Source organism: Dromaius novaehollandiae, chromosome 6, assembly GCF_036370855.1.
Source record: "Dromaius novaehollandiae isolate bDroNov1 chromosome 6, bDroNov1.hap1, whole genome shotgun sequence".
In the NCBI taxonomy this organism is placed as follows: domain Eukaryota; kingdom Metazoa; phylum Chordata; class Aves; order Casuariiformes; family Dromaiidae; genus Dromaius; species Dromaius novaehollandiae.
The window spans coordinates 45,207,958-45,352,136 of NC_088103.1; the positions used below are offsets into that span (position 1 = coordinate 45,207,958).

Below are 144,179 nucleotides of genomic sequence, written 5' to 3' on the forward strand. Positions count from 1 at the left end.
GAAGAGAAGAATACCAAACGTAAGTTGGGGTGTCATGTTGCAGAAAAAGCAAACAAAAACTATAATGAGCACTTAGTGAATGCAGGGAACTTGGTCAAAAACACTAAATCCGAGATCAGCTGTGGAGACATCTGAAAAGAAGAGCCCAAGTTCAAAACCATTTTACACTTTATTTAGGGATATTCATTATCCTGATGATTTATTCTGGTGGCACCTACAAGTATTTGCACCTGCAAAACTTATTTGTGCTACATCTGTTCATTAAAACTGGGTTAGTGTGAAAATGCTTCAAAGTTAACTAGGAACCAGCTGAGGTTATTCTGGGGACTTGTGCGGGCTGCAGAGCAGAAAATATACAGCATGGGAGCTCTTTGGAGCTCTGGGGAAAACTGGGACAAATATATTAAAAAAATCAAGGCCAAATGGGACAAAATAAAAATGTGGTGTTTCATTTTCTTTGAGATGGAAATAGCCAAATGTCCCATAACACATTGAGAGTTTTTTCTTCTTAAGCGCGTGGTAGATATTGTATCATCATGTAAATTGGAAGGCCTCTTAAAAGACTGCATAACCTAATGCTAAAAGTTCCTGTATCTATGTTAACATTGGGAAGATGTCAAAGAGAAAGCTGGAGGTACTGTCCTGGTAACTGATGCTGTTAATCGTAACAATATCATTTAAAAGCTGAAACTTGGTATTTGCCATGGAAATTTTTTCACAGCTTTGAGTCCTTTACAGCTTTCTGGTCTTCTGAACTATTGATACAGAAAATTCCACTCTTTATTTTCGCCATCACCCCAGTGAGACAGAAGACACCAGTTTTTTAAGTGCAATGAAGGTCTGGCTTAACTGTCAATCAGCCATAGCAAAAAGAAGGGAAGGGAGGGCTATACAGGAGAAGCATGCAAAATTACACTAAATGTGCACGGTTTAAGGATAGAAAATGATAAGAAGCCCCAGGATTTTCTTGGCTTTTGGCTTCAGAGACGATGAGTTTTTGGCTACCTTCATAAATTTGGGTCGAAAAATCCAAGTAATAAAAAGCCCAGAGTATTGTTCAAGTTACATATTCTAAACAGTTCTGCTTCTCATACTTTGCCTTTTCTTTTTAAAGCAACTGGTCATTAAGATCTTCAGAGTCCCAGAGAAGTGCATTAGCTGCAAGAGCACCTCCCTTTCCTTTGGGCTTGATGACTACAGCCCTAAGCTAGGTATTTTATTGTCTGGAGCAAATCCTTCATGCAGCATAGCATTCATGGAAGTTAAGAAAATGTGAACAACCAAGGATATGTAACTCTTCAGAAGGGTGGTTCTAAGAGTAAGAACAGATTTTTAAAGAGCTACATCTGAGGGCACTTCGAATTTTAAGCATATATAGTGTAAATTTACTAAAGCCCTGATGCAACAATGGTGAATAGTGAACACTTCTTCTTGTTTGGTTCGCTGGAGGACCAAATCACTCTGGCACAAGCTACAGGTTCTCTAAAATAAATCAGCTTACACCTACCCATGTTAAGGCTGCACTTGGAGCCTTTCATCCCTCTCTATCTGGAGTCTTTCAGTTCTGCAGCACTTCAGTTCCTGAACTTCGCAGTGTTAAAATTCCCAATTTCCTGGCTCTTCCAGCAGTTTAAGTTGCTGCAAATCTTGCCCCCTGCAGTTCTAGACACCTACAGCTTCTCCCTCCTGAGGTTTTGTCATACTTAACGTCCAAAGGCTTTGACCCTGCTGGCTTCACAAGCTTAGGATTTTGATAGCTTGCTCAATTGTTCTTTCATAAATACCTGTCTTAGCTCATGCTGTGCTTCCTTCAGTGCCTCCAACCTTTAATTACAAAGAAACACTTACCTACTAGTATGCTCATTAAGCAATACAGATTTCTGTAACACATGCAGAAGAAAGAAAAACTATTGAAAATCAGCTTAATATGAATGTATAAGTACAGTACCTCTCAAATACGGTAGGTACAAAGCTCAACCACAGCTGCAAGGACAGGACTGCTCTGTAGCACCATCTAGTGAAACTAAGTACGCTTTGCTTGCAATCCAATTGCAAAAATTCAGGCATCAGCTATCGTATCAGCCCAGATATCGTGCACTCTTGGCTTTGGGTTGGGAAAGTATGTTCTAGGATGCACCTTGGGCCATAGGACAGCACCACCATGCAGTTATTCACGGACTGTCCCTGTTTAGAAGGTGTTACTTAAATGTAGGTTTTTCAGTCTAACACACATTTCTTATATTTTGATCCTACTACTAACGCCAAAGATATCTGCGGTCTAGTGCAGTGGTGCTTCAGCACTCACTCAGTTTGGTAATACTGCAAGGCAACACAGCATTTAACAAATAATTTTCAATGATTCAACAAATACTGAGCTGACTGCTTAGTATGTGACCACGGCAAAAGGATTTTTCTGGGGGGATGGCTTGTTCTCCTATCCCTTTCCTGCTACGTCATGCTGCAGGATCTATAAATGATACATTGGAATAATGAGCGGCTAGGAGTTGGGCATGCATTTGCCTGCCACTCTGCATTTGGCGCGTGCAGGCGCCGGTTAGCCGGAGCACAGGCCCCAGCCCGCAGCCTGGCTCTGCGGCCGGCCGGAGAAGCTGGGCCTCGCCGCCGCGGACGCCGAATTCCCAGATATGCCCTGCCCTCTGGTGGTGTCGAGCCGGCCTCCTGGTGCCACATTTCTTGCCGATGCTACAACCCTAGAAAACAAGTGCCGGGCACCGCGCACGGCTGCAGGCACAGGGTGCCAGGCAGGCGGTGCAGCGCCCAGGCACTGCTGCAGCCCGGCTTCGGCAGGCGCTAGCCCGCGAGGCCATCTCTGCCCCATCGGCAGCACCGCGCTGTGCAGGCTCTCCGATCCCACCGGCTGTGGCTAGCGGGAAGCAAGGTGTGCGGTAGAGGCTGAAACTAGCAGCCCATCTCCAGGCCTGGTCCCGGGCAAATTGCTGGGACGATAGCAACGTTCCTCAGGTACCTGCCAGGCTCACTTAAACTGCCATTTATTTGGTTGCCTCTGCTCTTTAGAGTTTACAACAAATACAGTAAAATAATTGGGAGAAAATTTATTAAAAAATCTCTTAATGCCAGCCTTTCCCTCTTCTTACCTCTATATGCAGCATTTATCCTCCCTTTCCAGTTCTTAATCTGACAAAGTAGCTCTTGCTTTTATTTTAACCCTTCTTCCACATTAATCAAATTGCTGTTTTCCCCTTCATATAGTTCGTTCCTTCCCAAGCATAAATACAGTGTTGGAATGTGTTATACAAGGCCAGACCGAGCGAGGTGATGGACTGCGTTTCTGTGGATCTCTCCCCCATTGCTCCTAACTGGGGAATTGGAGCTGCAATGCAATATGCCGCCAAAGCCAAGTCCGCAGTAGTATCAGCTGATACCTTTCCAGTCAAGCCAACATAGTTTTCCTGGGTTATATCATTATTTTCCTTTCCCCAGCCCTTTCAGACAGTCAAAAAAATCCATTTTTCTTTCCATCTGACAGATGTATGATGTCCCTCCTCTTTCTCCTTATTCCTCAGTCTGACTTCTTTTATTCTTTGGCTACCTCGCTTGCTTTTATTTTCTTCAGTACAATTTTGCCCCATCGATTTCTCTCACCACTCCGGGATTTCATTTGACTCAAATACATTTTTTCACAAGATTTCTTTTTTATTTTCCCTCATCCCTTATACCTTTTTGTAGCTGTTGTGTTGCAGTATGTGCATCTCCCCTTGCTGCCTGTTTTGCAGAGGCACGCTTAGCCCAGGTGCTTGAGGGGACTTATCCTGTGCAGGGCACCATTTATAGCCAGCTGATACACAGCCGAGCCGCATGAGCATTTCATGTACAGATCATCACTTCAGCAGCTCTTCCACGCATTAGCAAAAATTTCCCATCCTTGCCAGGCTGTAAAACCACCTGTCCATCTCGGTGGAAAGACCATAGGACAACACGTTGGCTGCAGTGACGGATGTCCATTCTCCCAGCTGCTCCCAAGAGAGCATAGAAAATCCCCAGCAGGACAGGGCAACAAAACACATCCTGCAGAAGGACTCCCGGGAGGAGCAAAAGTGCCTCCTTTTGGAGCAATCTGCAGGCTGGAAGGAGGGAGGACCAAGGCTCATCGCACGGCTTTACACTAGAGGTGTTGCAGCTGGGGACCTTCAAGGGAAGCTGACACGGGTCAGTGGAAGAGGATGCCACGTTTTTGGTGAAGAGATGTGAATCGGACTTTCTGGATGCCCCAGTGCCCCACTCTTAGCAACCAGAGAGCAGTTTTCATTGCTCCCTAGTGTGGTTTCAAAGTGCTAGGGGAGGGCTTCTGTGTAGACCCAATCACCCGCCAATGGGAGGGGGGAAACTGTTGTTCTTGAGTTTCTGAAGAGACAAGGTATTTGGTGTCTGCCTGTCAGATCTGCAGCAACGGGGCCACAGGGTCCCATTTCCATAAACACAGAGAGAGGAACAGGCCATATGGGGCTAGCGGGCGCCCGGAGGGGCTCGGGGCCCCTGCCGAGCTCTGCGGTGCCCGGCAGGCCAGCACACAGCAGCAGGCCTTGGCTTCCTGCAGGCCTGGGCTTAGCGCGGGCAGAGCAGGCTGATCACGCTTCTGCCTAACGTCTATTTAACAGCACGGTGAATATTCCCTGAACGAGCATTTGGTAATTGCTCAATTCTCAAAGGTTCTCGAAGAGGACCTGCGAGAGCAACAGTCACTTTAATTAAGTCAGTTCAGGCCCAGAATAATCTGTATAAATAAATATATACACTCTGGGTGTCACCATGAGGGTTGGGAAAAGCTGGGAAGGACCTGAATAATACCATGCACTTGTCTGACTTCCACATGTGTTTGACAAGTGTATAAACCACGAAAAATAAGCACTGAAGTCTGAAACACAAATTTTTCTCAATCTTATTTTCAGAAAAATCAAAAATTGGGGGGGGGAACCCAGCTCGGATGCCCAGACTGCGAGCAAACGCTGACAAATGAGACCTCCCCGCGCACGAGCGACACAGCAGTCCCAAACCTTGCAGACCGCTCGCTGGCCGGGGCGCACGAGGGGCACCACAGCGATGTTCGTGGCAGCCGGCGCCCGCGGCGGAAAGGCCCTCGCGTGTGCAGGCCGCCCGCGGCTCGGCCCTCGGCACCGGCACGCAGAGCCACTCGGGCGCTGCCGCCAGGCCGGCTTCGCTCTCCCGCCGCAGAGCCCCGGGTGCAGGCACGACCCCCCCCTTCTCACCCCCCTTCTTTACTAACATAGCAGAAGACATCGTTTTCTAAGTGTGCGAGACATATCCAGCTTAAGGGAACAAGCGTGGATTGTCTGCCCTCCCTGCTGATAACGACCAGCAGGGCCTAATGACGGCTGGGAGAGGTGTCCTACACAGCAGCCCCGCAGTGCGAGCCGTTACCATGGCAACTGCTACGGCGGTAACAAACAGCCGTTTCAAAGCTCCTCCAGTTGTAGTCTCAGGACCTTTGCTCCAGCTCTTCCACGTGCGACACTTGGCAAAGGGAGGCCGCGCGGCCTGCGTCCAAGGCGCCCGAGCCAGCCTCTGCGCAGCGGAGCACAAAGTCCCGCACGGCGCTGCCGATCTGCGCCTCCCGCTCCCTTCCCCAAGCCGTAAGACGTCGTCAGAGAAAACGGCGCCCGGCCGGCCGTGGGAAGGAGGCGGCGCTCAGGATGGCGCTCGCTGCCGCAGGCCGGGTGCCCCCAGCCCTGCCGCTGCTGCGGCTCGAGGCGGCACTTCGCTGATGGACACTCTGAGACAAGGGAACGTCCTTCCAGTGGGCAAGTCTTCCACCGAGCATGCGGATGCGCAAAGGGGTGAGGGAAGAAAAGCGTTTCCTTCCCGTGAAATGTAATATGTTGATTGCTGTTTGTGTCTCTTTAAAATGCTGTTTTCTGTTAATTGTGGCTTAATACGTACACAGCAGGGCTCTAATTTCCAGTGGCAGCTTTCCGCCCGGCAGCCCATTAAGCCCCTGCCAGGCTGCCTTGCCTCGCCACCGTTTTAGGCGCCTTTCTGTTGCCTGGCAGTGCCGAGAGCCAGCGGCGCTTCCCGGAGCGGCTGCGTACCAAGCAGGGCTCCTCCGCAGGCCGCGCGATGCCGAAACCCGCCGGGCGAGCGTCTGGCAGCACGCAGCACGTCTGACGCAGGCTTGGCAGCTTCTCCAAGCCGACTCTATCAATAGGCGGATGTACTAATGAAAAGCTGCCACCACCCAAAACATTTGCTTGGCCGGCACGGCCGCGGAGGTGGGCCGGCAGCGAGGGAGGGTGCGTGAGGGTGCCCGGGGCCGTGCATCCCCAGGGCTTCCACCACGAGTATCGCCACGTGCGGCTGTAGCAGGAAAAGTCTTCTCGCACCTGCCTTTTCCTTTCTGCGTGCCCCTCGCACAAACTGTTCGTCGCGCTCGCCACGAGATGGTACTGCAACACAAGCATTTTCGGTCTGCAACGCCGCGCGCTGACAGGATCCGAAAACCCCACGCTCACGAGAGGCGTCACCCGGCGTGCCTGCGTTAGGGGCAGCTAGCACGAGTAACTTGCTGTGACACCGTTGTGCCTCTTCTTTTATGTAAGAGCATTTGGCTTAGTTGGAAGATAGATTAATTTCTTGGCAGAAAGATATATTCAGAGCTGTCACAACTTCACTGTTTATCTTCAGTTTATTGTGCTGAAGCACACAAGCCCATGCACTGGATTCAACAGATAACAACATATCATTTTCTGTGTAAATCACAAAGTCTGTTTTTCTTAGCAGGAGACTTTGTTTTCACTGTGTTTCTTCCAGCCAGCCAACATTCTTGGCCCCACTGCCCAAGGTCTTGCAGCAAACACATTTTACATTCTTCTGCAGTAGCAGCGAGAACATTTGGAAATGACCCTTTCCTCAGTGCCTCCGCACCCGGGAAAGCTGCATCTTTGCCTGATTATTTTTGTTCAGCAGAGATAAGAGTAAACAGAGTACGAAATGTACGTTCCCCAAGCTCTTTATAAAGAGCTGCTGCTGTGTTTTTGGCAAACATGAGAATATGTTATCTTGATAATAAATCCAATTTCTTAGCAAATTACTGTTCCTGCGATGCAGGCAGCTCGATACTACAGTGAATAATAACAGTAATATTGAATTCTTTCACATCTACATTTGTCAACAGAAAGGTAAAGGAAACTAGAAGAATTTGGGATAAGCCCTACCGTAGGTCGAGATTTCTTGCAGGGGCAGAAAGAAGCCACTGAACGGCAGTCTCACGGAGCTGGGTCCGGCAACGCCGGTGCACGCTCTGCTCCGTGGCTAAACACGGGGGTTCTGGCACCCACAACAGTCCTTGCACAGCTTTACAGTGTTCAACAAAACCAATTTTATTTTATTTGGTGTCACCAGTTCAATCCTATTTTTACAGTCTGGATGAGGGACCAACAGCATTACCTCGAAGAGAGATGCCCTCTTTACAGCTAATTTGCTACTTTTTGATATTCAGTCGTGCTATTATCCAATGTTAGAAAGCTGCAATTTGTTAAATTGAGAGATCATGTTTTGGAGCTCACGAGAGAGTTCCAGACCCAGCAGCGGCCTCTTTGGAAACAAAGCTACTGTCACTTTCCGAAGGACCACAGGCTCCGACACCCACCTAGCCTCTTCCCCACGGGTGGGACATCCGGTCTGCCGACTGCTCCCGGCTGTGGTTACCCACACGTGAGCATCACTACCCGCCTTTCACAGGCAACCTGCAGCACAAGCCATATATGTAATATATATGTCTATATGTGTATATATGTATGTATATACATGTATACATGATTATATACCGTATAGGCAAAGGGCAGAGAGAATTTCTCTGACAACTTTTGGATTGAATGGGTCTACTAGCATAAATTAGAGTCGAGTCTCAAACACCGCTGTGACACAAACTAGCAGATGTGATTTGCTCATGAAATGTATCCTCAGGCTAAATGATAATGACAATAGATTCATTAGCATTTAGCACTGGTAAGATAGATAATATCATCGGGTCATAGCTGTTATAGCTATCAAATAAATGGCAATCTTTGAACATGGTAGTTCAGTTTAATAAACTTTCTATTTAGAACCTCCGGGGGGAAAAAAAAAACCAGAACAAAACAACTCAACAACAAAAGCCTGATAGGGGGTTTTTAACCCACTTTTCCTGACCATAGAATGTTTATTCTAATTCAGAACAGATTTGCCAGAAATTTTTAGCATAAATAAAGTGTTGATTGAAAATTTTACATTTACAAATAGTGCTGAATTCATTCTGATTCATGCTGCCATTTTTTTTATATTGGTAAAATGAGCAGCACTCAGTTCTCCCATCCACTTTGGTCTGTAAGCATTTCTGAACTAGAACTAATCAGAGCTGGTGGTCTAGAACTGGTTACTTAAACCACTTATTTCAGGCTTTCCGAATGCCAGACTGAATCCCTTCTAAACAGCACTCTTCCAGGTGGCAAAGGACCTAATAACTGACTTCTGTTACAAACCATCACATGTCATCAATCATATTAACATTTGTGAGATGTTCAGGCTTTCAGTATTACTTCTCAGTTTAGCAAACATGGATAAATAACGTGTCCCTATGGAGAGGAATGGTGAAAAGTTGCCCTCAATATTTGTAAAGGTATTTGTGAATCTGTCAGCAAGCTGTATTGTGGGCAGTACACAAGCTAGCCCTTGAAAACAAGTTACCAACAGCAAGCATTCCCATTTCTCCATTCCTCACCATTGGCTACTAAAGAAAACCTCAACTTCAACAGACTCTGCAGGCCAAGCTGACCGCACGAAGGGCCCCTGCTGTAGCTGAGAGTGACTCCAACCAGGAGCAGGTGAAAGAGAATAGTGAATTACCGCACATTTCTAGAGGATATAATCTGGCCGCCTTAGTCTAATTACAACTTTCAGATAGTCCAGTGTTCTCCCACAGGTTTTAGAATGGCTTCTTCTCAAGTCTGCCTGTCTGAACCGATTTTTATTTAGATGCATACATTTTTCTGAAGAGGGAAACAAGTTACACGCACAACCAATTTGTTAGTTAATGCACCCCATCTTACTTCGTATGAGGATGCATACTGCTATCTCCCTGCCCACTGATGCAGTTAAAGACAAGATTTCATAGTGATTTTAAAATGCATATTTCTTGGCAATGGGATACTACAGAGTGATTGCATAGGACCCAACAGAAAATGCCACAAAATAAAAGCTCTCCATGGCCAGCAACGGACTCTGCTTCAGGCCCATTATTGGTTTCCTGAGAAAACGTGTGAGTGATATGAATAGATGATACATATCCGTATTTACATGAACAAATACAGAAGACAAATGGATTTGTTACACTAAACACTGTATGCGGCCTGTTGTTTAAATTTCATTCATTCTTACCTGGAATATGAAATTCTTCTTTTATGAGAACTGTGGTTGGGAAAGTCCATTTATATGGAAGATATAAATTAGGCTTGAAAATTTATGCAAATACAATTATCCATTAAAGTCATTTGCCTTTGTCCTTGTTTCAGAATTAAGGAAACAGAAAAACTCTAGTGTGAGCGAAGACTGCCTTTGTGAATATGCTGACAAAAAGAAACAAAATTTTAGGTTGAATTCAATTAAAAATTTTAATGACTAAATGACATTGATAGTTTGAAAGAATGAATGAATAACATATACTGAAAGTGAGATTATAAGTGTAATTGCAGGAGACTGATGCTAATTTTGTGTTGCAGCATCTTAGAGAAGGTTAAACTTCAACATCCCAGCAGAGTGCAAGACATCTCCTTCATACTAATGCTTTTCCACTCTACTCTTTTGCTGGGGTAAAAGAAAAAAGATAAGCAAGATGCTTTACATTCTCTCAAGGAAAATGTGATACAACTGTTGTGATGTGTGCTGACTGAAGGTGAGAGTCTCATCTCATCAATCGGCTTCTCTTTGGAATGGGAAAAATGTAAATATCCACGCACAAAAATAGAATTTAAAAAAATAAAAACTCCTTTAAACACTGTATTTGTGGCACTAAATTTACATATTATGTCCTCTTCCATAAAAAAGCATCATCAAAAAGAACTTGTGCCAGTTTTGTATTAAAAGGCCTATAGAAATCTCTTAAAATTGCCTTCGTTGTTGGTAGCATAGGTCCCAGACTTCGGTCTTCAGGTCGCCGAGTGTTTGATGCAGGGCTCTTTGTAATCAGAGCTTCTTGTTTCTCACTTAGAGGTCCTGTAGTAAAACAGAACATTATCTTAGTATATTTTCCCCAAAATGCCTATGCTAAAAAAGATAAATGACTAAATAAATACATTTGCCATGAGAAGACAAATGGAATTGTGTGTTAGCAGAGGTGGTTTCAGAATATTGAATACGGGCTTAGGTTTGTAAAATAAATCACAGTTAACAAATATAGAAATAATATGTTTTCCTTTCATATTAATTAATCATCTCTACAACAAGCAGCATTAATCATTTCTGGAGGAAAAGATTTGTTTTCAGAAAACAACTATGACATTCAATATAACTTTCTGTCCTTTTGGAGTCATAATTATTTTATGACATGAGTTGTCTAACACCTGCCAGAGTGAAACTCCACTAGCCTCACTCATGGGTCATGTAAGCACTTTTTTTTGGTTTAAAATGAGTGGTATTGCTCTGCATCTACGTAAGTCCATGAGAAACAAGCTGTGACTGCCTTCAGAAGCAGGACCCCATGCTGTATAGTAAGACATATTCCTCCACTGTAAGTGGTTTTGATTTCTTTTTTAGTAACATCTTATTAGACCTTCTAACACCAATCTTTCTCTCATAAAACTTCCATGGGAATTTAGGAATTTTAATTTTGCTTGAGTCAAAGCAGCAAGATTAATGTACCTTTCAAAAACAGATTCGCATGCTTCTGCTTTCTCTTCTAATAGAAGCAATAATAATCTAGACGAGGGATAATATGACTTTTTGCACTTCTCTCAAAGCAGCCAGATGACACCTACCTAGATCCAGAAACTGGAACACCATGTGCATGGTGTATTTCACATTCGATGCATGATCCTCCAAGCGAAGAACTAATATCTGATCTTTGTCAAAAACAGTCAGCCAGTCCAAAAGATACACAACATAAAGACCAACCTGCAACCTTACCTGTAAGCAAAACAAACAACAATTAATTCATTTACAACATTCTGAACATTGACAAACAAAAATTCACCTCTGTCTTCTGGAAAAAATCTCCAGTGTGTTTTCTTGAGGAACCATAAAAATATAAAGTCTAAAAACTCTTTGATCTTGCTCTTGTTTTCAGTGTAGCTTAAGTCAATCTCTGCAAACACCCTCTCTCTGGCTAACGGAGATCTCATTTTACTGCGGGCCTGAGGGCCCCTACTCCCGGCTGCAAAGTGCCGGGCACTCGGCGCATCCGCCACTGAGCTGCACAAAAGCTTTCCGCAGAGCCGGTGGCATGTGCCCAGGCACTCGGCACGGCCCCGCCAGCCTCCTCGGCGTTCAGCAAGACTGAGTCTTCAAGCAGACGGTAAGAGCTTCCAGCTACTGGATTAGCAGTACTTGAAGGAAAGGTGCTAAGTCTTGCTAACTTCTTCAAGTCCTAAGAAGGCAGTTTCACAGCTTTCGCAAGATTATCAGGGAGAAATAAAACCTCTTTCAGCGACAGCAGTGGCACCACGTCGCACTGCCACAGGTAGCAGGTATGTTCTGTTTCAGCGTCAGGAATTTGGTTTTATTTGTTTTAGCCTCCAACTGCAATCTTTAGATCTGGGGACATGGCAGAATCGCCCACTAAACATTCATAACGATAAAAAAGAGATCTTCCAATACACCTTTGACTGAGGGCAGAGCAAGAATGGATTGGCAAGACTTGCTCCTGATAGTTGACATTAAACATTATGGCCATATTCATAGCTAACAGTCCTGAGCGATCATGTTAATGGTGCCTTGGCTAACTGCTTAGTGAGAAAGCCAGCTACGGGAGATCAAGGAGGACAAGCATGCATGTGAAAAGCCCGTCTTTCAGCCTGCCCTGATCTAATCTCCGTTACTTTCTTCAATTTTACATAACAAATTTAAGACACCAAGTAGGTAGTCTAGTGTTCTCTAAAGTCCAAGCTCTCACTGTGCTTATACATTTTTTTCTAAATGTCTTCATGCACAGAAGAGAGAAACATGAATCCCAGGTCAGAAGTATCTTTCAGAAAAGAGACTTGATATCTTCAAGTCATATTACCATAGGACTGTAGAAGTCAGATAACAATAGTATCTTGTGCTTTTTACACTGCACTGTGTAACCTGGACTGATACCTAAATTCTACTAAAATAAGCCAAATTATTAGTAAATCATTATTATCGCAATATGTGATTCTGATGCATGTCTTTGGTGGTTTCTTACAGTAGGCCTCCACATTTAGCAAACTTCTTTTTCTACATATTATGTGTTACACAAGAAGTTGACACATAAGATCATTTAATTTGATTTAAACATTAGCCTAATCTGCATTTGTACTGGCAGGAGCAGCAGCAACAGGGAGCTCTTCGGCCCCCCACCAGCACCAGCCCGCTCCACTGAACGCTGTGCAAACGCACCACACACCGCTGTGCTCTGCTCTTCCTTCCCCTAAGAGAGAGTGAGAGGAGGGAGAGACAGCCATCGGCCGCACGGTACGGTGGGGGACTGCAGCATTTTGGAGCACCTACAGAACTCAGGCTTGGAATCGTTTTTAAAGCTATTCACCAGAAACAGGAACTTTAATTTATCCCAGAAAGTCATTTTCAGTTCTCCTGGGATCAGTAAGAACCTTCATTTTCTTCCTTACATAGCCTGTTGGACCGACTCACTTTTTGCTGCTCACTGCTCTTCCGAACCAAGTTGTCTCCTCCATAAGCTCCGATGATCCCCCTAGACATCAAAGGGCAACAACGGGGTTTCCCAAGCAACTGCTCTACCCCCACCCATGCCTGGGTTAGCCTGGCTATCATCAGCAAAGAGCCACTTCAACCACCTGCCAAGGTGAGGGAGAGGAACACGCTGTTTGCCACACTGCTGCGGGGTCAAGCCTACGTAACACACTCTTTTACGGCTATTTTATTGACCGCAGGAGGCACTACTGACATTAACTTCTCCTCGGAGACCTCAGAAGAAAGCATTCCCCCCGAATCCTTTACAGCTTTAACAAATAAAATAGGATTCAATGGCAAACTGACCAGACTTGATCCTTCAAGTCAATCTCTTCCATATGATTCTGCAAAAGGCTTTTTTCCCCCCCTCAAGCATATCTTGAAATCCATTCCACACTAAAAATGTGAGTTTTGGAAAACTGAGCTTGTAATACTTCCATACTTCCCCATGTCCTCTGCCAGCATTTTCTATAATTCTTTTTTTTTCATTTTCTGATGTGCACAATTTAAAGAAAAGGTTTTATCTGGTTATTGGTAGCCTTTTCTTGCAAAAGAATATGTAATTTATTCTGATTTTGAGGCAATTTTGTACCACAAAGATCCTTGCCAGAGCTACTTTTTGGAGAGGTCTGCAAAAAGCTTACACATTCAACTGTAATCTTCCCTAAATGTGCTCTCCATACTCTTGCACAATAGAAAGAATGTATTATTACTGTTGGCATTCATCAGGGAACAGACTGAGGAGACAGCTGAGCCAGTGCATCAGCTCTTACATGCTTGTATATATATTTATGTCATCTGCTTTACAAATGGAAAAGGAGAAAGTTCTATGTCTTGGTGTTTGCTTGCACCATGTTTTGCTATATATATAACCTTGACTCAACGCACCGTTACATAAGTAAAGAATTAAATGTTATAGGGAAATACGTACAGGCATGGCATTATTAAGAGTGTTGTTGTAGACACAGGCTCTCAATGAGTAATCCAGCATGCAATTTTCAAACAGCTGCAGTGATTCTGCCACTTTTTCATGAAAATCTTCTGCAGATTTATTAGCACTTGCAAAGTACAGATAATCAGAGTACAATCTGCAAATGAAATGTATAAGTAAATGACAAAGGAAATGAAAGAAGATCTATTTACATGACAATGAAAATAAGTCACGTTAATTGAGAAAAGTGGTACGTATATGTGCAACATTACCCCACTAACAGTCTGTTCACTCAGTGACAGATTTTCTCTTCATTTTGATGAGTTTTGGCTTAGAGCAACATCCACTCTAGGGAGTTGCTAAACATCATCCCCTCTTTTAAGCTCAGTGTCTCTTGAGATCAGGGCCCTAGTAATGGTGAGCCAACACAGTTCTCCTGAGGGCAAACTTTTCAAATATATATACTTCTATTTTGCATTATCAACAAATAGTGGAGCTGGTCTTGGCTGACATTGGGACCCCCTTCTATTAGGTGCTCCACACTGCCATGGAAAGAAACAGTTCTCATCCCAAAAGCTTACTATCTAAATCAAAAACAACAGAAGAATGGGAGAGGTAACAAGAAAAAGTGATTTTTGTGTGGTTACCAAACTGGCCATCCTCCCAAGTTGGAAAAGACTCCTGATTCCCCAGGTTTTTGCAGAAAGCTCCAGCTCCAATCCCATATCGCTTCTATGTCGACTTCTAGTTAAAGCTCCCAACTGACAAATTTCCATGTCTTTTTTTTCCAAGCTCAAATGCTGTAACGAGGTGGACAATTCACATGGAGTACAGTAACAGCTTGCATTGTGCTACAGCCTCGTGCCACATTCTGCCGAGTGAGGACGGCAGGTTTTAGGCCCTATTCGTGCTTGCAGTTGCAATGCCGCAAGCAAGCAGAATACATGGCATCAGCCTGCTGCTGCGAGTGAGAGCCTAAAGCAACAGGAATTGCTGGGAACAATGTATTCCCCCACTTTTCATATTCTTAGAACAAGTTTTCCAGTTGCTTAAATATCACCAGAAAAATATTATCTAAAAATGAGTCCATTCGGATGGGGAGGTAAAGGAGGCTACAAGCAAGTAACAGATTTATGCTTATTAATCCCTGAAGCCGTGGGTAGAATCTTTCAAGAAAAATATGGTTCAAACAGAGACAAGGGAAATGCTCTAATGTGGCATAAATATAAGATTGTGAATCATCCCCTGAACACATTTTTTTTTTTTTTGCCCCTATTTGGGCTTATAAACTATGATCAGAACCCCAACAATACTGCAGAATTTTGGAGCCAGTTTGATAGCACTTGAAAAAGAGTCAGGCTTCTACTATGCATCTGCAGCACAAATATTACAGCTCTGCAGAACCCACCTCTCAACACAGATTTCCAGAAATCCTACCTCTCTCTCACCCTCTTTCAGAGCGCACAGGTCTCTAAGACATGACTGAAAAAAATCAGTTGATTAAGGTCTCATTTTATTGCTGCAATAACCTCTTGTATTGCACCCACTTTATTTTTTTTTAAACTCCTTTCAATATTTTATTAAACCAAAAAGTCTGGTCCTTAGATTTCCACAGGTACTTTAAAATTCATCATTTAATTTAGAAAATGTAGGCCCTAATCCAGCAAAGTACTTAAGCACGGGAATAGCCCCTCTACACTCATTATTTATGTTAGTGTTTTGCAAGAACAGGACACTAATTCCCACATGAAATAAATGAACACTCTGTGTTCATTTAAAAAAGGAAGAGAAGGGCTACGTTTGTTGCAGGATGCTTTCAATTCTGTTTTTACACATTAAAAAAAAAAAAAAAAGGTCACAGAAAACCATAGCAAATGAGGAGGCAGCACCCAAGGGGGAGCACTGCTGCCTGTAGGATGCACCGACTATGAAACACAAAGACTTGATTTCTGCTGATGCACAATCAGACATTTAACACCAGCGGTGTCAGGAGAGAGAACACTGCTTGCAAACACTTTGAAGCAGCAGGCAGGAGAAAGGCAACCTCCAGCTCTGCCGGTCACCAGAGACACAGCTAAGAGCCCCGCGCTGACTGTGGTCCAGTTTTTCCCAGCCTGGTGATTCCGTTCGGGCTCTGCAGAGAAATTCCCTGGAGGAATATCCAGCTTGCTCAGCAAACTAGCTGCTAGGTGGTCCGAGATGGTGACTACTGACCTGCTGCCTGGCACAATTTCACGTGTGCACTGGGAGATTCAGCTGCTTAAGGAACAGAAAACTTGCCTAGTTTGCTCAAGTTGGCCAATTCACAATATTCTGCCGTAGCGTACACTGCATACTGTAAGTCTATTTGCTCCGGGTGCTTTAAGAACTGCTTCAAAATGTTTCTCTAGCCAATATTTGTATCAATTATGTTCTACAGATAGTAATTTAAAGCTGATAGACTTAAAAATCTTAAATTCTTTTCCTGGAACTTCGAAAGTTGACTGTAAAAGGTAAAAAGTAAGAAATTACCTTGACTCTGTTTCTATAAATAATTAGGGGGGAAAAAGAAAACAGTTTTCTTCACATGAAAAAACCCCATCTCAGAGCACTGAGTGAGTAACACGCTCGGAGCAAGCAAGTCCACAGGGGGTGGTGCTGGCCGAGAGGGCCACGCGAACCCCCCAAGGGCCACGTCCATCTCCTGCAAAGGGCCCCCACGGCGCGGGCTGTCCCTGCTCCTCCGCCTGCGGCCGGGAGCTGGGGAGAAGCCGCGTTCGGGTAACTGCGGCAGTGATAAAGCATGCAACAGGGTCTCCCACTTGCAGAAACGTGCGTACACGTGAAGACTGCCGTCCCCTAATGGCAGCTTAACGGCAAGCACGCCCGAGACTCAGCCCAGCCCTTCTGGGGAAGACGGGACGGGGCTGACGGGGTCCTAGCGGAGAGGTCCCCGCGGGGAAGGCAGCCAGCAGGCATCGCTTACCCGATGGGCCCGAGCTGCAGCTTGTTTGAAAGGTTTACTCTGTCTGCTTATTATTTCTAATCATCCATTAAAGTAAACCCATAATTTCAAAGACTTGCTGACATCTTATGGAAAAGTATGTACTTGAAGATAAGTTCTCTCTCTGCAGGGCAGCCGAGATTTCCTATATTTCTTTCCATCTGTTTTTAATTCTGGGGACATCTGCAGGAAATAAAACCTTTGCTGATTAGGATTTCAGCTGTTCCTGCTACTTGAAGTCATTGCCCTTGATCGTAATCCATTACAATGAAAAATAACTGTGCCATGGCAGCAAGCGAAGGGACAGGGGACAAGGACACACATGGGTGCAAAAGCCACCGAAGCAAGTGCGACAGCCCCTGAGACGGCTGCGCTGGGCCCCCAGGACAGCGGTGCCTTTGCCGAGGGGCAGCAGGTCTCTTCCCTAAGGGCAGGGAAATGCCCCCTTCCGCAGGGCACACGAAGGGACGCCGCACGGAGCAAGCGCTGGCCCGGCACCGTGCCCTCCTCGGCCGCTGCAAGGACGCTATGCCGCTGTCCTCAGCCTGCCGGGACTGCTTTTGCTCCCTGTGGCTCGCACGAGCTATAAGCAACAAGGGCAAAGGGAGTCATATACCAAAAGCAACCAACTGACTCTAACTGCTGCAGGGAGATGCAGCTCGCTTTTTACCTCCCCCTTATTACAGCTGGCAAAGAGCAACACCCACACTGCGGTGCGTGGTTAAAGCGATCAGGGGATTTGTCAGGAATTTAGAGGAGGAAGCCACTTCAGCCAGCTCTCTCGCATAAAATTCCCATCTGTTACCTCCCGCGGCCAGGACAGCCCGCTAGAAGTTGGGAAATGCCTCTCCCGACCCAGGAGGAGCTCGCGCTGAACACCCCTGCGGAGCAAATACGAGGGGCTACAGAGAGGAGGAAGGGAGCAGTCGTACCGCCTTGTCCCGACCCTCGTGGAGCATGATTACTCCACGGCAGCCCAAGGAAGAACTGCTAAGTAAGTGTAAAGTTCAAATGGTTTGGGGAAGCTTTGCATTTATTAGTGGTGCACCAGGCATTTTTAAGATTAAAAAATGTTTGTATCATTTGCTGATGCTGGAGCTATTTGCAGTCTTTTAACCATTTTAAACAGCATGCCCCTCAAAGACGTAAACCTTGTTATTTCCTCCCTTGAACATGAATTGAGGCACTTCACAGGGCCACTTACGCTGAGCCATAGGAGTGCAGCACCATTCCCAGCCTCGCGGGCCCCGATGAGAGCCAGGGCATATTAGCCCAGGTAACAGAGCTATATTATATTGGGCAAGGTACAAACTATTTTGTTCAGAGCACCTGAGGTGTGCAGGCATGACACTTGCTGTGGTATTTACACTCACATTCCCTTCTTTAAAACACCACAGTTTAAAATTCCAAAGCACATAGAACAAAAATCCTTGAGATTTCATGTTATAAACCAAATAATTCTGTCAAACACTATGTGGACATTTAGTTGTGACTGAGCGAGAGCAAGAGAACAAAGTAACAATAAGAAAAGTAATAAGAAGGAAATTTGCCTGCATATTTAGCAATGCAATCCTTGCTCACCTTTCAACAGGATCTCTCAGCATGATGATAAGTTTGGCATTTGGTTGGAAGGCATGGATAAAATCCTGGATTAAGAATGGAGGTTCTCCATTTGTACTGTTGTCATAAAAGAAAATCCAAGCATTGTTGTCCCACATTGTCGAGGCACTGGCCTCCCCTGGAAATGAAAAAGCATCTCTATTAATAACTCATTTCATTCTTTGCATTGGCATATATGCAAATCCTATATCCAGACTTTGAACTGCTGCAGACCACTTAAGAGTGGCGCTATTAAATCCATCATAAAACACACTTTGATGGTTCTTACAAATTGATCTGTCTAATGTTCTGCAGAGCTGGAAGACTCTCACTGCCTACTACTTTAGTGAATGTAGTGATAGTTAAGGCAGGTTTTACGTAATTGCACCAGAACTATTACTATCCCCTAACCACGGTCCTTCCTGTTAGTGGTTAACACATGCAAATGCATTTGACTGGGGCTGGAACGGGCTGCGCAGAATGTCTGGCCTCTTCAGCCCCAAGGCAGAAGGACCATGTAGCTTTCCAAGACCTTCATGCTCTTTGCAGCATCCTCAGGCTACATCCAAGAGTAGTTCTTAATGCTCCTGATCTCAGAGAAGCAAGCTCCTAATGAATTACATAATTTGGAGCAACCTCAGTGGGCAAGCTATTCCAGTGCTTCACAATCTGGCTAACTGGAAAGGTTTTCCTAGCGCATAGTCTACATCTCTTGCTGTAATTTCAAGCCCCTGGTCTCCATAACCTTTTATATACAGCCTCTGCTTCTCCAGACTAAAAATATACAGTTCTTTTGATCTTCCCTCACACTTCTCTGTTTGGTAGAGCTCTGATCATATTTGATCTTCTCTTTTGGATTCTCTCTAATTAGCTTGCATATGATGACTAAACCCGAACATAGCACATGTGTAAGCAGATGTTCTTATCTGAATTAAATAAAGGTAATGCATTTAGACATAGACTCTCTTCTTTGCACCGCAAGCCAGTGGCCTCCACAGAAGTCATTTCAGCTGTGGCCAGCTGAAACACTGCCAGAGTTTGCAGGCAGTGCAGGAGCGGGGGAGACCGCAGGCACCTCGTGGACCGCGTGTGGCTGCGCAGGTGGGGAAGGGGCCAGTGCCACGGTCTCCGTGCACCCCAGACCTCCGTTTTGGAGGCAGCAGCTCCACGGAAGGCTTAGATGGACACGCGTGGGAGGCAGTGGGTCGCCGTCACTGGGCCCGTGCTCTCCGCAGTGCTGTAGCTACCACGGGGTCCCACCTATCCATCTTGCCAGCCCTGCCGACCACAGCACGCTACGTGAGCAAGTCAGACTGCCCCTCTCACCGGGGAACTCCTCAGCTACGTGAACATATGACGGAGTCTAACTTCTACTCCGACTGTGAATAAAAGCTTGCTTTCCATACTGGGTCCTTCTTAACTTGCGTGGGACTCAAGGTGCTGTTCTAACGTGGTCAGCCCAGGACAGCCTGGTTCAGCAGGGCAGATCTTCTCAGAAGAAGATGACTGTCAAGGATTAAAAAGGAAAAGTAAACTCACTCTGGCCTCTGCTGACCACAGTTTTAATTTTCTGAAGCAGCCAAAACCATTAATATCTCCAAAGAGAGAGCACCATACTGAACATGAGATAAATTAATCGCTGCTACAGGAATTTTTATGTCAAATTACTGCAGCACAAGGAAAAAGCATATTAATTTTTCTTATGGACTTGAAGAATATATGACTAAGTTGCCTAAAGAATAAATGCATGACCTCTTTATTCTGTGATTAATGGACTAAAATCCTGTTGTGTTTTCACAAGACATTTTTGTGAATTTATCATATTAATGATCATATATAAGCAAGTCCTTCTCGGAATGCCTCAAGGTAGATCAGCATGGCCCTCTTTGGCTCATCTCTAAGCAGTCACTGTTTTATTTGGGAAAATACAATAATTATCCACTAAGTAATAATATCCAAAGAAGCTTAATGTTTCAAAATAATGTAACATGATGAACTAAAGAAATGTTTATAGCTTTAATTAGATTTCTCTTTCTAATAATCTGAAATAAGAAAATGCAGGATTCTAAGCAAATCTTATCTTCATATAGCATACAGATTCATTTTCGATTAGATTTTTCATTCTGTTTCAGGGCTTTTTTTGTTTTTTAAATCAGGGTTATAAAAACTGACTTAATGAGTATAATCGTTCAGAACTTTTCCTGTAAACTTAATAAGAAAAGCAAACATAACCTTAATGCTATAAGAAATGAGAAGGAAAAAAAACCCATGAACTCATGAAAAAGCTGCAACAGGAGGTAAGTAATCAAAGATGTATGTTGCCAATTAGATTAGTGAATTTAATTAGTATAAGCATTTCACCCGAGAAAGGACAGGACATATTATTGTAAGTACGAGGAAAAATATGCAGATGCCCTTGACGGCAACATTTTGCAAGACCTCATCTTGCAAATTTTGTTCAACCATTGAATACTTAGTAAAGCAAAATGATCAACCTAAGTGGGGGCTGAGGAAGTATCAAATGAATGTTACTGTAGCTGAGTCTATGGTTTAAGCTACATAATACAATACAATAGGTTAAAACTTTGGTTAGATCTGATTCACAGGGTATTCCCTCTGAGGGCAGGCAGCAAAAACCTTGCCTCTATTTTCTGTAGGATAATGGCTTCAGGCCTATTCCAAAACTCTTTTCAACAGGGAACTGTCACTTTTGCCCAGCTAGTATTTCCATGGAAAGCATCTGGTTTCCCTGGAAGATTTTGAGGTGACAGAGTAAGCATGGTAAACAGTGAAAACTTGCTCCCCCTCAATTTTCTGTTTTTAGCAAAAAGCAAAAGTAGAAATTGGAAATTCCTGCTGATGTTTCTCATGGGCAGTGATCTGGCTCCACCTCAGAGCTTGGGAACAGCCGCAAGGAGCTGCCTCTCTATCATGGCAAACGTCTCCAGCCAGCTACAGGATTTCTGCGGCACCCACTTGTAAGCAGCAATACCACTATGTATTTATTACGCCTGGGACAAAACACACATTGTTGCAGCACTGGAATCTGAAGCTTCAGACAAGGATCCTGTGGCTATAGCCAAACATCTCTTACAGAAGACAAAATGAAAACTATGTTTGAAGAAGTCATCAGGGTCTTTTCCTTTTTTCTTCTTTAAATTAAATACTGAAGTGAAAAGGCAAACACTTATGCGCTACCTGGATACAGCAGCGAAAACTGGCATGAGTGGACGAATGCTGTGACCTGCTCATATCTGGGAGAATGCCTCTCTCATAAAAGTGCTGCAAACCTGGAGATACAGGCATCTATATAGCAGAAGCAGTATCTGGCCTACCAATAATGATGCTGTTCATCTTGCTGATTTCTTTTGCTGCTTCACTCTGCAGTACACCCTGAATCTGATGTGCTGCTAAGTCAAATAGATCAAGGTAATCTTCCACCGGGTAGCGATCATGAAATCCGTCCCTCAGACGAATGATTCCTACAAAACAGTGGAAAGAGAAGTTAAAAACGGCAGGGTCAGATTAACCGATGGTGTAAATGAAGACAGCTTCATTGACGCCGGTGGCACTGAGCCAGCTAACGTCAGCACAAAATTAGACCCACGGCATGTAACGTTCAGATAAAAGTGCCTATAATGAAGTAGCTGAGATCCAAGATACTATACGATTAAGCCATTAATTCACACTGATAGGAAATAACTTGAAGTGTTCTGCTTTATAGCTCCTGCATGAATAACTTGCATTTATTTACTTCTAAATTTAGCTTTTGGAATTAATATAGAAGACCAGATTCTATTTTCATTTACACCAGTATACACTGGAGTCATATCAGACTAACGCTAGATTTAACAGACAGAGCACAGACTCTGATGCCAAATATGCACTTATCAACATGCACTTACTCAAATCAGAAAACTGGGAAATCATTCATGTGTTTATCTTCAGAAGTATGAAAACAAAACTCCCAGAGCATTTCCTCCTTTTCTCCTCTCCCTCCTTCCCGGCACTACAGTGTGTTTTCAATAGGACCAGCCTCCTCCCTGCATTTCTCAGCATCTCAAGCTATGTCTGTGGGTTTTTATACTCCTTGTCACATTCCTCTTTTCTTCCTACCTGTAATCCCACTTCACTTTCTGTAGCACACTCCTTGCATTTTTGCTTCTTACTGTAACCCAGAAGAGCTTCTCAAGTGGGGAGAGGTCAAGGCCAGCGGTAGGAAGGGAACTGAGGTGGAGGAGTGCTAAAAGTGTAGAGCAGGATTCCTCAGCTCTCCCTTTCCTCTTCCTCCGAGGCCAATAATGAACAGATCTATGTGGGAGAAAAGCTCAGCAGGGGAGTCCTCTGGCCCATTCCCTCTGAATAGGATTTTCCCATCTAGGAAAGTGGGATTTAGTGAGGGTAGGCAAAGCTCAGCAGTGTATTTTGTTTTGTTTTTCAGGGTGAAAACAATAAAAATTCTACCATGCACTGTGCCACATACTGCCTGGATTTGATGTCACCTGCTCATGGGAAAAGAAACTGTGGCTAAAAGCAGTAAAGAGAGACAGACTGCCGCGCTGGGACAAAGCCCAGTAGAGCATCGACCATCCCAGCAGAATGGGAAGGGGGCAGTTTGTCAAACGAGGTCTCCCCTGGAGGGCTGGTTAGCTTCAGCTGAAGTTAGTCGCTCTTCTAAAAGTCCCCTGAATCACTCCCTGCATTTACACACCCAGCAACGACCAGCACAGCATCCTCCCTGGAAGCTTTCTGAATCCAAAAGTCACTTTCTTCTTCAATCTGACTTTTCACCCTCAGGTCAGGAGGAAACTCTCATCATTCACCTTCAGTCAACTGCTGACTGTGATGAACCAGTTTCTTCTCACCGCACTTCAAGAGGCACCACTGTGATCCTCTTGCTTGACTTCATAACTACCACAGGTCCCACAATTCGCAGCATTGCCTCCCTTATTTCCTAAACTGGAGCTAATTATCTCAAAAGCAAAACTTTTTTCCATTGTATTCCTTTAACTCTTCATTTATGACAAGCATTTAGAAAATGTCTAAAATATCTTAAAGAGAGTCAACCGTATTAAAGACAGAAAAAAAGTGGATGAACTCATTTACACCACTAGTTTTATAACTTTATGGATAAATACTAACGTACACGGAACATTGTTACACAAGGAGACATCAGTTTGCTTCTCAAATTAATTTTTTTTCCTGCTAATTAGTATTTAAAATATCTATGAAACTGGTGATACACAAAAACCATCCAAAAAAGCTTTCATTAATATTTAGCTCCACCAGTCAAAGGCTGCTTTACCAGTGCTAAGACGAAGCAGATGAGGAAAGCAGAGCTTTCTACATTTGAGCCAGCTTTCTACCGCACTACCCATGAAACACTGCTATGAGATCGGTATGGGCCACTTTTCTGCAAAAGAAGGAATATAAAGATACATAAAGAGACACTTTCCTATTCCAGGGAAGCTTAGAAAAGCAGCAAGGAATTGCAGTGATGCTGGCAGAGTCTGCTACGTGAGCTATCATTGCACAGTGCTAGATTTTCTTTGCTCCAAAGGCAGCGCAATGGCAATTTCGAAACAGAAGGGAAGACAACATCACCGTCACACGGCCTGCACATTCCCATCAGAAACAGTACCACCACAGCAAGGCCTGTGAGCTTTGGTACCAAAGTCCTGCGAAGTGAGAGTGTGTGGCAGCTCTTAAGAGCCCGACCCAATCCCTACGGCAGTGGGGAAACGGAGCGCGGGGGGGCTAACGGAGCAGTCTAAGCATCCTCACGTAGAGGAAAGCGCTAGGCGTGCAGCTGTCCAGAAGTGAAACCCGGCCTTCTGAGCCTCCGCCGAGGCTTTAACCACAACATTGATCTTCCTTGGCTCCTGGGGAAAGAGGGAACGAGGAGGACATAAACACTTCAGATGGATAAAATAATCCTCCGAGGCCCGGAGCGCTCAGACGCCTCTGAACAACCATCCGCGAAAGGTGAACGCGTCGTGCTCAGCTCGGCCATGATCTCGAGTACTGTGTACTGCCTTCAGAGACCAGGTGTTGCTCCATGAAAAGCTTGATGCCGTCCAAAAAAAGAGCATCAAAAAAATATGTGCAGGTTTCTCAATGTGAGAGGTTTTTCTCAGGCAGAATAGCTATTATTTTCAGTATTTTACCAGAGCTCTAACGTTAATGAAGCTTCTACCATAAAACACAGTTATATTTATTGAATCTTTAGGACTGAAGCCACCCACATTTCAAATGCTGATACATCATCTATACAAGTAGGAAAGGCTTTGCATAAAAAGTTAATATTACAAAACTATTATCACTATTCTTTAAATCTTCCATTATAACCTAATTGCTCCTCTTCTTGCTTCTCCAGGGTGCACAGGCTAGGTTTTATTATATTTTCTAAATTTTCCAAACCGCTGCAAATGATCCCAATGAAACATACATTATTGTGAAAGTTTTAATGCAAAATATCATTAAACAAAAGCAGACTAGAACATACTGAGCATCTGTAGACCAAAATTTTCAGAAGTATTAACTTCAGTGGTTGAAGCTAAACCAATATAGAACAAGTCCATACATTTCATCCCAAATACACACAAGAAATTTCAAAGTTTGACAGAGACAAGACCTCTGAACACTTGGGCATGTGTTTACTCACCAAAGCGCTTTCTCGTCCACCAGTGCGGTTCCTTGATGGCTGAGAACCGAACGTCAGGGTGCAACCTGAGCCGGTCATAAAGGTCTGTTGTTCCACACTTGGGCTGGCCGATAATGTAGAAATGGGGAAGGCAGCGCAGCCGATAGTGTTTGTCCTTATAGTGATACAAGTGGTTCCAAAATACCTTCCTGAGGTAATCAAAGATGGTGCGAAAACGCTTTGAATACAGTGCATACGAGTTTGTTGTGTAAGGATCTGTGGTTGTGTTTCCTCTGTACTCTTCATACCAACACGGATTCTTGCTATTTGAAAGGAATTTATTAGGAATTACTGAAAACATCTGCAACATAAAGAACAACAATTTCAGTCAAGGCAGCAAAAAACTTAGTTATATTTAGTTATATACTTTATATGTATTTAGTGTACTTATTTAGTTACATATTGCGCATAAGAGAACACAATGGAAACAATATGTGGATGTATTTAACCTTATTTTTAGAATACAAAGTTGACCTAACTTATTGCTTCTGATGACACTGGAACCAGATCCTGTGCAGACTTGGCCAGGAAGAGTATATTCATAAATCCATTGATTTTAAGGCCAGAAGGGACCTCCATAATCCCCTTAGCTCCCCTACAACCCTCAGATTCAAGTTTTAAAGTCCTAGTTGCCAGGGCAATCACCTTCCTAATATGTGAGTAAATACAAATGGATCCCAGCAACCTATCTATGATTTCAGTAGAGCTTTGGCAGCAACATGCAATCACGCTACAGAGTTTTGCCAGATCTCTGCTGTCTTCTCGCAAGACCAGTTTTAACCTCTCTCCGAAATCCCCTGCGGAACAGATCGCGGAGGCCTCGGAGTGACTCCGGATGCACCTCTGGGGCTTGTTAGCTTGGGCAAGCCAACGGTGGTCATCCAGGAGCGGGAGAGAAGGATAATGGAGTGGGAAATGGGGGCAAGGTGCCTGAGGAGCTACCTGGAGGCAGGGCAGGAGGGAGCAATTATGGCCCAGTACATACGCATGGGTTATACAGAGCTTCTCAGAGCATCGTGCTACCTGGCTACGTCTTCAAATAAATCACCTCTGCGAACAAAGAAAAGCATCTCGCTGGGAATAGCCACACTTGGACTGATCTTTAAGAAAGCAGCTGGGTCTCCAAAATCTAAAACTAATTTTCCATTTTATTACCCTATTAGAGAGCTCACTGAACTATCATCATTAAGGAAAAATTGAGAAGCAATGGCAAAAAAATCTCAGCAACTCTCCTCCTGCAGTTGATCCAACTTAACTTAAAAAATAATTGAAAATTAAAAGCCTCTGCTTTTGCCTCACCTCAGTGGGGACCACTGAGCAGGTGCGTGCCCAAGCTCATTCTTTATGCTACAAGGGCAGCAAAACTCGGCAGCAGCAATCTGCTGGAATCTGTAGTGCTAATTTAAGAGATACTGAAGACAAGATTACAAAAGTAATTATTAGGAGGACTGATTTAGCCAGTGATGTAATAATCAGATCATATGAATTTCCAGTTTTTCATTCTGAAATACAAGCTTTGCAATGATCAGCTTCTCAGGAAGGCTTTCTGGTAATGAGCTGTTAGAAGGCTCCTTTCTTATTTATCAGTGAAGGTGACTGGAAAATCTGACCAACTCAGAATGACTTTGAATGGGACAAGGTAAAAACACAATGTATTTGTACAGCTGACCTTGTTTCAGGTCTCAGTACCATTTATATATCTATTCTGCCTGTGACTTGGAAGGATGTGATCTATAATATCAACTTTTCAGGTGGTATAAATCAACACATGAACATCACAGGAGCTGCATGGGTTTTTTTTCACAGTAAAAGACTGACCCAGAATTCTTGCAATAAACAAGTATTCAGCAGTGTCAGACAAACTTTAGTTCATACTTACATGGGGCTCCTGTTTCCTCAGCTCTTCTAAATCAGGGCGCTGTCTCGTTATAAACTCTATCTTTGAAGTAATGGTGTCAATAATTAATTTAATGCTTGGATAATCCTTTACGTATGAAACATTAATTTTAGAAGGCTGGTAATGGTCTTTCATATCACTGAGGCTTTCATTGTCCATTAAGCTTGGATTGCTAGTAAAAGCTCCATAATGGAACGGCGACGGTATTAACAGCAGCCCGTGCTTGGCTCCAGTCAGTACGTAGGATGCCATCACTAGAGTCATTATAATCAGCCCAAATATCAAGCTGCATAGTTTCCCCTTCTTCAAGCAGAAAAGTCCATTCCAGCTTTCACTGTGATCAGTCCTTACTTCCAAGACTGCAAGCAACTTCATCTGCTTGCTGTCCCGGTACGAAGCGACCTTGTTTTGTCCTTTGCAAAGAGGACACTTCTGGTTGCTGTGATTAGGTCCACGACATCTGAAACACTGTCTGTGCAAGTCATTTGGTAATAAATGTATGCAACAATTAATGCAATACCTCATATTAATACTGTTAAACCACTGTATTAATAAGCCAAGCACAGCCATAAAAATATTTCTGAAGCACACGAGTCATCTTCTGTCAGTCTGAAGCTATTTAATTCCTTGAGTGACTCTATGAATACTCGGCAATGCAAAAGGTCAGGTTCAAACCAGAAGAGTTAAAAACACTCTGACAGTGATATACAACATATACAGGGGGGAAAAAAAGACATAATATGGACGTGGTTTCCAAGAGTTTGGCTCAGCAAGAGGAATGTGATGAAGTAAGAATCAGCTACAAAACTGGCTCAAGTTTTTCCCATTGAACAAAATGAGAAGGAAGAAAGATCATTACGTATTGTGAAAATATGCAAAAAGTAAAAAGAACTCATTGTCCTTTGATTTATGCTGGAATAGGCAAATACGGGTAGAAGCTCCCAGATACTCTTAAAACAAGCGGGTTTCAAACCAGGATGCTGCTTCTTGAAGCGTCATCTTCTTAGAGATAGCTTCAAAGACCTAAAGAAACAAAAACATACATACTGACATACATAAAACTATTTTTGAAAACAAAATAGGGACTGTGGAGCTAGTGCCTGTGGATGATGAAATGTTAATTAATTATTTTTCAGACAAAAATTAATCTATGTTATAATTAGCTACACTAAACCAGAAAACCATCTGGTTGCTTCACAGGTCATCTAAATGTCCACATTCACTTTTTACTATTCAAATGAGAATACATTTTCCAAGTCACTATAATCAAAATATGAAATAGGAGAGATGTTTGGTAATTCACGCTTACCAATTTTAAGTCCCAGAATTTTGCTATTTTGCCTTTAGTTCTCTCAACATTTCTTTTGAATTCTGAAGAAGCAGTGATATACGCCTAGACAATAACTCCTGGTTTGTTCCTATAGAAGTGTCCATAAATGCCAATTATTTCAGATCCTGCATTAGTCATTATTCTTCTAGCTGCATTTCTATATGACACACCAAAGTCCTAACATCAAGTTATTTATATTCTAGCTGCTTCTCCCACCTAATACCGTTACACAGTGGAGAACTGCAATCAGTGCAAGCAGGCGATGTCCAAGTAGCCATGGGAATGACAGGTTGAGAAAGGAGGTCTTCTTTCCCCAGAAACTTGTAGTTAGTGCTCAGAGGACAGCATGTGAGGCAGGCTCTCCTATCAGAGTTAATGCTTCTTTCATGTCCAAAAAGGGATATATGTGCAAAAAGGGAAGTTCTGCCATTATCAGGTGATAAAAGCCAAAATAAAAGTATTTCCAATGTATATCAATACAGGAAAAAAAAAATCTTTCCCTGAAGAGCTTATTCTACAAATCAGCTGAGGCAGATATAAAACATAGCATAATCATTATGGACTATATTTAAACTGAAGGGAACGAAATCAGCATAATACTCCTCAAAGAGACTAGTCTTTGGAGCTTCTCTAAGCAAGTGGGCGTGTGATGATTTTGACAGAAGTCTAAAAGACTAGGAAGACTAAATCAGACTCACATGTGTAACATTAAAACCAAAAAGGTTATGCTTTCATATATACAAGTTATCCCAAAAAATGAATACCCAAAAGAAAAACAGAGCAGCTGCGGAAAGCCAAGGAGAAAGAAGGTTCCAAGATTTAAACTAGAAAAGAGATCTCCCGGTCCCCAACAGACAATGACAGCATCAGTCATTGCAGAGAAGACAGATGAGAAAGGGAAGTTCTGAAAACAAGTGAAATGTTTCCATTTGGCAAGACAAAAGTCCAGGTAGCAATAAGGCACTTGAGCAAAGGTTTTCACGGAGAAAGCAAAGGAGACAGGAGGAGCTTGAAGTGCTGCAGAGCAGACTTGGACATGACCCACCGAGGTCATCGAGGAAATCATGAAAACACAGACAGTTCCCCAAATGAGACTGTACAAAAGAGGGACTGGAGATGAGGGCCCTGGCAGTCACACAGAGGTAAGAACATTAATTCTCAAATTTTTAAAAAGAGCTATCAAAGATACACTAATGCATATAGAACACAGGAGGACCTGCATAAAAAACTGCATAAGCTTCCCAGTCCTATGAAATTTATGTCCATCTGTATGTTAATAAAGCGGACTGGAATTTATTGAACTCTTATCAGGTGCAGACACTTCTCACGAAACTCCAGTATAAATATTATGAACTTGAGGAAAAATGACGTGAACTACATCTTTGACAGCTGAGGAAAATGCTTTAATGGGAAGCAGATCCATGAAAAAAGAGAAATATGCTTACACTACAGTAAAGCTGAGATCTTAATCACACCAGTCATGAAAGCGGATTTAAAGTCCCACCAGTACCCGTAACTCTGCCAACTTATGCATATGCGCTACAATAGGCTGTTTTATTAGGTGAGCAGTTGGAGGACCTACCACAGGGCAATATGAGATATTACTCAGCTAACAGAATGGAGGCGTTTTTTAAGCCACTCATTGCAGATATACCATTTTATATTATTTCCCATGGTCACGTTCATGTAATAAAAAAACAACTGTAATGAATACATAAAAGTCAGGATGTAATTCCCTGCTGCCACTCCCTTCCCTTTCTCCACCAAGAAGTTTTAATTAGGTTCATTCCCCAATCTTTCAGTATGACATGAAGGATGTAGTAGATGCACTGTGCAGCAGGAGACCAGGATCTTCCCCCAGCGTAAGCAGCCTGTGTTTTCCTGACTCGCCCACCTAAATCAAGCAGTCGAATGTATCTTACCTTTGTTTCTTCCACTCAACATTTTCAGTAGTCTCAATCACACATACACTTTACCTTTTCTGTATTTCAACACTTAAGTAGAAGGATGTAAATTCTGAACAGAAGAAAAACGATGAAACTTGAGTTGGTAATAAACAATTTATGTCTTTTTTTTATTTCAGTTGCAAAACTGCTGTCAGTTCACTGGCAGAATATTACTTGCTTTACACAATACGCAGTGTCTTTGTATATTCTTGAATAATGTAGCATGTAATTTCCTCTTGTTGAAAGGCATGGTGAATTATTTATGATCATGCCTGTACGGTATTTGCCTGTTGTACATAAACATATACCAGCTTTAACCACAACACACGAATCAACATAAACCTTTTCAGGCTCCTTGGCCAAAAGGCAATCCTCCTTGCGAAAACAAGCAGCTTTGGCAATCTCAAAAGTCAAAGCATGGGCTAGATATACAGAAGACAGAGCAGAACAGGGAAGGCGCAACTGCCATCTTACATTTCAATCTACTCCCACCAAAGCCAACAGGACCGGCACCGCTGTTTTAAATTGAAGCAAACTGAAGCTGACAATTATATTTGCAGGCAACGGAGGTCTTATTAGGCCAGCTGGTGAGCCTTTTCCTTGCCAGTGTCCTTACGCAATTCCTTCCTTACATACAACTACTCGGCGCTGCAAAGGCCGGACTGCCAGCGGAGGCTGCAGAGCACAGGGAGAAGGCTGGCTGCTAATGCCCGGACATGCAAAAAAAGCAGAGGGTGCAAGGCAGGGCTGTCTGTCAGAGCTTTGCTACAAACCTGCTGAAAATGCAATATCCACCACATTTTACTCACTGCCATAAAGAGAGCTATACAGGGTAAGAAGACAAATTTTATCAAAAATGGAAACAAGCAAGATGTGCTGTTAGTCACATGCATTTTTGTACTCCGTCCAGAAAACATTTGAAATTTTATTTCTTTTAAATAAACATTCCAAATAATATCTCCCTTTTCTCCAACAAAATTGTAGGGGAAGATTGTAATCAAAATGACTACAAAAGGAAACTGCTTTCATATGCTCAGTCATGTAACTAAATTTCTCCTCCATGTAGTAGAGAAAGATAAAGCAGATGGAACTGATTATGCGCACACTCACATGATTTCTGCACATCCTATTTTTCAGGTCTCCAGTCCTAACATTTAATATGCTTTCCCTTTTTCATAATTCTTTAAAATAAAGATAAAATGGAAACCTCTACTAGTACTCTTAATTCTGTATTTTATACTAGCCTTGTTTCTTTTAAATATGTCCAGCTTTTCCTGCTACCACCTGAAACAGCAGTGTGCTGTTAACCTATTGTAAACACACTTAAAGTACGCCAGCAATACATTTCTCAGCGTGACATACCGCCGTGTTCCTCTGATGTCAGTGGAGCTACATCACTTTGCTTCCTCTCTTCACACAACATAATCAAAACGTGGAACTCGCTGAGGCCAAAAGTATAAATGCATTTAAAAGACGTTAGACAATGAACGGAGACTAGATCTATCAGTGGTTACCATCCCAGTTCCCAGCAGCTAGAAAGGTATGGGGCTGGGTAGAACTCTATAAATACCTTTTCTTATGCTCTTTCACCAAGCATTTGTTAATGACCGTTGCCAGAGACAGGAGACAGGGCAGAGAAATTTGTGCCCGTGGAGGACCCGACCCAAGAAGACGGGCCTGCTGGGCAGCCTGCAAATATGGATGTCCAAAATGAGTTAGAAAATAACCCACCCTAGGAGCCTAGTGATGAGCTCTGCTAAAACGCCCTGGGCGCTGCATATCATGAAGGACAAAATGTACATTGTATTCACGATGTATGTTAAATTGCTATTTATTAATCACCACCTTACAAACCCAATGAGAAGTAACAGAGAAACTGCAATATAAAAAAAAGAAAAAACAGTGTATTATGCTGGAGCAACATTAGGCTAGCAACTTCTATCTCAACCTCTGGAAATATTAGTCCTTACATTCTCATTTCAAATTATTTTGTTCCCCTTGCTTTTATTACTCTTAGAACAGTTCTGCACATATTAAAGGCAAATCTACCTTGTCTTTAACACTGTGGCCAGAGACACCACGGGCGCTGCTGTGCCAAGAAGGAGCCCGCAGTGATGTGCAGAGCGGGAGGGGAGACGCCGGTGCCCCGGCCCTGGGCATGGGACCCACCGCGCAGCTCCCCGGCACTTGCCACAGCCCAGGGAAGGAGAAAGAAGATACAGAGGCCCAGGAGCCCTGAGATCCTGCACAGGGATGTCTTTCTCTTCTCCCCCTTCCTGGCAACTACTTGCAACATAAACATCGCTGCTAAGTCTGCAGGCAGATGGGATGAAGCCAGGCCCACGTGCACCCCTCATGTATACAAAGCCATCTTATTGCAGCAGGCACAGAGCTGAAGCAGCTTCCAGGGAAAGGCTTCCTGGTCTCCCGAAACTATGATTTTCTTTCTTTCTGTGCACTTTCCTATTGCTACTCATGTTGGGCATCAGGCTGAGGTTTTGTCTGCTGATGTGCTTATTACAGCTGAGAAAAAGAGGCTTTTTCCCCCATGGAATGCTCTTACTTTTCATTAAAAAATCAAAACCAAGAACTATTAATGTGTGTGTGGAAACACAAGAGCACTTCCTGTTCTTGTTCTCTTGTTTCCGTTTAGGGGAAGACCTTCAGCTCCTGTAGTTTCTGTGATTTCTGCCCGTGATGGGAAGCATTTGCAGCATGAGGAGCTCCCTCAGCTGAAGTTTTGTCCAGAGCAGATGGGGGAAGGTGCAGCTGTGTCCCCTGCAGCCCACTTTCCCTTCTTTCTTTTCCTAATTCAAGCTACAGAGATTATAAAAATAAGAATATGCACCTTTAGCAAAAAGACAAAAATGGGGTTATGTGAAAGATAATATTGCTGGATCTCATCTCTTCACTAGCTTCCAAAGCATATGGCTCCTAATGTGGGATATCTAATAATATAATAATATAATATCTAAATATCTAATGCTCTTCTCTGCATTTCAGACATGTTTTATCCTGATTGTTTTCACTAATCAGGATAAACATCCTCACTACCTAGGTGCCTTCCATGTCAAATCAGGATGATTTCTGTAAAGTTCTCAGCTTGCGCTGCTACTGTTTTGCTGAAATCTCAGAGTAAAGCTGACTCCACATCCCCTACTCTGTGTCCAAAAACGAGCCTCCCTTTGGCAAGGTTTCAGCCGCAGGAGCTCCTGCGCAGACAGCGCAGGAACTAGTCACGGGAAGACGCGGGTCTCCAAGCGACACACAGCCCACAGCCGCGCCATGAAACGCTCTCCGTGACCCACACGGAGGGGAACAGAAACACGGAGAGGCAGAGTGAGGCTGCTCAATTGAAGCCTCCATAAAATTTTCATATAAAAAAAAAAAAAAGCCCTGATATTAAGCATCAGCGCAGCACCGGCAGGTAACCCCAGCTCCCAGGCGCCCTTCCCCGCTCCCGGGCCACCCGCCGCAACGCGGCCCGCAGCAGCCGCAGTGGCCTTCCTCTGCACAGCAGCAGGCCTGCCGCCTGCGCGAGCTGAGCTCATGACCGCCGACAAGTGAAAACCCCGCCAAACCTTACCATCACCTACACCGACTAGCTATCAAGCTGAGGGCTGAACGGAGTGAAAGGCCGAACGATGGCTTTTGCGCTCGGACGTGGTCTCTTCAGCACGGGCAGAGGTACTTGGGTGAGCAGCGTGAGGAAGCTCGTCCTGCCAGCGTGCCCATCGCACCGGCTCAATAAATAAACAGTACAAGCAATAAAAGCCTCACCGAAAAAAAGAAAGCAAGCACAGCAAAAGAGGAAAATAATCATAGATATTTTTTTCTCTCTCTCCTGCTTATTGTACATATTTGGCTCATCAACTTGAAATTTTTGAAATAAACTTTGCCTGAACTCACATCTATTTACTTCAGAGAAATCCAGGAAGCTGCCAAAAAAAGGATAGTTCAATAATATGAGAATCACTGACCTCTGCAACCTCCTTGCAAAAAGAAAAAAAAAAGAAAAAAAAGCTATCGCAGTGGTTTTTCAAAGCCACATGACTCATAGGTCAGCAACCCCCTGCAGACCGAAGTTGCGTAAAGCTCCTTCCTTTTGCTTTAAATAAAAAGTAAAATGCAACTCCCAGCAAATGATATAAAACCCCCCAGAGTTTTAAGGCAATCACTTGAAATAATAATAAGTTATATTTTAAAAGCTAGCAAGTGTGATTAAATGAGTACACATTCAATCTGTTGAACAACTGTTGAAAAGTCGTTCAAGTCTAAGATAGTCTTTAAAGGACCTGATTTTGAAGTCTTTTATAGCCACAGAAAACCTACTGAATCACTACTGAATCAGCAGTCTTGCCTAAATAACCGTGGCTTATTTGATAACACAGCCAGTTTCCTTCTCAAAACCTAATCCAGACGGGCTCTGCTCCTTACTCCGACCAGAGAAAATGCCAGCATGGAGCAGTCTACACCCTCTAGCTGCATGAATCAGCCAACTCCACCAACACCAGAGCAGCAGCAGTAGTTTTAATCAAATAAGGAGCCACCTCTTTTACTATTTGCCCTGCAATGCTCAGGAAACAGTTACTGAGCTTGAATCACCACTTAACTGGGGCCTAAGCACTGCCTGAATAATCCGAGCACTGGCGGCGAGGCGAAAGGAGAGGAGCAGCAAGCCACCGTGAACGAGCCGCAGCAGAGTAACACCGCCCCTGAAACCCGGCCGTACCTTTGAAGTCTCGCACGGCTTCCTAGGAATTATTAGGCACAGTTTTGCGCGCTCCTGACACATGCGATTGCATGGTCTGATTTGTTGTCATTGCTTGATTGGCCTTGAAAATAATTACCAACCTTGATATTGCCCCTTTTTAAATCGAACTGTTTTGCAATGGAAAAACATATCAGAAATTTCAACCACTTCTGTACTGTTTTATCTCCATATTTCAACCCGATTTAAATCAGTCTAGAATCAGACCCATAATTTCTTTGTGTTACTTGCAGAATAAAAAGCATTTTCAGACTGCAAATTAAAACAGATCCAAAGAGAGCAAACCTGGGGCCTACAAGTAAACTCCAAACTACCGCGTGGTCTCCACTTAGAGCTAACCCAGCATAAAAGCTTGGAAGATACTGGCCTGGTTCCTCCACCCCTGAAGGTAGGGATGAGACCTAGCCAGAAGCTGCTCCCTGGTGGCACCTGCACACCCGCGTGGTTAAGTCCTTCCTCCCCTCCAAACACACAGCGAAATTTTCTTCTCACTTATTTATAACGTTAACTCAGAGCAGAATTTAGCCTACAGTACAGCAGCTTTTCAGCTCTTAATAAAAGTTCGTTGCCTGTGATGTGTAACATCTCCAGCAGTTCATCTTTTCACTTCACTTAGTTTCTATTCATCTCACATAGCGTCTTGCCACAGAAACACTGACAGATATATACTGAATATGAAAAAAAAATGCACACCGTAGAAAAACTTCATCTTTACATGTTACACCAGTGCACGTCTCCTTACAGGAGAGCCACTCTTAGCACGGTTTCAAAAATCACTATGCACAGTCAAAGTTTAATATCTTTTTTTTTGATTACTATTCTCACAGTCACTGTGAATAGCTTCCCAATATCTCCTACACTGTCCTAGAGGTCATCCCACAAAACCGGACCTACTCGGACGCACCCATTCCATTCGGCCCACAATGAGTCACCTTCCACAAATCTGGAGCCAGATTGAAAAGTTCTGGTATTCAGAATAAATTCAGAAATTGCAGATAAAGATAGACATAGAAGGTAAATTCCCACATTGAAAGACTTAACATTCTTCAAGCTGAATTTGCCCTTTTTTTTATATGTAACAAGAGGAACCAAACTGAAGGGATCTCAGTAAAGGCAAAGGGATCGTCGAAAATGCAGCTGCAGGTACAGGCAGTAGAAGTGATAAAACCAGCCTTGCCACAATCTTTTTTTTTTAAAAAAAGATTACATTTTTAATAAGATCAACCAGTCATTGAAGTTTAATTACCAACACAGGGCACTGCAGTACTTTACAATAATAGAAATTCTTTCCTATATGCTCTTTTAAGGAATACATAACACTGCCATCCCACAAATGTACAAAATTCCTGCTATAAGGATTAATGCAATGGGGAGGAACAGTTTCATGAAACACGAAGGCTGACTCTGTTATGAAGTGCTTCCACTCCAGATATTTTTAATCAACAAAATCCATGGGCTTTGGGGGCTGGCAGGTGAGAAAGACTATCGTACTTAAACATAGCTCCCATATGCCCTGCAGTCATGCCGTAATCAAAAATAAGTAAGTACTTATCTTCAGAAAACTCCAGAGGTAAAGAATTGGTTTAGTATTGGCAGCATTCACTTATCAAATGCAGACTATTTTTCATTATGCATTTCCATCTGACAGCTGCCTGTCCTGCTTTGCTTCCAGCCTTCCCAGTCTCCTTCATTGCTTGAGCCTCTGGACAGATACTGCTGTAATTCACTAAAATAGCTCTTCTGGAGTGACTTGTTCAAAAGAGATATGGTCTCCCCTTTGTGCAAAGCTCGGTGTGGCAAGGACCGCGCGCGTGTTCCCACTGCCTTCTCTGATGGTAGGGAAGTTGCTCTGAGTAGTCACGTTTGCACCAAAGCAACCTGCCCATCTTGCTCATCCTCCAAGTCCACAGCCAAGCGCCATGTTTGGTATGGGCTGGGGGAACCTTGACAGATATAGTGACTATGAGTCCTCTGAGCCCACCTCGCTGCTTGGGAAAACCTTGCCAGGCTTGTTCTGGGAGAAAACAGTGTTTCTGAACAATAAGAGAGTCACAAAGCAATTCAGGTTGGAATGGATCTCAGGAGGTGTCTGCTCCCAGCTCCAGCTCAAAGCAGGGTCAGTGGTGACATTAGACCAGGATGCTCAAGGGTTTGTCCAATCCATCCCTGAAAACCTTCAACTTCTTTGAATTACCATATTTTTTTTAAGTAGCACATTGTTTCTGGAGGTTAATTCTCAAATACTGTTGATTGTATCTGCCTGCACCAATCAGGTCTCACTCAAAAACACGTCTTCAGGTTTCCTGGGTATGCTCAAACAAAATACCTAAATTTCATCTAGCAGATTCATAATATTTTAATTGGATGGCAGGCTATTTAAAATACTGCTTGACTCCCCAGGCTAGCACTATTTGGAGGACCCATTTGGCTATTCCACGGTGGCTGTTTTTGCAAACAGATGATGACAAATTTGCCTTTGAGCTGAAAATCACCCATAAAGATCCACCTAAGAAACCAAAAGTCAGAACAGCTGAAATTCATCTGACCAAAAACAGATGCCAGAGATCTGTGTGCAATGTTACATTGGACAACGGTGAGGAGCCATCCTAACGTAGCCAGTCTAAACGTGAACCATGCCCTTGGAGTGCCTACTTCTCTGTGTTGGCTGCACAGCAAGGTTCGAGCAACTACCTCAGATCTAGGCATCCACCACCTACACTTCTAAGGTTAGGCACGATGAACACCACAAGTTCACTGTATTGGAGAGAAGTAATTCTCGCATTTAGAGCGCCAGCTGACTAAGAAGAGATGCAGAGCTAGTGTAACGTAGTTGAATTTGCAGGAAGACATCCCCTAGCATGGAAGAGTTATTTTAAGCGTGGGTCTTTGGCTTTTGCATTGACTACTGGTCCAGAACCAGCACATGGGAGAAAAAGTGTTGTAAGTGTATTTCCAGTGGCCTTGCCAAGCATTTTCAGCTTCAGCATGCTACAAAACAGTGGGCATTAACAGCTATGTTACTCTGATTACCATCTTGTTCTTTTTGCACATTTGATTTTACTTGATTTTAGCAGCTGCTACCTCAAGCTGATTTAAAGCGAGAAACATATTCTTCCCACCGTCTGAAACTTAACATTTTCTGCTGCTGTGCAAATGGTATATATACAGTACAAACTACTAAATCTCGTGGGTTGTGAAAGATCAGCTGCTAACTTAAGGATGCTTTTGAAGGATGAATACTATTATAATGAATAAATAGAATATGCATAACACAATGCCTTCAGTGCCTGTTTATCCTATGGTCTGGTAAAATGTTTTTGCATGCAATAATGCAACAAAATGGTAGCTACTAGAATTCATTTGATATACCTTCACAGTTCAATAAATAAGCAGTCTTTCTAAAGGGGATCAGTCAATGTGATACTTAATATTGCTTTAAACACAATATTAGTGTGACAATTTTGGAGCCACGTATAAACTAACAGCTGCTCACCTGATTTTTAGTGATTGAAAAGGGATTTTCCTCCACCTCCAAACTGAATTTTCTTAATAAACTTTGCTATCTTAAATCCATCATCTGAAATTTTTCATTATGACTCATATATGCTACCTTCTCCACGAGACATGCATTAAAGTGGATGGAAAAGCGTATCTCATCTGTACATAAGTACTGTGTAAGTACTTCTGCATGAATAGGGCATTTCATCTTTCATCTGCTGCTGAGTGGGTGAAAGGAAACATACACAGCTGCATCCTGAAAAGACAAACTGTTTGAGTATTAGAGTCTGTCATTAAAGTTTCTTGTAAATTCAAACAAAAATTAGTCAACAAAAACTATTCATTGATGCCAAATCACAACTGTGGTTTTGTTTCAATACTAAAAAAAAAGAAATGTGTTCCAAGCTTAGCAATAACTTTTATAAATGTCCAACAACTTACATTCTTTAAATAACAGCACAGCAGATAAAGTCAAGCCCATTAATGTAGCAAGAAGCTACACACTGCTTCCAAAGCAGAGCAGGAGACCAGGAGTTCACAGAGTGGAGAACCCAGAAAGGCCCAAGTGCTCCTACAAATTGCTAATTAGTTACCTTCTGTAAGAGTAATATGGTATCAGCAGATAAAATTCCTGCAGGTAACTTCTAGCTACAACTAATTAAGCAAACCCTTTCTGATGGAATATATGGCTTTCAGTGTCCTAGAAAAAAGTGTTTATTCTGCATAAATCAAGCAACATTTATTTCTAAAGTCGTCTACCCTCTTCATAAGTATTTAATCTAAGGCTTAGACTGTACTATTCATCCTTGTCGTCATCTCTTTAACTACACAGAAATGCAATAAATCTTTCCTAACCAGCTTACGAGATACCATCACTCTGAGGATGTTTCTGCATGACTGTGCTTTGTTATCTGTTGCTAATAATATATATTTTTATATGCAGAGCACATACTTGTTATGGGGCCTAGTGCCCTTTCATAATGGATTAAACACTTGTTATTATCCTCTCTTATATCTTTAGATCATCACAGCTAAAAAAAACAACACTTGTACCAAAAACTTCCGAAAAAATTTAAAATTCTTCATTTACTGATTTGCACTATTACATGAAAGAGAACGTGCTCCGTTCTTTCGCCAGCCTCCCAGGAACCCCAGTTTGCAATAAACCTTTTGTAACAAGATAAGATCTAGCCCAGTAATCTCGTAACTGCATCAAGACCCCACTTCACAACAGTAATAAGAAAGAAAAGCCATGCTATGCTTGGGACTGACCAGCTCCCAGTAGAGAAACAGTTGAATATCAAGAACAATAATAATAAGATAAATCTGTTCCTCAGCCACTGGGTCACTGACTCCCTGGACTTGACTGTGCCCTTTCTACAAACTTTGCTGGGTTCGACTTCAGTGAAGTTGTTTTTCCCTTAGAAGGATCCCAACCGCAGATATCCGTGCATGCTTGATGCCGTGCTTAGCCAGACTACAGCCTGCAAACAAACAAGATAAAAATCTCAGAACTTTCTCTACACGGTTTTCATGCAAAGAAACCCAGAAAAGAAACTCAAAAAACTGCATGATGATGAATGCACCAAGAGAAAGTTGGCACATGCTGTCTCGCACTCTGTCTCTTCTGCAATGTACAGGCACCATTTAGCACAGCAAACTAGACAGTCTCTCTCTGTGGCTCAGAGGCAAGCTAAGGCACGCTAATAGATTTTTTTTTCCAGTGGAGATACTGCTTGACTCCTGCTGCATGAAAAACGGAGAATGCCTTAAACTAACCTTATAGTCTTCCTGCACGTAAACTGCAGAGGGCTCAAATCTCACCTTTTCAGGCCTTGTATTGAGGAGCTGAAAACACATCCCACTTGACAGAGCTCCCACAAGTGAGCGGAATGCACAAGGTGAGCCATATTCACCCCGGCATGCCGACCACCTGGTGAGTGCCTAGGGAGGGCTGGGGCCGGGACCCTCCTCCTCCTCGCCCCAGGGACCCATAACCACCAGAGAGGCTCGTGGAGGAGGAGTTTGGGGGAAACAGGAGGGCAGCAGCTCTCCAGCACTCTGCCCACGCAGGAAGCCTTCTCCTCGCTGGAACCACGGCATGTCCCAGGGTGGCCAGGCACAGCTCAGAAGTGAGCAGGGGACATAAGATGAGGTTTTATTTTCAAACAGTTATGCTTATCCATACAAAACTTAGTTCTAGACAAGTATAAGAAGAGCTAGTCCCTTCTCCTAGGATTTAGTGACTCAAGTCAGATACGCGCCACTTTGGGAGCTGTAGCTCCACTTCCTGAAATAAATCATTTTCCTTAAACAACGCACAGAAGAAACGTAAAGTGACACAAATTTGACTACAGTTGGCAGCCAGCTTTGCAAGGATAGATTTATGACTATTAATGATAACTCAAAAAGCTTAGTTCCCAATGACAGAAAATTTGAGATAGAATATTAACATTATAGAGAGCTACTGAGACAGCTCCAGAAAATGCCCTATAAAATACTTCGCAAGGACCTATAAACTCCAACTTCAGCAGGATTAATGCATCTAATCGAAAACCATCTCCGGCAAAAATACCTCCTAAGTATTGAAATGCATTTCCATCTCTTACATTTCTCTGTTGCCAATAGTGTTTATTCTACCTTGAGCCAAAGACATGAATCTTTGATTTCATGAGATTAATGTAATAACTTGTTTTTGCCTCTTAATGCATTCAAGGCCTTCAGATGCCCAGGAGACTGAGCATACTGATGTGTTTGGAGGGGATCATTTCTTATGTGAAGTAAACTATGAATTCCTTAATATATGTCTGCAGCAGGGACTACACCAAAATAAAAGCTTAAAAGTGTGTCTTAGGGCTAGGAGATGTGGCTTCCAAGCCCATATATGTTTCTAAGCACAACTATATTAATATAAAAAATAATGCTGAAAAAAACCCTAAAAACACCATCAGTAAGTGACAAAACAAGCATTCTAGGAAAGCAGTGATCGCTTCTCATAAAAGTGACACCCAGATACTGCAAAACAGCCATAAATAAAATATGTATGTTTTATGCAGATAATGGCAACAATTTTGGTACAAAATATTTGTCAGCGGGACAGCGGTCTCCAGAATAGGCCAGCTGATAAATCAAACTGTGGTTCTGGAGATGGCATGTGTTTTAGTAAGTGCCTTGCAAATACAGAGAAATCTGAAAAATGGATTCCAGATTGACTTGGTCTATAAATAATGCTGTTGAGCTATACCTATTTTAATGGGCAACAAAAGGAGCTTTGCGGTTTCAGAAGTAGGGCATTGTATAACTTGGTAAGTACTAAATTTCCTTTAGTGCTTTTCACCCTCAAGAATGCTGCTAACAAACCCTCACCAAAACCAGTCGTGGGAGCCCTTCAGAAAATTGCACATAAATAAATAAATAAAGCTTTGCAATTTTATTTAAATGACTTTCTTAAGGCCGCTGGAAACATTTTCTTGTGGGGGCGGGAAGAGAGAGAGAATTTTGGCGCAATAAGGTACCAAACAGGTTACAAGGCAGCTCAGCTCCCAGACCAGTTTGGCTGACAGCCTCAGCACCCGGACCCAAGGGCCTCGGTGAGTCTGGGTATTGAGGCTGTCAGCCAAATCGGTTGATTTATTTGAAAATCAGTAACTTTTTTTGGTACTTTCCCAGTGGAAAGCCCCCAGTCTTTGGCAACATCATTTTTCTCTCAGTTCATCTCCTCCCATATGCTCTTAAAGGACTACAACAGTCTCACCGCTGTTCTCAAGCCTTCAACGGTGCAGTTCCCGATTCACACGGAAAAGCTCTCTAACTTGCGTCTTTCTGGCAGGTTTAAATGCTGAAAAATGCTTTCGGGACCCAAAACATTTATAATCAAAGGAAGTGACTTTGCAGTTTTGGAATAATTTATAAACCCAAATCATTTCACAGTTCTTCTCATTAAGTGACAAAATACTTCACTTCACTGCATGGCTCAGTGTTATAAACGAGACTGTGATAATAAAAGCAAATCAGAATAAAACCACACAATTTTATTTTTTTTTCTTCCTTAACATAGAAACACTTGATTTTGAGGGTTTTTTTATATTTCTCACAAAGGATACTTGTACAGAGCTGAGCTAGGCCAGCAGAGATGAACCAGAAGAGGTAGCAAACGTATTCACCAAAAACCATAAACATTAAAGTATTCATTATCTAATTAATCTTCCCATATAGTAGCTTCTTTCAGCTTAAAAAAAACCCAATTAAGCGAGCAAGGGCAGTTTTCCAGTTGCAAGCCTCCTTGCCATAGCCGGTGGACGCGGGGAACACCACTGCGTCCATTCAGACACGTCCCAGGCTCTTGAGAACTTTCCCGCGTGTCCGGTCTTTGTGGCATGGACTGTATCACTTACTCGGAGCGATTCACAACTGTGGATTTCAGAGTGCTTTACACGCTGAGGACGACAACGTGGCAGTGCTAACACGAGTTACCTATACTACCACATGGCATAAGATGGTAGAAGTCCAAGGAAAATACAGATCTCCTAAGTCACCATCCAGAAACCTGGGGCTTGAGGGACTTTGGACCAAAATTCGGATATGCTTCGTACAAAGAAAGCCACTGGCAATCCAATTTCTAAATAAACCTCTGGGGCAGGCGATACGGCACCTGAATTCACCCCGGTAACCATATTAAATAGGGCGAATGCGGGTCCCTTCCCAAGCTCGAAGGACAGAGCCCCCGCCGTCCCCAGATCGGTGCTGGCGAGCGGGCGTCCAGCGCAGGGTCAGACCCCGCGGGGGCACCTGCTCCTGAGAACCCAAAAGGAAAAGACTTTGGAGAGTAACCCCACCTTACTCACCCCGAGCGACGGATTGGTGCCCTCCAACCTGCACGAGACCCACAGAGACTCCGTGACTCCATCCCCGCTCAAATCGTAGGCAGAAGACACATTTAAAACACAAAAAGCACTACCACCACTGGGGAAAAAACGTACAAATCCTTATCCTTTAGGAAATTATTCCATTTCCAGTCTTTCTGCTTCGAATCCAGCAAATTAAACTTCCACTTCCCAGAGGTGCTGCCTTTGGGTACAGACGGAGAAATAAATGCGAGCTAGGCTTTTGTGACCGTGGAGGGGGAGGAGGGATGGCACCTGTAGGCTCAGCATCTCTGGTGGCGGAGGGGAAAGCTTCCGAAAGCAGCAAGAGGCAGATCCTGAGCCACCGGCGCTCACGGCTGAGCAAGAAGCAGCCTCATTCTGCTCCCACATGTCACTTGTGCTCACTGGGATTGGGGAAAACCATTTCAAGTTGAGTCCCAGGTGTTCTTTTTCCATGTTAGAGATATGTCCCCATCTACCTACCTATCTTTATTTACATTTTTCTTTGAAGACTTGAAAAAATGAGGATGAATGGCACGATTCTATAAGTGAATGCTGTTTTCTAAATTTAGAAGTGGGTCTTCCCCTTGCTAGACATACTTCCCCCTTGCTTTCAGTCCTGCAGTATTTTTTGACTCATCTCACTGCTTTTAACCTTAGCTGAAGATGAATATATATTTAAGGCACTGGTTAAAGTACCGCTAATGCTTCTGCAGTTCATAACAATAAAACTGTCCTTTCCAGAAAGTGTGCTTTCACCCATTTGAGAATTTAGTAAGCCTATTAATTATTTTTTACAGACTGAATTTCAAAATGTTACTGCTGACATTTAAGATTCATATAAAATACAAATCTATCTTATCTGCGAAACACAGAAAGAAGGCGGTTATCAATCACGATGACAAACAGCAACAATGCCCCATACATCACGTTACCATTTCTTATCCTTTACGTGCCAACGGCATATTTTTCCCCAGCACAGCGGTGCACAAAATAACTGACATCTGGTGGCTAAATGCTGTAACGTAAGTACGCAAGTCATTGCAATGCTGCTAACTGATTCTGTGGTTATTTTTTTAAGTTTACTGCTTCTTAGTAGAAACTTTTGGGATGTTTTCTTTATTTATTTTGACATAGATGCCCCTGTGACTCCTAGGCACCATGATCCCTGGGAATGGTGAAAACTTCTCCTACCTAATTAAAGTGGGACTGTCATATTCACATCAGGGAAAAAACAACAACTCCAACTCCAGCAGAGCAAGACATCACTGAGATTTAGCCAAGCAGCTCCAGTAAAAATAATATAGAACATTGCTGCAAGAAAATCCCACACACATCTTTGAAAAGGAATGCCTTAAAATGTTTAAAGTAATTAATATCAACTTGATTTTCTCCAAATTGTATTTCTTTAGAGGAGTTTTAATTTAAAAAAAAGGAAAAAAAAAGACGCTGTGACTTTCATGCTGAGCTTGGTGGCATCCTGGTGACGAGAACTTTCAGAGCTGGGAAGGAGCCTTTCTGCTTCCCATGCCCCCTAGATGCTCCGTGATGGTCCCATCTGAGCCATCCAAGCCTTCCGCACCTAAACCTACGCTCCAGACATAGAGCAGTCACAGCTCACCTGCTAAACTTCTCCAGCATGGAAGTAAAATTCCCCTTTAGAAAGCAAGAGGCTGCTCTTGGATAATTAACACACATATGGTCAGCTACGGTTAAAATTACAAAACTGCTAGCACAGCAAGTTCAAGGCTCCTGATACCAATTTCATCAGTAACAAATGTTTAGGGGAAAAAAATCTGTAAGTATTATCTACCAGAAACTAGATGAAATATAAACAGACTCTACATATTTATCAGCAGAGGAAGTTCAAAAATATCCCTGGCAAATAAGGCGGATGGCAGGCCAGCCCCAAAGCCATTGAGTGTTCTTCGAAGGATGTGCTAGGAGGAACTTCATTTTCGGTTTGACATCACACAATAAAATTAATTCCTTCCTCCTATTCAATTGCTGCATGAAGATCCTTGATGCCAGAAGGACAACACTAAAAATGTCACTGAAACCTGACATACTGCACTTTATACTGAAGATTGTCCAAACTCCTATAATGTTTTAATGCAAGAGTTTAAATAGTTAGGCCTTGGGGTTTTCATCGCTCTTAAGGCCCAAATATCCTCCACAGAAACGCCCGCCCGCATATTCAGCTTCCCTTAGCCTCAAAATGGGCACACAGGTACTCAGAAAAATGGACCTTTGGGATAACATAACTCCTGAGGTGTTATTTCAAACAGAAATAGTCTTTCCTTTTCGCACACTACCATTCGCACAAGACCCCATCTCCCACCTCACACCTCGGGCTGAACTAGAGGGCAGAAAGCTAGAGCTGCACGACGTCAGCTTCAGCAACTCATCCAGAAGCAAACTTTTTAAGACCCCGCTTTGATGGTTTTTAAATCCTAGCATGCTGAATTCAGCAGGAAGGCGTTTCATTGCCTTTAATGAAGTTTATCCTGAGAACTGCTGTCTGGAATGAGCACAGTCTTTATAGTACCTAATTTGAAACCCTGAAATTTATTGTTAAATGCAACTTAATGATATTTGCTGTTTCACGCTTATTTGTAATCTTTAAAGTTATATGAGGGTTATTAAAATACTACGACTTAACAATTTTTAGTAATTACATTTGGAAGATTCTTGTTTCAGTAACAGGGAGATATTTTCAACGTACAAACATAAATTGTCTTTAAGTTTCACTTTATTTCTAATACTGGAAAAGCCTTAGAAGATTACACTGGCAATGCACCTAGGAATTAGAACAGTCCAACAAAACTAATTGTTGATACTTATACAGTTACTTGTATTTTCCCAGTACATTTTCAAGTGCTTTCTTCATTTATTATCCAATGCACTAGTAAAGCAAGATAAAAACCTAGAAGACCAGATAGATTATTATGCCCACTTCATGGCTACCATTAAAAATATATATATATCAAAACTCGGCAGAAGCTTTTTATGCATTCCATCGTATTACACCAAAATGAGTTATTACAACATTGTAACTGTGACATCAAATACTATACACAACACACACACACGCATATAAAAAAGAACACTAAATTTTTAAAGCTGTATGCAAAAACAAGCAGCAAATGATTTAGAAACTTCTAAGAGGGATATTTCACCCAAAGAATTACTGAAATCTGATTTAACAAAATGAAATAATAAAGCCTTAAGCTACAAGCTACTCATTATCAAGATCTAGCAGTGTTAAAAATACTGCCGAGTTACAGCAGACTGCTGCTTAGGTTTAACTGCCTTACCACCACAGCCACACATCTCGTTCACATTTCTGACACAGCTTAACTCTACCAAAACTACCCCAAAACTGCATTTCAAGCAGTAGCTTGACTGGACACGAAGGAAACTCCTCCTTTGTATGACAAATCACTTGAGGTGCTGGATGAAAACTGCAAATACGTTGGGGTGTCGGAGGAAGAGGCAGCTTTCGCCCATTTTCGCCTGGAAAATGTTTTCAGTGCCCGTGATTTTAAGGAAAGGTGCAAAAGCCACATTCTGATCCCAGTTACACTGAGGAAAACCAAGACCCAAGTTACTGTTGACCTGCCCTAACACAAGAGGAATCCATGTGGGATTTCCACAGATACCAAAATATATTCCATTTTACTATCCTGTGCATTTTTAATGTTTCTGCTCTGCTTAGCAACGTTCAAAAATCTTATCTGAAGAGTTAAACTCTAAGTATTTAAAACACCCTTATGTTAGACAAATCAATTTTCTTTCCTATAGCGAGGCAGCATCAGCTTGGGTTCCCATCTTCCCTTCCTGTTCACCTCACACCTCTCATTTCATGTTGAAACCATTTTAAAGCTGATATAAATAGCTTTGCAAAGTAATTCTAATACTAAATGTCAAGATTAGTAGTGGTTTCATTCTGATTTATCCTTATCTGTTCCTCAGGCGAGTTAATCCTCAACCCAAGATACTGTTTTCATAGCTCTATAATTTATGAATTTTTTCATCTAAATTATTTACTTTATGAACGGCTCCTATGAGTTGCCCATGGCCAAAAGCAGTAATGCTCAATGCTGAAGTGCTCAAGAACGTTTTTTTTTTTTTTGTCTTTTTAAATGAGAACACACCACTGTGTATCCCACACAGTAATTGCTATGGGTAGCCTTTAGCGCACGGCAGGTTTTACCCAGTGGAACTTAACCATTTTAACTGGCCTCTGCATTTGCCATAGATGGAAAGTTATGATCCAGATTTCCCGGTGTTATCCCGGGCTAGGGCTCTAGCGAGCCACAAAGTAAAGAGTCCCTAATCCTGAACCGCAATCTGAGAGCGTGAACCCATACGCCTGCACGGCGTTCAACTGGCATCAGCGCTGCACGTGCTCAAACCCACCGTGCGCACAGAGCCTGCGCCTCTGGCTCGCTGAGAAGCCTAGAAGTGGCTTTCACACTCATTAGCTATTTAAGATATTTAAGGGAAGCACTATCTATGTAACTCAGAAGACGAATTAGCTAAAATCCAAGAGGTTGGAAAGGAATATTAGATAACTGACTTGATAGCCTCGCAAAAAAGTGCTGTTTCGGAGACCTTTTAAAGGATTTTCAAGGGATGTAGCTTCTCTGTGAAGAGATGGCCCTGCAGGCAAACACATCTCATTATGGGCTATATTCTCCTAACAATCTGTTAAACTGTCCTGCTCAATTTCCTCACATTTCTAGCTTTACACATAATGCACCAGTCAAACAGATTCCTGCTCCTTCTGCGGATTAATAAAATCCGGTATTCATAGGCCATTATATCCTAGCTTAGGCACAGCAAGGTGAACACTGAGCTCTTACATTTTCCTTAAATCATGTATGAAATCTTCCAGACTCCTGTTTTTTTCTTTTTTCTCATTACTTTTTCCTGAAGTCTCTCCTATTTGTTGGCATTTTCTACTAATGTGGTGCCAGAATTGAAGTACTTAATTAAGCGCTTTCTCCCACATTGCTCCAACACCTGAATTTTAACCGGACATGTGGAGCACATAATGTTCTTACGTTATCATCTTCATCTGAAAACGTCCTAGAGTGCAAACTCACATCTAATGTACTGTCCCCCTTCCTAGCACGCTATGCCTTACCAGGCTTCTTCCTTCCCCTGAGGCTGCAGGTAAGTCTTTATTATCTATATATCTTATAGAAGTTTGCATCTTTTAAAAGTAGTTCTGCCTGCTTATTGTCTTACTCTACAATTACGACCCTTGCGTAATTTCTTCACTCTTTTTGTTTGCTCTCAGAGTCCTTCCTAGTCAAAAACAATTTGCAGCACTATGATCACCTTTATTTGAAGGAAAGGCCCTTACCTATACTCCACGCTGCCCTGAGCAGTTACCGGGCCTGCCTGTGTACTTAGACTTTGCAGACTTCAATCTCATCAGCTTTTCTAATTTTATGGTATGTTCAGCCACACGGAATACCATGGTTTTATGCAGGATAAGCATCTCTGTGAAATATATTTCTCCATGCCAGAAAGCATGAAGCAAATGAAAAGCATCAGTTCTAATACCTTGCTATTTAGGCGCAGACCTGCACCGTGCAGAACCCGCGCTTCACAGTGCAGAGCAGCCTGCTTCACACGCAGAGCCTGCATAACAAAACACAAGCATTTATAAAAGGGCATGCATATTTGATGAGGCCAAATGATGGCAAATTAAGTTTTAGAATACAAAGTGTGCATTTAGTAGTGCTTGGTACATAAGAAAATTTATAGTCTAGTAACTGCAAATCTTAGATAGTGTTGACTCACGAGCTGCCAATTCTGCAGCCCCTGCTACGGCAGAGCTCCCCGTGGGCATGCTGCCATGCTGCCACTTCAGGAACGCCAGGAACTGCACCCAAGATGGATAATTTGGGGGTTCACAGTTAGGAGCACAGCCTGAGTACCACTGGCTCCGGCATTTCCCATCACTTTCAGGGTTGGGGTCGAAAAGCCCAAAGGTGCAGTTGGAGTGGGCTGCGAAGGGGCTGCCGAGAGGCGCCTCCGTGGAGGGGTTTCAGCCGGAGGGGGCGGGGGGGCCCCATCTGTACCAAACTGCAGACACCGTTTTCACCTTGTTACCTTCTCCCTTCCCAACCCAGCACAAAATTCCAGGGACTACGGCGTTCCCAACCTCCCTATCACCGCTCTCCTGCTCATAGTCACCCCAAAGCCCGGGCTCTTGCCCAGACACAACTGCACCGGCCTTGCCGCCGGCCACCCCGACGTGACTGCATCCTGCTTTCCCTCCTTTCGCCTTTCTCCGGTCCCAGGGCACGGCGCGCTCCCCAACGCCAGTGCTTACCAGCCACAGCTGGCAGCTGCCGGAAGCCGGGTGCGACGCAAATTAATATCCCAGGGAAAAGCTACGTTCACTGACTGTTTGCCCCGCACGTGCTGTCCGGTGGCACGCCGTGGCCCGGTTCGCCACGGCCCCGGTGAGCTGCCGGGCACGGCTGCAGCCGCGCGGGGTGCGGAGGAAGCCCGGGGAGCCGTGCAGCAGAGCGCAGCGCCCGCAGGCGCTCGGAGACCTGGCGCCGAGCAGACGGCCTCACCCGCGCACCCGCAGCGGCACCGGGTGACTGAGCGACACGTTTCCCTCGGATCTGCACGACGCACAGCCTGAAGTAACCGCGAGGTTAATTAAGACTCAGGAGGGAGCGGGAGTACATTGGCACCTATTTCAGTCATGCTTCTCCTCTGCTGAGTGATGTATCCGTAGCGAAAAACACCACGGTTGCACGTTCTGGCTTCCAAAATCAATACGCCGTTTAGGCAACATCGGGCCACCGCTGCTGGCTTATCTCTAGAGAAAGTGAACCTGAACAACTTCAAAAACACAGGCGGTAATCGTAAGGGACTTTTAAAAGTGCGGGGAAGCACACCGCAACAGCGGGGAAGGCTGCATCTACCGCCCTGGTCAGCAGAGAAATTGTGATGATAAATCTTCATTTGGGGCTGGGGGTTGCAGCATCATATCTAGTAATACCCCGTGAATTTTGGAAGCGTTTGCTGTCATCCACTTAGCAAAGTGATCTTAAGTATAAACAAACACTTAGGTAGTTTAGTCCTGGAACACTGTCCGTCTTCGAAAAACACGTGCAACGAGCACTGAAATGACCAACGCTACCAATGTCATCTTCACCCACTGAACCACCTGGTTGTCACAGCGTTCCCACTGCCCGTTAACATCGGAGCCAACAGAAAAAAGTCACCGTCAGCGACGCTTCTAAGAGGTTCAGGGCTGTCGCTGGGTGCTCACAGCAACGGGGGGACGCGAGCGCGGAGGGCGGGTGGGCACTCGTCGGGCCGCACGGACACCGTTCGTGAGAAGCTGGGGGCTTCGCACGTTCCTGTACTCATTTTGTCCAGAGGGCAGGTGATTTTCTAGCTGCTTTCAAGAGTTTGTCCATCATCAAAAATGCACACATACTTTTTTTAAAAAAATTTACAGTTATCAGCTTTTTTCTAACAAATAAATCACTACCACTGAGTAACTACCTAGGAGTATTTTGAAGGAAAAAAAGAAAAGAAGAAGAAGAGTTAAGAGAAAAAAATCCTTCCAAGATTATGCTACTTCTAGATAGAATGGCAGGATGGTTGTGTTGCTTAAAATAACATTAAAAGATAAACAGTATCCTTTTGTATCACTTGGATTATGCCTATAAAACCCAGTCCTGGCTAATGCTGTTAGTGGATTATAAACTTCATCCTTCCACTTCAGCCACATTAAATAATTGAAATATGAGAGTCTGCTTTAACTTTCTCATTTATATAGTTTCCAGATATCTACATTTACTTTAGCAAAGAAGATAAAATCCATTAGTGTCTTTCATTACATTAGCAGAATTAAGTGTTTTGTCATGTAAATCTCCACTGTTTAGACATGTTCCTGTTACAAACCCTCAAATAAAACACTCTGAATTTGAGACTAGTCTTATTACAATTTCTGAACCATAAAATTATTTTGCTGTTAATTTCAGAACTGCATGTTTACTGCACTTATAGACACAGGACTTAAGTGGCATTAAAAAAAAGGCTAGTTGCACTACTAAATCTTCATACAAGTAGTTGCTTCTTTTCTGCATTCAAATTGATTTTCTTTCTTTTGGCATGTAAGGAGCCAGATGAATACTTTGACTCAATGCCCAAGAGTGTGAAATGGCACCAGCAGCAGAGAAGCTCTTAGGGCAAGAGACATGTGACAACATTTTGATCACTGGCAAAAAAAATAAATAAATAAAGCTTCAAGAAAACTGTTCCGTAGTATTTACTGTATACACACATACACACATACTATATGTATTTTTATATATATTAATACATATGTGTAGGTATGTGAGGTCATAACATTTATGTATATGCATTTATTATCCACACACTTTTTTATATATATATACACATATATACATACATATACACATACATATATATATATATACAAAAATGTTGTGACCTCACATTTATGGAAATTTCCCTTTTTGAGAGAGATCAGGTAGTCTATAGCTAGTATCAAGCAAAGTGCAGTTCAATTAGACATTTATTTATGCAAATGTGAGCATATGATTTTCGGTCAAACCTTAAAAATATTTACTCTTGATGAATAGTTCCAGTGAACTTTGAATTTCCACCTATAACTTTCTCAGCTGAACACTCTGCTTTTTTGGTAACAAACTACAAGAATCACATGGCTGTTCTACAGGAGATGATAATGATTTTTGCTAGTTAACAATTCAAGAAGTGAAACCGTTCTTATGCCACATGCAATCAGATCAAACCAGACATCTTTAGCCCACAGAGCACGGACTAAAAGACCGCGATTACATTTCCACACCCAAAAGTTTGCTACGTCCTTAGATGCTACCCTCCTAGAAATACTGTCAGCTACCCCATTAACCTACAAATCCAGCTGCCACCGAGAAAGCCTATTCACTGCAGAGTCAGGCTGTAGTATCACAATGAAGCAGCACGAAAAAGAGAAAAGAAAAGAAAAGAAAAGAAAAGAAAAGAAAAGAAAAGAAAAGAAAAGAAAAGAAAAGAAAAGAAAAGAAAAGAAAAGAAAAGAAAAGAAAAGAAAAGAAAAGAAAAGAAAAGAAAAGAAAAGAAAAGAAGACAAGACACCACCAAAGTTCAGCTGGCGAATTGCTGCCTGAGACACTCTAACCATAATAACCCTGCACTGAACCTTGACTGCATTCTCGGCAAATGCATGCCGTGAGGCTATTTTTAACAGCCAACAGCTTGCGTTTAAGAAACCCCCGTCTTCGTCTAAAAATACGCACCGGTGAATGGCAGCATCCCTCCCCAGTTTACGCGCTGTCGGACTCAGCGCATCCTCCCCACAGAGCCGCCTCGCCAGTGCCTCCCGGCGGGGCGGCCGCAGCCCCCGGCAGCCCGGGCACGGGCCGCGCTGGGGGGCCGCGCTGGGGGGCCGCGCTGGGGGCCGCCGCCGCCGCCCCGACCTGCCGCGCCCGCCGCCCCGCCGCCGCCCCCCCGGGCTCCCCGCGCCGCGCCGTGCCCAGCCGCGCCGTGCCCAGCCGCGCCGCCCAACTTCCCGCGAAGTCCCAACTCGCGGAGCCGCCGCCCCGGCCGGGCAGCCGCATCCCCGGAGCCGGCTCCTACCTCCGCCGGCGCCGCGCGCTCTGCTCCGCTCCGCTCCGCTCCGCTCTGCCCGCCCGGCCGGCAGGGAGGCAGGGAGGCAGGGAGGCAGGGAGGGAGGCGCGCCCGGCGCTCACCGTCCTCCCTCCGCGCCGCCTCCTCCGCCCGCTCCCCGCGGGAGGAGGCGGCGGCGGCGGCGGGGGGAGGGAGCGAGCGAGCCCAGCGCCGCTCCCCCGGCGGGCGCCCGCGCTGCCCCCCGCCCCGGCCGCTGCCCGCGGCCCCGGGGGACACGGCCCCAGCGCCCCCCGCCCTGCTGCCCAGCACCCGGCGGGAGAGCCGGCCCCCGGGGAGCCGCCGGGGCCCCGCTGCGCCCGGGCAGCCCTAGCTGGGCTGGAACCGGCGTCCCGAGCGGTGACCCGGGGGGGCCACGCTGCCCCGGCGCTGCCGAGTGCCCCTTTCCCCCGGCAGAGGGGCGTTCGTGCGGCCTCCCCGCAGAGCCCACGCGGCGCGCGGCGGCGGCCCCCTTCTACGCGGGCGACAGCGTTCACCGAGAAACCAAAATCTGCTACTCAATTAACACAAGCTTCATTCTCAGTCAAGAGCATCCTACCTTGTGTGTGTAAATATATGTCTGCGTGTAAATGTACAGTCAGCTTCATAAGCCGTCCGTGTGATATATGCCTGTACCTCCTGTCATGCAGCCAAAACAGTTTTCTATAAGGGATTAATGCAACACTTGCAGCCCTGATCGCATCAAAAGCCGTCGAGTGGGTGCCTGTGCCTGATCAAGGTCTGCGTGTTATCTAACCAGAGGACAAAAGCCTTTTATGCATTGCTCTCCGAACAGTGAGTGAACCCACTGATGGCCCTGAATTTGCATGTTTAATACTCAGCAACATTAGTGCAGAAAAGTCAGGGTAACGGAGCATGAGCTAAATGTGAAAAAAAGATTTGAAATGCATTTTCATGTAAATCTGAAAAAAATAGAACATTTTCCCTTTATGGCCAGCTCCAACTTTGGTTATAACTTTTAGAAGCATCTAAACCATACATAAATTTGTGGGAGCCTCTTCTGAAGTGAAACAATGTGTAACTTAGTGGTAAAGTGGAAAACAGGAACTTCCAAATTGCAGATGGGGAGCCGAACAGTTTAAGGATCTCAAACGCATGATTATTTACCTGCGAGACCAAATAAAAGTAACGCTAAGAGACGGATTTAAAAACACGCACATCCACAGCTTCCCTACACCACGGCGTATGTGGGCTCTGGATGCATCGGAAAACCTCAGGCCAGGTCACATGTGAATCTCACCTAATTCCAGGTTAAAAGATCTCACAAAATAAAACACTTGACTAGATGAAGCCTGTGATTTTTAAAATATTCACACAAATCCACACAGTTCTGCTCTGGGTTAAATATGCCGCGACCTTTCTAGGCCTTCGGAATAGCAATCATGCTTAGCCAGTTTTCTGCGTGGTTCCACTCCGTTATTTCCTTTTTATGTATTTTTAAAAATTTTTGAAGGAAGTGCCATGAAAACAAGATCTTCATTCCCTGGGGAGTTATCTGCTCACACTGTTCTTCACAAACCACCAGCTAGAGTAAATATCTGTATAGGGCTGGCTTTGCAGGGGTGGGGATCTGTCCCCAAAGGCGTCTGTAGACTTGATTCTGCTCTTGCTGGAAGCAGGAGTTGGACGAACTCCTACACACGGCAGCTCAAGCTGCCCGACGCTCCATAGAGGCTGCGTCTACCCATCTCGTAGCTGCCAACAAACTCTCTGCAGTATGAGCGAGTGAGATAGGGAGGGAAGTATAAAATTTTATGTTATGATAAATCACTTTCCAGCAACTAATTATGTTATCATGCACAATTATAGGCAGGAAAAGAACAGCAAGAAACAGTCATTAAAACTAAGATTGGACTTTAATTCTCACGGTTCTGGATATTCAAAGAGGGAGGAAATGAAGAGATTTCAATACAGAAATTATCGTAAAGCTGTCTCTAACTAGATTGGTTTCCATCAAACATAAGCTCCTGACCTCTGTCTCTGCGTATATAATTGCTGCTCGTTGCCATGCTCACGCTCTGCAGCGCATAAAGGACCATGTCACCCTTTGAACAAGTTTGTGCCTATTTCTTAGCTTGGGGCAGGCTTGTCGTGTAAAAAAGATAGGACATCCCATTAGTAGCGTTAAAACGCAGACAGGCAGCTGGCAGCGCAAGCGTGTCACTTCGAAGGGTGAGTTTTCAATGCAAAGGAGCCCTTACTGCTACAGCTTGGTGCACAAGTCTGGCGAAGAGGTACTGCTGCTGGGTTTCACGTATATATATATATATATGTCGTACACAGCAGTGAGGACTTCTGCCGCTGATCCGTTCAGCCGAGCAGAAGGCATGGTGAAGCCCGGTGTCGCGCGGATGCTCAGTCCCGTCGAAGGCGCCACAGGCTGGTGTTAGGACTTGGGGCTCGCTCCAACTCGCGGCCCTGGAGACACCCGTGGAGACTGTCTTGGCACCTCTTCCCGGCTCTGAGGCTGGGCTGCGAGGTGTAATTTGGTGCGGTGAAAAAATTAGAGACAGGGATATTCTTTTTAGTAGTCTGTTCTCCCATTAAAATACTGGTATAATTCTCCCTGGAATTAATGAAATGTGTATGTTTTAGAGAAATGCACTATTACTCTTATTTTCACCATGGTAACCTGGCAACAGACACATTCCTAAACTACAGATCGCTGATTTCGTATCTTATACCCCTTTGGCTGTGGGTAAAGGGTGTACCAACCCTCATTTTTTGCTGTTTTCCCAGCTCGCCACTGGGAGTGGTGTTTCCTGGCTCATGCATTGCTGGGCTACATCTGGGAGTCCTTGTTCGGTCTTTAACTGAGGACAGTGGGATATTTCCTAGAATAAGCCAAAATTAATTCTGAGAGGGGATTAAATAAACGTGTCAGGATACGCTCTTCCAGCAAATGCTCTGTTAGATTTTAATGATGTTCAGAGTCATTTTCCCTTTGCCTAATACCATTCTTTTATTCCAAGTCATATGTCCTTTAGCACCCTAAATAATTCCTTTTCATTTGTGATATTTATGTCCTCCAAGTACTTGTTGAAGGGTATTGTTTCCCTCTTAGTCATCATTTAGCCAAGCGATACATATTAAGTTCCTTTAATCTTCACTCATAACTCAAACTTTCCAGCCCCTTAATCATTTTTATTGCTCTTCTATGAATTCCTTCCAATTTGTCTACATCTCTCTGGCAGCGAGGTGCCCAGAATTTAATGCGGTATTTTAGGCATGATTGCCCTGCAGCAAAGCAAAAGAAGATGTTACCAACTGCTACTTTCATCTACCACTGATTTAACAGTGTACTGGAGTCATGAACTAGCCAGGAATCAATTAAAATAGGTTTTAACCGGTTCAGGGCTCAGAATTACCCTCCTGCTTCTGTGACGCTGCATGCAGCAAGGAAGCTGCTGCTTTTGGAAATACGTGAGTTGAACTCCGGGGTGGGTTAGATGCACACACAGCTCCACGATCCTCTAACGGAAGATGAACGAGGAGTTGGAGCTCAGGAGACGAACGGGGAAGGTTCGAGCTGGCAGCAGACAGGGCTCGCGCGTGTCGGTGGCCGGGGACATCCATGCTTCCAGCGCGGCCCGGCCCGGCCCGGCCTCACGCGCGCCTGGGAATCCCTGGGGAGCAGGGCCGGGAGGGCGGCTCACCCCACCGAAACGCCGTGGCCTCGCGCACGGCAGGTGTGGAAATATTAGTGCGTGCGGCACGCACATCTCTGGCCGGCACACCAGGAGCGGGGATCAGGGTCCGCGGGCACAAGGAAATCCCTTTGCTTCCCGCTGCAAAGCTCAAGGGCCTTGAACACCGCGGGAGCCAGCAGCGCCGGAGCCTGACATCAGGCTCTTAACTCGAATTACTCACTTCAACGTGGAGAAAAAACCTTTAAAAATCCATAACACATCATGAGCTCTGACTGGAGAAGAGCTTGAGATAAGAAGCAGACTGCCTAGGAGAAGGTGCTCCAAGGCCTCTCAAATCTCCGCTGAAAAAACCAGGCGGCTCCTCCGTCACCGCTGCGCGTGGTCCCTGGCCGAAGACGCGCGCGGCTGCCCTCCGAGTCCGTGGGAGCTCCCTGCTCCTCTGAGCCGCCCTGCCTTTCCCGTTCTGTGAATCGGGAGGAAGGAGCTTTGCTCCCGGAGACGTTTAGTTTCTGTTAGGGAGCGATCTCCTCCCCTCCGCGGCACGCAGTTCAAGTGTCGCTCCCCAGGTGCATTACGTATGCTAATATACTTCTTCTCCGGGCCGCTGGTAAGGAATTGTAGGTCACCGGGCCATCGCGCGCACACTCCGCTTCTCCGAGTTTTTACTTCCATGTCATTTATTATTCCTCCTCCAGCTCCTGAATTCAAAACAAGGCGTTTAAAATTTGATCAGGGTTGTGTCCTAACAAGCACTTGCATTAGACGTGCACCCTATCTCCCTTAAGTCGTTCCGACCATCCTAACTACCTCAAGAAAAATCGGATTAACTGTGTTTTATGAGCTGTTTTCCCTTCAAACTCTGTTTTTCCCTCCTTTCCATCTGTTGCTCCTCGATCATGCTTAAACCTAAGTTCTCTGCAAACCTGAACCTTCAGCAGGGGCTTCAGTATTGAAAAACCCGATTAGGCCCAAATATGTGGCGTGAAGCTTATTTACATATAATACGTGTGTGCACACAAATCTTTTCTCATGAATTATCCACGTTCTGGATAAACACTTGGTATTGCTGCAAAAGAGAAACCCAACCTCCTTGCAGCCGCGAAGCGTGCCCGTGCGGCGTGCCAGGGCGCGGTGCTGATGCCGAGCGCGTCGGCGCGTGCTCACGCTGTGGCACCGCCGTTTACTGCCGCGGAAACGCCGCCGGCGGGGGCCCAGCGCTGCCCTGCTTTTGCCCAGCATGTTGAGGCTGTTAGGCTTCATTTTAGGACATAAAACTGAAGTCATTTAACTTGCTAGATGTTTTATGAAAAATATCAAGATAGATAAACTCTCTTTACCTTCAAAGTTATGAAAACCATTAATACAAAGATACATCATATATGTCTTGCTGACATAATGATAAATGTTTTCTTCAACTGTTATTCTTTCTGCTAATTTCAGCAAAAGTGAACATTCATTCCTTCTGCCCACTTTTTTTTTTTTTTTTTGCTAACTCACACTTCATTACGGAGTTATTGCAATTTGCAGTCATTCTTCCAGTACACCTGTAATGGCAGAATTGCTAAACACTTTCTGATATTATAATTTTGAATGACTACCCTAGTGGCAACAGCATTTTGATTTTGGGAAGAACACCAGGGATGGCAGAAAGCAGCGAGGCGAAATTCGGTCTCTATCATACAGGCTAACAATATAGCACTGGAGGGATGAATTTCATACCCATGTTATCTATTCTTTATGGTTTTTTTTCTGACAAGTTTCTACCCGCGTAGTTAAACCCCTGTCACACCTGCATCTGTAAGAGCGCTCTTAGTTTCTCCCCGTGCTGGCTACTTCCTCCCTCCGGTGCCTGAAAGCTGGAACATAGCACAGAGCTCCTGCACACCAGCTAATATCTTGCTGAATCAGGCAGTTTGGTGCAAAGCCAATTTCTGTGACTCCTGTGGTCTCGCATGAGAAATTACTTCTGTTGAATAAGTGTTGACCATTTAATATACAGCGCTCATGACTCACAGTATATTCCAAGAGCACTTCGAGATATTCCGATACTATTTCTCAGTATTTTTACAGCCTAAATATATTCCCCTGAGATTTACTCATCTTTGCTTTCTTTTTCCCATACACGTTTGCAGAGGTTTTATTGGGGGGCAGGGAGAGAGTCTAACCATTGCAGGCAGCTCACTTAATTTAGCACAGTCCTGTCCTTTCCAGCTCACCCACCTGCAAAATGGGAATAATAATAGGCACTTAAGGGAGGGTATTCACATGTCTAGCTTGAGACCTCTAACGCTAGGCTTTCTAGAGGCTCAGCGGAGAGAAATAGCTGCTAATCTCCTGCTAGGGGAGCCTGTTTCTCTCTGCTGACTCTAAGGTGGACCCAGTTGTCAATTCAAGCACCCCCAAGTGAGGCGCTTCGGTTATGTGCCTAAAGCCAGGCAGTGTGAGCATCCCTCATCCAGCAGCTGGGCCCATCCTGAGCTTTACACTGGCGAATAATCTGATTATCTCCAGCAGCTCTACACAGGTGTAAAGCTGAGCTGGTTGCAGGATGAAGACCATACCTACCCGCAGTGACTCCGTCAGGGTGAGTGAATTGGCATTTCAGCAGCACTTTAAATGTGCTAAGCACGGTGAAAGTGCTATCAATTATCGATATGGCCAGTCATTAGTATTCATTAGTGTTAAGATCAAACCACCAGGAGTCAAGAGCCCTGCATCTGAGCCCTGAGACTGCAACTATGTGATCTTGAACAAGTCACTTCACTTCTCTAGTCCTCATTTTTCCTATCATTAAGATACCTGCCTCACTCTTAAGTGTGATGTGAACCTTAATTAGGTTTAAAAAGAGCTTTGAGAACTTCTAGTGAAAAGTGAAATATTAATGTCAAGCATTATCATAACATGGATGAGATGGAGAGAGAACCTCCCTCTATACAAAGAGCTAGGACTAGTGCTGTGGAGCACTTCGACGGCTTGTGAATTTTATCCAGAAATATTGAGGACAGAGAAACACATCGAGCCAGTTCTCCTGCAAGTGAGAGCCAGGAAGCACTGCTAGGGAATTCAGATTTGGAAAACCTACCTACTTCTCTACTGCATTTCCTCCAGTTGCACAGGCAAACTGCCCACTGGTACACACGAATGGGTATTTAAGCATCTAAATATCCACTTCTGGGCACAAGAATACAATTTGTGAGTGTGTGGCACAGAGAAAGACTGGCACAGAAGTCAACCTCCATTTCAGAAAATCCTCTCTTCAGTGGTCAAAGTCTTTGTGTTGATTATATGAATTAAATCCGCATTACAAAGGATTTCCATGTTCCAGAAACTAACGTGCTTTGCTCAGGAACCCAGACCGAACCAAGACTTTCTGCATTTCATCATCACTCTGTTCGTTAACAATTCGGCTTTCCTGGCAAGGATGAGATAGGTTTATTTTCCTTTAATATTGCTGGGTAGTAAAATTATCATGGTAGCTGTGGGCAACTGATGCTGCATTAACTTGCCAAGGTTATACTGCCACATTTAATCACACTGGGAACCTGGCCACCTTCCTTCCCACTTTTAGTTGCCATGATACCCTGTGATCATTTTTAATTTATTCAATTCACTTTTATGCTTAAGACAATGACTGTTGGCTTCTGACTGCTTGAGAGTGTGACAGCAAGACAAAAATTAAAAAATGACAGTGACATAAAGTCTAGTGAGAGGTCTTAGTCTGCATTTTAAGGACTATTGTAAATCAGAGTGGTTGAGAAAGACGGATGAGCAACGCCAATGCAGAGAGGTGAATGTGCATGTTGGAATCAATATATTCCTGTAAAATGCATCTGCATTTCATTTATAACTAATACTAATCACACTGTAATAATGATGTGGAAAACAAGGCTATTTTCATAGCTGGGTCAAGCTCTTGCACCATTCGTAAAGCTCTCCAGAGGCCATTCATCTACTTGCTACACATTTCCACAGCGATACAGCCACATTTTCTTATTTATGTCTACCATCTCATTTATATTTACCAGTCAGAATTAGAGAAATACATAACCCTATTCTAGGCTATCAAGTGCAATAAATTTGTCTTCATTGTGAATCTCATGACTTTTGTCACCAAGTGTTCGCTGATACCCTCCACCCCATTTAAAGCCCAGCTACCTTCACCGGACTGGAAAAAACAAACCCAAATATCTGAGCCAAAATGAATTACATGTCCGCATGAATATACTACTTGTTGAGGCTTTATTACTACAGTCAATCTTTTGGATAATGCAGCAGCATCAACTGATGCAGATTCTCAGTGAATTTGACCGCATACTTCTCTGCACCAAGAAATTACATTGAAGAAAGCAACATTAATGCAATGTCGGGCTTGAGGTTTGCCATCTGCCAAGCCGGGAAATCCTAACGTTAAATTCACTATCAGAACCAATGCTTGGCTGCTCTGCAGTTGCCATCTGCCGTTTTTTACATGACTGTTTATTCTGTTAAATATATGTCTTGGTGTCTAAAAATGTCCATGAACTATAAAAGCAAATGAGCAATGTGACAGAGTTCAGTGTAGTAAGGACAATAACTTTAAAATTATCAGGTTTATTAGATGGCTTAACCTCACATAAACTTTTTGTTTTAAAGTTTAAAATGTCTATGCTTAGTGCTTGAAACTTTGCAGTATCCTTATTCCCTTTGACCGCACTTTCAGCAATTTGGCTTAAGTCTAACAATGTACCATATGTTTGTGAGCTTTTTGTTCAGAATGGCTTATTCTTTCTCTTGTAGAACATACTACTACTGAGTACAAATTGCTCCTATAGGAATTTTTAGGTCAGTGCAGTATACACTGTAGTAAAATTGAATAAAAAGCTTTGATGCTCAGTTTCATGTGCTCCTACTCTCAAATGCAGCCTCCATATGAACAAGAATAATGTTTGGGATATCTATTTACATATGCAAAAATCCCTGCATTTGATTATTTACTTGGAGGTGATTTTTTTTTTTTTTTTTTTTGAAAAATGAGAGGTGGTCCTCTTTGAGAGGGAGCAAACTTCTTTTGATTGATTCATTTAATAAATGAGTCCTGCAGCGCATTCGCTTCTGCAGATGTCTTCTCTGGCAGGGTGTAATTTGAGGATCTAATCCACTTGTCCAGGACTTCCAGCAGCTCATACCAAGCACCTGCGGAGACCTCTGGAAGTTGTAGATGTGTGTCTCAGAGCAGGGGAGAGCAAGGGAACAGCCCGTTCCCGGTGCAGGCTGCCTCGGACGGGACGTGGGCATGGGACTGCCCCACCACCTGAGCCCGGGCTTTGCTGTAGTTTGAGGTATGGGACCAAACCATTTGCTAACATAGGCAGACCAGTCAAATCAGTGAATTTGCTCCTACCTTTGCCGGTGGAGAAGCTGGTCTGGCCTGTCTGGGCCACAGCTGATTTAGCCACAGGATTTTCTGGCGTTCAAGCAGTGGGGAAGAGTCAAAATGCAGAGGTGTCTAGAGAGGCTGCTGTGGCACGCATACCCTTTTTCTTCCAGATCAAAAAAGAAACGTCAGCCCGACCCATGTGCTGGGACGCTGGAAGCCAAACAGGCGTATGGTGTCTTCGTTCACTGCAGTGCTTGTGGGCAGCATAGCCACCTCAGGGAAGAACCGGGCCCAAAAAAATCCTCTTAATAAAAAAGATAAGTGATCTATAATAGGAAATAATCACTGTATCTTTTTCACAAATATCTAAATTTCTATCTCATATACTTTCCTCTGCAATGCTGGCAGCAAAAAAAAAAAAAAAAAACACAGAAAAGAAAGATTTCCTGTACTATAAAATTACAAGAAATTTTCCCAGTTAGCAGTTTTCCACTGTATAAAGGTTACTGTTAAGTTTATTAAAATTCATTTTTATTTGCACTATTGCAAAGTCATTAATGTGATAAGAGTGTTATCATCTTTATAACCGTAAGTATTTATTAAAAGCATGTACAGTGAAAATTGGTAATATGATGGAACGTTGCAAAGTAGAACGCAAGGGATCCCTTAGGAAAAATAATAAAGATTTCTGTCTCTTTTTATTCCTGCCAACAACTTCACAGTTAAAAAAAAAAAAAAAAGGCAAGATAACAGTGAAAGCATGAACTCGCTTATCAGAGTTCGGAAGTGCTCTGAATGTTTATCCTCAAAGAGAACTGGAGGAATCCATTTCTAGAAAATGGTTATTGTCTGCTCTTTTAGTTAGGATCTGTCTTGCTGGTTTTGTTTAATGAAATTGGCTGCTGCCAGTTATTACCTGCAACTACAGGAAAGTGTCTTCCTCGGGCACCGGGCTGTCCTGAGCATATCATGATCTCACTGGGCTGCACTGGGAGGTCTCCTGCAAGGCAAAAATTGCCTCATGTCCATTTTTGTTTCTTTAAGGAAATAAAATGATGCCTAGCTGATGTGACAGCACTAATTAAAACGTCAGCAATTCCATCCCAAGGTTTTTTTGCTTAGTCCCAAGCCTCTTGCATTTGTCAGACGTTGCGTGTTGTCCCGGCGAGGACTCGGTCCCAGGGCTGCAGCGCAGCGCTGCCCGCCTTGCTCCCGGGACTCGGTGGACAGCTATTTATCTAGGCTCCGGGGCCAACAACTGCGCGGAGGTACAGCAATCCCAAAATACAGAAAAACAAAGGAGCCGTCCTTTCCGTTTGCAGCCCATCTGAAGCGGAGCGTGTACGCCGTGTTCCCTGCAGCACAGCTGGAGACTTCCTTAGCCAGCAAGCAGCTTCCACTGCCAGGCTGCCGCTGAGCCGGGCAATTATCGGGGACGGAGAAACGAGGAACTGTTCTTCTTTTCAACCAGCCACCAGCTGAGCACCAGTTCCTGGTCCTTGCTGCCGTAGGAGGGCTAATAAGGCGAACTCTGATAAACTCTCTGCACCGATACCCTGTTACGCATGCGGCAACTGTCCGCTGCAGCTGAGGACAGCAGCTTGGTTCGTGGCAGCTCCAAAGTCCTCTTGCTTATTCCAAATGTCCCCTTTTCCCACCCAAAATGATGAGGGCAGGTATTAGTCACGTATATGATCTTGACTGAATTGGATTGGAACCCCAAATTCACCACAGTAGCTGAATTCTCAAGAAGATACAATCAGAGAAGCTCCACTGCCAAGTCTTTTTTCTTTCCTAGGATAACTGAGTGTCATTTTTCTCACAGGAGCTCTTCTCAGTGGAGTTGAGGGCTTTGTGCTCTTTCTGATGGCCATCCATGACAAGATGGCTCCCCACCAGCCTCAGATGTTGCGTGCTAAACCACTCTGCGGTAAGACTTTCACTTACACATGTGGGCTGTGTGTTCAGCATAACGTGTACATAGATTTCTAGCTCCATTTTCAAGGGGCAAGTAGATAAAAAAATGCCTCCTGGGCCATCCTTCTTTTTGCCGGTAGAGCGTAATCATCAATAGGTGCAGTCTTCCTGCTGTCTGGTTCCCAGCACAGTTCACTGATTTTATTTTCCAGATCATGGAAAATAAACAAGCTAGTTACTACCCCACGGCATTTGTACACCGCATGGGGAGCAGACGGGACCAGACTAGAGGGCTTAAATCTTTAAGGATTTAAGCTTCAGTGGGTCACACGTACAGCGTTCCCTGTAGCTCTACACAGACCTAACTGCCAATTTTCATCATTACCAATTTTCATCCAAATGCCAATTTTTCAGCACAGCTGGTGATACCCTTTTCATATGCGCCTTGCAAACAGTGCTCCACTAAATATTTTCTAAACTCTGCTAGCTTTACTTTTAAAGCTCTGAGTAGCTTTTGTTGTCTTTTTCATACTTCAGGCAGTATGTCTAATCTATATGTGAGATGTTACTTCAAATAATAAGAACATGAACAAGACAAAGCATAGAGGTGAAGAACCACAGTGAAAATGACACCTTCATTTTATGTCCCAGATGCCTTCACTTTTTCCTTACCATTTGAATTCTCTCTTCTTTTCATATTAGAGATTTAACTTTGATCCATCCCAGCAGAATCAACAATCTTTTGTAAAAGTTCTTTTCAGGGTGAACCCTTTTGTGGTAACAACTCAAATGGTGAGGAAGGAAGATTTTGATTGTATTTGTGTGCAACTAGACTACTGAACTCTCAGCCTAGGAAATGAAAAATAAAATGAAAGGAGGGTGATTTTTAAATTTGACCAGGATGCGAACGGGGTCAGGATGAAGACAAGCACAGGTCAATACAGTCTGCGATTCTGCAGCGACTCCAGCCACCTCGGAAAATCAAGTTCTGCTCTTTAGATGATGTGTTCAGCACTCCTCCTGAACTCGCCTGGGGACCTGCTCAGTTTTCTCTGGGGAAGAAGCATTTATCAATGTTTTCTGCTAGATCCGTACTGAGGGAAGCAGTGTTTACCTTAGGCTACCTGCATGTTGTAAGAGAGCTTTGATTTTTCTGCGGTAAAGAAGTGTGCCTGTTGCTGCAAGGGCCTCGTGTTTCACTGCCAGCTGCTCGGACCTTCTCTCATCTAAGCCAGAACTTGGCTTGTCCCAGGAATCATGAGGCAGCTTGTGCTGAAGGAAAACAGTAATGCCTTTCGGACAGTGAGCTGGGAACTGTTTTCCCCTTTTTGTACTATAAAACATTTTTCCTTTCCCAGTCTCCACTTAAGACTCTAATTAGTGGCCTAATTACCATCCCCATACTATGCCCTCGCTGATCTTTTCTGGCTTGCGTTCCCAGCCTGCCTTCCCTTGTCAGTGTGATTTTGTGTCACAGGTCTGCGAGGTCTGTGCCGCTTCCTCTGTGCACTGAAACGCCTCTGCGGCCGACTCCGTGGGTAGTTTTATTCTGACAAAATCGAACGGTGAAAGGACTGTGAATTTGCAGCCTCAGGAGGCTCTTCATTAAGCGACAAATAACTCTGCACCTACTCGATGCTATGCTGCTGTTGGCCGTTTGTCACGCAACGTGCCTGCCTACCTGCCCAGGCTGGTGTGTCCGTTCCACCCCGCCGACAGCGCTGCTGCCTGCCAAATCCCTGCAAACGCTAGCGTGGTTTCTGGTCTTTGGAGGTTCGATATAAAAGTAACAGCACCGTTTTTATCCTTGCTGAATTTGCTTCAAAGACTTGGGCTGTCTCACCGTTAGTTTCAGATTGCAGCACGCAATATTCCACAAGACCGGATCCGGCTTCCGTCGGGCAGGAATTCCTTTTTCTGCCATAAACACCACGACTGTTGCTAATGGCATTTCTGCACAGAGAGATGCTGTTCACACTAAGCCTAGCGCCAGGATTCAATGCATCTTACTCCAGATTCCCAAGTTTAAGTTCAGGGCTGACCTTCCCTAGCCAAGATGGAGCTAACCTATAACTTGCTTTGCTCACCAAAATAAATGCTGTGCTGCAGTGCACTCATAGCGTCTCTCCTTCAGTGGGATTAGTCTGGATTTAGCCAGGTTTTCCTGACTCCGTTGATGTGCTGTTTCTGATCCTTCCCTGCCAGGACGGCTTGCACCCGGGTGCCTCTGTAGCCCCTCTGCCCTGTGCACCGCCGCAGTCAGCTCCGACTTTTTTTGCAAATCTTACCTGCCCTTGTGGCAAGTGATATCCCAACCCATCAGCATGTACATTATTGATTTTCAAGACACAGTGCATCTATGAGCCAACTACCACTCTGGGAAGTATGTCATAAAACAAATATTCCTTTCCCACTGAAATGCATTATTAAAGCCTTTACCCCATAAATCTGAAGTAGATAACACTCTCCATGGCACCTTGTAAAATAAGCAATTTTCTTCAACCAAGGAAACAAATTCTTTTTCTCAATCGTATCTAAACTCAAGCAAGATGGTGACAGATACAACATTACATCTGAGTTTGTTTTTGACAGCCTCATACATTTCTAACTCTGTCAGCAGGAATAAATGTATGAAGCTTCTCAAAAGAGCTCTGGAGCAGAATGGACTTTCTGGGACCTGATTCCACCTTGTCCATATCAGACTTTCTTCTCTAATATTTCCCACCATTTCTACCACTGTTTCACTGCAAGGACAAGGTAGAATTTAAGTGCTCAGATCAGATGTGTGCAAATCCAGAGGGAGTTTCCTGGTGAACAGAGGGACTGAGGCTGGGATTAAAAGGATAGACATACTAGGCTCCTCGCAAAGTACTTCTTCACTGCTAGAATATGTCAGCATCAAGCTGACCATATAGCATAGCCCTCAAATGATGCCAGGGCAGAAACAATGAGCATCTGCCTGCTTTATCCAACAGCCCCTGCTTGGAGGGAATGAGAAGAAATCAGAGGCTTTAGGTACCAGCAGATGCCCCAATATTCTTGGAAAATTCTTTGAAAATGCTTTCATGCATGAGAAAAGCAGGCTGCAGGGCAGCGTGACTCCTGAGCATATGGTGACAGTCACAGTCCTCGCTGAGACAGACACAGAGCAGTACTGGGAAAAGTGCTGCTTTCCAGCAGCAGAATGTTTGAAGTGATGTATCAATTTTGACTACCTTTCCTAATTTCCTGAAGAAAATGTCAATGTTTTGTTTCAATAAGATGTTAACTTCACTGTTTCATTTAATTTTTTTACTATATTGTTCCTTGATGATTATTGTATCATCACATGTTAACTTTTTATTCCAGTGTGGAATGAGAATAAATTAAGAACTTTCAGCATTTCCTACAAAATGAAACTTCTATTTTCCAAATGGCTCTAATCAGCTACCAAGACATTTGAAAATAAGATCCTATTTTCATCTGCTATGAGTCTATGCAGACATACAAATTTATTTCTGAGAGTGAGAGATCTGAGATTATTTATTTCGGAGAGCTATGCAATTTCTTTCCCTTGTGTTCATTTCCAGGGCTATCAGGGGAGTTAACTTAGTAGTTCATAGTTATTTTTCAGTTCTTTGGTGCACAGAGTGTATCACCCATGTATTGAGCAGCTGCCAGCAAAGTATTCAACATCAACAGACTTTACCAGAGTCCATATGTGACCACAGGTTTTAAACACAGACATTTCCTCTCTCTTTTAAAGCTGAAGTTAAATTCAAGAAATTTTTATCTATTATTGTGCATTCAAGGAGCAGCCTGAAGCCAAAAATGAATTTGTTTCCTATTATGGGTGGAAAATGGCTTGTTCTTCAGCTCAACAAAGACAGATTACTCAGTATAAATTCCTCATTAATTCCTCATATTCTTGCTACCAATATAGAGCTGTCAATAACAGGAAAACGTTCTTTCCTTTTCCTCTTTATTCTCACAGTTCACATGAGGTACAGCCTATGCATTTAAAAACATTTCTATTTCAATATTCAAAAAGCAAAGCTTAAACAGATGATAGATTTTGCAAGAGGCTCCTGTAGTGGTGAAAAGGGCTGGACTGGACCCGTCCTGCATAACTACGTGGGGATACTGGGCACATCCACAGTCACCCGTGAGTTCATCCTGCCCAGCAGAGAGCCAGATAAATATTTGACTATGATCTCCAGTGAGTATATCTACCCACTTGGGTGATACTCAACAGCTTATTTTTGTTTTCTATCAAAGGAGTATCTTCAGTCATGGGTCTGAAAAAACTATTAGGCACTGCACTAACACGGAGATGGAAGGATGCTCTTTAACTAGCTAGAGCAGGACAGTAAAATATGCTAGGTCTCAAAACTGACCTCTCTTTGGTGTTGTTTTGCTTTTGATAACACTTCTGTCTGAAAACAAATGATTCGCTTGCCTGAGCAAGAAGAAACCCAGGACTGATGCTCATGAGAAACGACCCATAGTGTCACTCAGTCCTACCATAGAAACCAATTAAAATTCTTTCACAGAGAAACCAAGTTTAGGCTTTTTTTTTTTTTTTCAGAGTGCTATTATAAGTAATAGCAAGGAAAAACAAAGTTTTTAATTTGTGAAAATGCTTTGACAAAGTTGTGCTTCATCCTTGTGTAAATATTGCTCCTGTAACACTGCCAAGGAATGGCCTTGAGCTGTCTGCAGCCAAAACCCCAGACCTGCTCCCATCTGAGTCCGTGAGACCTAGGGATAATTCGTGTTTATGGCTGGCATTCCAGCTCTTCAAAATTGTCTGCGAGCACTTCCTGACTGGGAATCCAGACTGCCTTTCCCTGACTTCTTTGTAGTATTTCAGGGGTGGCAAGTTTTGCAAGGAGAAATACCTGTAATTAGACAAACTGACCAAAAAGACAAGCTTTCAAATAAGCAATTCCTTTCTGAACTTTTGGGACTGTGTGCCTGGGTGCTTATCTCTTCTGTTACAGTGATCCCGTAAAAGATAATCTCTCTTCCCATGAAAGCCATTACGTCACATAAACCCTAGACCATCAGGGCTAAAATAACAAGGCCACTGCAAAGATGGTGACTGAGACAAGAAAAAGAAAACCTATTTAACTAAGGAAAGATAACTGTATGTGGAATGAGCAGAAATTTAATACCTCTACTGTATAATCTGGCTGTATTCCTCATTCAGTTGGTTTCAGCCTGCATCCAAGTGAGGAAAGGAGGGAAATTCCAGACAAAGTCCAATATAAGGTGATATCTGTAGGAGCTGTCTCAGCTTTGAAGTTTCCACTGAAGCCCTAGCTCATATGTCTTACTTGATACTAAACGCTAACTGTTAGGGACAAGGCTTTTTCCCCATGCCTCCAGAAACTTTTCAAGTAAGGGTTCAATTAACCTTCATGAAAAGTCATGTGAGAATAAACAGAACTGTCATGGTTTTGAAAAACACAGGCTGAAGCTTGAAAACCTGCAGGCATTTTATGGTTCTGCTATTTCATGCCCTATGAACTTGGAGATTCAAAGATAAAATTAGAGATGGAGTTGAATTTAAAAGGCCCATAGAACTAAATCCTTGACTTTTAGGAAGTGAGGAGTCAGGTTAAACTTTTCATTTCACACTAATGCTCGGTTAAATTATAATCTCAAATTCTAAAAACTACACATAAGGTCAACTGCTGAAGCCACCTTCTCATCTAGATGCAAGCAGGCTAAGGAGGAACGTTCAATAAAACGTGAATATCTTCAGAATAGGGCTCCTGAGTGTGCACTGAAATCGGTTCTCCAGTTCATCACTGCTTTAAAGAAGAGGTTTCTGTACACCAAATATAGAGGCAGTTCATTCTATTAAGATAGATGTTTTTTGATCATAAAATCTTGAACATAGAAGGTTTCTGAACATGCCTTCTCGTGCAAATGCTGGGGAGCACTGACTGCCAGGGAATTTGTAGTTACCCTATTATAGCCAAGGCTTTTAGTGTATCTGTTAAATAAATCAATAGAAATTTTAACGAGCAGAGCTGGCATTGCAGCATCTTCCTGTATAGAAAACATTGGAGGCATATGATAATGTTGCTTAGTTTTTCCAGATCTTTATTGTTGTCCAGCTACAGAAAAATCTGGAGTTTGGCTCACTGTAACACTAGATGTAAAACTTCTCTGTAAATGTAAAACTGATGTAACATCACACATCTGTGTGATGTCAAACTGAATTTTATAATTTGGTAGCCAGAACTACAACATATATAGAAAGATCTGTTTGCAGTGGAAATCCACAGGATATCTGTACTTAGAAGAGAGCATCTGATCTTCGAAGACAAGAAATGGTAGCTAAAACGCCCTCTGACTTCTATGTTTTCATATGCAACCCAGTGTCACTCATAAGTGCGGTCATATTCCAAAGAATAACTTTCCAAATGCCTAGGAAAAGGAAGATTTCATAGCTATTGTCCTTAAACTGGTCTTCCATGGTAGCCATCATTTTCTGCAGAAGCAGCAGAGCAAACGGAGGGCTCCATCCCACAGTTGCTTCCATGATTCACAGGCATAATTTTCTCATGTAACCTGTATTTCAGGGAATGAGAGAACCAGAACTGTCGCATTAAATTAACTTTTCTCAGGTTATACCTGAGTAAGTGTAATAAGGAATATCTTCCTATGAATTAAAAGTTCATATCCAGGTCCAACAGACGAGGTGTACCTAGTACAGTACTGTAGTACTGCAGATGATACACAAATAACAACACCAATGTAAGGTCTGAGTCATCTGTGTACCCTAAGCATTTCTGTGTCCCATCAGTGGCTTCTTTTTGACTTGCCCTTCACCATCATCTATGGGCACGTCCTCCACCAGAGAACTCCATGCTAATTCAACTTTCCTGCTCCATGTTAATTCAACTTTCCTGTGTGATAAACTGGTTCCCTGATTGCAGGCTGAGCATGTTGCAAGGTACTTTTTGTTGGTGAGGGATATTTTGACCTATTAAGGCTGTAGCAAATATTCTATCCTTACTGGATAAAAATTAACACTGTCATTGTGGACCGAAATGACACAAAATAACAAGGTTTCACACTGAGAAGCATATTCTGGCACTAGTGCCTGGCCAGAAGACATGTTCATCTAGTGAAAGAAGTGGCCCCTCTCGTTTGCCACTGGTTTTAGGGCCTTGTTCAAGACTTCATTTGGATTGTAAATGATTTATCTTCTGTACCTCCAACTCGGATTTTTGCATGAGATTTAGTCATGCTAGCAGTATAGAGTTCTTTCCCTCAGGTCTTTGCAGCTGGCTAGACAGTACCAGACAGCACGGTCTGGTAAAAAGGACAGAGGGTTAAAATTATTGGTGACATGAACCAAAAAAAGGAAATATGTCTTGAATTGCAGGTGCTTAGATATTGATTTTGTATCTCTGAGAGTATGAGGAACAGAAACATGGACCATACTTAAACAGCAGTTTGCCATTAGAGAGATACCTATGTGATTTTTCTCTGCCCTTTATGAGTGTACCTTCCCCAGCAAAACCTCAAACACTGAGGCAGTAGTTCTATGCAGGCAAATCAATCACTGTGCACTAGCACGTGCTGTAGGTTTTACACATCTCTTTGCCATTAAAAGCATCTCTGCTAGGAACAGGTAGTACAGTTCTAGTAAGAAAGCTATGATGACAAGCCTTAAAGCATAGACACGGCCTTGGTTCCAAATTATCGATAGACATCACTATGGCAAACCCCTTGAAATAGTTAAATTATTCTGATTTTTGTGGTCAGGAAATGGTGAAACAGTGAAAGAGTTGCAGCAAAGCATATTTTACATAATGCTCCTCTCAACCCTGAACCAAAAACACTGAGAATAGAATAGCCTAGAGCAGATCAGTGTCTTTCATCCAGTTCCAAGAGAGTCTGGAAACACTCGTATTTAAATTTGTTAACCATCCTTTAACCTTTTCTCCCCTTTCTTTCCATCTACTGTGGTCTTGCCACATGCAGCTCCTTCCTGTTTATTAGTTTACTTTCTCACAATAAAGGCGGGGGGACTGCACTCGGCTTCAGTCGCTTTCTGATGGATTTGCTATGAGCACAAGCACATTGCGTTCGCTACCACTCTCACTCCTCCTATTGACACGGCGACCTGCTACATGATTTTTCAGTAGGTATGAAATACTCTCGTGTCACATGTATTGCTTTTATCTTCTACTCTGTGAGCAAGCTCGGTACTTCGCCTGGATACTTCAGGCTCCTCTTTCATACTGCAGCCTGGCTAACCGTTTCTCAGACAAGACTTCTGTTGTATAGGAAAAACAAAAATGCAAAACCTTCTTTCTTCATAAAGTAACAGCATTCATCTCTTCAACTCAGCTGCTTTCTCTTCACCTGCCTTGTAATTCCAATTCCAGCCTTAAATATGGGAAAGGAAATTAGTTCTGGAGCAGTATCACTTTTACAAGGCAGGCGACGTGTTTTGCACCGAGACTGCAGAAGTAGCTGCAGCGTAAGACAACAGAGTCTCGACCCCCCTGGGACACCACTAAACCCCTGGGATCCAGCCAGCCCCGACCACGCAGCTACAACATCCAAGCGAGCCAGTTGCATGGACCCCCATGGGGTTTCGGTGACATCCACCCAAGCGCAGGGACGGCACAGCTGTGAAAGCATGCAAAGCCACGGAGCTAGCGCGCTGGTGGCAGTGGGCTGCGTCGAGAGCCCCGCTCCCTGGGCCCTCCATCTTCTGGGGAGCATCTCTTCGCTCTCTCTCTCACCTTTCTTTCTTCTGTGTCCTTCTTCCCATTCCCCACCTCCACCACCGAGCTCTCCTCCGTCCTGGTGTCGGCCGCGTGCCCTGCTTTTCAGCGGGCACCTCTGTGCTCCCGCCAGCGCCTGCCAGCCTCCCCCGTGGGCTCGCCCATCTCTCTGACAGGCACAGAGATGGTTTTCCTCTCTCTTGCTTGGCAATGTCACAGCAACAGGGAGCACGGTTTTACGGCCCTTAAAAGCACCTGGTAATCTCAGTTCCTCTCCCCGCGAGGATCGCTTGGTTAATAGGGAAATCAACAGTAGGGTCAGACGAGGTGCCCGTATGTCGGACTCTTTCTCCGCAAGATAAAGAGGTACCTGCCAAATCTGTGAGTCACATGGCTAACCTGGAGAGGGGAAAATCATGATCTCATAATGCTTTCCAAATAAAAAATGTTTTAATAGGAGCAATAAATTCTTGACACTTGGATGGTATTTGGTGTTTACGAATATTTTATTTTAACAGAAAGCACTTAATCCTCTTAAGAAACTCATTATGTGCTGAGTCCCTCATTTTACAAATGCAAAACTGGACCAAAGCAAAGAGCAAAATTCTGTCTGGTCCTTCCTTGTGCTTCCATTGCCTTCGGAGGGGAGAGCCGCCCCAGAGAAATGCCGGAGCTAACACGGTGGTTCTCTCCCGTCCCCCTGCCCTGGCACCACGCTCGTTAATAACCAATCTGAACACAGGAAACACTTTGCACAAGAAGGAATAAAATGTGGTCTTCTTTCTTGGTGAAGTGTGCTCTGCCAGGCAAAGAGAAGTGGAAAGCCACAGAAAAGTGCCAGGATATTCGCTGGCTGAGTTAAGCTGACGTAGCTGAACGTATGAGACACGTAGTTTTGGAGAAAGAGATGACATCATTTACACAGTCTCTTAGCTCTCTGCTCTTAGTTAACCAGTTTTTTAAGGATGCTGATGTTATTGCTATTGTTAATGGATTTTAATTCCACTCGTAATGTTTTTCCCATGCACGAACAGACAGGAACGTTGCCCTGGAGCACTGTGCACTGGCGAAGGGTGCGAGAGCCAAGCTGATGGCAAGCAGAGAGGGGGGGATGTGTTTCCTTGTCGAATCGCGTAAACAATAATAACGCCACGTACCGTGCAATTATCCATGCAGCCTGCGACTCCGCTGTGCTCGGGGTTTCTGCTGGCTGGATTAAGGCAGCAGGTAGCAAAGCGAGCGAGCAGGAGGGGGGAACGAAAGGGAGAGCGAAGGCGGAGATGTAGAAATGGAAATGTCAGCCAAGAAAAGAGCAGCGAAGCAGAGACGTGGATGCTTTAGGAGACCAGGAACAAGAGGCACAAACGAAACCGTAGTGCGGGGCCCTCGACGGACTCGCGGGCTCCCAGCCGGCCGGGCCGCCTTCCCTAGCCCCGGCGGGCTTGCCCGTGGGCACGGCAGCGACTCCCTCGTTTCGCAACTCTAGACAGAACTGAGCAGGCGAAGAACGTGGTCTTCTCCCCTCTGTCCAGGGCAGGGCTGCAGCGCTGCACCGCGGCAGGGAAGGGCTTTCGGAGGGGCTCGCTGCCGCTGCGCCCGGCTCCAGCTAACCGGGGCGGTGCAGCTCCCGTCTTCCCGGGCAGACCTTCCCAGGGCGCTCTCCGGTCAGCCCAGACGCATTTCGGCGGAGCAAAGTGCATCCTATGCAGGCTATCTATAATTAAAGACCCGCAGTTTCCTACATGCGTATCCTTAAAACATCTGTAAGCACAATTACAGTAGAGCATTTAAACAGCTTAATACGAGGCAGGCGTTCTTTCTTCTGTGTGATTGCTTTTAACGACTCAGTGTACGGTACAGTTTGCAGATAAGGCCAGAAGTGCACCTAATTATATCTCTGCTGGCAGCTACTGTACTTAAACTTGCATTTTCATAGTGGTGTGTGGGGGTTTTTTTCTGCTTCATGATGACTCCCTTTCCAATTAATGCTTAATTCTCCATGCACCACTTTAAAAATCAAGGATACAGCCCCAAGCCTGGGTTCCTGCTATCCAATTAACTGCAAAGAGTGCTATACAGCTTAGTGCCATTTCCTTATGTCTTTCCTCTTTATTACTTTGACACATGCTGATAGCACTCTTTTGTTAGCTAAATATATTTAATATCTGTTTTGCAGAAATTATTCTATTTTTGCCAAAACACAAATGGTTTGTACAGATCATGGTGTCTGTGGTGTAGCAAAGGGTATTCAAAAAGAGATTGAATATAATTCCTGGAAGAACTACAGCTCAGATTTCTGCAGTGTTCAACTTTCTCAGAGACTTGCAGCAAGTAAGGCAGAGTTGCGGGGAACTATTTGATGTCTGTGTTTGCCTGAGCCACTGTTCTCACTTGGGGGATTTTTCAGACTGGAAAAAGAGATTAAAGAATCAAACAGAGGATGTCTAAAAATCTGAACTGTTTTCCAGGGACTTTTTATTTTTAACTGATTCTTCTGTTCTCTCTCGTGCTTGCCTGAAGTGTCACCCCACCTTGGTCCTGCCTCTGCTGGGGTGTGTGTGACCTCGTGAGGAAATCTGTTCTTCATCGGCCTAAGCAGAGATGCCCTTACTACTTACCATCCAGAGCGGGGGACCTCACCTGCGGGCTGTTTTGGGGAAGAAGGAACCAAAGTTTCCCAATATCGATAGGAGTCCAGTTCTCATCTAAAAAATGGAAAGCTCCATTGGATAGACCAGGTGATCTCACCAGGGTGGGAAGCACTGCAGTTTCTCACTTTGCTGGAGAAGGCACTGTTCTGCATGAAAGTAAAAAGCAGAAGTGTCAAGGTTTCTGCCATTGCACAAAGTTGGGGACTTTTTTTAGCATGGGAAACAGAAAGGGGAGACCAGCTGCCTGAATAAGGAACTGGCTAGGAAGAAAAATATCTATGGACAAACTGCAGTCTTGCAGGAGGAGGTCAAATCTGATTTGGGGAGGAAGGTATAGGAAGACTTAAACTCAGAGGTGCTAGACACTAACATGCCAGCAAGCTGAGAAAGAGAAATCAAGAAATCAGTGCTTGCAAAAGCAAAATGGGAATGCATGGAGAGATTAGAAAGAAAGGACACACATGGGCAGAGGAGCTCTTGTGAAGCTCCTTCTCTTCTGTTTGCCTGCTAGGTGGTGAGTGTCAGATGAGTGAAACTTTGCTATTGCCCTTTTCTGCACTGATGCGTACGTACATCGCTAAGGACTGCCACAGTCCACAGCAACTCACTCCACCCAGGCTCGACAGGTTTGTATTTGCAGATTTTTTTCAGTCTCCCATGATAACACCTTTCCGATAATCCTCCAGCTAGACTGCGCGAGCGTCCCGTGCTGAGTCCTCTCCTATGTCACAGCCGAATTGTCATCACTGCAGACAGCAATTGCATAATCCAGCCCCTATTTACAGAGAGCCATGGAAAATCAGGTCACGTCCAGCTGATGTACCCGCTTCGTCAGCGTGACCCGTGGAAACGAACAGACCACGCACCCGCTGTCTGTGCTACTTCCACTGTCACGGTGACTCACAGCCTCCTCCCCACAGCCCACGAGCAGGCCAAGTAACCACCGAGGCTGCGAATGCTGGTTCTGCCCCCGCCGAGGGAAGACGCACTTGAAGTGAGAACTGGGAAACCTCCCAAAGACCTCCCTGAAGCTCTCCAACAAAATCAACACAGAGGCCCACACACAAAAGCACAAGGGGTCACAAGGCTCTCCGTGTCTCTCCTTTTCCGTGTTTTGCAATACGCACAACACCCCGACGGACCAGAGTTTGCCCTTAGCGGATCCCGAGGGTCACGCTGAGACCACCTGCTCCAGCAGAGTGATGATCATATGGTCAAGAGAGTGGGGAGCGGGCCAGCCTGTCCCTTTGCCTGCTCTCCAACCTCCCTGCACACGCAGTGCAGCAGAGAGGAGCTCTCACAGCACTCACACTTCTGCCGCTGCCCAAGCAGATCATCTTTCCCGCTTCAGGTGGCCAACAGCCACCCAAGGCTGCAGGGTTAGGTCCCTGCCACGGGAGGTTTTCTCCCAACAGGAGAAAAGATGGTAGAATCGCCCCAGGGAAGCTTCTCTCTGTCGGCTCTGCAGAGAACTTAGAGAATGAGCTTAAATACAGATAGCTATATTTTAGATGTCTGAAGTTAAGTAAGATGTGTGCCACTCACAACTGTGAGTTGAATGTAACCCATCAGGTTTACTTTGTCCCCATCCACCAAAGCTTTGGAGTAGATACTAAGGACGAATTTGTCCCTTGGAGTTTTGATGATCAGAGTTTGCATCCTAGCAGGCATACTGATGATCTTTCTGTACAGTCTGATATTAAAGAAATACAAGTGTATTTCATTGAAAAAATTGGACTGTCAGAGATGGCACTCTTCTGTGTTTGACAATGAACGGTATTTCAGTGTATTCCTGTCATTAACAGAATATAAATAGACTATATTTTCATACTAATCAAACTGAGAGGCATTTCCATCCAATTATTTTTTTGCTTCTAAGACCGGTGAAAGCTGGAAGGCACATACATTTTTCCAAATAACTGTGGTAGCATTCTGTGTGGATTCTGTTTGGAAGCAGATGGTTAGGAAGACAAGTCTTAGCACGTGTTTAGAAAGAATTTATTATAATAAACAGTGTATAATTAAGACATGCCTAATCTCCTGCTATATTCCTGCAGAATGTGAATTCTGTTGTGATTTAAATTAAAAGAAAACAGAATACTGCAAAAGAAGCCAATATGTCTTCTTCCCCGGTATAATTGGAGGCAGAAGCTATTTTAAAATCAACTTTTGTTTTTACTGATTCGTTAAACATTAGTTTTCTCTGAAAATACTTTGCTATGTCAATTGGCCAATAATAAAACAGGATATTCTACAACTAGGTGTCCTTCCCTCCGCCCAGGAAAGAAGTTGACAGGGCTGGGCATTAAGTGGTCTGAATCTGTTGTTTCTTTACCTGCTTCTGCCAGGTTGTGTATTCTTAGATAAGTCAATCTCTGAAATGCAGATTTCCTCCTAGAAAAAAAGGAGATAATTCTCTCCTACTTCACAGAGAAGTTACAAGCTTTAACTGGGAAGGTGAGCAGATCTCAGTTTGAAGAACGCCATAGAAATGCCAATAAAAGAACAAATTCTATTCTTCAGACTGCCAAAGTTCAATGTTGGCATCAATATCTAAGAAATGCAGAAGGGAAATCTCTCTTTGCAAAAGCAGAGAGATGCATACACATCAGTAGACAATATAGTTTCATAAAGTGCTGACTTTTTTCAAGGATCTAGAGAGATCATCCTTTGCAGATGTTTTTTGTTCCATGAATCATATTTTAAAAGGCTTATTCCCTAGTACTGAAAAGTAAGTGGGTTCTACTTACAGACTTTCATTCAGCTCTATACGAACAAAGAAATAGCATCCATCAATCTTTCTGGGCTATTTTTAATCTGGGAGCTGCAGCAATCAGGAGGGTGTGCCATCTGCATTCTGCTATAGCAGCAGAAACATTCAGTTTTGCTAGGGATCTGGGATTTCCATCATTAGACAAGATAATATTAGCAAACTACTTTAGCGATGTTTACAATTATACTTCTCTCCCCTTCCTAGTTAGCATAAATACATCTGTGTTGCTTTGATTTTTGGTCTTTAATGGACTGGATCGTCTCTGCTTCGTGCTTGGGCAGCTGGTGGGGGCTCAGCTGAAGGATGGATCTCCATGGTACTAGCAATGTATAGACGTGCCAGAAGAATATAATCTTCCCCAGGAACTCCCAATCCAAATGTATTAGGATGAAATAAAGAAATGAAAGGGTGGATTTTTTGTGGAGCTCGCAAGGCTATTGCCCCTTCACCCATGTCTGTCTGTAGCACCTAATAAAACGCTCGCCCTTTGGGTCAGGTGACATGAAGGTAGGTCCACAGTGGCCACCCAAATTGCAACAGCACCAGGACACTGGTGTAAAACATACATAGCAAAAACATTTGGCTAAGCAGAAGCAAATGTCAGGCATTACAGGAAAGGCAGGCTTTGAGTGGCCATTAAATAAAGGTTGGTGCCACAGTGAATACAGGTATGAAGGGAAAGGCAAAGGCACCCGGAGTGAAACAGATAAGATGATACAGGCTGGCATTGCTGCGGCAAACCAGGCGGTGAGGGAATGAGCAATAGCTTAATACTTTTGGTTCATCTGAGAGTGGAGGGCAATTAGCCAACGAAGAACCTCTAAGGCAAAGGTCAGACACTTAGCTTTGGTGGATTGCTCATGAAAACAAACAAAGATTGTGACGATATTGAGCAGCACACCGGAAAGAAGGCTCTGGGTGCAGCGAACATGCATGAGAGGGACTATTGTGCCTGGCAAGAAGCCGTGAGAAAAGGAGAAGAGTAACTGAAGGACAAGAGGAAGAGGGACTAGAGGTCTCAATAGTCCAGACAGATGGAAAAAGTCAAATTTCAGCAATATTACATACACAGGAGCAGCCAGATTTAGATTCAGGTCAGTTTTGCTTAGGGAATGAGTTGACCCTTAGATGGACGTTGCTAGCATGTTTGTAGAAATGTGGTTAGTTATACGTGCCTTACAAAAGGGAAGCTGGAGAACAGGAATCATTTGGGAACAATTGCTTGAGGACTCTCATCTGTCCAGGTTAATTGTAGCTGCAAGAGATTTTTATGTTATTGTGCAACGGTTTATTAAAAAAATCCACCTAGGTAACTTTGACCATATGTGAAAACTACCCAGTAGGATATTTTATCAGAAAAAAAATATTTAATACGAATCATGTCTGAATTACATATGTTATTAAAAATGACATCACAACATGTGATATTACCGCAAACCGTCGGATTATATTATCCCACTCAACAATTCCAACTGCAAGGCGATTAACACAACTCATGGGCCCGGAGATTCACTACCTCAGTGCCGTGTTGCCCAGAGAGTGAGCTCCAGCAGCAAACGCCAGTGCTTATGCCATGGCTGGCTGTCCCAGGCGCTGGCACCATGTCTGCTGGATAACATAATAAAGATTTCTGAACATGGATGCCTCTTTCATTTTGGCAGAATTATAGTCATTCCTCTTCCTGACCAGTCCAGAGAGATTTTGTTCCTGACCACACATTTGACATTAAGTATGGGAAGTTATTGGATTACAAGCCTGCAGCATGAAAGGTCAGCCACAGAATGGACTCCCAGCTACTCTGTTTCTGTTACATATTCACATAAGGATGGGTAATCGGATAATTGCTATGTGTGCTGGTTTTCTACTGATTTCTATTCTAGTAGATTAAAGATATCTGACTATATCAGAGCAATATTGTAGTGCTCTTGAGAAAGCACTTAAATAAAGCCTTTTCTCTAAAGCACATCTAATATTTCCATGTGATTTTCCTAAGGGTCTGAAACATTCTGCGGCTGCAGAGGATTTCTTTGAAAGCTGAAGAGGAAAGTAAATTTAATTTGACTGTTTCTTAGTTACCTGACCTTTCACATTCTGCGTGCGTTGGGTCTTTCCAATACCCTGGAATCTTAAGTAGCTTTTTCTTTCATAACTATCTTTTTTCTTTCTCAATTTTCCTGAAATGTCCTTGATGCTTCCTGAAAGGAAGAGCTGAGCTGTGCAAAAAGATCAGAAGTAAGACCTTCAGCTGGTGTAACTCAGGGTGGCACTGATGACCTCATGCTATCCCAATATTAGAATTAAATGAAAAATTCTGAATGTGGAGCTGAAAAACTGCAAATATCCTGATTTTTCCACATTTTCTTTCAAATTCTTGGGTGGGCTGGGATGGCCTATACACTTCTTTCATCTCTCAAAATTATTGTTATTTTGGAAACAGATCAAAAGGGCCAATTTTTTTTTTTTTTTAATCCTTGTGTGCATTAATAGTTTACTGTATACTCCAGTGGTCTTCCTGTCATAGCCTGGCCTTAAAGTCTAGAGAGTGTAAAGCTCATTAATTTGTGACTTAACTGTGCCTTTTATCTTGTTAGTTTTCACAAGCTACTTTTTCCTTTTCAAGATGGCTCCCTCCTATGAAGCAGATTTTTTTAACCTCAGAAATTAAACTCCAGTTCCAACTATAGACAGTTTTATTTCATATGCTAAATTGTCACAATCAAAGGCAGAATCTCTGCTGAACAGGTTTGAAAACATCTGGCTCTTTTCTTGCGACTTTTGAGTCTAATTACCTCCGTGCAGGCTGTGATTGCTAAGTATGAAATTAAGCTGACCAGCCGCAGCAGTCTGTGAGCTTGGGTTTTGTTTTCTCCCTTTGTAAGTATTTTCCCCACAGCCTTAAATCATGCTGAAATGGAAACAGTAAAAATATGTGCCCACAGAGCAGTCCACATGTGCTGGCACTTTGAAACACCACCGCAGGAATTTCTTGCTGCGTATTGCAAGAAGCGGTCTCTTTGTGCAGACAGCAGCGGCTGTGAAGAGCTCGGGTGATCCCAACGGCGATGGAAAAGCTGCATCCGTGGGGAGACGCAAGCTTTGAACGCAGCCGGGCTGTGTACGTAAAGGATGCAGGACTGCCCACATCAGCCCATTTTGAATACTTTTATTACTTTTTAATACAAATTAAAAGGGTGTGAAATACACAAGCTACGTTGGAAAAAAGCTGAAAACGTGCCTAGATAATAACCCAGGGGTGTGAACCTTCCGGCGCTCCAAGAGCTGAAGCTGAACGCTTACTCTGCAAAGGTCTGCCCTGCCCTGGCAGAAATATTTCTAACCAGGTGCAGAAGTGGTGGCCACGATGACTTAGAAAGCCCCAGTTTAGCTCCTTGTTCTCGGTCTTTGAGTCTGTCACCGAAGCCCAGGTTTGTTTAGCCATTCCCGTGGGCTTCACTGGCTAGATCTTAGTCTGCGAGTCATTCCCCGTTCATAAAACGAGGGCGAGGAGCTGGGTGACAAGACACCTATTATGTGTCTCTGACCCCGAGACAGCACATTTAAAGGCACTATGGATAGAGAGTACGAAAGGAGGTAGAAACGGGTTTTGTTCTTAAACTGGGAGGAGGATGCCACAATCTGCAGTTTCATCCGCCGACGAAACCATCTCTCCTGTCGCCTTCGTTAGTGGAGCGTTCTGTCGCTTTGGCTGTCTGTGTTGAGGACACACGCTCTGCCTGGCGGGGTTGCCCAAAGCGAATGGGTGGAAAACATATCATGCTAAGCCTACAGGCTCTGCGCTAGCAGGCTGCTTCCCTCCTCCCCCCTCTTCCTGAAAGGGCAGAGGTGCTGAGGGGCTAGTCCCGGGAACGGACATCCTTCCTTCAGCGTACACATAGAGTCACACACTGCTCCAGCTTCAGACAGCTCTTCTCCTTCGTTTTCTTTTCTCTTCCTTCCTCAGTGTGGGTGTATGTGGTAGACTTTACCTGACACAGAAAGGCAAAAACAACAACAACAAATCACAGTGAACCAGCCAATCTTTTTATACAGCTTGGAGGAGTCTACAGAGAAGCTGCTGTTATTGCTGTTTTTAAACAGTTTGGTAAGAAATGTAAAAATGATGGTGAGGACCAGGTGAAAGTGAAGAATTAAAAGACGGAAGGGAAAATCCTGAAGAAAGGATTGGCTTCCTGCAGACAGTTCAAAACATTTGGTAGACTGAGGGTCAGTCAGTGCCAGGGCATCCAGGTGTTGTGCAAAACTTCAACAAGACGTTCCAGAGCTAAGAGCCTTTCTTGGTTAGAGGCACAGGACAGTTGCACTCATCATTCTAGCCAGCAATCTGAAGTTTTCCATACTAGGGGATTTATATATCCTAAATTGTATCTTGGAAACCAGTAAATTCTTTCTGCCATGGAAATAAGAAATAAGAAATTCTAGAAAGACTGAAGTTAGTTGAAAAGCCAACTTCCTTTGTAAATGACAGACGGCTCTTGGATGTAAAGGGTGAGGAGAGTCATCCATTACTGCTATTTCTTCTATGCTGCTTTTTTTTTTAATTATGCAAATGCACTCAGGCACTATGGCATAGATACAGGCTTATGGGAGAAAGTAAGTATATATATCTTCGATATTCTACTATCATTCACCATCAGTCTTTAAGATATTAAAGAGCCTGAGTCAGAAGCACTTTACAGGAATGCAGACATAAGCATAAAGAAAGGACACAGTCCTGGTGGGACCTGGAGTATCAAGGCATCATGTTGACTGCAATTTCATCTGTGCTCCACTGTTGTTATACAACATTGGAGTACATATGCATAAACTTTTTTTTTTTAAATGTTTTAAATGTAACTTTTAAACTTTAATTAAACTTTTTAACCCCATATGCAGTTCAAGGAAGTCACCAGCACAACATTATCTGGCATCATCCCTACCCTTTCAGTGAATCATAGACTTTAATGTTTCTGCTAAACTCAGAGTATTTTTGTGGCCCCTCTGGGACTTCTTGGGCAAGGTGAGATCACTTCGCTGGTGCTCCAGGCCTCGATACGCGCAGTTCCTGGGCAATGTGCGCACAGGCGGGATGCAAAGCTCCTTTACTCATCCCTCTCCCCAGTACGTTTCCCCACCTTCCCCTCCAACCTCCATGTGCATCTTTGGGTTTGTACAGCCAGTCACTCTGGGCTGGAAGAGCCTTCCCCTTGGACTTGCATCAAGGTGTGATGATCCTGCATATAACATACATGGCTCTCCTGAAACCCCTGCCTGGGAACAAATGCCTGGAAAGCTAGCCACAGTTCTGGTTGTGATTTTGGAAAGAGGAGATCACATACTGCTTGTGGTTTAATGTTGCCATGTTTGGCATTTTCTTTTAAGCAGTGCAGTTACAGGAGGCCTCATAATACTGTTTGGGCTACAGGTTTGGGACCTTCCTTTCAATGGTCTTTCAGACTCATCTTTAAAGACAAGTTAATTAACCACATTTTAAATCAGAGGCAGTCTTCTTCAGGTCTCAAATACAAAATAAGTGCGACACTGCTTTGTAGACCAGGTTCTGCTTTCGCCTCCGTAGGCTTGCGGCTAGGCAGGCAGTCTTACTGCTCCAGGTGGAAGTCAGGTCGGAGGGCAGCAGGCAGCATAGCAAGAAAGAGTCCAGCACGAAGACCATTACTGCTTTTTTTAAAATCTTTGAATACCCTCCACCCTGTCAGTACATACAGGAAGCGCAGCATACCTTAGGTCAGCAACTTGCTGAAGTCTGTGAGCTTCTCCAGGAGGCTGAGCCCTGTGATGCCAGTTCCCAGGACATTTCTGGGAGGTGAAGTTTTGCACTGGGAAGAAGCAAAACAGGAGATAGCAGGAACCACTGTGGTGACAGCAAGAGTACCAGCCCCAACGCAGATGCCCTTCTCCACTTACCTAACTTGGACCATCTTTGTGGAAATTAATTCACTGTGCATTACCTTAATTAAAAAATCATCAATTATTTTTCCTCTTAAAGGATGAGCTGTAGAATGGTTGTGCAGGGAATACTAGAAAGAATTAAAGCGACATATGCTAAATAAAGGCGAAGCCACATTTGGTTGCCAGTAGGCCATACTGATTTTGAAGTGCCAGATCCCCCAAAGGCCCGTGCCTTGTGGAGGACCATTTCTTGGCACAAGGCACAGTGAATTGCATCGTTCTCAGATCACCGGTCAGTAGTGACTTGTGCAATGGATCAGTCTCCTCTCATCACGTTCTGACTTTCTGCATCGTTCAGCAGCACGTTGCCGGTGCTGTTGCCACTCACGCCCCAGATGCCGAGCTCTGCTCACAAGCACAAATCCCCTGCTCACACAGGGTGACTGAAAGGAGCAGAGAGGTGAGCAAACCGCATCTGTGGAAGAGGAGGAAGAGGATGCTGCAGGGATACACAAGCCCAACACACCAGTGCGCTGAACGGAGCAGCGATGCAGCAGAGCAGCCCATCCCCAGCCAAGCCTCACCTTGCCCCAAGAGCTGCTACTTGACAGCAAGAGGGGAACTCCCCGGGGAGCCCTAGCCTTCAGGACGCTGCGTGGGCTCCACGCCTGCCCTCCCGTGCCGCTTTCTCCACGCCGAGCGCTGCAGCCGTTGGAGCCCTGCTGCCCACGCTTACACAGCCCAGCTGAGAGGAGGCTGGAGAGTAACGGGCAGGGGACGTACAGGGCTTCAAATCACTTCAGTGTCAACCCCAAACGATGTTTAATGAGGTTCCTGCTCGGAAACAATTCCTGAAGACAGGTGCCTTAAGTTACTAAGGACAGCCCACTGTTTGGGTATAGGCCTGTAACAGAAGCCCTGAGTCAAGGGCAGAAACCACTTCACTGCTCTCCATATAGGAATACAAACACTGACTTACCCCATGAGCAAGCCCTGGAAATCCTGCACAAATTGGTTAAGATCCTCTCACTGACTGCTCCTTTCTGTAGCTCTCCATCTCTTAATTTCACCTAGTCACAGCATTAATTTCATAAAGTCATCATCGCCACATCATGTCTGCTTAGCAAAAAAAAAAGTAATATGCTCTCGCTGATAGTCCATTACCACTGCTCTTCATTTTCCACAAACAGCATAATCCCACTAGTTGAGGAGGGTAGTGTGGGTTTAAGAGGGCACCGGCGTATCAGAAAAACTGCTTTCTGGAAAGAAGAATATAAAGTCGACTCAGCAGAGTGGGTCATGTCTTGCAGCTGAAGCCAGTGGCTTAACCAGCTCAGCTGCTCAGGCTTACGGAGAGAGCCAGGAGAATAAAGACCAAGAAGGATATGGTAATTTTCTATAATAATCATCTGGGGTTAACCAGAAGATTTAGCTGAGTGGCAGGGTAGTGCAAGATCAAATGGATATATATAGGTCAGGAATACATTTAGGTGTGAAATTAGAAGGTTCCTAATCACCACACTGAATTTCTGAAACCCTCCATCAAACACAGTGGTGGGAGAAGGAACCTAAATTGTTTTAAGATGGTATTTGCAGCTGTATGGGTGGGATTTGGTGACAGAACAGAAGGAGTCCTGAAGTCAGAAATTAAAGGTTGTAATCTGAGGGTCTGAATGGGGTTTCCCACAGAGAGGGTGAAAGGAGCTTTGCTGAGCAATTGTTCAGGCATTTGGATTGCATCTTCTCTGTACTATGAATTACTGCTGTGCTTCAGAGCTACTGGTGCTTGAGGGACCAGGAGGGCTTTTTGGCTGGGAGGGTTTTTGCTTGTCTTCTTCCAGTCTGCAGAGACCGGTCGCAGCTGGGGCTGGGCTGTTGGGAGAGGCGCGATGATGTCCTCGCTTGTATTCACAAATCCCGTCAGACTCAGCCCGCTCGGGCGCTCAAAGCTGCCCCCGTCACTGGGTGCGAGACCAGGAGGGAGCCTCCCTGCAGCTCAGCAGCTCGGGAGGCAGCTCCACGCTGGGTATCAGACGGGACTCTGCCATTGCGGGGAGCCAAGGACACTGCTGTTGCCTTGGCCTCTTCCTTTGGTATGTCGCCTTTTGGGGCTTTTAGTCTTTCTGTACTGCGCATAATGATTTTTTAATAGGGCCTTAAAATGCTCACAGAAAGTGTAATTTCCAGCTCCTCTACGTTCCTAAATAAATGAAATTATTTGCAGATAACTAGCAACTGAAAGACAAATGTTTTAATTATATCAATTTTATGATGCATTTCATTTCAGAGTTTTTATTTGCACCTGGTATGCAGGAATTTTACTACTATATTGATCCTGCAAGAAATAAGCAGCACTTGCAGGATGTAAGAATTTTAATTATCCGGTGCTCTGTAGTCAAGACTGTCCCAAAACAGAACAATTCCAGGGTGAAAAGTCACAAAGAAAGAGAAGAAACATAGCATCGTATTATCAAAAAAAATGCTCCTTTAGACATTATTTGCTCTTTTTTCTTTGGAGCTATTAATCTCTGCAGAGCTATACCGCAGTGGTAATAAGTTTCTGGAAAGAGGGCTTGGCAAATCTGAAATGAATTCCAGGCCTCAGATAATGAAAAAGGTTGCAGAATCATTTGCTTACAAAAAATAACTTTTAAAAAGCCGCTCAGAAGAATTTGCTTTTAAAAAGCCACAGACAAGTCAGACCTGCCCTCAATGAGGTTAGACTCTGCACTATTTATAGAATTTCCATGAGACTTTGTATGGGCTGCTAAAAGTTCATTGCAGGGAGTATCTGCTCTTTTCAGTTTCCAACCCTCTCAAAGATCCCAAATTATTAATCTTTAGAAAAGAACAGGCTTTCACTTATTTTTGCAGTTAATTCTTTTCAAGCCTGACATAGATGAAACCCCAATGTAAATTATAAACTGTATATATAAAGCTCACACATTTAGTTTTTATAAGAAAATATAATTAGAAATTTGATTACTTGCTGGGATCTTAAGTTGTCTACAGTTTGTTTAATGTATAACAAAATTAAATCAATTTGTACCTTGCTGCGAGCAAAAAAGTCAATGTATTTGAATGTGGGACAGAAGAGGATCAGCATTACAAGATCAACATCTAGGAGCAGAAGCTTAGTGTTAGATATCCTGCTGTTGAAAAGCTGTTTTAAAAGACTCATTGTGGAAAGAATTGACCTCGAGATGCAGCAAAGGAATAAGGAAAGTATGAAAATTGATAAAGGCTTGTCTCTCATCTTTGATGTGTGTATAATTAATAATTTTGCGTTCTCCTGCTCTGGTCTGTATTTACTCCATTTACATTCAAGGGCTTGTTGCTGTACTCTCACTGCCAATTTCAAGCTATTAATGCAATTCACACTACTATTTTATTGCTTTTTTTCTAGGCCATATGAAGGCCAACAGTTTGAACCCCTTAGGATTTTCTACATGTCATTCTAGAAGACTACAGACATATGCATTGTTTGATAAAAGATAGCTTAGTTGTCATTTTTGCTTCTAATAAGATGATTTGAGCTTTCAAAGTACATTTTCATTTTCACAACAGAGGTTCGTTTTGGCTCTTGAGTATTGAATACAACATGCCAGAAACTCTGTGTTTTCATAATACCAGTAAAAAAAACATACATTTTAAAGATTTTTTTTCAGCAACGAAGTGTGAAAAGTTGAAGGAATCTGTTAACATATTGATTGCTTTGAGCACTGCTTTAAATTAGCTTTCAGTTCCTCTCCATATGGTTTTCCATTAAATTTAAATAAATTAAGGTTCAATTATCTGGAAGAGATGTACAGAGTCCTTCTCAAGCTGCAGGATGAATTATCACCCAAGCTTCATCAGGACGCCTGCCTTGGGGTATCATGTACGCCGCTGCCACCTACAACTTTCTCTCCTAGACAAGATTTCAGCCCAGGTGCCAAGCACACTTTCAGAAATAGCCTTGTGATTGGAAATGACTTTCCTGCTGCTCTACTATGTGAGTCATGCCTGCAAAAAAAAAAAAAAAGAACAAAAAAAAAAAGAGAGAGAAAAAAAGGTTTATCAGCTGGAGAGGCCCCACATTGACACACAGAACAGTTGTCAGTCTGCTGAGATGCAGCAGACATAAACAGGAGGAAACACCACAGATGGTGTTTATATGCGTATATAAAATATATATTTCCTATACAACATTGCGTGAGCCTTTCAGCTTCCCGCCCGTAGCACTGAGCCACCGCACAGGAGCCATAAGGTGGAAAGCAGATGAAATGTGGCCGCAGGCTTGGATGCTTTCACGAAGCAGGATGAGCAAATTCTGAAGGCAGATGTCCCGAGACATCCGTGGAAGTACCAGCAGACCCAACACCATCTAATACCCTCTATGTGTTCTCCTCCCAAACCAGGCAGGCAGATGCTTGCTCACCGGAGAAGTCACTTGATCTGTTGAAGAAAGATGGAAACACAGTTTGAGAGCTGTTGCTCTCGACCTTTTTACTTTCTTCCTCATGCATAAGAGCATAAAACATAACCGCCTTGCAGCTTTTGCCAGTAGTAGCGATGAGCCCTGGAGTCAAACCTCCTCAGTACAGTCCCTGCCGCAAAAGCCGTGTTCACCTTGGAAAAAATGCAGCCATGAAAAGCATAATCGGAAGTCAGGATCAAGAGTTACTTGATGTGAGTGTGACCTATGAGGGAAACATCTGACATACACTTCTTCATTTTTTAAAAATCACAGTTTGCCAAGCTGTTGTATGAAAGCATGGTGAAGGTTTTCAGGACGTGCCAAGGTGCCGGCTGACCCATCCCAGCACTTAAACCAAGTGAGCTGGCATGAGAGCCTTAAAGTCTCTGATGTGCCATCTATACAGCTTAGGGAGACAAGATTAATTTTGTAACTATAATTCTACCTTGGAAGTTGGTTTCTTTAAGTGAGAATGAAAAGAGATGCTGGAAAAATAGGCGAGGTAGGCGTACGCGGCGCGTTCGTTCGTGTTCACCTCTGAATTTCCCCCCATGTCCCCTATTGTAAAACTTAACGTACCGCCACCTCCCTGAGGCTCGGCTCCAGCCTGGTGGCTCCTGTTACTGAACGAGCCATTCAGCCGTACCACGGACTAAGCAGTTTTACTATGTGAAAATACATTAAATGACCGAATTAGTTGTTTTCGAACAGCTCGCTGGGCAGCCACACATTTGACAAGAATCCTTGGTGCCTCGCAATTAACTCCGCGCTTGTGGCAGCTCCAAAGGAGCCCTTAGCGGCCGGGATCAATGAACAAAACCCCCCTTTTAGCGAGCCTTGGCGAATTCACCCCAAAACAAATCATGAGGGCTATTGTCTATTGTGTGAGGACTCAGTAGTTTTTAAGAGTGAAATTATTCACAGTAATGGCCCTATCCAGTTGATAGTCTCCATTTTTTAAATTCCCAGAGTATGCATTTATTTAAAGAGATAAGACAATTAGAGAGGTTTTAAGCTGGCTTTTATAGGCCTATTAAATTTCCCCATAGTGCTGTAAAAATTAATAAAACCAACTGCTGCTATTGTATTAAAAAATAAACATAGCTGGCATTAAGGACTGCTTTTTCAAGGTTTTTTTTCTGCCCTCGTTTCTGTGCCAACAGGTATAAAGGGTCTCTGATTCCGTAGATGAGTCTCACAGGCAGGAGCACGGCTGAAGCCCAGATGCATGCGAACAGCAGCAGCGACGATGGGTGTGAAGGAGGAGGAACCGAAGCTTCAAGAAGTGACCAAAGGTCCTTAGCATTTTCCCCAGGAAGCGGAAAGATGTGGAGGCCCTACAGCTGTTTTGGAAATGGTGCCCGCTGGTACCTCGGCTGGACACTCAGGGCGTGCAGGCACGCGTGACAGCCTCCTGCGCGAAGACATTCCCTGTTCTGGAAGAAATCGCCCTTTTCTCGAGCCAGTAGCTCAGAAGCTGCTGCTCCCAGCAGAGCTTCGTAGTCTGCCAAGAACTCTCGCATTTTGCCTCGTTTCATAGCCCCCAAATCTCTCATCTAAAACGTTACCTGTCGAAAGCACTGGGGAAGAGATTTCACAGTTTTGGGGCCCACCTATTTCCTCCACCCTACTGATTCTAAAACAGCGGTGCGGTAACAGGCACATGCTCATCCATCGCTCGGCAGGCCACAATCAAATGATGCTCAGCTTGGCTAACATACAGCGTTGCTTTTGCCCATCGTAGCTACTTTGATATAAGTTGTGAGGGTGATTTGTCTAGCTGTGACCCACCAGGTCTGAACGCCCGAGCATCCCCGTTCAGCTGGCTTCCCTCCTGTTCCAGGTATTTGTATTCATTGCTTCCCCTGTGCCAAGTAACTTCATTTAAATTGGGTGGATGGCTGCGCAGAGATGGATCCCGGTCTTCCTGCGTGCTCCTGAAAATGAAATTTTCCATTCCTGTAAATACAGTGCTGAAAGTTTAATTCAGTCTTGCAAAAGCATCTCAGAAGTAGAAGCTGCCTAAATCATGCATTGCAAATTCCCTGTTACATTAGTGGGGGAAAAAAATCCTTTTCACGTTACCGCACTCAAGCTCCTTTAATCAATAGTTATCAGTCATTTCATTTCCCTGGATAAGCGCTTCTTCTCCTGAAACCTAGCTGCTTTCTACTACTGAGATGTTTGCAACCTGTACTTGGAACAGAATTTATTCCCTCTAGTATAATTTTCATTTTAACCTTTCCTCAATGGCCTAGAAATAATAGATTGCTAAAATTACTTTAATAGATTGGAAATTTAAACCTCTTAGAGATAACCACCTAGCCAATGTTACAATTCAGTGATAAGTCAAAGAATAACAAATCTTAAAGGTTACTGAACTAAGACTTGCTTTTTAAGACCACTGAAACACGGATATTGTTATGGCTCTGCAATTAAGCAGCATTCCCTAGCGTTATGGTTCCACGTACTATTCAAAATGCTGCCTGCCTGAAATTGCCTTTTTTAATGGTAATTCCGATGGTTGATACTGAGGACATTAATTACCGATGGAGAAAAACAAATATTTTCAATATTCACCCTTGGCCTTCTCATATCTTCTGCGGGAAGCAGAAGCATTTTGGTCCTTAAAGCATTTTGGTCCTTCCTCGGTAACCTTCAGGACATTCAGGGCTTTCATCAGAAATCTTCAGGCGAATTATGTATCTTCAGCAATGGGAGCTGTGAATTTAAACCACTGCGACCTGTCAAAAAATTCTTGCAGCTTTTGCAACAGCTGGAAAGCACTGGTGAAACACTGGGAGTGATGGGGCTTTCCTTGCCTCCAGAACCCAAAGAATTGTTTCTTATAGGATATTTTCTAGATAATTTCCAAGTTGAACTCCTAACATCTCATATGACCAGATCTCAGCCCCTCTCCTCTGTGTTAGGGTCTTAGTAAGCTACACATTTTGTCAAATTCAATTGAAATAGTAAATAATATTTTCACATGGTCTCAATTAAATTCATATAGTGGTCGATGTAACCAAGTACATAATTCATTATAAAGAAGTGACGAATTTCCACCTTTCCCTTTAGATGTCCAGCAAGCTCGTGGACCTGGGGAGCGAGAGGACTTTTCTGCCCATAGGCAGAGCAGTGGTTTGTCTCTGAAACAGCGTCCGCTGTCAGCAGGGCTGCACACCCCACCGGCCTGCCTTGGTGTGAACGCAGGGACCCTTCAACCACTGCTCCATCACACACACATTTGCAAACCTTAAAAAAACAACAATCAGTGCACTGCAAGAATTTTTTTCTTGCAAATGAGAAGTGATGTCAGTGTCCCTGTATTCCCGCAGACGTGAAAAAGGAGATGCATTAAATTAGACACTGGGCAACTCTTGGGCTGGACTCTGCTCCAATTCCCTTGCAACGAGCTGCTGTGCACTTGCAACAGCAGAGCAGCTCGTGCTGGTCCCCGGGGACACTCGCGGAGCAAAGCCGTGCTCCCCGGACGCTCAGCTGCACCGAGAGCCGGCGAGCCAGCCCCAAAAGCCTACGGCTTTATGTATGCAAATTGTACGGAAATGCAGATCAAGAGAGGCACTCGGGGAAGAAATTTCAGTGACACGTTTCAAACCGCGGTTTGACACAGACTTATGCACACACACACATGTCAGATATGTGGCAGTAGCAAACTGCATTGGCCCAGCCGGGCCATCCCTCACTCTGCGCCCCAGGACGTCCTGGCTGCCCAGAAGGATCTGGTGCTGCATAAGCCCGAGATGTTGGGTTTCACTGCTTAATTCTGAAATACTGAAAAGCTTTTTAGGTCATTTTTATACCTTTTATAGTTTTTTTTCTGAGCCCTGTGCAGGGGGACTCATGGTAAATAGTGCCAATGGCTTTAGAATATAAGGTGAGAGAAAGCAGTCTCCAATAACATTTTTAGGCCTCTAAAACTGCTACAGGGCATTCTGAAAATGGGATGCACAGATCTGTGCTATGGTCCTGAAGAGGAAAGGAGGAGGCTGATTCTTGGGGAAAAATCTGATTATTGGCCCCTCTAAGCACAGGCTCAAGTCAGGTTCCTTCAGCTGGTGTTCCCAGTGTACTCCAAACATCTTACCCCTAATGGACTCTAATGCGGTGCAAACTACCTTCTAAAAACACTTCGTGATTTCAGTGCTGAGGCTGAAACAGCGTAGTGCTAAACATGCCCTCTACGTGGCGATTCTCGCTGTTGCAACCAACAGCTACGAAGGCCCAGCAACCACCTGCGGTGCTTAGCATCTCTGTATTTATCTGTGTGCCATTTATTTTTATCGTGCTTTTCTCAGATGCTAGCTGGGAGATGCCTTATTGTGCTGAGCTGTGTTTTCCGTATTTATCACCCTCGGAATCCTGGAGGATATCACTCCATTCCCTCTACGTACTTCTCCCGTGTAAGCGCTTTAGCATAGATATCCTGAGGGTTTTTTTTTTTATTTCTGTTTGGTATTTTTTCACTAATTATTTCCAGGATTTCTGGAAATAGGCAGTTTTCAAACTTTCCAACTCAGAGAAACAGAATATTTCACTGTCGTTCTAAAGAGCACGGGAAAAGAAGCATGCTTCGTTTTAAATACACGCACGCATATGTGATGGCCTCGCGGCCAGGCAGCCGCCGCCACGCCAGCTCATCCCGTACGCCGAAGAAGAGCTGCCAAAGTTCCTGCATGATGGAAATCCTTCCCCGCTGCAAATCACGAAATCCCAGATCTCCGGATACGCAGCAGCGGTAGCTATTGACACCTGCTAGACAAACCCAGCGTAGCGGCTCTCTCCCGCCCGACAGCTTTGCAAACGTTCCCGCAGTCCGCGGTGATGCAAGGCTGTCAGTCATGGCTGTCTCACCCTCATCGAATACTTGGCTTTATCGTAAATAACGGAAAGTTAATTATTTCTCTGGTGTGATCTACTCCAAAGTTGCCCCAGAAATGTCACTGTCACTAGACCGATTGCCTGGGCATGTCTGCAGTCCGCATAACATTTATCTGAGCCTTGTCCCTCGCACGCAGAATTTACTAGCGAGGCAAGTAGGCTCTCCAGTAAGGTAGCTCTGGTCCAAGCAGGAGAAAATATGTCCTGGGGCAGGATCCGCCCACACGCAGAGCTGATCGTGAAACACCGTTCTCCTCGCCCCTGGGCGCGTAATGCAAACCCCCGTACGATAGCTGCAGGATCTCGCTCAGTACGGCTAAACGAACACAGGCAAAATTTCTCTTTTTCCTTCCAAGACGTTTACCTCAGGCTACCACGTGCAAAGGTGCCCCGCACTACCGCGGGCGAATACTGCACAAGGCCAAATTGCCACGGCGGCAGTGTTTTCCCAGAAGTGGGCATTTCTCGTTGAGAAAAGAGCTGCATCTGCCCACTTTACACCAGAGAAGGCTGGCAAGAACGGAGCTATTGACCTTGCTTCCCTAAATACGTTGTTCCTGTGAGTTAAATGAAATATGTGAACTGCATTTGAAATATTTTTCCACTCCTCCTGCCGTGTGTAAAATCTTGCCCTCATATATCACTGAACGTTAAGTCACCGTATCCTCATTTATATGTACTCCCCAAGGGGCTGATGGTGTTATGTGTATGTATATAAGGATCTAATTGTATTCTGTGCATTATTGCATAGTTATCAGGCTAAATTAAAAGCGGGGGGGAAGAATAATGGATTTTGCCGTGGTTTGATGGGTTGAATGAGCATGTTCTGTCCCAAACTGCGTATGGACTTCAACCGTCTGTAAACATTTCTGTTGTTTACTTTCAATAACAATGCAGGCATGTTTTTAAAAGGAAATTCTTTCAGAACAAAAAATAACAAGCATTTTTGTTAAAATATTAACACATTTCTGGCATTTTTGAAATTGTCTGAGTTTTGTTTCCAAACAAGCGATTAGGTAAATTTGTCTTAAAACAATCAAGCCTGCATTTTTCATCAGAAATTTTTTATGCGGCTCACATTCGTCCTTGTTCACCTATCCCAAGTTATAACAGCAAGAAATTTGGCTCCAGGAATTTAAAATCTTCTAAAGATCACATTCATTTCTCTAATTTCACTCCTGTTTTTATCTAACTCACCTGGATGACTGTGATGCACGAACAACATGCACTAAAAGCAGAGCAGTGGCCAGAACGGCAGCGGTGCGCGGAGGTGACTTTTGCGGGGAAATGCCGCAGAGATGCACCACGTAGCAGACACACCGAGTCTCCCTGGACTTGTGGCTCTGCGCTACATACTAGGCAGGTTCCTGGCCAGGAAATCTTGCACCAACAAGAAACAGCACAAAGGGGATGAAAACCCCTAGCTTTTGGCTGATGTCTGGGCTTTCACACAGCTCCAGATAGTTTCCTCTGTCCCCCCTCTTGTATTGGGTGCATTGATCTTTCTCCAAGTTTTATATTGCAGAGTTACAGATTTCCCGCTGACACTTAATTCCGTCAGTGTCTTTTAGCTGGAATTAGTGCCTCATGACACAGAGAGTGAGAAATTGATACTTGGTGATGGAAGCACTGGAGCATCTTCATCAGCCTAGTCCCGAAAGCTGTTGGCACCTTGGTTTGAGGTGCTGCAGCGCTGCTTAGGGGTCCGTGGTGTTATTAGGGAAAGGGGGTGCCATGACTTAACCAATGACTCTCGTAATTCCTTTGTAGAAGAGGCAGAGTCCGGGTTGTTGATGCAGCTTTATCCCTGGTACTTCGGTGCTTAATATCATAACTTCACGAGTCAGGCGAGTAGCTGTGACTGGTGTTTTCGGGACCGCCTAGAGCAGTGAGGTTTGGAGGGCTCCCAGCGCGGGTGAGGAGTCGGTGATGTAGGTGCTTCTTCCTCAGCCCAGAAGGCAGCCTGCACTGACCGAAAGCTGGCAGGCCAGTTGTGTCCTGCCTTCCCCATTCCAGCGGTGGTCTCTTTGAATAATCTTATTTTTCGATTTAGTTTGTCAGCTGCCTCGGCGGGTTTCGGTTTCCGCCCTGCCAGCGGGTGCCTCGTGCGATGTGGTTCCCTGTGCGGGCTGGCGCCCTCCGTTTCCCTTGCAAATTGCCAAGAAATCTCCGTAAGGCTTCAGTTACACCAAAACGATGCCTCTTAAGTAAAGATTGCCCCCGAGGAAAGCAGAGACAACAAGCCATTTTGCCTGTGTGGTGGTACAACGCTGCTTGTCCTGAGCAGATGTGTGCAGCAGATACTGCAGCACCACTTAAAAATTAGCTTGCACGAGGACTGCAGGCTTCAGCTCGTGCCTCGCGGCACGGGAAGCTCAGCCACGGGCTGTTTTTTCGGACTGGTTGCTGCTGCAGTTGTTCGTTGTCTGAACCCTGCCGTCCCCGCTCCGCGGCAAGCCGGACCCCCCCGCAGTCGCTTTGCGAGGCCGTTTGCTGGTGAGCGGCACGCTGCACCGGTGCACCGCGGTCCAACGCCCATGCCCAGCCTCGCCCCACCGCTTCGGCCGCCCTGGTACCAGCAAGCAGGAGGAGATGGCACCACGCGGGGCCTGGGGGGGGCACGTGGGGCAGCCCGAGCGGGGATCAGTGCCCCATCACAAAGTGATGTACTTGTGTCCAGAAAAGCAGTTATAAAAAGTTTTCTGTTCCTTTTTTTTCTCAACCGATCTTATTCCTCTGTGCGCTCAGAGCAAAATCTGCCCCCGACAGCAACACGCAGCACCACTTTTCAGAGTACAGTTCCACTTCGGAGAGGCCTGAGGGGCTGAAGAGACCCAGATGCTCGCAGGCTCTGGCTGGACATGTTACAGAAGTGTTCTGCTGGGAATTAAAAGACAAAACAAAAACAATGCTCTATGTGTTAAGAGCAGCAATAAGAAAGCTTAAGATACATGCCTTTGGGGTCTGTGCAGGAGCTTCAGCCCAGCTGAACGCCTGGTGTCCACAGAGCTGAGCAGGGACCTCGTGGGACACGTCTGCTGGGCTTTAATACCATCAGCTTCCACATGCACTGCAGGAGCAGCCGGGCCCTCGCCTGCATGCACCTCTCAAGACTTCAGAGTACTGCTGGTTTCAAACATACGAACATTTAATTCAAGAACACCCTTACTAGTATCCTCATTGGAAAACAGGAAGGTTTTCTGCTGTGCCTGGGCAGCAGCAGGACAGCTCTCTGTGCCACTGCACAAGCGGCGGCTGGCTGTAGGAGGGGATCTCGGAAATTATGGCAGCTTCACAAACCAGAGACTGCTCCGTAGCTCTACTGAGCCGCGCAGGAACCCATATAATCCATGCATTTTCCCTCATTTCAGCTGCAGAACGAGGATTTCTACTCCATGTCAAGTGCATCTCTTATGCACAACTACTGTTGTCACCTTTCCATGTGTCCCACCATTCTCCGCACAAAAGTTCACCCTGCTGTGCAGCTATGCCATTAATGTATAGAAAGAGATTTACAGCAGTTCACAGTGGCTTAAGCATACTCCCTTGCTCTGTTTTTATTGGATTAAATGATTTTCTCCATCTGTCCTCCTCATATACAGACTTTTAATAACCCTCTCACCAGTCCGGATGAGGTTCTGGATCCCTTCGAAAGAGCAGCTCTCGCGCGCTCGCTCCCATCAGCCGCTTCTGTGCTAGACAGCCCTTTCTGCCCTCCTTAATGACTGCCCCCGCAGCGCGTGGCGTCTAGCCCTAGTCTGTCTTGGGCAACCTCAGCCGCGCTTTTCCTCACCTCAGGTCTCTTTGCTCATCACTAAGCCCAGGGGTCTGACCTTTTGCTCTAAGTCTCTCTCTTTTTAAGTCTCTCTGAATCCCCCAGCTTGTTCTGCCATCCAGGTTTAAGGGCTGACTGCTACGTGCTTTCACGTACTCTTCAAAGCAACTCTAATTTGGGTATTACACTTTTGAGTTTGCCTCCTAATACCAGATTCCCTTGTCTGAACCCAAATCTCTCTTCTAAGGGTCGATTTTAAAGGCTGAAGCTCTCTTCTGAAGGCTGACTATTTTGCTGGCTTACTTTGTTGAAGCCTAATAGATTTTCACCCCTTCCAAATGAGATTATTTGACCCAATCCTGGTCTACTTGGGGTACAGTAATCCCAGATAAGAAAGCAATAAAAGAAAAAGAAATACATTGTGAAATCTGTGTGCAGACAACATAAATCCAGAGCAAATCCACCTTCTTAGCCTTTCCCATTGCCTTTGGTATATCTTTATGTGCACACAGACGACTTGACATGGGAGCTTCACCTCTTTACTGATGTGTGTGACTGCTTCTCCAGGCAGCTCCGCGCAGAAGTAGCACTTTTCCCTGATATAACTAACTCAAAGCACACTGCAAGGTAGCAGGCCCATGTCTTACAACTAAAGAGAGATCCTGAGAGCTCCCAAAGGACTGAATCAAAGGCAGAAATGAAACAAAACCCTGCTCTCCTGTTCCCAATTCACTATCCCGGTCATATTGACCGTAGTTGCAATGAACCAACCGACAAGCTGCCTTTTTTCTAGACTTAAATGCTCTCTGAACTAAATAACTTAGCAAAGGCTACCTGGACTGGGAGATGGAAAAATCCCATTCATGGCAAAAATGAAAGGTTTCCAAGGGGATAATGCTGAGGTAGAGAGAATCTCCTGTAAGGTACACCAGGTGACATTGCCCCCAGCTAAGCTCACTCTGCGAACTCTGCTCAGAAACGCGCAGACATCAGGTGTCAGAGACCATGAAATTCTATGATTCTCGTCCCACCAGGAGCTGGGGACACAAAATCCCATAGATTTTGTGCCTTATAGTCCCTCCCGAGTTCATCCTGCAGAGAGGCTAAGGACTACTTCTGAGTCGAAGTTTGGAGACTAGTCCAGGAGGAGCAAATCAGGGGAGTGCAATTAGAACTCACGGCAGTAATGCTGGTTCACGCTAGATACAGACCTCCAGTTTGATGCTGGAAAAGCCCTGTGGACATTTCAGAGCAAGGATGTGGGCCAAATTAGGCAAGTAGCTCCTGGTGCACGTCCTTCTCCAGGGTGCCAGGCCTCGCACCCAGCTAACACGGCAGCGCGCGGTGGTGTATCCCAGCTCTCCGGCCTCTCTGCACGACGACACCTCCGCTCTCGGATGCAGCCCTGCAGTCCTAAACGTCCCCACAGCACATGGGGTACCAGCGCGTGCCTCACAGGAGCACACGCTTGCTTGGAAGGAAAATCTTCTAAAACCTCTTGCGGCGGTCCTGTGCGCTCTGCATACCTGGACGCTGCGTTGGCGAGGGTTGTGATTTCATCTCCAAGCTTCCCGGAGGAAGGCAGGCTGCGAGCACAACCTCATGCTCCTGAGCTAATCAGTAATACTTGAACCTTCCCACCAGAGACTTCAAAACATTCCCTTTTACATGCATTAGCTATTCTTCTGCAGAAGTAATTAGCTGACTAGAAATTGAATTAAAAAATTAAGTTGCTTTCAGGTCATGCATAGAAAGAAACAAAACTGAGAAACGGCAAGTTACTTGAGGGAATATGTCAAATACAATGCATTTTCCCACCTTCTCAGCCCTCTGACATCACTGGGAACAGGCAGCTTGCATCCTTAATTGGCTATAACTTTTTCTTCTTGGAGAAAATGGGGTATTTAATGCAATGTTCACTTTTTCTGAATCTTCTTTGGGATGTAGAAATGAATGTTAATGTATGCAAGCCCATTACTGAGAATGGTAATGAAGAAGTCGTGGCCAATGGTTAAGCTTAAATTAAGCACGCTTCAGAAAACAAACACAACTCTTTCAGAATTCCTATTCAGCATTTGCAACGGAGTAAGAGTCCTAATAAAATGTTTTCCCCAAGAAGTAATAAATTCTGAAAACAGGACTGTATTTACTTAGACCTTTTGTAATGAAAAACTTTTTCTCAGACAGGAAAACTGCTCTTTAGAAGAAAATTCGGTAAATACAATTATGCAACTGTTTTCTAGAGACTTGTGCAAACATGTGTTGCGAATGCTCAGTAGGCCTGTGCACGAGCGTTACAGCCCCAGTCCCGCATACGCGTGTGTTGAACTCAGAGACAGAGAGAAAACCACATATGTGTTTCCAATGCTTGAGCAGAATTTTCTCTATTTATTTCATTTATATAATTAAAGCTCTTGCAAGTCTTCGGTACAGAACTAAAAGTAATTGATTTGTTTTTTCACTGGAAACCATTTTGTTCATGATATATATCTTCTGAGTGAAACATAACAAATTTCTCTTTGTGACTTCTTGAGAAATGCTATATTCTATATTTTTTATTTATTTTGGGGAGGAAATAAGCTGATTCAGATTTATGACTTAATCTGGAAAAAATGCATCGAGTATCAATACAATTGATTTTTTAAGTGGATGCTGACCACCTAGATGCTCTTATTGTCTCCTGATTAATATCCAACAAGTAATTCACGTGGACCCCTGAGCCAGTGGGAGTTATTGTAATGATGCATGTTGGAATCACACTTTGACTCTAGTGTTTTGGGCTAATTTTAAGTGAGTTTTCACTGCTTTAGTCTTACCACAGGAGCTTCTATTTTCCCAGATTGTTGTCCCGTGCTCTGTACTTGAAAGGCATAAAATTCAGCTTTACAATGACCAGACATGACATGATGTTTATGCAATTTGTGTCTTAGAGGTCACTTGAGCACGGCCTTCATGGAGACGCCCGGACAGCTTGTGCTGGTTCTTGTAACAGGCTTCCCAAACAGCACTGAATTTTGCTCTGGGTAAAGAAAACCTTTACACGGTTTTGGCGACACTTTGTGATATGCTGCAGCTGGTGATGCAAAGCAGTATAAACCTAGCGTCTCTGTGTTAACCCAGGTTTATGGCTGCTTTGCAATACCTGAGCAGTGCAAAGCCCCTGGAGACCACCAGTAACTTTGATCCCAAGCTATAGAAGAAATCCTGATTATTTAGCTGCCACTATCCCCGGCGATCAGATGCTGTGCTTTCCAAGGCATCCGCGCTCTGCCTCATCCAACACGGGCCGTGTTTCAGAAGAATCAGAGCTCGTCAGATGCTCACAGAGCATTTAAGCGCAAAACAAAACCGACCCCCCCAGCAGTATGCTGCTGTCCTCACAGACTCCGAGCCTGAAGGCTTTGCAGGATTTCTTGCTGTTATACTGCACTCCGTATCACAACAAGCGTGAGATCAGAGACCAGGCAACATGGCAAGCCATCACTTCCATCTGGGAGTCTCCCAGCCAGCAGGACCCAGAGGATGGCAGGTAGTATATTTTGGAGGACCTGTGAGGCAATGACAACTAAGACATGCTGGAAACCCCCCACAACCACCACGAGAATGGAAAGAGGTCTCCTGTCCCACAGGCTCTGCGGGTGGAGCTGGGAGTCCCAGCTGCTATCTCATACGACAAGTGCTCAGCTGATGTCAACCAGTTTAACCTCTGAAGCACCATTTAGAAGAGGAAAAATAACTACTGAAGGCATTATTATAGACATATAATATATATATTGGTATGAATATATACTTTATATATATCTCTGTGGAGAATGTTGGGCTGCGGGACTGCTCCACACACAGATATCCCACTGCAGTCAAGAGACTCCTGCGTGTCCGGAGCTCGGCTAGGTGCCCACCGGCGGACCATGAGCCACGCAGGCACAGAGAGCTCTCCAGACCGTGCTCAGCTGCTGTGCTTTTAGCTGTGTCCTCTACAGCCCTGCTGTGTAGCCTGGGAGCACCAGCACCCACATTGCAGAGGGCTAGAAAATACGCAGGTTTTCCAAGGCCAGGGAGCACGCCAGGTTAGGACCACGAGGTAGCAGTGTGCTGCTCACCCCACCTTCGCTTTCTCCCAAAGCTCCTTCCCTCCAAGGGACTCCACAGTCCTACGGCTACTGAACAAGACTAAGTAATGCAGCCCTTTCTAAACAGAAAATGGATTGATGCTTTAAAAAAAAAAGAAACTAAAACTTTTCTGTCCTTTTATCCCAATGTTCAGCTGCAGCGTTAAAACAGTTCCATTGCACTCATCCATTCTTTGGTAAAGATTGATTGAGAAGGATATTTTTTTATACACAAAGTGCAAGTATGAATATTTGTATTTCTTTTGGTAATCTTTTACTTTACTCCATCATAAAAGAAACAGGGAAAAGAATTATTTGATTTTGTGGCATTAAAATAGGTATATTTTGAAATTTTGCACAAGCATGAAATTGCTTTGTTTGGGTTTCTGGTTCAAAACTGAAGACAAATGGAGATAGTTTAGAGAAAATGCTCTACGGGACAATGATAGACTGGAATGATGATACAATGTCCAACTTCTATGTTAAAAGTTTGGCTTGTAACATGATTTTCATATATATTTTATACCTCTGTTTGCATCTTTGAGATCTAATTAGTTTCCTAACAATATTCAAAGAGGAAGTTTCAGCTCCTGAGGCAATCTGGAACAAGTTTGACAGAAAGTATCTGCATTATTTAAGGATAATGTTTTTACCTGGAACTAAAATATCTTTATTTTTCTCCCATACATGTAACTACACAGGTAATCACAGTGCTTAACAAGAAAATTATGTCTCAACACAAATGTTAAAAATCTGTCAGTTCAAGCAGTGTAATGGAAATATTAAAGAAATTATGCTGTAGATCATTTTGCACTGTGGAAAACGAGAGTCTCATTCCCATTTTTCCTAACTCTGTAATTTTTCATGCTGCTCTAAGCTTTAAACAGAAGACTTTATTCCTAATCTATCCTAAATCAGCTTTAAACAGAATCTGAAGTACCAATACTGCTAATATGTATCCACTTCTATATTCTTACCTCTGCTAAAAATCAGACTGAAAGTATTACTGTATTGACTTCTTGTCTAGCCCAAAAAGAGCAAAGGACAAAACTTTAAATTTACAAAGCACACTCAGCTGCAAACACATTTGACATCTATCTGGTTCCTCTAAAAGCTATAATGCTACAGCCAGACGTTGAGATTGATGTCAGCTGTAGTGTAACTTACCACAAAACCAGCCTGCAGGCTCCAAATTACCTCTGTTTTTTCCTGTGTCAGCCTCCTGACAGAATGTGATATGATTTGTAAGCATTTATTTTGAAAAGTTCTGAAAAGATATAAGCCTTAGAGGGAAAAAGACAAAAAGCTCTTTGCTTGATGTTGTGAGCAGAGTTGTTGTTCAACCTGTTTCCTGTTTTCTCTCTTGGAAATAAAAATCCTGAATCTCAAAGAGCAACATGGCCAAATTGTTAAGGACAAGCAAGCGGGCATGTAGGCAGACGCAGCGCCCCGTAACCAGCACCCGCCGGGGAGTGTGTCTGTTTTACCAGGTGCTCGCAGCTGACGGTGTGGGTATGGGGTGCTGGGTTTAGGAAGAAGCGGCTGGCACCAGGAGGGAAACTGCGGTGCCGTTCCCCCTGGCTGCTGCTTTCCCAAGCAGGTAGAGGCCCTGGAGGGAAGGAAGAAGACATCTGGGCTGGGAGAAACACCTGGAGCACACGCTGGCATGAGCAGTTGGGGAGCCGGCAGCGAGGCGGAGAACAGCTGACTCCTGAGAGCCATCCCCAAGCACGCAGCATGGGGACAGAAAATTAGGCTCCTCCTAGGCATGCGGTGGGATGACAACCAAAACCCACCCAGATCTGCTGGGCTGGGAACCAGCTTGGAAGAAAATGCAATGCCACAGTGGAACGGGGTAGAATTGTCTGCAAACCCTCTTATTTCAGTCCATTTCTTGCCAGATCTGGGGTGTTCTGGTTTTGTGCCCCATGAAATGCAGCTTTGGAGCTGGAAAGCCCACGTGGCGATGTGGTTGTGCTGTCTTCAGGGATTTGCCCTACCGTAAAGACGTGGCCCCGCACGGAGCGTGACGACGAGAGTCTCCCTGGAGGCCACACGGGGCTCTTCTCGCGTCTGTACCACACACTGCGGTACCGCAGCAGGCTGCAGCACTGCTCACACGTCACCCCAAGGCGGGTGGAAACCGGGGAGCAACGTCCGTGAGCGCAGCTCTGACGGGGCCGGTCATCACCGCCGTGTTGGCGTCAGCTCGTCGTAACATTTTCCCCAAAAGCAGTGGAGACCTATTGCCTTCCCCACCGCCGGAACTGACTTTACCACGATTGTCTCGTTGTGCTGGGGAACAGCAGCATTTAAGGCCGTTGGCCGAGGAAGCCGCTGGCAGCTCCTGCAGAAAAGCCCCAGGCAGCGTGTAGCCTCCTGCGTCCGTCTGTCGCCTCCACGCCGGCCGGGCGAGCAGACCCCAGGGCCTCCTGCTCCAGAAACCAGACCTCTGACACGTGAGCTAAAGCCAACAAACGTGAGCCCTTAACGTGTCCCGAGGGCCCGCTGCAGATGTGGCTGCTGGCACGGCCAGCACGGGAGCACCGCCGCGAGCCAGGCGTGGCGGAAAGAGGGACCTCGGGGAAGGAAAATCCTCAGAAGCCATTTACATTCATTTAGCTTAGAGAAGTGTCTTCCTGGACTACAACACTCTTCCTTTGCCTCTCCAGCACCGTGTCAGTAATTCCTCCAAGGAACGTGTTACGGAGGAGCTCTGCTGTGAAACAAACCCACTAAAACCTCTCCCATGTCCAGTGTGCCTCAGCGGACTGCACAGCAAGATGCTCCACTTACCATGTCCAGGACCTGACTATAAGGCTGTTTTACTGCCTCACCATGATCAGCCCCTGTATGCCACAGCTGGACAGGCGAGAGGAGTCCTTCCAGCTGTGAAAGCCACGTCACCGTGTTGTGACGGAGCTGCTTTTGGGGGTAGAAACTTGCTGAACAATCCAAGCAATGCACAAAACGAGCACAAACCTGATGACCACCCTGGCTGTGCTGCGACCGAAACGCCCTGTTCATCCCGGCGAACCGGAGGCTGCTCGCGTGCCGTTTGGAGGTGAGCCTGCGCTGGTCCTGTGACGGCCTTCTGCACGAGCCCCCCGCCGAACGCGCACAACCGCAAAGCAGACAGGGCAGCCCTCCGAATCAACCCTCCAAACCATGCGCTCCTTCTTTCTCTAAAATTTGGTCATGCAGATAATCACAGCAGGCCCACCAAGCTCTCCATAAGATTATCATAAATCATATTGTAAATTTAAATATTTTTTATTAATACTCCAGGAGAGAGAATTTAGCAGACACTGGAGAGGCAAAAGGGAGAGAACATGCATGCGGCTGAAATCTGAAACGAGAGTAAGAACCAGTGAAGCAGGAGAGTAACAGCAAGTTGTCCCAGATGAGAAGGAGCACAGGATGAAGGAGAACTTTCTCCGTCAACCAAGGCTGTTAGGAGGCCCGTAAGGGACAAACATGTTAGCTGAGCAGTGAAGAGAGGAAGGGAGAAGCCTGGTCTCAGCCTGAGCCCAGTTTAAACTGGGACCATCCCAGTTTCCGCTGAGCAGGAGCTCAGAACAGGATTAGATCAGGAGGGAGGATTCCTCGGCATGAGGAGGGTTGCTGTGATCCTCTCTTCTGGCTGCATTCAGAAAACAGCCCCCAGGTTCAGGAAAGACCCCTTTGGGACAGTGCTGTCTCCAGCTCGTTCTCCTGACGCCCAGGAGCTGCTGCAAGGCTGGAGGGAGTCAGGGTCAGGCCCACAGCTTGGCACAGAGCGGAATATGCTCCAGCAGAAGATAGAAACAACCCTTAGGCCTCGAAACCTGCCCTTGAATCAGTTTATTAATCCCAAAGTGCAAATCGGATCAGAAAGGACAAGAGGAAGAGAGGAGCAATTCGGAGAGCCCAGGACAAAAACAGCACCATTAAACACTTCATTTCTTCCTTGGACATTTTCCCAACGGCTTTAAAACCTCCCCAGGTTTATAGAGCAAAAGAAAAAAAGTTGATATCCTTTACTGCTCCTTTATGATATAGGAAGACAACCCATAAAGCGGGCTTTTCCCACGGCAGCGCCCGGAGCGCACGCTGGCTGCTGCGGGAACCCCGGACTCGGCCGGCTGCGGCTGCGGCCGCGGCACCCTGACACCGGCACTCGTGTCCCTCGTGCCGGCCGGTGGCCTTCTGAAACAGGGGTGCTGAGACCGGGTTAGCCCTAAAAGCCTTCACAATAGAGGAGGAAAGAAAACTCGGGCAGAAATAACTCTAACGGGGGGAAATGATGGGCACTTCAAACAAAAGATAAAATAATGTGAAAGCATATGAGGTATTTTGTTTATGAAATGCTTATTCAGCACTTTCTTCCAAACTCTGACAGCTCTAGCGGTGCACAGTGTACACAGGAAATCTGTGCAATCTTTCCTCCATTAAAAAGCCTCTGCCATTAAGTGCTCATCACTTGACAACCTAGAATCCAGTACTTGACTTTCATAGTCCTGCTTTATCGCTGTGTTTGCCAAGTGTAAATTAACTTCTACTTCTATATGTCTCTTTTACTGAAATACAGCTAGAACTGTGTGGTCTTGTGTTATAAAATATTGTTATTTCTTCCCATATAGGAGCAGCTGCTATTTGCAATGTTGAAAAACATACATAAAACAGAGCCGGAAAGGAATAAAGTGAGTGGGGATCTATGTTGATAGCTGGATGAAGTGAAAGCACAACTTTTGCAAAAGCAAGCTCTGCTGGAAAGATTAATTATTATTGCGAATCGGCTTCCAAATTGAGATGGCTAATAGCTTCGGCAAGAGAGGTTTTCCTCGGTGTCCTGGCAAAACCTTTTTAATCTGGTTTCCATAAGCTGAAAGAGATTGGACGGATGGCTGAAATACGAGAGGATGATCACAGCCAGGAGTGGGAGCCAGCACCCAAATCAGATTTGTGCATAATCAGCTCGGGCCAGTCAAGACTGTGAAAGCTTTTAAAGGCTCACGTGGTCCTAAGTGGTTGACATGAAAATGTAAGTGTGTATGTCCATAAAATATAGAGTTTATTTAAATAGCTGCCTCATAAATACAGTTAGGCTGGCAGAAGGCTGGGATTGCAGGGGACTGGTAATGGACTGGAGGGTCCTTTATTTATAGATTTCCTCCAGTTCAAATCCAGTTCAAGCCATCAGGAGCTAAAAGCTGATGTTTTTCCAGTGGCCTGCATGAACTCAGCCCAACTCTGCTTCGCTCCGGGCGGGCAGGACCTCCCAGCCCGTCAAGTACCCTAACCGGGGGGACGAAGGTGAAAGGGCCCCAGGAAGCAGGCGGGGACCGGGCAGCGCAGGGGCCAAGGGAGGTGACCAGATGCCCAGGCAGTTACATTTCACCCAGGACCAACCCCGGGCTGCGTGCAACCGGCCAGACTGTCTGGTCACTGTATGTACAGGACGGGGCAGGACCTTGCAATTACGCTGCATTTATGTGGCTTACATACAGCCACGCTTTATGCACTAGCACACATCAAGGCTGAGCATTTTAGTGGCCTTTTTCCAGGGAGTGGGATGCTTATCTCCTCTTAGGAAATGAAAACATGGGCAAATTTGCTTTTCCAGGTTGAAGAAACCACAGAAATGTGAAAGTCATTTGTTTAAATAACATCATGCACTGAATTCCACTGTTTCTTTTCACTTTTCCGTATGGCTTCAGCTGCATAAAGTGAAGTTTTTCCTCTCGGAACAAGTGCGTCTTTATTAGAGAATAACCCCAAAGCAGACTTACAGCAGTTCGTCCTATCAATAAACAAACTCGGCGAGGCTCCAGAGCCCCAGTTTTGTCACAACTGGGCACGATGGTCCTCCTGTTTGCGCCCAGATGGTTTGAATTAGAGAGGCGCTATTAGAGGACCCGCGTCGAGCTCCACCTCCCACCATGCTTGACCGGCTTCTCAGTGCCCGCAGGTGCCACCTCTCACTCCGCCTGGGAGGGCACGAAGGTCACTGTGGAAAACCAGACTTGTGTTTTAATAAAGGCCTCCTCAGCCCCTGCCAATTGCAACTGGAACGTTCCTGTTTTCCAGGGGCGCAAGACATTTCCTAGCAAGCCTGGAAAACCAAACTAATAGTAATCCCTAGGAGTGGAAAAGACTTGCAGTTTGAATCAACAAAGAAAGGCGAGAATATCGCCCTCGCTCCAGCAACGCCGCTGCCCGACTCCACTTACGTACATCTCCCTGCGGAATAAAGTAGCTTTCGTATTACAAGTATAAATACAAGCCATAAGCAGGAGCAACACACGAGTATAAGCACCTCACTACTAGACAGGTTGGATTCTGGCATTACAGAGCCAGCTACATGACGCACCATTAATTATTTGCATTCAAGCACCAATTTTTCAAACCAAGCACTTGAAATCTGCAATTTGTTATCGAGTGAGAACTCTTGCACACTAGAGCTTTTTTTCCATGAAAATAGTCAATTAATTTTAGCAGATAAATGACTGGTAATTTCCAGCTGACTCCAAATAGAAAATTTAGTGAAAAGAGCACTCTTAAAAAAAAAAATGTACAGAGAACTTCATAAGAGGTGATATCAAATGCAAGTAAAAATCAGCTACAAGGTTTTCTGCTGGGCCACTCAAAAAGGTGACAGATGAGGCCTTACCTTGCGTACGTGCAGTCAGCTTGGCCTGACTTTTCAGCAGCAACCAGCAATTTAATCACCAAAGCTTTGAGTGTCCTGTTGGAGGCTCTGAGGGATGTGCGAATTTAGGCTGTTTGAACACAGTGGATCCTAAGTGAGAATTTCTCAGCCTAGTGACAGCCAAGTTTATTGGTGTCTGTCTTAAAACATAGCGACATTTTATAGGTCAGAAAGAGACAAAGACAGCAGAATTCAAGCAAACCCCACCAAGTCCCATAGGAGAGAGCGAGGCTTTTAATTCATCTCAGAGGCCCAAGGGAATGTGATTTATCCTGGATGTTCTTGAAAAACAGTCTGTTTTGAGCAAAATGCTGGCTTCGGTTACAGTTCTTCATATAAAATGTTGTAGACAAAATAAAATTCCCTGGCAAACAAAAGATATACTTAGATGTCTTTTATGCTCTTCTTGAGATGAAAAGAAACGGGATGCCAAGAAGTAAGCAAATCTTTCACTTCACCAGGCACAAAATCCTACTATTAAGCACTTAAAATAGTTACGAGCTGCTTTTCCCCATTCCTTCGCTTCTTCCTCTGTGTTTTGGATGTATGAAGCAGGCGTGGTGCTGAGCGTAAGGCTGCTCACCGTGGTGGGGATCCTTCCTGCCCCGCTCGCAGGCTGACGAGCAAGCCCTCAGCTCTCCCCTCCGAGCTGCGTGACGGGCCGTCCCCAGGCCGCCCGGGTGAAGGCTGAGGCTGGCGTCGCTCACGGCGGCAGGGGAAGGGGCGGAGGCCCACTCGTGCCGGGGATTTCCTACAGGCAGTACCGCTGAGGGGCACCTCCTCACCACACTCGCAAGACGGCAGCAAGAGGGAGGACCTGCACCTGTACCAGCACCGGAGCCGGGACGAGCCGTCGGGTCGGGAGCCGCTGCCAAGGGTGGCAGGAGGAAGCCCCACCGCGCTGACCGGCTCGCACCAGGAGCGGTAGGAAGGGAAACCAGACGGGCAACGTGAATTAAAAACTCAAAATAAACTCCACAGAGATCCCTGCAAGAGACCAAGGAAAAGAGCTGCAACCACTGCAAGAAATGCAACGACTTTTTTTTCAAGCGTTAACAGCCAAATCAGCAGAAGCAAAAGAGAAGGCCTAGAAAGCGAGGCAGGGCAGGTTATCCCGAGGCAGTGCGAGCTGTCAGAGGAAGGAACCGCACACTGCGACCGGCTCTGCCGAAGCGCGTGGAGAACGCTGAACTCTTTCACCAGAGCTCACTGCAACTCGGGTGAACCATTAACTGTGGACTGGTGCTCAGGCAAGTGTCATACCTGAAAATGTTGTAATAAATTGACTAGGAAAGAAGGGCCAGTAAAATGGAGATATTATATTAAGATACAATTTTACTACTGAACTTCAGAGATGCTTTTTAAAGCATGAAATATCATCAACTGAAAGTTTGTATAGCAAAAGGCTGAGAACCAAGCTCCCTGATGCAAGCAGAAATGCTCTGATCTCACATAAGACACCAATGAAGATGCACAGGCGTCATCTTATAACAGGTGCACAGGTTTTTTCAAGGCACTGGCAGGAGGAAACGCACTTTGCATACATGAAAATCACAGGGAGCTCGTGGCTGCAGTGGCGAGAGACGATGCCGCTCAGCCTTTTGCTGCTTTTAGAAGCTGCCGGAGGCTATTACCGTCATCCCTTGGGGAAGGGGAGCCAGAGGGTGGGACCTGCAGGGGCAGCACCTGGAGATAGCTCGGCAGGAGCAGCTGGACAGAGATGACGTGCCTTTCTGGAGACCAGCAAGAACACGTACTGGAGGGACTAGACGAAGGTTCAGCCTCCTCAACCAAAGCCGTAGCTGCAGCTTTCCTCCATCTCTAGATCTAAAACAGTCTGCTGGAAATCGCCTCTCTTGACAGCCCTGGTTCTGCTCTCCGGCTCTTTCATACTGTGTAGATATTCCCAGGTTGTGCCAGTGTACTGAGAGATTTTAGCATGTAAAAATTCATGGTAATTTTTCATCTCAGTTATGCCAGGGTGCCAGCAAACAGAAACACTGGCTGAGAGAGCCTAGCTATGAGAACTGTTTTAACACAACGTTTGGTGTATCGTATGTGATGCCAACTTCTTGTGCAATAAACCAAAGAGTTCCCCAGCACATGCTCCTCCGGAAGGCCAAAACCACCTAAGGAAAAATGTTCTGTATTTAGGTAAATGGTGCAATTCTTTCCGAGCATGCATCGCAACTCGCGTGTAAGATTTGCAGGAACAAGATGCCGCTCTCCACCGACGGCAGGTCTGTACAAACACAACTGACAGCTCTGACCTCCGGAGAGGGCCACTTCAGAGGGCACGCGTTCACCAGGCTCCTAAAAGGGATCGTCTAAAGCCCGATCAATAGCATGAAGACTCTCAGTGATTTTAATGGGTTTCATGATAGTCCACTGCTTCTTGGCTTTGTTTTATGCCTAGAAAATCCCCTTCATTCCTGGTAGAAAAGTTATGTGTCCTGAAGCAGTGCACTAGGGGAATGCAGAAGGAGTAGCCCAGCAAAAATAAACCTCCATTTAGTTGAAATATTGGCATTTGCACAGTTCATTGATTATCTGGCTGCCCAGATTACTGCAGCTATTTAAAAGTATTAAAATGGTCCCAATCTGAGATGTTCTTTGCCAAGACCCACCCTAGGACAGATATATTACTGAAATAAAGTGGGAAAACAGGCCACTTGAACAGCACATCATAAATCCATTTGAACAGTTTCAAGGACAGATGGAGTAGGGCTCGATCCTGAACACCATTCTCACTCTTGCAGATAATCCTTTCTCAATTGCTCCCCGGGAGTGTTTACGTGAAGACTTACTCACATAAATAAAAATATCTTACTAGTTCCCTTTTCTCACTAAATCTTTATGCTCTGAACATATTCCCTATAAAGTTAGCTCTTGCTAAATATTACTCAAACGAATGATGTTATCTTCTGTAGCCAAGCGATTTAAAATCAAAACAGGGTTGTGATTTAGCAAGATCTGGCCTTTGTTTTTTGTGGGAACATGTGGTCTTGAGTCATAAATCTCTTTTTGTTGAAGGGAAAAGGAGTTATTTTTAAAAATGTATATTCGTAAAATGAGATCACGTTAGCTTGTCATCTGAAAGCCTGGTTTTAGTGGCACGGTTCATATGGCAGTCAGGATATCCTTTTATGACACTGGAGCTTCTAAAAGATTGGTTTTCCTTTCCTGTGCTTTTCTGCTAACTAAGAAAAGAAACATCCGGTAAGTCCCAACCTATTTAAGTCTCCAGAATTATAACAGTATCATTGCAAAAGTTTTTAGTATTGATTGTTTCCTTTAGTTCCCTTCTGAATTTCATGTTACCTGCCATAAATGGGTTAGGAAGAGACAGCAATCCTTTCTTTTAATGCCCTGCTTCGAAACTGAAGAAACTAAAATTGTACCTGAAGAGGAAGAAGAAGCCTTAATAGAAACAAAACATATATGAGTGGAGCCTTGCAATGCTGCGAGGTTTAAAGCATTTCACCTTTGCAGAGAAAACCCCAAAGCTTGGGTTATGCTGGTGACTTTGAAAGATTACAGTAAAATAATGGGGATTGAATTGGTGAATTTTTTGAAGTGTCCTTTCCACCTATGCCCTTATCAAAGAGAACTGTAAAATTTACTGAAGGATAAAAAAGCAGCCCACTATTAGAAAGATGATATAATTTAGACTAGAAAGTAACCTCACGCGGCTAGAAAGTAAAAAGGGCAGAAATTGTTGGTGGATTTTTTTAAAATATTGTATCCCCCAGCACTCAGGGGACACCTCAGGGAACTTACCCTTCCTCTCACCACTCCTCCTCATCGTTTGCACCTTGCTACAGTGGTGCAGTGGTCACTGGTGGTGCATCCTTTGTCGTTTTGTCACACTCCACTGCCCAGCTTGCTGCGGGGTGAAGCAGCTGACCTGCCCTCCTTGCCTACAGTGCTGCAAGGTGCAATCCTAAAGCAGAAATAAGCTTTCTCCTTTGCCTTTGAGAGCTAGTGGCAGGCCAGAAGTGCTGCAAAATCTTTACTTGGGAAGCCTAAGATGAAGCAAGGTGCAACTCCCAGGAAAAACGATGACCATCGGCCGTATCCATACAAGGCACAGCTGTGCCTCGGCTTCCTAAGCTGCACGAAGCTCCCCCCCACCCCGACCTCAGGAGGTTAACACCAATTCTGCCCCACATCAGGGCCACAGATTTCTTTTTCTTCCATCTAAGCTAAATCTTTCAGCCTTCTAGATCTGTTTTCCATGAGAAGATTTCACAGCCTATAATGGGAATTTTGGTGGATTTGCTGAAGATAAGGACTTGCAGAATTGCCAAGTGGGGAGACCTGTGGTGGGGAGACCTGGAGAGTCAGGAAGAGCAGGAGAATAGCACAGAGAAGCTACTTCTCCTTTCTTCACTCCCATGGTGGTTCCTGAAAGCCTCTCGCCCTTTGCCTTCATGTTAGCAGACAGAAAAAATATGACACATGACTTTCAATCCAAACATGAGTATGTGAGATTCATGCTCTATCCATAAATCAAATTCTGGTGGCATTTTATAAGCTTCTAAAGCCCAAGTTCAAAAGTGGGCATGAATCTTATTGTGGGTGTTTCAAGGGATGTTTGCAGAAAATCTGTTAGACGAAAAACCAGCATGTGGTTGGAATTACCCAGGGAACTGACTTGCAGTGAAAAATCCATCTTGGGTGTGGTGGAAACAACTGGTTTGTTGCAGTAACTCAGACCAAGACTGAAAATTTGCTGCCCTTTCACAACAGCAGTTGCGTGGAGTTGCCACCGAAATGTTTTCTCCTTTTACAGGAAGATTACAAGCAAAGGGCAGGCTTGACCTTTCACAGCACCTCTGTGGGATATGCCACTTGGGAGGATTACAGAGCTTATTCTTCGATTACACTGGCTTTGTGCTGCTATAGCAAATTCCATGTGTTCCGGTGGAGTTATTTAGAGCTGCTCTTGGAAGACAATCACACCCATTTTGAGGGGAAAAATGCACACTTTGAAGTTATTTTAGGTAATGAGGAATGGACTGAATTTTCTCAAATAGCTGCTTGCCTATAATTAGGCGGTAAGAGCTGCTCTATACAATGTAAAGAAAGCATACCGAAGGCAGGAATGGAAAACATGCCTTTTAACTGGGGCAGAGATACTCATCTGTTTCTTCGTTGAGGGTCGGCCCTCCCAGAAGCACCCCTTGCATGCCTTCGTGCATTTGCCTTGCTGCTCGAGCGCAGGATAAAGCGCTTTTCTGACAGGGCACGAGGATGAATCCCATTGCTCCCTCCCGGCCGTGCAGCCGGAAGCCTCACCGCAGGAGTTCTTGGCTCGTGGTGCGTGCACACGGCTGGAGCGGGGTGACGCTGGTAAACGCAATGCTCGGAGTGACAGCGGCCTGGCTCTTGCCCCAGCGCCTGCTGGCAGGGAGCTCAGGGCAGCCCCCAACCCTCACTCCGCAGGGGCGGCCTCGTCCCGGGCACGGGGGCACAGCTCCCGGCGGAGGAGAACGGAGACGGCCAAGAAAACTCACCCGCAGAAGCCAAGAGGAGTGAGCTGCGCCGATGGATCCAAGCAGAACGAGACGACGGGGTGTTATTGAATACAGAGTCTCGGCCATTTATTTGCTCACCTGCAAAACTAGCTGAAGAAATGAAGAATGTAGTCATTAACAATACATCGCTCTTTTTTAAGAAACAAAGAAAAATGCAGTAACTTGGGAGCAAAATTGCTGGAGGGACTACTTGCAAATAATAGTTCATGACATCTCCGTTACATAAATTGTACTTCGGTAGTAAGAACAGCACATCAGACTTCGCACAGGTATTCATTGAAAACATCTGTCTTTTGAAGCAGCTGTTACAGTGAATTCACAGTAACAGCCCAATTCTGCTCCCCCTGAAATCTCAATAAAGGCTTAAGACTGATGCACAGTGTATTATTTGTTGTAGTACATATTTCATTAACTGAAATAGCCTGAACATCACACAGAGTTGATACATGTACCATAGACTGGAACTCAGAAAAAATAGATTTAGTTCTGGTTCTGCCACTGACCTGCAATGGATTTTGCATAAATAATTTAATCTCTTACTGGCTTGCTTTTCACATACAGAAAGTAGCAGTAATGATATTTATCTCTATTATAAAATGCTTTGAGATCTAAAAATAAGAATGTTCTGTAAAAAACAGATATTATTATATTACTATGATCATGGCGGATAAGCTGTCCCATTCACATCCTACAGATGTTATGCAGAGAAGTAATTACAACCTATATAAACCCAATAAAAGTTGGTCCATATGTACCATAAACCCAAGCAGTAGAGAACAAACTCCCCTGGAGGAGCTGCACTTTGTGCTAGTACATGTGAAAAGCCTTAGATCTTATAAAACAGGAATGTCCACAGAGAGCCTTTCACACTGTATGACTGTGGGTTTTAGTACTTAACCGTACTGCATGTCTGAATGAATGTGTTTTTCATTATTGCCTAATACATTGCTAAAACATGAGCTGACCCAAACGTACACGTGCATTATGTTTCACCAGTACAAGGAGGAAATTGCTCCCACAGCAAGCACCACTTTCCCAATCCCTAACAGTCGCAATTCTGAAGAGGAATTGCTAGGAGCCACCTTCACATATGTGCTACGGGAAGTGCATTAAATCCTGAGATCATAAGTTGCTGAGTTTTTTGCGTCTGATTACAAAATTCGTCAGAGCATTAGCAAACACAGAGAAGCAGAACCTAGGGCATTGCAATCCTACAGCCCAGCTGATGTAAATAGTCAGCCCTAAGGACAGAGGCCTATTCTTACTGGCTGAAAAAAAAGACAGACCAATTTTAAATAGTACAATAGTAATTAGTGAGGCTAACAAGGCCTTCCTTCTCAAATATAGCTAAGCACAGGAGAGCACGAACACATGGTGGGAACACAGGAGCTCCCCAAACTCAGGACAGTGCAAATAGAAATGCTGACAGTGGAATATAAACCAGAGCAGCAGGGCCTGGGGAGTTAGTATCGTATGAAGGGGCAGGGGAGCTAACTCTGAGAAACTAGCTCTCTCTTCCTTCCTTTGAATATTTAGATTTTCCCATTGCTAGTGCTGAAGCTGAACAAGCCACTAAGAAGATTCTGGACTTTCCATTAATCTTCTCTGCTATTGCCTCTCCACACAGATGCTCAGCTATTCCAGGGTGAGGCCAGACCAGGAACATATGCATAGCTTGTGCCACGAGAACATCTGCTAGGAGGTATTTCCAGCTCATCCTGAAACAAGAAATATCTGAATCATGTACGAAAACTGGTTCCCACAAAATCTTCAAGCGCAATTTGCAGATAAGCTTAGATAAGCATCGTAGCTGCAGCTCAAATAAAAGAGCCAGGTCCTCAGCTGCTTTACCTGGCGTCCGTCCACTGAAGTAAATGGAGTTCAGCTGATCTGGCCCCACATCTGCGGGGTTTGCCAACAGCCAGGCTGATGTACAGTATCATTATGAGAAAGAATGAGAAGAATATTTTTGAGATCGTTCAAAAGAATGAGGGTTTGGGGGCGGAGGGGCTTTCCAACCTTGCCCAAGTCAAAGGACAATTCAAAGGAAATCACTGCCCATCCCTTTCCGTGACACAGGACGGTAGGTGACCCCCAGGTCCTGCCTCCGGCCGAAGCCCTCGGCCAGCACCTCGCCCTCAACACCCCCGCGGCACACGGGGACGGGGCCGCAGGACCTTCCGGCCAGCCTGCCCTCCCGGAGGGACGTGCAAGGGAAAGTCAGGGCTTGCACACACACACCAACAGCGATGTGCTGCATATCTTCGCTTATTTATAGCACTGCTTTAGCGGAGCGGAATAAATAGCACGAACAAGCTTCCAAAGAATGGACGGTATTAGCATATAATCTCTCACATTTAAAGTCAGCAAGTTCGCTTGCATTTTCAGTGTGTGATGCACATGTGGAAAAAGCTGCTTTTTTTTTGCTTCCTGATCCCAACAGGGAGAGAGGGGGCTTTTCTGACGTCACTGAAAACTCCCACTCAGAGACTAGGAAGAGTCTGGAGCGTGGCTCAGGCTTTCGTGCCTCCTCTAAAGATCCTCACGGGAGAGCGAGAGGTTACCTCTCTTCTTGGAGCTCCCTGAAAATCCACCATAAGGCAAGCGCTATGAGGCAAAATGCAGCTTTCTTGGTGGCCTAAAATTTGCCCACATCCCTCTGGTGTCTTCTGCTGGGTTTAGGTTTCCAATGGGAACAAGCTAAAAGCAAATGCTAGGCTCAGGGGTTTAGGGACTTTATGTCGTCTGTATCTGGGCGGCAGTGCTCGCTCCTGACCACTGCAATCCGTAACTTCCCTATGGATCGGGAGCCAAAGGGTCACCCTCCCACCGGGTCAGCGCTGGAAAGACGCAGACAAAAATTGTTGGCAGAGTGATATTGCTAGCACTTTTTCAGAGTGATGGAAAAGGTTGGGGAAGAAGTAAAAGATGAATATGGTTGGGAGGTGATAGAAAGATTGCTGGGAACTACTGGCGCAAGTAGGAAGACAAAGACTTCTTTGAGAGCGAGGAGGCTGGTACTCTCCTTGCAAACAGGACCAAGAAGGAGAATCGGGTTGCAGCACCTTCTCCAGCAAGCGCACCGATAGGGAAAGGGCAAATTGCTTGGACAGAATATTTGCTGATGAACTTTTGGATTAAATCCTGATTGTCATAGAGCCAAAAGGATTTATCTCAACAATTTTCAGGCTTGCCAGACTTCTGTGCCTGAAGAACATTGATGTCTGAGAGTCAAAGAGATGGATTCAGGGAGGAAAAAGGATGGAATACTTCCATTTTTGTCAAAAATCCTTCCCATCTTTTCTTTTTAACCCCAAATAGTTAACATATTTCAGTAATTATTTACATTTGGTACCAACTCTCTTCACAGATGCCTGTGCCCACATTACAATTATATCTACACCTCATCTCTTTGACATGATTACTGTTTCTGGTAGAGCCTGCAGCAAATCAGAATTGGTCCTGAAAAGCTCATGCTGCTAGCCTGACGAAACCAAGAAAAAACGTAGCCCTTGTTTATTGAGGAAACAAAGCTGCATCCATAAATAAGCAAGAAGCACAAAAGAGAAGCAGAGATGAAACAGCACTCTGAGAGAGACATTTCAATCATTTTAGAAGGATTTCTGTGCAAAAAAAAACTACAGCAAAAGAGCTTCCTTCTCTAAAAAGAGAAAGTTTACATTTTTAATATACTCGGAAAACTTCAAATCCCACTGGAGGAAAAATATTAGAGGCAATCTCAGCTTTAAACAATGGTAAAGAGACAATTTCCCTTCCACTGGGAGTGGATTGGTTCCAGGAATCAATTCTATTAAAAAAAGAGAGAAAATAGGACACAAAGCAGGCTTTGAGCATGCAGCTTATGGTGTCCCTGAGATATCCAACTACTTTTGTTACCTTAAAAACTGAGCAGGCGAAGTAAGACAGGCTGGAAACACCCGTGCTGATTGATGAGGGCTGCCAAACTGTTGGGCCAAAACCTCTCAGTCCCTGAACTGCTCCCAGCTCTCTGGTGCGGCACAAGACCCACAGTGCTCCTCCGTGCACCCATCCCGAGGCCCTTCCCCGAGCAGATCGCGGAGACGTGGAGCTGGGGTCACCATCAGCATGAGGGAACATGGCATTTCTCCAGGTAGGTCAGGTTTAGCAGCAGACTGGTGTCTAGATTACCACCACCTACATCCAGAAACCTAGCAGAGGCAGCGCAGCCGGGAGCCTCCTTATCCTGGCATCCTGGTAGTCAGCGGCACCAGGGAAACAGAAATGCTAAAAACATACCAGAAGGGTCCTCAGGAGTTCTGGACCTGTCTGCTATCTCTGACATTGGCATCCCGCACAACCCTGGGACGTCACTCAACCTACAGGTCCCTCTTTCCCCTTCTTTCTGCAAAGATACAATTTCCCTATTTCTTGGATAAGGACTTAGCAGAGCTGATGGAAATAAAGGTAGTACGAGACGGTGGAGACAGGTATCCACTTAGATGTTTCCTCATCCTTCCCCTGCTTATTTACAGCTCCCATTTTTTTTCCTCATTAGCATCTCAGACAACTTTCCCATTAGAGGCAGCAATCACTCTGCCATCCTGACAGTAAACAAGGAGACTACACGCACCTCGTCTAGTCAAACCCTTGCTGCATTTTGATCAGCGAGACACAGGAATATTTTCATGTTTGTCCAAGCTGGCTGCTGAAAAAGGCAGGGCCTGATTTTTAGCATCAATGGACAGTAGCAGCAGACATTTCAGTAGCAATGGACATATACAAAGGCAAAATCACATCACCAGGTAAGTGCACAAGCAAATTCTCTGTTTGCATTTGTGTAACTAAAGACTGCGTGCATAGCTATGTTAGTGCCCATCAGGAATTCAACATCTGTCTAGGTTATAGAAATCAGCTCCAGATATCCAGTGGATTTCTGTGAAGACCTGCATCACAGCTCTGTAGTTAAGAAAGAATTAAATTTCATCAAGTGTATTGTTATGTGTCTAACTTTAATATCATCTGCAAATGTTCCAATAAAATCCTCAGCCTTTTGGCAAGTCTGGTTCATAATCCCATATCATTGATTAGTTTAAGCAAGCTACAAACGGCAAGCTGTCTGACTCTGCTTATTAATGCAGGCATCTTCTCTCATACGCTGTCCCTTTAGAATAACAATGAATGCAGCATCCTTGTGCCTGCCAAATACTTTAAGCTTATGAAATACTAGCTTGATGTCAAAAGTAGGATCTTTGCAGGATCAGAATTCAACAGCCTACTGAAAAAGGACAGCTGCAGAAGGTTCTTTATATCAAAATTCAGAGCAAACCTCTCATTTTGGAGGTTTTCAGAAGGAGAATTTTGATTGACCCCCAGCACAGGTAGAGAATTGACCATGAACTTCAGATTCCGCTAACCCAGCTCCCAAAATGCAGAGTTTCAGGACACAGACCCACTGCTGGCAGTTATCAGGAAGAAGGCTCTCTCTAGACGCGCCAAGGTCTCGGTAAGGAGCCCAAGCTGTGCGTGTAGGCATCTCCCCATCCTCTGAGTCCATCATCCCTGAAGACATCAGGACCTGGCCCAAAGGCAAAGGGAAGCAAGGGAACAACCTAGTCCTTGGGTACCTGCCAGGGGAATACAACTGCCCATTTGTACTGTCCTTTGCCAGAAGCATCACGGCTGGCCTCACCTCTGCCTGGCTCCCACATGACAGGTTTTTGATTACTCTTAAACCAATAAATAAAGTGCCCATCCACTAGCATTACTGCAGCAAGATAAAATGTGATCACCTTTAGCAATAGCTGAAAACCCTATCTAAATAATATTCCATCTTTAACTGCAGGCCCCAGCTCAGCCCCAGTCTCCCACCTCACCCTTCAGCCCTGAACGTAGGGGCATATTTTATCCATTGCCTATTGCCATCCATGGAAAGCTTCAGAGAAACCCTTCCTAGAAGCTCCTCCGGTCCATCCCGCCCTGCCCTCCTCCCCGGGCAGCGCAAGGTAGGAGCAGTTGAAGGCTTCCCTTGGAGCACAGTGTGGACCGCTGTCGTGCTGTCAACTGCCAGCTTCGGCACTGCAGACGCAGGAGCAGCCCCGTGGCATGGGCTGAAGATTTGTGGCCTCAATCAGTGCACAAGTACTGCAGGTGGAATTATGGCAGCTCACGGATAATCACAGGGCTTTTTTTCAGACACTGAAAGCATTTATTGACTTCTTCCCTCAAAACTGCTATGAATGACAGCACGCAGTTAGGGTAACGGTTGAAAAAATCCAATACCTGCTAATGGCCCAAGGTGAGAATGGAAGAAAGGCCTCGTTTGCAGGCTTTATGCTATGAGGTGCAACTTGGATTTGATGTATGGTTTGCTTTTACTCTCTTTCCCTCTTTGGGTCCCAGAGGACCCAAACAAACTCCAACACTTAAGAAACATTGCACTGCAATAAAGCAGATTCGAAGCATTTCAGCGTGTTTAATCACTTCTATACGCGAGCTGTGCTATAAGAAATGCTTTGTTCATTGCTATCCTGATAGTGCCCTCACTGACTGCTATTTTGTGATGAAATATCCTTAAAAATGAGAGTGCCCCTACCAGGCTGCCTCCGGGAAACCCCCCCATCCGCCATGGAGGTCACCACCCTGCTCTGCACGGCAACTCCCAGCCCACACCAGTGCAGGGACGGGACGACACATCCCCACCCGCCTCGATTCCTACGGGAATCGTTCCTCTGGAGCGCTCATCCCGCCACATCCCCAGGGCAGAAATCACAGCGCGCCGCCAGGTCCAGCCCCGAGCCGGCTCCAGCCGCCGGGCCCGTTCCCGTGCACGCGGAGGGCCTCGCACGGCGGCTCGGCAGCCCAAACCCTGCCTCGCCCTCCTTCGTAACCAGCCTTGTAAATCTGCTCTTCTTACACACTACGCCAACAGCTCTCGCATTCACTAACCCTTCAGAAGATCAAGCAGTAAAACGTTATTTTCTCAGGAAATGGTATGACCTACGTGTCTTAATGAAAATGTTGTGGTTTGTTGTTTTACACTGCGCTGAAAGTACCAAGATCAAAGAATTAGCACAAGATTCAAGATTAGATCTGGCTCTGTAAACATGTGATGAAATCCTTGTCTTTGATATGCAAGCAAAGAATCACTAAACATTTTTTTATTTGATAATATCAAGCTTGTAAAAGGCTTCAAATACTGAGTTGAGCAACCACTAGACAGCTGAAGACAAGCATTTTGATAAAGAACATTAAAAGGATAAATAATTCCAAATTTTTAATTCAAACATCACAAATCCACAGCAATCCTGTGTTTCAGTATTTTGTCTCCAGACACCTTAATTTAGGAAAATTTGGAATTAGAGGTGATCCTGGTGAGACTGTCATATCAGTAACAAATTTTATGGCTGTAGAATATATTATTGCAACTCATTTAACATTTGGGGATGAACAGCTGCAGCTGTTCAGGGATCCTACTCCCAGGGCTACACTCAGCTCCATCAGCTTTGTCTAAAACAGAGAGAAAATGATTTGAGGCAAGCTTTTGAGATGGGTCTAGATGGTATATTTGTCAACTATCTTTTTTTTCTTTTTTTAACCCTACTAGCCTTTTGGAAGAGGTCACTAGAACACCATGAATTTGGCTGATCTAATTATCTGAAAATTATGATTTTATGAAAAAGAAAAATGCAACTACTGATCAATGGCACAATCAGTGGATGCAGAGCTGTAAGGAGAAACAGAAAACCTAGTTTTCGCCATTCCCTGGCTTTACCACTGCCCTACCAGGTGATACTGGGCCCACCACTCCCCCTCCTCTGCCTCAGTTTCTCCACTGGCAACCAAAAGATGCTTTGAGCTCCGAGTACCATCTGGTTTTTCCCGTTTGGATATTCTCACACAGCAGCCAGACAGCAAGATGAGCTTCTGGAAGGGCTCCAGAAAGGGACACCTGCCTTGAAAGTCAAGTTAAAAGCCCTTCCACCCCTTGGCGTTACTGATGACTTAGCAACCCGGCAGAGCAAGAGCAGATTCCCAAAGCGGCTGGCGGTTCTCCAGACTTGCAGACCTCCTCCATACGCTCAGCCTGGGGGTTTGCCGGGCCTTATCCGGCACCGCTGGGGCTCCGCAGCCCTCGGCTGGCCCTCCCCGGCGGCCCCGGGTGCCAGGCCTGGTGGCGTAAAGAGGCGACAGGGGCACCCACGCGTCATTCAAAGAGGGCTTATTGCAGGGCGGTTGCGACAAATCAGCAGAGTTTTAGATTACGCCTCTGGAATAAAAGGAGTGTTCAGGCTATTGCGCCCGCACGAGTTGGCATGCAGATGAGGCTGTAATCTGTGGAGGTTTTTTTAAAAGACACAAATGGGCTTTTATTGTTTCTAAAGGCAGACATGGAGAAGAGGGAGACTGTCGCCGTGATGTGGTAAGCCATTCTGCTGCTAGCTTTTTTTATGCAAAAGCTGCTGGAGCTCAGCCAATAATTGGTATTAAATCTGTACCTGCCTCTGCAGCCGGACCTCGCAGAAGGCAGAGTTCATCTAAGGCCAGCGGCTATGGCGAACGCAGACCTATTCACCGAATTCAACGCAGGATGAGGCTGGGATGCTGCAAACTTCAAGGGCAAAGAGAAGCAAAGCACAGACACAGAAAGACTGAGCCTGGTCTAACTCCCCCCTCCAGTATCGAGCACTGCACTGAGCGCTGTTTCCCAGGGCAGACCGATGCAGCAGTATCTGTTGCCTTTTTAATAGAGCTCTTTATTGTATGCAGTACTTGGGAATCTCAATTGCTCCTACCGCACAGCTGGAGAAACTGAGACACGGATAGGTGGTGGGGGTTGCCCACGAACAGGGGTCAGTAAAACCCTGTACTCCGTGCCAGCGTCTTTGTCCCTGTTTTGGATTTTATTAGCTTTAAAAATAAAGTTGCATAACCAAGGCAGATAATTCCTCAGACTCAGCTACTGCCACATGCATGTATCCTTACAGCTATACATTATGGGAGAGGCTATATCCTCCTTTTAATGACCATATCACTGGTCCAAAATTAATGTGCACGCCAACAGCATTTATTATCCTCGTTCTTATTTCTCTCAGGGAAAAGGCAGGCATGTTTTAGCAGCACTGATACCCTGCAGTCTCTCATTACAAAACACTTTTCTTAAGCCCATGAAAAACTGTGATAATCAATATCGATTGATCTCTGCATTTAGTCCAACAGCTGCTTCTAAATCGGAAAAAGCACTTCAGCAGATAATGCATCTATTTAAATTTACCAAAGAGTAGGTAGTTATGCACAGACTTCAGGAGCAAGGCATGCGAGAGTGAACTGGCGATTCTTAAAATAGATGGGACTAATTAAACACCTAAAACACAATTCACAAGCAGGAGTGCTGACACAGGTTTGACTTTGAGGGCTAAACAGCAAGCTGAGAACCAGGCAGCATGAACCAAACTCCTTATTCACACAGGGGCTGGATGTGGGACTCACTGGAGACTGCCAGGCTATGTTGCCAGGCTAAGGAAAGCAGAAAAGAAAATTCAAAAAAATATCTATGGAGACTGTTTTTCCAGCAATGTTACCCTAAAATCTGTCATTATATATAATCAGGCTGATGGTCAAAGGCACTGGAAAGAGGAGCTCAGATTTATAGTACCCATGTGCAATTTGGACTCATGAAGAGAATTAAATCATTTCTCAGAAAAATAAATAGACTTCCTGACTTTAACACCCACACAAAACCATACTTAAACTGTATTTTATTAGCAAAATTAAGATGGGCTAGCACTCTTGAAAAAAAAAATGAAGCCTGCGTGTTTTCCCTTGGCAGTTGCCATTGTATTTGATTGCAACTTGAGAACGATAAATAGCACTTCCTTCATCAGGTGAACAAGTATTTTTTCTGGTAGCCAATGAAGCGGCTTATTCTCGTGGGTCTGCATCAATATATCTTTACTGCAGTCTGTGGAGCCCACCAATTCGCAGCGCTGGGATCTACTCTTTCAAGGGCATAAACTTGACACTGCATAAATATTAGATGCTTTTCTTTCTCCTTGTCGTTCAGAATTGATTCATTCTAGAGTATAGCTGCAGGGCTGAGCATAACATAACTCACCTCCAACTGGCATTTGTCTCCGTGAATAACGCACCAAGCATCCCTACACTCAGTGATGAAGCCTCTAAGAAAATGTTAACATGTGACTGATTTTTAACAGTGATTTTAACATGCGACTGCTTTTTAATCAGGCTACCAAAGCATGCCTTGCCCTGACAGTTTCACAGTACCAGCCTCCACCCTCCAGGGAGGCTGCTGGAGGTGGCCGCACCGCTGAGGCCTCTGTCGAGCAGGACACCATGAGCAGGCTTTGCCTTTCTGGGCTGCGAGGAGCCCTGCTGACTTCAGAGTTGGCGCAAACCTCAGCAGTCTGTGCATCACCTGGGCTGGAACGGGTTCTCCAAAGCAGGAATCTTTCCTCATTTGTGTCACAAGCTCTCCAACACAATATTAGATATTTCACAGCAAAGCTCATCTAATACTACAAGTTGCTGAAGGAATGGGAAGGTCTTTCAATATTTAAGTAGCTGAGTCTAAATTTAGAATCTGAAACTTGAAATTTCTTATTTGCCAAATGATCAGCCTAGGTGGATTAAAAAAATATCACTATTCCCAGTCTAAAGCAAAAGGTAGCTTATTCTGCAATAAGGCAAGTTTCATAAACACCAATAGGATTTCAGTGGAATAACACAGCATTGCAACAAGATGCGAGTTATTCCTCTAAGTTATCAACTTAAATTTACAGACTAATAGCATTCCCTAACAGAAACACTCCATGGAGTGCTTGTTATGTCTCATCGGTCTTACCCTGTTCCACTTAACAGAGGAGCAGGCTTTAGTTTTTCTTTTTAATGTAGTAACTTCTGCATTTAAAATGAATACATCTTTTGTAAGACCATTTCGAAGTTCAGGTGGTATCCCTAGAGCTGCATTCTGCTGGAAGGTGTTCTCAGCTAACTGTTTGAATTTCTCCCACTCCATATGTCCCTATTTTATTCTAAACCAGATTTCAAGAATCCCTTTTCTTGTTTCTAGCTTTTAGAGTTATTCTGATAATGGCTTGCATAAAACATTTCAATTTTGGGTTCCTTTCATTCGCCATGTTCCCTAAAGGATCGTTCACTCTGGACACGACATATACACCTCCTTTCCTCAATTCTTGCCATCTCATTTTCTGAGTCGATTTCTTCCAAATCCCCCCGACTCCGCTGTCCTCTCTGGTGGCATGCTAACAAGTGGGCTAGCACATATGGCAAAAGGAATTTAACGTGGGAATAGGTTATGCAACCCTTCGCCATGTGCTATTTACAGAGCATTTTACTGCATTGCATTAGTAGTTCAGCTCATTGTGACAGAGATGCTTTCCAAGATGTGAAGGCAGAATCTACCCTAATAACTTCATAGAAACATTTCACCTAACTTTGGCACCACTTGCTGGCTTGCTTCTTGAGGAAGAGCTCTTTCACAAGGGAGTCTGGCTCTGCATTTCCTCCTGAGCACAGTGAAATAATTGACCCCACAGTTCAGATAAAAATAAATTATCTTCAACTTTTTCTGTTCCTACTCCTTTTCACCCCTAGTCCTTCCCCCACAAGCCCCTCTCTGCAATCTTGCTTCCTTTCTCCCTGAGAATTTCTCCCTGATCTTTCACAGGTTGGTTTCTGGCATCTAGTCTGGTCACCCTCCTCAGCTCCACAAGGACACTTCTCTCCCAGTGCGGTCTGCAGAGAAACACATCCCTCCCTCCCTGCTGCCCAGCTCCCCTCCAGACTGACTCTCTTCAGGCTGCTCATAAGCTCTTGGAGGTCTCCGGGGAGAAGACATGGCGGCACCAAGCACCATGAGGCACTAAGTCCTCAGGTTGCTCTTGTAGGTGTCCTTTCTTCCTCTATCAAGCAGGAAGGGAGGTGCTTGCACCTATTCCCTACAGCTGGAATGAGGTTTTCCTCCTCCGTCTTGAGTTATGATGGAAAGTCCACACATACTGCCTAGTAGCACAGGTCAGCCTGTTTTCAAAATGCTAAAGAGTCAGCTGTCATTTTTAATGCATTAAAGGAGGTGTGAATTGTAGAAGCTCATCTATAGATGCATTTTCAAGTCCCTATTCTATTGCTCTATATATTATACAGGTCATAACCCGCAGAAACTTTCTTCAGAATTTGGCTTTGCTCCCTCCTAAGGGATCAATAAAATACCTCAGACTTCCTCTCTATTGCAGCTTTGTTGCTGAGAATATCTTACCCTAGATAGTGAACTGCTGGCACTAGCTAATACATTACCTACAAGCTGCAAGAAAAAACAGCTCATATACCACGAGCCAAACAATTCCTAATTAAAAATACTAATAGTTGAAAAATGGTGAAACAAGCTTTCAGCAGTTCACAACTAAATGTTAAGCAGAGGGGTTCCTCCCCCGCCCCCCAAAGATTTTTCCCTTCCCCCCCCTTCCTTCTCCACCCCAAGCAGATGGAGCAAGAACATGCTATTGCAGACCATGACTGTTTTAGGGGTCACTACCAGAGGACTTCAAACTAATCTCTCATTGATGTCAGCTCAGTACAGAGACCCAGGGAGCATTTGCAGAAGTCAAGACAATTTTGCTTAAGTTGACAGGCTTGCTTGCAGAGCTTGCCTTCCAGCACGCAGCAGAGAGGCTTCGGCAGGAATGCTTTATTATCAGCCTACCCCCTCTCCCAGCTTCCCTCTGAAAGGGAACACCAAGGAACTACAGAAAAAGAGTCTCACAAAGTCAGTCTACTAAAGACTTGAAAAACAAAGTTTACTTTAATCCCATTCCCAAAGATGACTCACATTCTTTAACAAAACTTGAAAGTCATGGTTCTATCTTTTTAGAGTCTATGTGTTCTTAAAGCATTAGTCTCATAGCAATTTTCCATATAAACAGGAAGGTTTTAATTATATAATGGGTGCTTCTGCTGTTTCCATAAGGATTCCTTTAATCAAATGCAATGCTTCAGAAAAGCTCTCTACTCAAGGAACAGTTTATTCAATAATAAGGAAAAATGCTCAGAGTAGATGAAGCAGCTTGGCAGTAGCAGCACTAACAGGGAGCACCCCAAACATGCTAGTTTTTTTAGAGCCAAAAGCCAGAACACCTGGTGATGCCCAAGATGCTCTATTGCAAAACCATAAGCCAGGTTCAGAAAATACAGGCAAGTTTAGTCTACCCGCTTTGCAAACCTACCTGTAGCAAAAACTAATCTCTTTTTAGAGCTATTTTAGCAGGCTTATTTCCTGTGAATAATGTTAGCCCCAGCTTCTTTTTCCTGCTGCTGACCTATCCATAGCTAGAAAGATTACTGTTATTATTATTTAAAAAAAAAAAAAAGAAAGAAATTAGGCAAGTATGACTGATTTCCTGGCTTATATACAGCTATAGGGTTAAAGCATAATGGGAAAAGGGGTGGAGACTTTCTTAGAAAAGGTGCCCCCACACACCCCCAGAAAGGTAAGAGTTGGGTAGGGTATGGCAGGGCTCTAAAGTGTAGGGCTTTTTTTTCTTCCCCCCTTTTCTTCTCCCCTTCACATGTTCTTCTTTTCTTCTTTCCTTCTTCTGCTTTCTTTCTCTCTTCTCCTTCTTCCACCCTTTTCTGTCTTTTATTTTCCTGTGTTGTATGTTAGGTAGAGTGGAAAGGGAATAGCTTGTACTAGTAGATCTTTGTTTTCACATCTGTGATAAATATTTGTAATTGCATTAGTGGCTTTCTCTTGATATTCCTTGCTGGGGATGGTCATAGTGCAAGGGCAACAGGAAACTGTAGATAATCTTTAGTTGCTTATTTCTTTCAGTATTTGTCTCTTTGCTGTATATACTTTTCTTCTTCAAAGAATCAGAGTTATCATATACTTCTGCTTTATTGTTTAGCTCTATCAACTATTAACTAAACTCCTGTTCTAAGCTAAACTGTGTATAAGCTTCCCCAATCTGGTCAGAATTCCCTTTGCTATCATACTTGCTTCAGGAAAGGGACTCCTTTTTGCAAAGCTGTGGGATCAGACCCTGCAGCTGCCTTTTAGTTTGGCCTATCAATGCCTGCCCGTGTGTCTTACCTTGCTGCTTTGTGTATCAGCTAAGTGCCCCAAAAATGGGACCAGGTGATGCCCATTTAGTCTCTAAAAAGCCCTTGCCAAAACCACCTATGAGAAGCTATTGAAGAAAGGGAGCAGGCAGAGGATGTGAGTACATGGGCTGTCGTGACCTAGGAACCAGCAAAGAGACAGGCTCGGGAAGGCCATTGCACCGGCTGGCCCCGAAGGCTGTCGGTGCTGCCCCGGCCCGCTGCGGTTAGGAGCAGGCGCCGCGTGTGCCGTCTCCAGAGGAAGAAGGCAGCGGCAGCAGCTTTTGTGAAGGACAAGAGGTGAGTTAGGCTTAGTTCAGAGAAAATTCAGGTTGCTGGTAGACTACTGGCAAAATGAAGGTCACTGAAGGGTTGAAGAGAGTCACCGCGGACAAGGATAACAGACTCGCAGTGCATCTTACTGGCTCTTCTGTCGTGCAAGCAGGCATCCTGGCCTTGCTGTAGGCAGCTTCACGAAGCTCCTTAGCACACAGCAGCTGGCATAATATAAAGCAAATGATGTCATCTCTTACAGTGACGTCGTATCTAGCCTGACCTAGTGTATTGTTTACTTTGGACCTTCCCACCTCAAAAATCACAAAGAAGTGAAGAGACTGAGTCATGAGGATGAGTGGAGGCAGGCAGGCGTAAGCTGTTCTTCTTGAGCAATGCGATGACTCCTGTCAAGCGAGGTGCAGAGCAGAGACGCTGGGCAGCGGCGCTGGGTGCTGGCGGGTTACCGGGAGGGGAGAAAGCCACCTTAGCTTTTGAGAGAGGGCGTCTCCCTTGTTTTCACACTAGTAGGATGTCCCAGAAGGAAAGGGGGGCTTTATCTCAGTTGGTGGTGCCAATGCAGAGAGAAGGCTTCCCTTAACTAGTGGTAGGGTTGGGGGGAAGGGGGACAGGGGTCCTGCAGGCTCCCCAGCCTGGGGCTTCAGCAGGTAGCTGATGGTGGTGATGGTACCTCCAGTAGCGTGGCACAGAAACAGCAGAAGGGCTTGGGGTCCTGTGAGTCAGAAAGTGAGCCAAACTGGAAAACTCGTGCTGAAAAAAGGGATGTAGCATGTTTGGTTGCTCTTGTCACATATGATGTCCTCCTTCCCCCTGGTAAAGCCCAGGTGGGTTTCAGGCACCTCAGCGGCAGTGGATACTCTAGTCTGTCCCTGTCCCCCTGTTGCAGACGAAGCCACCAGTCCCTTCCAGTGCTGCTTGCCTGCAGGTGCTGGGCAGAGGAAGAGGAGCTGCCTTCCTCCCCACATCAGCCATCACCCCCTGTCCTCTCCACTGCTGCCCTGGTCAGCCAGGTGGTTGCTGTTAATTAAGGAGATAGGAAGGCAGTGTAACCTGGCAAAATTGCAAAACCGTAGCCAAAGAGAATGTACTTATGACAGCAAAGTTAGCAAATGTCAGGATTTAACACAGATCGTTATGGGCAGCTGATATTTACAGGATCCGATGTTAATTTTTTCCCCAAGGAAAAAACTGTTTAAGATAGTTATAACTAAAAGCAGGTTGTTACCGTGAGAAGTGTTAGGCTTCTTCAATAACAGGTTGCTACCTGCACAGGCTATAATAAAGTATTCTCGAGCTTTTAAAGACTCTTAATTGTAAGACTTCAGAAGACACCAGGATTTAAAGTATAGTACAGGGATTGAGAGAAGATTCTTGACACTTACTTATTTTTTGTTTCATAAAAATCAGGACTGCATTAAAAATATGACATCTTTTTAATGCAGTTGCTCACGTTCAAAGGTCTCCAGACTCAGTCTGGATCTAGTCCAACCTTTTTTGCTCGTATAGGCTGTGACTTGTCGTTTCAATCATAACTAAAAATCTAAAAAGCCCCCTAGGTGTAATTTTGTGAAGTCAACACTGCAGAATTGCCATGGCTTTATAAGTGCCCTGAGTACTTCAGAACTTCAAATTATTCCTGAATTGGATTGTATATGCAGATCACGTTACTCCTCTTGACTGCCACCAAATGCATATGAACTAGCTGATGACTTCAGCATTGAAGATATTCGGAACTTCAGTACTTGACATCAAACAAGAAGTTTATTCATGAAAGATGGAGACAATACTTAAAAGGTGCAGTTCTGTTTTGGAGATCAGAATCACCTGCTCCAAAAATGCACCCTCCAAAGGAAATAAATAGATTCCCAGCAGCTTTCAACTAGCACACACAGGTCTGTCCTGAAGGCTGCTGTAGAACTTTTCTTTTCCTTTTTTTTTTTTTTTTGCTTTCTTCTTATCTTTGTTTTTACCACATCATCCCTCTTTCTAAAAACAAAACATTTACTTGCATTAATTAACAATACAAAGTGATAATGTTAAATATCAGCAGAGCCATCGTTATCCTCCTGTTGTCTACAGAGACTAGCATGACATAAAAGCAGTCTTTCACTGCAGCTCCCAGCTCTGCTCTTAGCCTCAGTGCAAGCATGCTTTGATTATAAGGCAGCGAGTAAATCTTCCCTTCCCATTCCATTACCGTACCAGAGAAATCCATGAAATATTCTGTTTAAAAAGCAAACGTTCATATAGTTACACGTAGCATGCACTGCTTTTGCAAACCCCTGTTCTGTGTTGTGTGATATTTCTAGTTTAAGTGAATTTAGTTAAAAATTTAAGAAGATTGTTCAAAGAGGGTAGCTGGAGACATGCATGTGTGTGTTTAATGAATCAGTGACTCATTATGATCTGACCTGGTGTAGCTCTGATAACGGTGTAGCTAATCTAATGTATAGCGCTTATGAAGTTATATAAAAAGAAAGGAGCAGTGACATAACCGAGGCCTGCAGGCTGCTTGCCTGGATGATTCCCCACCAGGCATCCCCACCTCTCCGTCCTGCCGGGTGCCCTCGCTGCCCGGAGGGTCGCTGGCAAATGGGTCAGACGAGTGGCAGCGGGTCCCTGCGGCGTTGCCATCCCCGGGCCCGCTGCGTCTCCGTGCCGGTGCTGCGTTGCATCCCGCCCGTGGCCCTTGGCAGACTGACGGCATCTGCAGCCTCTTCTTGGGAGCCACTTGTTCATCCTCCACATAGCTGTGAGATTTTCTTTTTCTCGTATCTCACTGTGTTAATTAGGGTGGGTAACATGGCCTCCGAAACCCATGCCGGTCTTTTCTTTATACACACAATTTCTTCTTGCCTTCTTTATCATGCACTGAAATAAACATTAATTTTCACTATCGGCTGCCTCAACAAGTTAGAAACATCATGCATACTGCAAACAGCAAATTCTTTTCAATAGCCAGGCGCTGAATACCAATTTTCCATCAGTGTAATTGATAAAATTCTGCTGTACTTGTCAGCGGAAAAACATGCCAAAACATTCCCGTAAAAGCGAGTGTATTAATTCATTTCCATTCAAGTGTGAAAGGTTTAAAACAATACATGCATGATAGATGTAAAGCGAAAATACAGTGATCAAATATAGTCATCAAATTAACGAGGGATCTAATTTGAGCTGTGGTCATTGCAATGGCCTTTTTATGCAACAGAAAACACTTTTTCCACTGATTTCGGAAGGATATGAACTTGCTTTCTACTGTGACTCATAAACTACAACTTCGTTTTGTCAGGCTTGGCTACATCTTGTCTTTACGTGGATTTCATTACTATAAGAAGATCATACTGTTTAATCTGATCTAGATGACAGCTTTTCTTTGAAGCTTTTTCAGTACCACAGAATTTAAGCCCAGCTCAGCTCACAGCTATTGCGTTGATCATATTACAACAGGGATCCAGCCAGATGTGCTCTACTGCTGCACAGGACAGCCCTCCCCAAAAGCATTGGCTTTCCAGTCTCTCCATCTGCAAACTGTCTTTGTTTTTCCCCTTGATTTTCTTTGACTACTCATGCTATACAAATGAATGCTGGAATGCTATTCTCACAATTTTTGTATGAAAATATCAGTGGGAATTCTTTTGCATATATGCGGCTGATTTCCCTAAAGAAGCTTCTTGGCATCCATATGTCTGTATTTGCCTTTTCCTCAAAGGAAGTGTTTCTTTTCCACCAACTGCTCCAAATGCTAGTAGGATGAAGAGTTCCAGCTCTTTCTATTTATTATCATAAACCTCTTTACCATCAGTGTGATAGTTTTGCTGGATCTGTACCATAATCCCAAAGGATAACGGGGAATGTGAAATCCTGGGGAATTAGTAGACAATTTTGTAAAGGATTTTCTGTACTATGAGTTCTCAGAACCCATTCCAATTTTTCAATATATCCCAAAGGGAGAATATGTGATCTACCAAAACATGAGCTATAACTGAACCACTTTTGGTACAAATCGGGGAAGCTTAGATCCACGCAGCTCTACAAGCATTTGTGTATGGCTACATCATACTGATTTTGGTTTTAAATAATGGTCTCAGAAAATTGGCCAACAGAGTGAACTTGTAAAGTAGACCAGAGTTTTGAGTATCAGAGTGATCTAAGGAGAATCTATTTCTTAATGGCCACGGCTTTCTTTGTGTGAAAATTTGAAAATTAAAAAAAAAAGAGAGAACCAAGTCCTGCTTTCTTTTAGCTTAGCTTTCATTAGCTTTTTCAATGAAGCTCTTAAGGTCCATGGCTTCCTTTCCTAAAAACGTTTTCAAGCAGTGCATGTCTCTTTTGGACCGATCACGAATACTTCCAGACTGAAAACTATATGGCAGCTTTTATTGTTCCCCAAAGTGAAACTGGGGTGCAGACTCCCAAATGCGTTAGCAGGAACAAGGAGACTGAAGTCTTTTGAGACAGTTTGATAAGTTTATAGAAGTGATAGGATAAGAATAATCCCACAGTTTAACGCTTATTCCTATAAGTCCATACATGTCTGACCCATTGATAACTTACTTGCGGACAATGTATGTTTGCATCATGCTTGTACTGTATTAATTTCCCGCTTCAGGGCTTCTTTTGGTTGCTTGTAGGAACCAGGATAAACTTTTCCCTCATTTGCTTTTTTTTTCTTTTTTGTGAGGGTGGTGGATGAGGAGGAAACCCTCCTTCCCCTGAGGCGCTGGAGAGGGGCAGCTGGAAGGCCTCGAGGCATGCACGTGTGCTGGTGCTCCTCGGGACAGCTGTCTCTCCCACGGCCGGCTGGTGCTTTTGCTCAGTCAAATTCAACATCAAACTGCACGTCAGAAGAAAGCCTTCCTCTTGGCCGGGCCGGCAGGGAGGCCTGGGGAGCGTGCCTTTCCTTCAGGGCGCGGAGCGTGGAGAGATCTGGGCTTTCCAGAGGGTCGAAGCCTGGTGCGGGTCGCTGCTGGCGTCCCCGATGGCTCCGGCTCCTCACTGCCGCGCCGTCGCTCTGACTTCGGGCCCAAAGTTGCTAGGCTGAGGGGGCTGGGGATACTGCGGGGAAAAGCGATTCTTGGCAAACTTGTATCTTCGTTTGCACCACCACCACCAGCTCAGCAAACGTGATCCATTCCTGCTGGTTTTTCCATGATCCAGAGCAATTGCTTTGAGCAGCGGTAGCAGCGTCTCCTCGATATCGCACTGAAATCCGAGGCACCTCACAGTAAACCAAGGTGCCCCTCGACTAGCGTTCACGGCTCTACGCTTGCGCAAAGCACCCAACAGCCCTTGGAGGGTTGCGGAGCAGGCGCCTGCCCTGCTTTGGGTTGGCCTTCCCCGCGCACGTCTGTCGTAATTGCTGGGGTTTGGGAGTTCCTGGCACTCTCCAGAGAGCGAGGTCTCCGTCAGTAATTCCTCGGTGAAGCATAAAAATGTCCGTTTAAAGATCTATTATAAACCAGACTGAAGGTGTTTGTCCATTTTCACTTTACTGGCCAGCAGTGTGTAATAATCCTTCAAGATGAAAGATGTTTGCTTTATGAATATACACAAGTTGGAGCAATAAATGCGTTAGTCAGGCACTTTGCTGAGGGGCATAAGGTTTCCTGTGCAAAACTGAAGGCAAAAACTACACGGTGGGAAAGGGGTTCTCCGCTCAGTTTGGGACTATCAGGAGCAAAATATTTCGATGGCAGCTAAAACCTTTCAGCAGAAGTGTTTTAATTCATACCTTTGGGGAAGTATAAATGACAAAAACAAGGTGTTTGCATTGAAGTACCTCAGATTTATGAGGGAATGCAATGAAATTCCATTGAATAAAGAGATAGAAGTGACTCAGGGTAGTCAAGACTTCAAAGCAAAATTTGAGTAGGCTCTGAGACTATGTATGTCATTAAATATACACTAACAATGTACAGAAGAAAACATAGGTGTACAGTGATGTTCAAAAGTAATGAGGATTCAGAAAGAGGTAGATAACAGAGACGGGGTGGAATGATTACTGGATGCAGTTAAAGACTGCAAAGAAATTACAAGGAAAGTAATGATATAGAATAAAACATGATTTCACCAGATGATGAGCAATAGGAAATGTTTCAAATATGAAAAGAGTATTAAAAAAAAAAAAAAGAGTGAAGGAGACCATAGGCTCTCTAAGGCAAAGATGATAATTTATAGACAATAGATTCAGCCCCTGCTAAGAAAAAAATGAGATGAATTCCCTGTTTCAATGTTCATAAAGGATACGGGACAGATGCCAAGAGCAGATGTACAGTTTCCAAAAGAAGAAAGAGAAACATTGCAGAAAATCATTGCTGTAACATCTGATCACGAAATAAAACAATCTCAGCAGTGGGGAAAAAAGCCAGAATTAGACAAAGATCCATCTCACTGTTCAGAAGAAATATGAGCCTGGGTCACAAACATTAAAATAGGGAAGCAGGGATGGACTAAAGGGATATTAAACTTAATGCCTAAAAATCTCGTCTTTGAAAGCACAAAGAAAGCAGCAGGGTGGAGTTTAATTTTGTGCTTTCCTTATAAAGGGCTTGAGGCATTACGATAATATAAATCTCATTTTTTTTAAAGAAAAGAGAGAAATAAGAATTTCTGTTTGATATGCCCTGAAACATCCATTTTGTGACTCAGAAGGTTCTGGAGAGAGTCCTCCCTGTTTTGCTCTAGATGCTGATCAAATACATCATCAAATAATTGTTTTTCCATTTCAGCATGTTCCAACCATTCAGTGTTATGTTTTCAGGATGAAGAAAGCCATTTTTTCCCCTGTGTTCTTGTGCTTTGTAGCATTTATACCAGTGAATTTACACTAGCAGTTGAGGGGAGTTCTCATTTGTAAAGTGGCCATCACAAAAATAAAGCGTCAGTAACTAAATCTAAACTGCAGGTTTGGGCTCATTTCCAGTGGCGGCATCCTATTTACTGATGATTAAAAGAGCGAAACAGAGTAAATCCAACGACAGCATTATCCACGCAGCTAGCAAGTCGGAGCTGTACAAAACATTAGAGATTAGGTGGGAACAGTTTTAACAGTTTTAGCATTTAGATTTGGAGCACTGTTGAGTTAAAAAGCACAGGGAGGCAAGGCTTCTGGAAAAATGCTCTCCTGTCAGAAAACACTCAAACTAATGAGATTCTGACTTCCACAACACTTCGCTTAACTCCAGTGGATTGTTTTGAATTTCTTTGGACTGCAGCCCAAATACTTCAAGGCATTAAGGTAAAATCATAAATTTATCAAGAGAAAACCAACACGAATTGCAATATTTACAATTAAAAAGTGGCAGCTGCACATAAAATGCCTTCCAAAACAATTTAATATATTTAGCTTATCTTCCAAAAAATGTCAAAGGTGAGAAGAGCGTACGGAGAAAGCGTTCTGCCCTTACTGCCGGGCAGCGGGGCGCGGAGCTGGGAGGAGGGTTTGGCGGCCGGGGCATTTTGAACACTGTGTTTATCGCTGTTCTTTCCCCAGCGATAACTTTGCACTCAGAAAAATGCTGTGGCCCTACTCTGCAGCTCTCCTATCTGCTGTAGCTTCCTATCTGCAATTACTGGCTGTTTTATTTACATGGACAGGCCGTGCAGGTTAAACTTTCTGTGTCAGCGAGACATTTAGGAGACTCAGGAGGATGCAGGAGCGCTGGGACACTTGCACTAGGCACTGGAATTTTAGGTCATGCTGCCCAAAAAGTGGGCAGCCCAGGGCCTTGGAGCATGGGAGAGAAACACAGAGCAGAGGTGTTTCTCCAAGCCTTGGCCAGTTTCAGGGACTGAGGAGTAGAAACCATTTAGGAAAAATGCGTATCCACCCAGAGAGAGGATAACATCATGGTCACCTTTATAAACAACTTCTAAAAGAAAGTTGAGAGGGAATAAAAATAAGATTTAAGAGGGAGGGAGAGTTTCATCAAAGTAAGTACTATGTGGGAGGAAGTCGTGTTGGTCTATTTGCTTGAAGTGCAATAACTCGCTATCATTTCCTGCACTTTATTAATAACTACTCTTCTGTTTAAAAATATTTTAATCCCTTTCACAGTTGGGGGATGACTCATCACCTCCTTTTTTGTTGTTAAAGTTGTTGTCTTCTAGTCTCTCAGCCACGAGAACAGTGTCCCCAGGGAGAAGAATGGTGCTAAACCAACAATAAGTCCTATTCTGTTCTCCCCAAATCCCCCTGTATAATTATTCTCATGAATTTTAACAGGCAGATAAATGACTATGGTTATGAAAAAAAAATCAGAAAGCAATGCAGTGTTCAGAGCTGGTCAAAAGAGAAATGCCTCTATCAGAAGCGTTAGAGCTCCTGCCGCTTCACGTTGGGATGCGGTGCCAGACACGCGCTACTTGGACGGTTGTTGCTATCCCTGCTCCTGAACAAATCATCCCAAGGAGGTCTCGTGGTTTTCCTACCCGGCCCGCGAGCAGGGTGTGCAAAGGGAGCCCTGAACGAGGAGAAGGAGCCCCTGCGAGGGGCTGCCACCTCCAAGCAGCCCTAGGATCAGCAAGCCCTTGGAGCCGAGCCCAGGAGCTCCCAGAAAGCCCCTCCACGTGTGCCCAGTGCGCTGGAGGTGCCGGTCAAGTCACTCTGCTGCCTACAGCTAGAAAAGCAGCTTGCGGAGCCACTGGCTTGGAGAAGGCAAAAGGATTTCAGCCCAGCGAGCTGGGGTCACTTCACGCTGAACTGGTGGCCAGAGCTTCAGTGGGGACATTTTTCTTTGTCAAAAGGGAAACAAATGTATAAATTAACTTACGATCGTAAATTCCAAATTTCCCAACCAACTCTACCAGTGACGCCAAGAGGCTTCGGCCTCAGTCCAGTCTCAGGCCGGCAAGCTGTAGCTGCTAAGCCAGCCACTTCTGGTCACATAGAAGGAGGAAATCCATCAGTGAGACAGTGATTTCACACTGTTCACTCCTGTGGCATCGATCTGCTCAGCTAGACTAGCAGAGCAAATAAAATCAGACACTCGTGCCTGGAAATCAGCCCAGCAACGCAGCGATGCTTTTCCAACTCGATCACAGCAGTCAGGCTGAGAAAAAGCAATCCCAAATTCATTTTTCACTGAGTGAATGAGCGACTCAAAGTCCCCTCTGAGATCGGCTCAGCCAAAGGTACTCGACATAACGACATCTGGGAGGCCTTGGACAACAGGGCAACACAGTTCACTTTATGCATCTGTCTTCTGCCTCTCGGCATAGGTGGAGGTCCAGAAACCTTCCCAGTGCTGGTGCCTTGCTACCTGCCAGCTGGGTGAAGTGTTTGGTGGCCCATGTGGGTCTATAATCTCAGCCAGACAGGAAAGCACTGCTGGTTGATTATGGTCAGGAGGATGATATGGGACCACCACAAGGAGCTGGCACCATGGTTGGAGCACGCAGAGCTGGGAGCCTGCTCAGGAGCAGATGGAGCCCAGCAGTGTTTGGTTAGAGAAGAGCTGTCTCCACTCTCCTCTGTCCAGCTGAGGGGCTGGTTCTCCTCCTCTGAGTCCTCCTCCGTGCCAGGGGAAAGGCCAGAGTGCTCAGTCCTCCTGCCCTGAGCTGAAAGTGTGCTGTTGGGAGGGGATGATGCTTACAGACAGCTCTTCCCTACTATGGAAAATGTTGGCATCCCACAACCTTTCATTCCTTTATTTCTACTCTCTTCATTATCACATGTTTCATTGCAAAAAGTGATGCAAAGTTGTGTTGCCACATGCTGTTACCGCAGACGATGGTATAAGACCACTAGATTTTCTCCTACTGTGAGGTCTTTCAGTCAAGCCCAGTGGAAACCAGAAATATCATGAAGTCAGAAGGGTGATGTAAGGACCCTGTTCTAACTTCTGGGGTTTCAGCAGAGAGGCCGGTTAAGTGCACAAGGGTCACAGTTTATTACGCTAAATAAGACAGTGTTATTTTATTTTGAAGGTAATGTTTTCTGTACAGTATTAACATTATTTTCCCACTTGTTGCCTCTGTCAGTACCACTACTTTGAGCAGAGCAAATCAGGTATGAGGGCTGATGGCTCGCCAGTTTTATTATTTGAAGTCTATGAGAAAGGAAAATGTGGTGGGTTCTCCATTTTTTACAGTCTTTATTTCAATGCATCAGGACAATAACTCCCTGAGAGATGGTCTATACTTCAAGTATATTTTATGAGCTGAAGAGAGAATTATTGGGTTAGTTTCTTTAGGCTGTGTTATGCAGGACATCAAAGGCGGTGTTCATAATTGTCTTCTCTGTACTTCAAAGTGTAGGAACCTGACCAATGCCAATGTCACAAGTTCAACATCAGTAACTACTATTTACCACCCAAAAAGGCCCAGTAAAAAAATAGCATACAGACAAAAGGAAATAATAGGGAAAAAAATGGCTGCTTTCCAAGTGCAAAATTTACTTGAGCGCTAATTATGAAGAATAGTACTCATAGTTTAATCCATACCAGACCTCCTGGTATGCCTACAGACATATTCATGCTATTAATATTCCTACTCAGAAGCAAACTGCCATTGCCTTAAAAAGAAACTTTTTAATTTAGAGGTGGAAATCAAGCCTAGTTCCTTATGGTGGTGAGAACTGAGGTCCCACAGCGGTGAAGAGAGCAACGCAAGTCAAGCTTGTCCCTGACCCTGCAAGAATATGCTTGAAAAAGCAAATACATTTCTTTGCTTGGATTTGTTTTGGTTGGGTATAGCTCCCAGGAAAAAAGAACTGAAGCTACCTGTGTCCTCCTCACCCACAGTCCAGGCAGCGGGTAAGCTGCTTCAGGGGATCAGACAATAGCTTTTCAGTCCGAAGTTGAGCATTCCTCCTGTTCAAATTTGAATACAATGGACTTTATCTTTGGAGGGCTCATGGGACCCTCGAATGTCAGATCTACAACCCTGTGAAACAGATCCTCATCACTCTGTTGTTTTTCACCAGATGAAGGTCTTCCATAGAAGCTTCATAAATAGCCCATTCATAAAACCATTAAAACGTATTGTACAAAGACAATAGACCTGCAAGGCCAACAGCTTCCCTGGTGGAGTTAGCAGAGTTAAGCAAGCGGAGAATTTGCTTCTCTCCTTCTCAGTCACCAGTGCAGAATCCCAATAACGATTATCCCTGTCTCATCTCCATTTCTATCACCATTTCATACAGATCAAAATAAAGTTCAAAAGCAAAGGCTTCAGCTCTCTGAAGAGCTCCTGTCTTCATGGTGCAAAACGTAACGTGATAACACACAAAAAGACAGGGACTATTATCTGGCCTCCTTCTTAAGAGAAACTTCTTTAATGTTCCGGCTTCAGAGAAGTTACTGATTTCAGTATTCATGTTCCCATTTTTTTCCCTGTGTCAGGGTTGGCTGCTTTCCCCACTTTCCTTTTATGCTATATGTGTACAGAAGGGAAGCAAATGGAGCCGTGATATTAACAGGTGCTGAGACCTTGATACAGGAATTACCGGGTGTAATTCCTTGGCTAGAGTTTATGGCAGTACTATGTCACCAGGACAGTCCTGAGGGATTAATGAATTTAAGCCACAGTGGGTTTCATCGTAGTATGGGACCATTCATGCATGCTTAGCCATATGCATTGCTTCTATTCTGCTCCACTTAAAAATTGAGGAGACATTGAACTGTTCATCACAGGATGTATTTTCAGTCTACATTTGATTATGACAGGAATTTTCTTTAGTTCTTATTCAAAAAAGATTAAATGGGAAAACTCTAATGAGAATGTGGATCTAGTTAATTCCTCACCCCTTATATTCACATATCTTCAGGCCCTTTGCCTTTTGCTTGGGTTATAATGCAACATTTATTACGGCATGAGGCATTCGTGCTGCAACGCTGAGCATACTGTGGCACACCTCTCTGGTGACTCATTAGCGAGCCCTTTCTTAAAGTCAACATCAGCCTTGCTTTTACACGAACCAGAATTGCTCCTTCTACCTGATTAGGCACAACTACAAGCAGTGGGAGGCCAAGGATTCTCCAGTTAAAAGGCTGATTAGCCTGTCTTAAAATAAACTTAAATTGAACCAAGGGTGAATGGTCTGGAAAATAACAAAACACATCTAATTAGAGTGGAAATGGAACAAACTGTGCTTTGCCTTTTTGGCTTCGTTTTACATGTTAATGAAAAGTGGTAATCACTATGCCTGATATTGCTTAAGTGCTGGAGTGGATGAACCTCTCTTATCCTGGGCAGATGCTGCTTTCGTGCACCCGGGCACAGAGGAGAAGACCTTCCTTGGTAGGGACCCACGGAGCTGAGGTCTGAAGCAGTCCAGCCCCTTTTACATCGCATCCGCCTGAGCACAAACCCGGGAAAGCCCAGGCTTTTTTCAGCCCTTCACATAACAACCGGATCTTTGTGACCGCTCAGCTTAACTTTAAATTAGATTTACCTGTGGCTTTTCTTGACCGCAGGGTCCGTTTACAAAACCTTCAGAGGGCTCCGTCCCCGCCGCTCTGAAGCGCAGGGAATGCTGGCTCCCGGCGGTCCCGCGGACCCGCGTCTCAGGTCTGCAGCCGTCACACGCCTGCTCTGCACGCTGTGTTACCTACGCCCACGGTTTAACCTGCGGCAGCTTCTTATGCTGTAAGTTGGCTGCAGCTAGGACAGGACGCGCGGGAAGCGTTGTCGAAGTCGCTGGGGGAGACCTGGAGCTGAAAAGCAACGCTGGGTGGAAAACAGGAGGCCTCGAAATGTGCCCCCATAATAGGAATGTAATGAGAAATGTAACATGATCTCATTTCTGGTGAAGTTATCCTGTCATTTCAACATGGTGCTGTAGATTTTGCTGGTGTCCTGTAATCCCCAGTTCTGGATGAAAAAGCTTCAGAGAAATAAAGGTGCTGCCCAAAGGACGTTGGTGATTCGACAAGCGTCAGTGTCTCCCGCAGCAGTGTCCCTGAACCATGCAGTTAAGGACAATATATGAGTTTGCAAGGCTAAACTGAAAGGCCTTTCCTAAAATTTGCTGTAGATGCTGTATATTGCACTTCGTGCTCTGGAGGGCTTGTTGTTCGGATAACTGAAAGGCCGGAGCGCACCAGAGCGTGCCCGCGAGGCTCGCTGCCCCGAACCTCACCCAGCACGCAGCCGCGTAGCGTCAGGAGCGGGGCCCGAGCGAGATGCCGGCCCCTGCCGCGGCCTCGCTGCTTGCTCCGGAGGGGACTTGCTCCGAGCCACCTCCCGCTGCATCTCACCAAGCGGAGCCGTGCTCTGGGGGACTGAGCCAGGGCTTTGGCCCGCCTCATCTGCCCCCTCAGCGTGAGGAATTGCAGGTCCCTGTGTGGGGCCTGGTGCCAGCTGTGTTCTCAGAGGTTTCGAGACGTACAAAACTAAAGGTGTTGGGGACAGACAGATTATTAGCTCTTCCAATTTTTTCTCTTCCCGAGGTGCGTTGACCTCCTGGCTGCGGAGGTCTGCGGGCTGCACAGCTGCAAGGGCTGGGAAGGCAACGCTGGCGTGCGTGGCTGCCAGCATTGCTCGGAGGTCAGGCTCCCGAAATGACGAGAGTCCGAGAAGAGGAGGAAAAAACCTTCAGCATGGAAAAGAGAGAGAGGGAAAAAAAGGAGATCTTAAGCTTACATATTTGTGGCAGATCCTAGCTTATGGTGAGAGGTGCCAGTCTCTCCATAGTTCAGATCAAAGCGAGAGCTTAACCATAAACCAGGCTTCGATCCCAACTCCACCCTCAGCTTCAGCATGGCCAGACCAATTCTCCTCAAGCTTGACAAAGCCAGCCTATCCCAGGGCACCATTCTTCCAGCACGCTGGGAGAAATCTGGCAACACCTCTGGAGAGCTTCAATGATCAAAACACTCAGGGGCCTCTCATATTTTTGTAAGATTTTCCAATGATTCCTTGTTTGGTTTTCATTTTTTAGAAGTTGTCTTGCCTTTAAAATGGCAAAGCCTAAATGTGTTTGCCTTCTTTCTCTCTTGGAATAGTTCTTGACTTGGGTAGCAAGGCGATGCAGAAGGACGGGGAGGGCTGTGTGGCGTTATTTAGGAGCTGCCGTACCCACAGGCCGTGTAACACCTCCCGCACGCGCCCCGGCTCGGAGGCTGTGCACCCGCTGCTGCTGTTTTCGGAGGCTGCAGGGTGTCCTGTCCTGTCCCCTTCGTGCCCCCTCCACCCTGGCTTATGGGCCCCTCCAGGGTTAGCAGCTGGAAGAGGGACTGTCACCCTCCCGGTGGGCTGGAGAGCCTCCACGATGCCTCTTACACTCCAGCTCCCAGCAGCGTGAAAAGGCTGTGAACAATCTGCGAGCAAGTGGCATTTTTATCTATATGGAAATTTGCAGACTTTGAAATGCAGACTGTCTTTCTGCATTACCTCCAAGTGAGTGACATCATACCCCGGAGTTAAACCGCTGCGGCTGATAATGGCAAATCTGGCTTTGCGCCTTGCTGTGCCCGCTCTGTATCCCCCTCGCCGATGCAGCGTGGCTGTGAAACTCCGGCACATCCACGTCCCAGTGTCCACGTCACTTCGTGGACCCGTCCCCGGCCTGACGTAACCCACGGCTCAATCCTGAAAAGATTAGCTCCCTCAGAGAAGCTACACGGAGGCGATTTATTTTCCCCGGGGTATGGACACAAATGCGCAGGCGCAGAAAGAGGCGACTTAGTGCACACCGAAGAGCAGGAAAGATCCCTCGCCACAGCCGCGGAGCTGCAGAGAGGAACAGCAAGAGGGCCAGCGTGGAACTGATCCCAGCCTGCGATAATTTCATCAGGTAAATGGCGTTTATCTACGTCCAGCTAGAGCCCAGATCCCGGTTCGTGCGGCGTAGGATATAAATGACTCCCACGAGCTCAGTGGGAATTATGTCCCAGTGTTAAACTTCTGGAAAGTTCACAGAATCAAATTCTTACAAAATGTCTGTTTTCTATGTGCAAATTTACAATAATAAAAATGAAACAGCAAATTCTGGAAGAGAGACTAGAGGCCTATCCCTAGCATACAGAATGCGATAACATGAATTTCAGTGTGTTTCAGCTCCATTTGATAGCAACCTATTTTTTTAAGCCAATGGCAACACATTTGGGTTTTTTTTTCTTAACTACTAGCAAGTTTACTCTTTCATAATAAGTATCTGCATGTCCTGATTGAGGGTTGATGCAAAACTGAGAGGAGCCAGAGATAATCTTTCCACGGACCGCAATAAGTCAGATAGAAACCCCAAAGTAAAAGTTGATGAGCATCAAGAGAAATAGTGGGCTGACAGGTACATATTGTAGATCCAGCTATTGCCTAAAATTGCTATAGTAGTGTAATTTCTCCAACATTTCAGTATGGTAACATTTTAAGATACATTCTCTGCATGGTTAGATACGGCAAGCATTTTTCTTAACTGAAAAATACGGAACAGGTCAGACTTCTGTGTTTGAATACTGATGGCATTTTTCATTTTTATACCATTCCCAAGAGCTTGTCCAGGAAAAACATGAGATTTTGCTGAAATGATAAGAGAATTTATGCATTCAGAACAGATCCGTACCATTATGACTTTAACATGTAATGCTGAGGCAATAAAATTTATGACTCTCTTCTTCCCTGCTTTAATGAGGCATTGCCAGACTTGCTGTATATTTGCAAAAGTCTTAACAGATAATGATTTTAAAAAGTACTGAAGTACAGCTGCCAGCACAAATGGCCATAACACCAATTATCTTTGCAGGATTTAGTCATTATGTTGATTCAAAGGCAAAACTGAATCATAGGCCAGTTTTCTTCTCCAGTGTGTGAGGGAAGTCAAGGGAAGACTTTTCCTCTGCTCACATGTCTTGCTAGCTTTCCTCCCCTTTCACTTCTGCTGCTGGCACGATACCAGCAATTAAACTGAGCCTCCTGATGAGATTTATTATTTTTAATCCAGCTTGTTAAAGGGCACAAGTGTTTTTACTAATCCATCTTTAGCAAGCCTGGTTTTCCAGGCATAGCCTATGTGTGTCTGTCTGGGGGGAAATGGGAGCTTAGAGGGGAGCTGTTTTTTCTGAAGTGGCTGGTGGGAGTCAAGATATGCAAGTAGGTAAGTTGGATTTGCATGGACATTTCTCTGTCCCTCCTGACACTCCTGACACCATGAGGCACAGACACCACTGAGCAGAGGTAAAAATACCAGTGTATTTCAATCTGGGTTTACCCC

General features: G+C 44.6%; 1 protein-coding gene across 1 annotated transcript; it reads right to left on the reverse strand.

Annotated features, from left to right (window-relative positions):
- Nucleotides 1-9,622: 9,622 nt before the first annotated feature.
- Nucleotides 9,623-53,231, reverse strand: CHST15 (carbohydrate sulfotransferase 15). Its single transcript, XM_064514351.1, has 8 exons — nt 53,108-53,231; nt 27,011-28,051; nt 25,093-25,432; nt 21,764-21,910; nt 18,411-18,567; nt 13,847-14,003; nt 11,004-11,151; nt 9,623-10,242 (listed from the first exon to the last, which is right to left on the reverse strand). Exons 2-8 carry the CDS (start codon nt 27,596-27,598, stop codon nt 10,052-10,054), a joined length of 1,728 nt encoding a protein of 575 aa, XP_064370421.1. The 5' UTR covers nt 27,599-28,051; nt 53,108-53,231; the 3' UTR covers nt 9,623-10,051.
- Nucleotides 53,232-144,179: the final 90,948 nt, after the last annotated feature.

Excerpts from the sequence above, each read along its gene's own strand:
- CHST15 (XM_064514351.1), bottom strand. The coding sequence starts at position 27,598 with ATGGCTGTGCTTGGCTTATTAATACAGTGGTTTAACAGTATTAATATG. Across the intron at positions 25,433-27,010 it reads TGAGGAAACAGGAGCCCCAT|ATGTTTTCAGTAATTCCTAA; the intron begins GTAAGTATGAAC and ends TTTATGTTGCAG. Across the intron at positions 11,152-13,846 it reads CTCTTAATAATGCCATGCCT|GTAAGGTTGCAGGTTGGTCT; the intron begins GTACGTATTTCC and ends TTTTGCTTACAG.